The sequence below is a fragment of the Hirundo rustica genome, chromosome 2 (assembly GCF_015227805.2).
Source record: "Hirundo rustica isolate bHirRus1 chromosome 2, bHirRus1.pri.v3, whole genome shotgun sequence".
NCBI lineage: Eukaryota > Metazoa > Chordata > Aves > Passeriformes > Hirundinidae > Hirundo > Hirundo rustica.
This window is the reverse complement of record NC_053451.1, coordinates 25,726,371-25,846,555: the sequence shown is the minus strand read 5'-3', so window position 1 is coordinate 25,846,555 and position 120,185 is coordinate 25,726,371. Positions and strand designations below refer to the sequence as shown.

General features: G+C 44.9%; 5 protein-coding genes across 16 annotated transcripts; 2 read left to right on the top strand and 3 right to left on the bottom strand.

The window, feature by feature from the left end:
* Positions 1-5,611: 5,611 nt before the first annotated feature.
* Positions 5,612-28,297, bottom strand: CHD1L (chromodomain helicase DNA binding protein 1 like). 2 transcript variants are annotated; one of them, XM_040057117.2, is made up of 23 exons: positions 28,251-28,297; positions 26,300-26,412; positions 25,415-25,521; positions 24,034-24,148; positions 23,652-23,683; positions 21,828-21,909; positions 20,442-20,604; positions 19,900-20,055; positions 18,732-18,824; positions 18,201-18,297; positions 16,878-16,951; positions 15,675-15,785; positions 13,983-14,097; positions 13,402-13,555; positions 12,139-12,304; positions 10,674-10,819; positions 10,134-10,297; positions 9,312-9,520; positions 8,165-8,263; positions 7,371-7,441; positions 7,000-7,114; positions 6,654-6,762; positions 5,612-5,950 (listed from the first exon to the last, which is right to left on the bottom strand). In XM_040057117.2, the coding sequence occupies exons 2-23, from the start codon at positions 26,321-26,323 to the stop codon at positions 5,872-5,874; spliced, it is 2,481 nt and encodes an 826-aa protein (XP_039913051.1). In that variant the 5' UTR covers positions 26,324-26,412; positions 28,251-28,297; the 3' UTR covers positions 5,612-5,871. The 2 variants fall into 2 exon arrangements, with proteins under 2 accessions (XP_039913051.1, XP_039913050.1); XM_040057116.1 differs by lacking the exon at positions 28,251-28,297 and adding an exon at positions 27,977-28,100.
* On the top strand, positions 28,194-44,087 carry LOC120749581 (uncharacterized). The gene is made up of 20 exons (XM_040057119.2): positions 28,194-28,346; positions 28,429-28,485; positions 29,993-30,030; positions 31,272-31,412; positions 32,374-32,436; positions 33,592-33,712; positions 34,108-34,200; positions 35,212-35,372; positions 36,422-36,507; positions 36,715-36,798; positions 37,622-37,684; positions 37,824-37,901; positions 37,995-38,083; positions 38,774-38,810; positions 40,026-40,174; positions 40,393-40,455; positions 40,762-40,837; positions 41,205-41,289; positions 41,452-41,539; positions 42,058-44,087. The coding sequence occupies exons 1-20, from the start codon at positions 28,194-28,196 to the stop codon at positions 42,166-42,168; spliced, it is 1,836 nt and encodes a 611-aa protein (XP_039913053.1). The 3' UTR covers positions 42,169-44,087.
* A 142-nt stretch (positions 44,088-44,229) lies between these two features.
* Positions 44,230-63,611, bottom strand: TMEM39A (transmembrane protein 39A). Of its 5 annotated transcripts, none has more exons than XM_040057123.1 (9): positions 63,524-63,611; positions 52,377-52,570; positions 50,637-50,859; positions 49,196-49,279; positions 47,663-47,805; positions 46,858-47,200; positions 45,861-46,048; positions 45,250-45,370; positions 44,230-44,717 (listed from the first exon to the last, which is right to left on the bottom strand). In XM_040057123.1, exons 2-9 carry the CDS (start codon positions 52,487-52,489, stop codon positions 44,484-44,486), a joined length of 1,449 nt encoding a protein of 482 aa, XP_039913057.1. In that variant the 5' UTR covers positions 52,490-52,570; positions 63,524-63,611; the 3' UTR covers positions 44,230-44,483. The 5 variants fall into 5 exon arrangements, with proteins under 5 accessions (XP_039913057.1, XP_039913058.1, XP_039913055.1 ...); XM_040057124.2 differs by having other exon boundaries at positions 63,404-63,541; XM_040057121.2 differs by lacking the exon at positions 63,524-63,611 and adding an exon at positions 62,806-62,897.
* Positions 63,612-73,880: 10,269 nt separating this feature from the next.
* On the top strand, positions 73,881-101,764 carry B4GALT4 (beta-1,4-galactosyltransferase 4). Of its 6 annotated transcripts, XM_040056524.1 has the most exons (9): positions 73,881-73,988; positions 74,580-74,743; positions 75,691-75,759; positions 87,571-88,051; positions 89,610-89,842; positions 93,266-93,453; positions 98,050-98,172; positions 100,595-100,699; positions 101,131-101,764. In XM_040056524.1, exons 4-9 carry the CDS (start codon positions 87,784-87,786, stop codon positions 101,270-101,272), a joined length of 1,059 nt encoding a protein of 352 aa, XP_039912458.1. In that variant the 5' UTR covers positions 73,881-73,988; positions 74,580-74,743; positions 75,691-75,759; positions 87,571-87,783; the 3' UTR covers positions 101,273-101,764. The 6 variants fall into 6 exon arrangements, with proteins under 6 accessions (XP_039912458.1, XP_039912456.1, XP_039912455.1 ...); XM_040056522.1 differs by lacking the exon at positions 75,691-75,759; XM_040056523.1 differs by lacking the exons at positions 73,881-73,988; positions 75,691-75,759 and adding an exon at positions 74,015-74,173.
* Positions 101,765-102,724: 960 nt separating this feature from the next.
* Positions 102,725-117,176, bottom strand: LOC120749551 (beta-1,4-galactosyltransferase 3-like). Of its 2 annotated transcripts, none has more exons than XM_040057059.2 (6): positions 116,625-117,176; positions 109,606-109,841; positions 107,889-108,079; positions 107,055-107,177; positions 104,290-104,394; positions 102,725-103,363 (listed from the first exon to the last, which is right to left on the bottom strand). In XM_040057059.2, exons 1-6 carry the CDS (start codon positions 116,860-116,862, stop codon positions 103,222-103,224), a joined length of 1,035 nt encoding a protein of 344 aa, XP_039912993.1. In that variant the 5' UTR covers positions 116,863-117,176; the 3' UTR covers positions 102,725-103,221. The 2 variants fall into 2 exon arrangements, with proteins under 2 accessions (XP_039912993.1, XP_039912994.1); XM_040057060.2 differs by having other exon boundaries at positions 104,290-104,380; positions 116,625-117,171.
* Positions 117,177-120,185: the final 3,009 nt, after the last annotated feature.

The following is a 120,185-nucleotide window of genomic DNA, read 5'->3' as shown; positions in this document are numbered from 1 at the left end:
TAGTTACATTACCTCCTATTTTGCATGGCATACATGCTTACCCAACCCTGCGACTGACTGGAAGAGTCTGATATCAACTGATAGGCTCCATCTTGTATTATGCATCAACATGTGTCTAAACTTGCCCAAGGCCTGAGTACTCTGCTGCATTCCAGGGAATGTCTCTGCCCTGAAAAGCGTCTGACACCCTGCTGAAAGCCTGCCTCAGTCTCACTGCCTCCTAAGAGCTCTCCGCTGCTCATGAGCTTGTGTCCCTCCCTGCGCAGAGGTGGGCGAAATGTGACAGAAGACAACGCTTGAGCTTACGTAGGACACACCTCTGGGGCAAGGGAGAGACTCTGCAAGGAGCAAAGGCTATGGAAACTCAGGGGAAAACCTTAACAAGTGAAAGAGGCCTTTACCAAAGGTCTTTTAACTAGACTTCTTTGGAAGCAAAAAAGAAACTCTGCTAAATCTAGTTCCTTTCCTACCATGCTGCCCCAGCAGCTGCTCAAGAATATTTAGAGAGTTTCTCAATAGCCATTTCATGGTTTAGAGCAGCAGGAACTGTTGCAGTACCCCACAGAAAGGAGATTGCTAAGAGATCTAAGCTAGGGATGTATACAAACCTCAGTGAGGACCAGCACCCATGCCCTGCCCAGACACCTGTTAGACCCAGCTGTGAAGCCCCTCACACCTAACTAGGTCAAGGTGTTACACAGAAGACTGGCAAAGGAGGAATACACTGAAGATGGGCTCAGGGGCAGATTCTGAGATATTGTTACATGCTTATCTCTCATCATCTGTTTAAACCTCTGAGACATGAGGAAATGTTTTGTATGAGTCAAGCTACAGCTACCCGTGTAGTAGGGTCATAGTTCAGAGATTTGTGAAGTGCTCTGCTCCTGTACACTACAGAATAGGTAAAATTAGAGTTGATAAGGGTTTTCTTTAAGGTACCTGAATGGATCCCATAGATTCACAGAATTGTTTCAGTTGGAATGGACTTCTGGAGGTCCAGTCTCCCCATTCAGAACAGGGTCAACTAAAGCAGGTTGCTCAGGTCTGTGCCAGGCAGGGTTTTGAACATCTCCAAAGACAGAGTCCACAAGCTCCCTAGGCAATCTAGTCCAGTGTTTAACACATGCATAGTAAAAATGGGGTTTTTCTCACATTTAAATGCAATTTCGTGTACCTCAGTTGGCATCTGTCCCCTCTTCTTCTTCCACCAGGTCCCTCTCAGAAGAGTCTGGCTCCACTTTACTCCCTTCCAACGGATTTTTATACATATTGATACACATTTACACACATAACTCCACTCTGAAACATCTTCTCCAAAGTAAAATATCCCCGCTCCTGGTGTGTCAGATGTGCCAATCCTGAATCACGTTAGTGGACTCTACTATGTCCATGCCAAACAAAGTTGGTCTCTGGTCCAGAGTGTGCTTGTAATGCAAGACACTTTCACTGTTCCCTTCTCCTCTGCTTTGATCTTTTCCTGTTCCTGCTGGAACAGCAACCAGATGTTTTAGGAAGGATTTGTGAGTGGTGAAGTATATGGTCTGGCACTGCTTTATGGCTTGATCTTAGAAGCATACACTGATAGGTGAGGAGCTAGGGCACTCATATGAAGCTAGGCCCAAAGTGTTTCATGAAGTGGCACACGAGAAAGGGATATGATTTCAGATTCATCATCCCTTTCCACAGCAGACTGGAGATCATTTTATGAGATTTATGAGATCATCAATACCTTTGATTTGCTCCAAATTTGCCTCTCTTCTATGGAAAAAAGAGCAATCCTTATCATGTGAATGTCAATGCTGCAACCTCAAATTCACTGGAAGCAGCAGAGAAAGGCTAGTAGATGCCCTGAACTTATTTCAGCAAATAAGTTAATAAAATAGTTCTTTTCTGCTTGAGCCACCAAAACCCAAGCCTTTTTAAGATTTTAAAAAAAGCAACTTCTGTCTTTTCTTAACTCTCTGTTGATTTGTTTTTTTCCAACAGCAGTATGATTAGCATTCTCTTTTCATACAGCTCCTTGAGGGGGTTGTTTCTATCCTTAGCTTTGAAGAAACACACACAAGTGCAAGCGGGAGCACTCTCCTCCTGCCTGAAACATGAGGATCCAGACAGTTCCTGTCTTCATCACATTTTCTGAAGGGTCTATGTGTCTCCCCACCAATGCAGTACCATCTGACCAGGGCCAAGATGGGTGGATGGTGTAGTCCAACATGAAATACACACACCTGTAGGAAATCCAAAATGATACAGAGATCTGCGTTCTAGAGAAGATACTCATATGTAATTCTACTAATCTATCTACTGCATTCCTCAGGCTTGGACTTTTCACTGTGAAAAACATGAGTTGCACAGAAAACCAGGGAGAGATGAGGCACTTTCTGAAATGTAGACATTATCCTTTGTTATGGCAAATCCATGAGGGTTTTGAATCATTCTGTCTTACACTTTGATTTGCTGGTCACACTGCTACTCACTGTAATCATCTGAATAAAGGTCTACTCTCTCTCTTCCAGGATCACGTATTGTGAAGTGGTGGCAGTTTTCACACAATTTGACATGTATGTTACACTTTTGAGTCACCTCTCAGCACGAAAGTTTGCTTTTTCCTCTAGGACCTTGGCTTCACTTATTTTTAAATGACTCAATCTCCTTATCCTTTTATTTTTCTACTGATCATTTTTGTGGGTCAGATTCTGCTCGGTTTGGAGATACACACGTACAATATTTTTGTTAAGATACCGAGGTTGAATTTGATGTAGATTTTCTCCATCACCTTGGAAACCAGTCGTCTTCTTCAAAATCCAGGCTCCACCTTCCTCACAACACACAGTGACATATCTAGATAATTTTTGTCTCTGACAAAATTCAGTGATAAAATCACATATCTACATATATCCATAAAACCTGATTGATTTCTGAGCTTGGTAGTGTTTTTACTACTTCCTGAATGGAAGGGAAAGATCATTCTCAAGTTACAGGCCGCTAAAGACAAAATTTGCGTGCATAATGCCCTGAGAATCAGAGGCAATGCTTTGTCAAGAAACACAAGCGTGAGCTGAGCCAACACAAGGATAAATGTCACTCTGAATTACAGCCTGCTTTTATGTAGCATCAGCTGGAGCCTCCAGCACAGGGTGCAAAGTTTTCTCCTGAGACTGGATGTCACTTCATAGGTCCTGTCTGATGAAACTGCTCGTACAGCCAGTCTGAGCTGTGCCTGATCGTGCTCTCAGCTGCCGACCCCAGTCCAGCAGCTTACAGCGAATGTTTAAGTAAACGTGCAATGACAGAAATGCACAAAATGCCACTTTTCAGCTCTTCTGCTGTAAAAAATCTTATCTGGAAAAAGAGAGAGAGAGAGGCCGGAGGGACATGACTACAGAAGAACTCCTTCCTTCCCTTTTGGGGTGGTTGCTATTTAGAACGGGAAAATGCCTAGTACTGCGCAGCTGAAGAAACAGCATGACACATTTATTTTGTATAGCAACTCGTACAAAAGCTGCTGAGCCCTTTATGGAATTAATTATCTGAAAAACATGATTTCTGCCCAAATAAAGAGAAATGGTGGTGGGTAGCAACACTAGAAAAACTTCACTTGGCTGAGATTCTGAAAAACCCAGTTCAGGATTCAGTTGAAATCTCACTTCCATTTCAAAGCAGACAGAGGTAGAGCTCTTCTTTGGGTTCAGCAGATTTAAAAAATACTAAAGAATATTGTTTTTAAAAAAAGGGAAAGCAAAAATCCCACAACAAAGTTCCCACACTACAGAAGCACTTCCTAAGTATATTTAAAGGGAACAAAATAAGGTAGATTTCATCTGTACAGTTGAAAAGGAGGAGAGAGGAGAAGAACCTGATTTATTTACGTGCCCCTGAGTTGGAGGGCTAGAATCTGTTACACAACACGACCTTTCCTCTGTTTTACAGGTACCTCTCAGCTCCTGCAGACCTTAAGGGCTAAGGGACATTGACAGTAAGCCCTCCTCTCCTTTGTAACCCTGGTCAGTCATAGCAGGGTGGAGGGCAGAGGACAGAGGCTGGAACAAAGGAAAGCATGAGGCCTCAAAAGGGAAATAGCTGGCCATAGTGGGCAGACACACTACTTCAGTCTGCTCTGGGGGACCCAGCCACAGGACAAATCCTCTGTTCATGTGCAGCTGGTGGCCAGAGAACCCCTAGGTGTGTGTCAAGCTGAGGAACAAGACTGCGTGCACAAGAATACTTGGGAACTAAAGCTTTTAACGAAGGGCAATAAACATGCAGGAAAAAGAAGAGGTGGAGGAACAGAGCCTTGAGTCTGCAGACTGAAATTATGTGCTCAGTCAAGCTGCCAAAGAAAAAAGTGTAATTGGTGTTTTAATTCTGGGAAAGAGTGAGCGTTTTTCCAGGCTGGAGAAGCACTGTGAGTTGCTGCAGCTGATTAACAGTGCCACCAGCCGGCCTGCTGGAAGAGGGCCAGTTCGAGAGGTTGGGGAAAACAAGGTACATCCACTCACCACCCCTCACCCCTCCAAGTCCACGCTGATCCAAGTCGGACTCTGATCCCGCGGGCACTTGGCCAAATGCAGAGGGGACTGTTCCTGGGAACACCTGCAAGAAGGGTCTTACCCACAGAGATGCTGCCCTCAGCTCCAGCGGGGTCAAAGGAAGTCAGGAATCCCATGGGGTTGTCTGCTACAGCCAGGAGTGAACTACAGAGTATCCAGCTCAGGAGGGCTTCTCCTCGTGTGGAGCACACCAGTCAGCACGATGAGCCACGGCAGGCCTGGAATTATTAAATAACCACTGCCACAGGGGCAGTGTAAATACAGCCACCGAGATGTATGTTGGCAATGAGATATTTAGGGACGTGCTTTCCACTGCTTGTGGGGTGATTTCCTATTGGAAGATGAACTTTAAATTAAGCTTGGCTCCGCACACTCTCCCCGGTCACAACACTTATTAGGAGAGCTATTATTGCCTGGTTGTACAAAACCACCCTAAATATATGTTAAAAAAAAAACCTAAAAAGATGTGGGTTAAAAGTAGTGTCATCAGTGTCAAAACCAGGACAGTTCTCTTACAGCAGAGCAAAGCCAACAACAAAAACTCTGCCCTAAAAAGTGAATCAAAGGGTCGCGGAACCTTTCACACAGTTTTTTAGACAGCAGTAAGGAACCATTTTTGCCCTACAGCTGCAACAAAAAGCTGTGTAATCAAGTAAGAGTTGTGGGAGAAGGAAAGGTATAGTTTATAGTCAGTCTCAAATTTTGTGCAAGGCAGCCTTGCACACCTTTGCCAAGGATACTGGTCAGCATTTTGCTAGACCATAACCACATGATTAGGCAGCTAAATTTTATATTTGAACAAATGCAAGTCAAGTGGATTTCTGGGAAGTCAGAAGAATATAAACAGTTTATCCTGTGTGGTTGTCATACAGCTGACAGGTTCTGCTGAGTTATATGTGGACATGCAGACTGAATGCCAGGTAACCACTAAAAAGCTGATTGAAAAGAGGTATAGTGAGATAAGGTATGAAATTTGAGAGGGAGGGAGGGGGCAGGGAAATACAGCTAAACAATACTCTATTGCAAGCCCTAACAATAACTTAATGTAAGGGATAACAATGGACCATCAGTTCAAAGTTTAATTTTCCATCTCCAAAAGAGAGCTGGGATTGAGCCAAGATCCTTCCTCTTTGGGCTCTGAAGCCGTAGAGTCTCATTCCACTCCAGAGCCACTGACAACATGTAAATGTTGGGGCAGTCACAGCAGAGAGGTACAGGTGTGAATAATGGCTGTGCAACCCCTGTTTCTGATGTGAATGCATGTGGACTGCCTGAGTGATGGTCAATTTTTGTGCATGTTCTTGGTGAAATTACTGCATCTTCACGGCTTGGAGACTGTTGTTGAAGATGTATATGGCTGTGAAGCAGAGGAAGAACCTTTATTCCTAGAGAAGTAGTATCTAATAAAATGTCAAGGAAATGCTGTCAAGTGTCAACAAATACCAGAAAACATGACCGTAACAGACTTATCAAGGAAGAGAGCCAGAACGCTCTGAATACTTTTGTGTTTGTTTCAGGTTTTCGGTTTCACAGAATTGCTGACAGCGTCAATATAGCAAATGCATGTTTTCCAAGAGAAGGGACAAAACAGAGCCTCCTTGTAAATCTGCTTCCTTTCCTAGAAGGTGAAAGCCTTCCTAAGCTTGTCCTAACACACCAACTTTCATCGTGTTCGGCCAAGGAAGCAGGCTATCACCTGTTTGGAACACTGTAATGTTTTTTTATATTCTCACTTTTGCTGCTTTCTGAGTCATTTCGTTAATCTGAAATTCCAGTCATGTCTCCCACAGATGTGGCATTTACAGGTTAAGTCCATGCTGTCAACAGAAGACTAGCACCTGGTTCTAACAAATTCTGACAGGCACACTGAATCACACTCATCTGTCATTATCACCCAGAATGCTACGTCTTCGTTGTGGAATGAGTACCTGGATGCTGTCAGAAACGCTGGATGCTGACAGCAAAAGGAGAGAAAACAGGTTTTTTAGCTGGACTGTGGCATCTGTGCCTTGCCTTACTTCCTTGCTTTGCATTAGCAGGATGTTTACAGGATCATTTCAGGACAAGGTGGTGAACAGCATGAGACACTCTCCAAAAGGATACATCAGAGTGGGCACACCCCGAGCTGCCAGGTGCTTTCGGATGAGCCGCTCGGTGCCGTACCAGTTGAAGCCTTTGGTGGCATACCCGATCCGTGGAAGATGCACTGTTGCTGAGGAGGAGGGAACAGAGAGTGCACACTCTTCAGCAGAAGATACACATAGAGAAAGCCATCTAGAAAAAGACTTCAAGCCACTCAACAAAGAACAGAATAAATACTTCTGAGCAACCTATCTGCTATGGAGATCTCACTTCAAAGAAAAAAACAGTAGAGAGGTAGAAATTGGTCATCATCTTGAGGTGCAACCACATATGTATGGATTCGCTATTCTACTGCACAGACACTTACCATTCCTTTTCTTGGCTGCCAAATAAATCTTCTTCAGGCCTTTTTCCAAAGCTGACAGCTTAATGCCAGACAGGTTGTTGGACCGATCCCGGTGCTGAGCTACAATCAAGGCCAGCTAAGGAGAAAACACAAAAAGTTGAAATAGAATCTCTGTATAGTACTAAGAGACATAGTGACAGTGCTGGAAAACTGCATTACTAACTTTTAGCTTTAGTAAACGAAGGAAAGAACTCATTATCTTTAATACTTAACTGCAACTTAGCCATGTTAAGTAATCAGTGCCATTACTGTGAAAAAGACATAAGGTACATTTCACACAGCTTCAAAAACATATGGATAGAGCAAAACAAGAAAGAGCTCCTCATTCTCACCAAATCTTGTCCTTTTTTCCTGGATTTTTTATCATCAATAGGGAATAGCAGGGTTCCTCCTAACTCCAGGTCTGTCCAGAAAAAAAAGAACAGGACAACAATAAAAAATCAGTCCTGAAGAGCAAACAAGCAGTCAGCAAAGCAGTGATTTCAGTGTCACATTCTGTACTATTCTCTGAGACTGTATCTCATGATGGTTTCAGCAGTCAGATCCTTTGCCCAGGGAAGGAAGACAAACATTTTCCCCTGAGCCACACAGTCACACACATCCCACTTAAAGACAAGAAATGGAAAGAGAGACACTGAAATGAGAAGAAAGCATCTCCCAGGAAATTAGAAATATCAACATGTCCATCTTATAGCAAGATGTTCATTCCTAACCAGCTGTAAGTATCTCAAAACCACTAATATGTGCTCAGGAAAAGATCAGTGCTTGGAGGGAAGCAAAGACTGAGGGGCTTTCATCCTTCTTGAAAGCACTTTCACAGAAGATGCAGTGCTCTGTCTTATTTAGTGAAAAACATTCTGTGAATAATGTACAAGTTTGGAGTTTCTTCCCTTTTCTTTTTATGACTTGCAGGATGGACTGGAATGATTAAACCCCTACACAGAGTTCTCACACTCCAAACAAGCCAAGTTTAGTAACCACTGAAGTAGTGCTTTCAGAGCTAGGGATGCACATATCCAGAGAGAAATACGTGAGTATCAAGGTATCCAGGCTTCACTCCTGCAGTGTCACTGGGGTTTTACCTCTTTCAAATATCTTGGCCTCAGGTCCTATTTTAATCTCTTACCTTTCATCTTTCCTGCCATCTCATACGTTTTCCTTGGCTGATCAGAACGAGCCTCTAGAGCAGTGAATAAACCACCCCTTCCCCAGCGGCCGGAGTCATCTGGAATGAAATAACAAGTCAGATTCCTTTCAGAAGTGAGGTTGAGACCACCCCTGCAGGAAAGGCACCTGCTCTGTACACAGGCAATGAATGATTATCAAACCCAGAAACTGGAACTACATACAAACTTAAGTCAACCTCTATTCAAGGGACTATCCTAAAGGATAAACCTCAGCCCTGGAGAAAAACAAAATGAGCACAGTTCCCTGAAAAACTCCACAGAAAAATTCCTTGCTGTCCACCAAGAATGCTGAAACAAGCACTAACCACAGCACTGAGCATACAGATCTGACAGTATCCTCATATACATATATACAGGTACACAGAGCATGCATGTAGTCTGTCCCTGGATTGGGGCCTTGGGCTTCCCACACCAGGTGTTTGATATTTGCAGTCTTCTACTTGGCATTTGCACTTCAAACATGAGCTTTTGTGCAGAGTGTAACATATGCCAAAGGAGATCATGATGTTCTGCTGTAGTCCTGGAGAGAGAGCACCTCCAACACTGCTTCAGAAGGAACTCTGTAATGTGACTTTATCTCCCTCAGCTTTAATGTCTTAAAAGAGGGCCTTAAATTAGGAGACTAGCCTAGAGTGTCTGTATTGTCAGTACTGAGAGACAACCACCAAGAAACTCTGACCTCAACCTCTGGAAGTGTCTAGCTCTCTCTGCTGACAGCAAAAAGAAGATGAATTTCAGTATCTCAGTTTGATCCCTACAGCTTCCACAGGATAAACAGAAAGCCTTTCTTTCAGAAACTGTCATCTTTTAGCCACAAATATAAAATTTCAAACCCTATAGGCACCTTTGAAGAGGTTTACCCATAAATCCAGAGTGGGCATGCAAAGACCCTCGCACACCTTGCCAGTACTTATGTGGGTTATACATGCTGGAGTAGAGGCTGTATTGCCTCTGCACCACTTGAGATTAAGTCAGACTCAAATCCAAATTATTTCAGAATTAGAAACTATTGAACCATTAGGGACAATTCAGCTCCCTTGTTCACAAGCCCCACCCAGCAATACTCCTGTTGTTCACAAGTCCCACCTAGGCAATGGACAATGATGGCATCCTCCTCTTCTGCTTGGGGGTGGGTTACATCTCCCATGACGTACTTGATACAGTTCTGGTCTCCATCTTTGTAATCTAAATCCACATTCGGCCCCAACTCATCCTCCTCAAACTCTTCCTCAGAGCCACTTTCCTCTGAAGGAAGGCAGGGAGATGTGTAATGATTTGCCTCCCACCAGGCCATCCTGAAACCAAGAGAAGATGCTGCTCAATGAAAATCAAATGTGGGGGCACACAGCTTGGTTTAAATCATTGCAGTGAAACACAGGAGACCTAGACCTACATTCCCTCTGCTCCCTCCCCACTTTAGGCCAGAGCAACGGTTACCAAAGTTTTTATTTATAACATTAGGAACCACATGCCAATGTGATAAGCCAATTGCAGGCACGGAAAAAGTGAGCACATGACAAAGGGCAAGGAGATGCTTGGAGTGGTGAAAAGGAAGGACACCAGGGAAACAAAGAGGAGAAAGTAAAGACATGCCAGAGAGTTACAGATGTCAAACCAATTTACAGGGGCAAACTGTGATATTTCAGAAAGCTTCTCCCAAATGCTCATTGATTGTACAGTCAGACACGGGGCTCTTATTCAAGCCATTCTCTATGAACTGAAGTAGAGATAAAGTCAGGCAAGGTATTCAGGAGGAAAGAAACCTTGCTATGGACTGAAGCCATTTTTCCACCTTCACACCCCCATGTCATGCAGTTTGAGCATATTATTTCCATCAATCAGACACATTCCAGGAGTACAGTGCAACAGACATCAGTTTACAAGTAGCAGATGCAATACAAACCATACTTTTTCTTGTGTTCTGCCTCTGCTTTTGCTGCCTTCTTTTCCTCCATGAGCCTTGCTCTCTTTGCTGCTGCTTCTTGGCGCTTCTTCCTCCGAGCCTCCAGCTCCTCTTCACTCAGCAAGTGCTTCCTCCTGGCCGACTGCTCCCGAAGGCCTGTGAGAAGGGCCTGGAGAAAGAAAGAGATAGCACAGAAAGAAATTGCTCCTCCTAAAGCCATGCCTGATGCCCTCCTTAACCTACATTTCTTTCCCATTTCTTCACTTGTCCACAAGTCTTAATCATCAGATCTCAATTGTCACATAATATGTAGTTTTGTGACTTGAGTTTATGAAGTGCCCTGTATCTGAAATACAGCGTATTTCAGATCTGTTAGCAGAACTGCTGAATTGTCAAGCCCTGATTCCAGAGCCAACTTTGTTACACTGACATCCAATTCTTTTAACATGCCTTCTGCAAGCGCCAGGTAAAGAGAGAAAACTGCCAAGTTTCATTTTCCACAAGCAAATGAAAGAGCATCATGTTCCTTGTCACATCTGCCTTACGTTTGCTTTGTTCCGGAGAGCTCTCCCTTCCTTACTGGCATCTTCAGTCAGTGCTTTCTGAAGATCCAAAAGCTGATCAAATGCTTTTTTGTCTTCTCTGCTGGGTTCTTTTGAATAATCTTTGCCTTCATACACGTACATGTGATCTTTAAAAAATAATTAAAAAGTGTGAAAAGAAACTGAAGCCTACTAACGCCTAAAATGTACAGTGAGATTAAAAAAAAAAAAAAAAAAAATCTGGCTCTTCTGTGACATTGTTCTACCCTCAGCAGAGAAAGATCTTCACTCCCACAATTTTTTGGTATGACCAGAGTCAGTATCATGCAGAAACAAGAGAATCAAGATTTGCTTCCTCTGACAAAAGCTTGTAATTTAAGATAATTTAAGATGTTTAGACTGGCAAGGAAGTTTTCTTCCCATTTCAGTTAATTAATTATTTAAAATTGTGGTTCCATCGCTGTTCTCTTTGGTCATTCCATCTCTGCCAGTGGAAAATTCAGCTCAGCTATGAAGTTACAGGCAGCTCTTGAAAAGGGACAGCAAATTTTTGCTTTTGACTCCCAAATGAAATGAAAACACAGAACTCTGGCAGCCCAGGGTTGCTGCTCACCACGTGAGTTATTTTCCTTATACTTATTACACGGTGTGGTACCACCGCCCCTCTTTTAAGTCACGACCAGAAAATACCACTCTTTGCTGACTCTCAGCAAACAATTACTCATTGCTGGCAACTGCTGCTGGATGGACAATAACTGTCCTGCAGAGCCACATTTCAGCTTCAGTCACGAATCTATATTTAAGTGCTAATGTGTACCCAGACCAAAATTCAGCTGTTCTCTGAGAAAGAAGGAACTGGAAGAGGGAAGTATCCTTAGAATTTATTTTCATATAGTATGGTGCTGTGAAAAACTATCCACAATTGAGTGACAGCTGGTCTGGAAAGCAGAGTTTTGAAGACAGACTAGGTTTGTTTTAGTTCTATCGACACTATGACTGCATTTCTCATCTCACCTTTTGGATTTTCATAGCCAATAATCTTTTATTTGGAGATAAAAAAAATGAAACACCTGCTACACAGCCTTTCCTTAAGTTACTATTACATCTTCAAAACTGTGGATCTATCTGAATGGTTCTCTGTGGGAAAAGCTGTAGCTACAATACAAATATTTCTCAGGAAATTTCCATCTAAGGTACTAAAAAATGAAAAGGAATTCAACTCTCAGCCACCAAAACTGGGCAAGTATTGTTAACTTTATCTTACAAACAGGCAAATAATTACACAAAAAAAAAGAACAAAAATACCAAAAAAGACTCAGCAATAAAGTTTGTGGATAGGCTACAAAGAAAATCCAGGTAACTTACTTACAGTTCTGCTTTTCTTCTTGCCTGAAAAACACCACCCCATACCTGGGAAGCCTTCTCTACCAGCACCCAAGTGACACAGCTATTTAGATTCCTAACTTACTCTCTGTATCCTCCTCTTCATTCTCTTCCTTTTGTGGCATCACAGTGTCCATTATCCACTGCCCTCCTTTTGTCTCTCCAAGGATGTTTTCCAGCTCCACATCCTGTATAGTACTTCCCTCAGAGGAGAGCAGTTTATCCAGGCCAAATTTCAAGATTTCACTCAGCTTTAACAAAGAGAAGGGGAAGTTCAGTATTATTATCCTCTAATTCCACGTCACTCCCAGTGTCTCGAGATTCTCAGGCTTAAATGCAAAGGATGTAGGAGTGGAGGAACCTAAGCTTTAAGGCTGCCTGTCAAAATACTTGTTCTTTAACATGCCCCATTCTCCCAACACCTGACAGGACAAGCCCCAACAACGTATCTCCCTCAATCATATCTCATCCAGACTTGAACAGTCGTTTTTCTTCAGGGCTAAATGACAAAATAGCACTGTACTGACTGCATTCAAGCAGCTTTTTTCATAACCAGAAAGGCCAGGATTGCTTTTGTCCTCAGCCCCTTTAAAACAAAAGCCTAAATACCATAAAAATCCAGGGGGAGAAAAATATCAGCCTGGAATTTCCTATGGGCTCAGTTCCACTTCTCCCACAGAAACTATAATTGCCGAGACACATACAAATGGGGCAGGGAGGGCAGCCAGAGAGGGAAAGGATACACTAAATCCAAACCTCTCCTAGGTTTAGCTGCACACAAGGGATATATTCCCTTAAATGTCACTTTGCTTGATGTCCCGAAGCCAAGTTCTCAACACAAACCTCAGCTTTTGGGTCAGAATTACAAATCATGCCCTGATCCTGAGACACTGTATTTGCCAAGAGGCCAAAAGAAGGTTGACTGAGTTTCAGCCTAACAACCAAAAGCTGACTCGGTTATCACCTGACTTCTTATCAGCTCTGTTTGTGAGAGAAAAGCACCAGAGACAGATCAGTTCAAGAAACAATGAGTCAGCTTCCACTTTTTATAATTTCCACTAATTATAATTAAAAAACAAGTAAGACAAAGAAAGGTTCTGTCTTCCCCTCTTCTCCAAGACAACACACCTTTTTCCCACAACGAATGCACTTCAAAATTGCAAAAAACTGTCTTCAAATATCAGATGTTGTCTGGACCTGGGATGTCATTTTGGTTGCTACACACCAAAGCTGTCATGTCAGTGCACAGCTGTTTGCAGAGGTTCAAACCCGACGTAAACACAGGAACATCCTGGGACATTTCTAAGGTGGTTGCTGGAGTCAAACTGAGGATGTAGCTCCGGTTTACCTGTAACTCTGCTGTTCCCTGAGGCTTGGGTGCTCCCAGAGCAAACTGCCCCCCTCCTACGACAGCATTGGTCAGGCGCAGCTTCGAGGCAGCTCTCCGGTAGATTATTTCTTCAACTGTATCTCGCCCAATCAAACGGATAATTTTTACAGGCCTTGAGAAGTTTCAGAAAATTCTTATTACTTACTTTGTTTCGAGGTGCACTAAGGTATTTACTATCCCCTCACCCACTCCTTTAGTAGGTAAAGAAGGCAAGACCAAAATGAGCAAAAATAATCAGCAGAAATGTGATGCTGATACAATTCTGCTTGACACAGGAGAAATGCTCACTGCAAAAGTGCAGGCAAACCTCCGCCCTCCATCTCCTACTGAAAATTTACAAAGTTCCCACCCTGGATCCATGACAAGGACAAGACTATATGAGGCTGCAGCTGGAAAATGAAGGCACAAAATCCTCTCTGCTCCCCTTTGATCTTTAATCTATCCTCATATTTTCACCTTCCATTGCCCATGGAAGGGGAAAGTAATACTGAGAGGCCAAGAGAGTCAGCAACCAAACCAGGAGTAGTGACATTTCTCACTTGTGCTGCCCAATCCGGTGAGCTCTTGCTATTGCTTGCAAGTCATTTTGTGGGTTAAAATCACTATCAGTAAAAATAACTGTATCTGCTGCCGTCAGATTCATGCCAACTCCACCTACAAACAAAAGAAGAAGGTCTTAAAATGCATCACCAACAGAAAATAAAGGAGAAGCTGGAGAATTTATGCTGTGCAAATTTCTGTCAGATCTGATCAACTGTATCTAATCCAATCCATCTCTCAACCCCAAATCTAAGTCTCTTAAGGATCTAAACAGGTGGGTAAGCCTTCCATTTCCAGCTTCCAGCTTTCTGCAAGAGTCAAAAAAGGAAGCTGTACAATGCAATGTAATCAAAAAACACAGGGTGTGAGTGAACCAATGCAAAAGAGACTGATTGTCAAGACTGATGAACACAGACATAATTCTTCTGCTGGCAGTCAGATTATCCCTGCAAGGACTGGCTTCCCTGAAGCCACAAGGGACTGCCCAAGTCACCACTTGGCTGCAGCACAGAACCAGCTGTAAATACACTACTGAAACAGTGGAAAACACCAAGACAAACTATATGATAACCAGAACCCAGCTGTTCATGTGACTTAAAGGTTTTGATGTTAGAGCTTGGGCGCTCATGAAATAAAAAGATAAGAAAACCCAGTTAATTTTACATTTTAAAATGCCTCTACTGTGACCACATACTATAGATGAAGAGGGGACAGCCTGCTGCCTTACATTTCTCCCAGCTCATGACAAGACACCTTCCCTGTAATCAGAATATCCCTGCAAGTGGAGAGTGATGCACCTGAAAATCTCTGTCCATAATACAACAGCAATGGCAATACTGTTAGCACACCTGCTCCCAGCTGAATACAAGATGCTTTGGGCAGACATAGCAGAGTGCAGTAAAAAACAGCCCTAAGACTGGCCTGCATGGGAGGCAGAGCTCAGGCACTGTGGTGAGGGAGACACATTCTCCTGACACACATCCAGCATTAGCACTTCACTAGCCCTGTGTGCTCCCCTCCGTGCGCTGCGGTGCAGGCTCATCGAGACAAGTCTAACCAACAGCCCTGAAGAAGACTTGGTTCCAGTTTGATGTTTGAGACCAAGGTGTGTAGATTCCTCCTCTGGAGACAAGCAGGAGCCTGGCCCTGTGCTTGTTTGAACAGAGAGACAGGGAGGTTTCAAACTGTGTAGAAGACACAGATCTGCCCAGGGAGTAAGAGGGGAAGCAGCACAGATGGCAGTCCCATGGAGCTCTCTGCAGCCTCAGGACAGCAAAAGGCTCTCGTTTCAGTCTGTCTGCCAGCTATAGACACGGCCATGTTCAGCAAACTTGAGAAGCAATTCCACCAGCTTACTTAAAGGAAGTCTGTTCCAGCCCGAAGTCTGATGTTTGCAGAAATAAAATGGTAGTGAGATTCCTTAAGCTCAAACTGGCACAGAGACAGGCATTATGGAACTTGGAATAAAATAAACTCAAGAGGCTGCAATATGAAAAGGATCTTGGCATCAGCTGCCAAAAGGAAAGCATAGAAACCAGATGTCCTAGATGAGAGACCCAAGCTCAGGATGTGTCCTGTCTCCCTCAAAAATCCCCCACACGAGTAGGCTCTGCAGGATTGAGAATTCCCTGAAACCTTGCCAGAGAGAATAAAATAAAGAGTGCAGAAGCAAAATGGGTTGTTTGTCTCACCTGCTCTGGTGCTCAACAGGAAGATAAAGATGGGCTGTTGACCAAAGTTCTTGATGGCAAGGTGTCTCTCCTCACCCCTAACGGAGCCATCCAGCCGCTCGTAGCTGTAGCCTTTCCAAAGAAACAACGTGAATGTTTCTGAAATTTCGCCTTTGCTCTTACCCTCTTACCTCATTTCTATTGTCTCACTGCTGTCCTGAATCTTTTTGTGCCAAATCCTCCTGACTTGGTTCTCATTTTATTGCCTTCAATTCCTTCATTTTTTCCCAGTTAAACCTCATATTAACTGAGGTAATGACCCTGACTTCCAGATTGACTGCTGGTAAAGAGTAATTTAGCTGAGTCTGAAGCAGAGACTCAGCATTTAATTTACTGCTTGGAAACACAACAGGAAAAATCAGAGCTCAAGTAAAAGAACATTAGCACACAGTCCCTTTTCAGACTATGCTTTGCTGGCTGTTGGCCCCACAAAGCAGGCCAACAACCATCAGATCCTCCTTATCCAAACTCTCACGGCCTTCAGTGTGTGTTTTGCTGCGAGCAGCAGCATGGGATATGGCACTACATTTGGCTTTATCCTACGTTATTAGTCGTCCAAAACCATAAACACCAAACAAAAGCCTCTTTCATGGGAAATCCTAAGTAGGCCTGGAGCCATGTGGATTGAAACAAAAGAAAATGTCCCAAGAATACATTGCTAACCTTGCCAGAAATGGCCTGATCCAACCTGCCCTCACAGACATGTTGGGGCCCCAGTGTCAACAACTGTTTTAATCAAAAATTAATTTTCTGCTATAACTGTGGCTCAGTTTGTGTTTCGTCCTGGACAAAGTGAATCTAGAGCAAGCCCACTGCCTTTATTGCAAGTACTTCAGGACACAGGTACACAACTGAACATGGGTATATAAGGAAACATTGCTACCCTGCCATTTGTTAGCTCCATTTTATCAAGGCACAAAAGATGAAGCTACTTTGAAGAAAAACCCTTAACTGCCAGCTCATTTCAAGAAGCTGTTAATAGAAAAGAGCTGAACTCAAGGCACTCCAACTCACAGAGCTGCTGCAGGAATATGGTCCCTATCTACCAAGAACCAAAAAAAACTTCATCGTATTCCTTTCTCCATCCCAGGCAGATCAACCAAAATCACATCTGGCAGAGATCACTAGGATAAGCCCTCTCCAATCAAAGTGTGCAGAACATACCTCTATAGTCCATGTAATCCTGCAGGATATCGAGCAGTCGAGTCATCTGAGAAAAGAGCAACACACGGTGGCCACTGCAAGAAGCACAAGAAACCTGTGATCCTCAGCACACCGTGACAGCATTTCACAGCCTGCTGGGGGGTCACAACAGCTTAACCACTCATCATTAGTCCCTGTTACACAGCAAGGCCTCCCACAATCACAGCCCAACCGGCTCCCTCACCACATTTTCAGCTCCACATCTAAATGCAATCAGATAAGCTTTATCTGCCACCATCATTTGCCCTGGCCAGGGTGAGGGGTCTAAGGGAAGTAACAGGGCTCTGGCACAGCTCTGCTGCTGGCTGATACAGGCTGGTGAGGAGCCTGTCTAAAAGAAGCCCCAGCTTCAGCCTAGCATGATGAGGTCTTCTTCACCACGTGACTGCTCTCAAATCACACACTACAATGCATCTGAAATACTGGGAAAATGTCGTATCAGCATCTCTGTGACAGCAGGACACTTCCACCTCCAGCAAATGACTCCCAAAGATCAAGCTCTACCTACAAAGGTGTGTTAGAAATCAACTCTCCTCCCTCCCAGCCCTAGGCCTCAGACAGTGCTCTTGTTTAAATCAGACTTTACCCTAGAGCAGAACACAGACATTTTCATGTCCAGAATTTGCACAGGGCTGGAACTGCAGCAAAGGCATTCAGTGGAGAGGCAGCCACTCTCAAGCAGCTACACAGCAGGACAAAGACAACAAAATCACATCAGAACTTCACAAGGGCTGTTGAAGCTCTGTCCTTTAGTTTTTGGACTCTAGGTTCTGAACTCATCAGAGCACAAAACAAGGGGCTCTAAACATCAATCCCAAAACTTCTGAAGTTTCAGCTTATTCTTGGGGGGGGGGGGGGGGGTTGTTTTGGTTTTTTTTTCACATTTGCCATGGATTGTGCCTCCCAGGCTAACAGAGGCAAGCTAGCACAAAGGAACTCAACCGAAGCATTAGAAACCACTCTCAGGAAACTCACAATCTAAGCAGATATGCTGAATACCAAGTCACATGGTTATTGTCCCAGGTTCTCAAATATGGCAAATATGAGAGAGTTAGTAGAGTGCTTTGAGAAATGCTTAAAGGGAAGTTACAAAAATCTTCAAGGCTCCTCTACCAACTCCAATACAGCTTTTTTTTACTTCTTTCAGGTAGTGAGTATTGTGCAATAAATAGGTCAGAGCTTGTGCTGTGATGAACGACTGCTCATTCTGTGGCTAAATAAAATAGTTTGCTTTCCCAGTTTACTTTTTCTCCCTATGTCAACCCCATCCCAAACACGACATACCCAGAGTACAAGAATGAAAGGAGTTTATCCAACAAACACATCTTGCCACTGGCTTCAACAATATGCTCTCCAATCTCAAAGGGTTCTGGCTCAACACCTGGAACAGAAAGGAGTTTCAAAAGCAGAGTTAATACCGCAAATAACAATTCCGTGGTCAACCTCAGTGTGTCTGCACTGTCACTTTTGCTGAGCAGAGCCATGTAATGATTACTTGAGAAGTGAAGTCCTTCTCCATCTCTAAATGACACCCTCAGTAGTTCACAAAGCTTTGTGTGATTTCTTTGTTTAGATGAGAGAAGACATAGAAATAGAAAGCTGAAGTCAGAAACTCAGACTTCACACAGTCTCTTTTTGTCATTATTGATGAACTGTCATGTGTTGGAACTGGTCACAAACTCACAGCTGCTACTGATTCAAGTACAAGAGTGTTTATTACTTGCTTCTTCTAAGCATTACACTAATAATAGAAAAACACTGTGTAAATCAAGAAAGTTATTTTTCCTGTTTCAAAAGAGAACAGTGCTTTCCTACCATTGAAGAGGTATGGGTGGACAACACACTTCCGAAGCTGAATTAAGACATTCTGAAGTGTAACCTTCCTTCCCATTTCATTTTCAAATGCATCTGGAACAAAGAGCAGAGAAAAGAACAGAGCAGGGAAGCCCATTATGGCTCCATTAATGGCTGTGACTGGGAACGTCTTGGTACAAAGCACTGCTCCAAAGCACTGGAGTATTTCTCTCTGTGTTTCACATCTGGATTTGAATTTCCTATTTCAAGACTAATACATCTGTTTTCGTGGGCCAAAAAAAAAAAAAAAAATTCCCTCACACTTTTTGGACAAGCTTTTAGAAATAAAATCCTGATAAGCACCACTTTGCCTTGTCAGACTCACTGAACTTTCTGGACTCCCTGGAAAAGGTCACTGTAATTTTTCTGAGTGAATCATCAAGATAAGTTAAAGAAATTTGGTGCAGTTCATTTGCATTTCTTGGCTTGCACAGCCAAGTTCTCCTGGGCAACCAGGACATTAAGAAGAGCTGCATTATTGTGAGGAACAAAAAAAAATGCATACACATATGCTGACTATGGTAGAAGATGAAGTTTCAGATTTTCGGGTGATGTTCATGCAAAGTGCTAGAAAACCCTAGAAGAAACAAAGGATCTCCAACTCCCCAGTTTTAATTTCCCTTTGACAAATAAGCACTCACAAACCAAATTATGGTAGTGGTTGCATTGTCTACATAATCCTGCAGTTTCCCAAAAAACTCCTATCTGCATCCAGTAGGTTAAAATTTGCTTTATGGCATCTGTGCTGCCATTAGGAAATTTGTAGAGAACCACAGATCCAAAATTTCTTGTACCACCCTTTTGTTTGAATACAAAAACATGCAATAGGAGCAGGCTTATCTTGTGATAAGTATTTTTAAATTACTTTAATTACTTTGAGACTGGCCCAAAGCCTATCCTCAAGCTGAGCCTTCCTAGCTCGCAATGCCTGAGCAATAGATCAAGGCATGTATTTCTTATTTTGCCACAAGTGAAAACCAAAATTAAGCAGCCCAAATTTGGCATATTTATTCTGTACATATTCTGCAGACCAAAGTAACTTCTGCTCCTTTACAACAGAGCATGCATGTACAACAGGAGTTAGTTTTGTTCTTAAAAATAATTTATAGACTTCAAAATGCCCAGTTACCTAGATCTTTTGTCAAAATGGCCCTGTAGTACTTCTTCTGCAGAGCTGACATTCCATGGTACAGAACCACTTCCACCTTTTTTGGCAGCTCTGTAGCCACCTCAGATTTGACTCTCCGAAGCAGAAATGGCTGCAGAAGACTGTGCAATTCTTTGGCTATGCAGAGGCAGGGAGAAATTAAAACAAACAAACAAACAAACAAACAAAATACAGGGGAGAATACTGTGTTAAAGGCAAGGAATTTATACAATACCTTCAGAAGTACACTTTCAAAATAAATGCAAAAAGAATCTCACATCTATTAGTGAAATCATTCAAGCCACATTTTACAAACAGAGAACCCAAAACATAGCTGAATACTTGCAACACTTAGGAGCTACATTAAGATAACTCTTGTCTTAAAAATAATAATTAGTTTTTGTGGCTTGGTTTTAAAGCTTGTTGCCATTAAAAGAAAGCATATAAAGAGGACACAACATGGTTAATTCCTAGTCAAGATAAAAGCTGGTTCTGACTGAAGTACAGTGTTGCTTATTACTGACCTGGCTCACTCTCCTTTTCAATAACTTGGTAATACTCAACAAACTCTTTTACTTGTTCCTGGGGAAAGATGTCAGGCTCAATAAGGCTGAGTAAGGAGTACAGTTCCTGGAGGCTGTTCTGGACTGGGGTGCCTGTAAGTAACAGGCTGAAGCCTATTGAGAACTGAAAAAAACAGCAATAAAACAAAATTATTAGGAAAATGTATCCGTAGTGAAAAGTTAGTTAATACACAAGCCCACCCACACCACTCTTAAGCTTAACGTAAAAGATGAGAGGCAGCATAGAACTGCTTGTAAAATGTGCAGATTTGCCAAAACCATCCAAACATGAGGTATGGTTTGACAGTCAAACAGCTCCAAACTGACAAGGCTGGCACCAGTGCAAGGAATTCAGTGTAGGCAAAATAAGAACAAAGTGCAAAACTGACTCCATTAAAATGCTCAGGTCCATGCAGTCTACAGTCTAATAATGCATACTAGATGTTAGACAAGGAGGGATAATGCAGTTGGAATAGGACAGTGAAAAGAAACTGCATCAGGTTAAGTTTCTGTTTGCTGGGTAACTCTGACAAACACAGCAACATTATCTGGTCCATGTTGCTTAGAGTAATCCCCAAAAAGAGACTTGGGAAATATACAAATCTTTACCTTGGGAAAGATACAAATTTCTCTCATTCGGTAATAGAAAATGGGTTAGGAGGAGAGATGACGTGAATCACGTCTATTTTTTTGTGATTGTAACCAAAGCTCCTGAATTATAGATGTCATGGGCAATACATTCAGAATACTTTCAGGAATTCAAGAAAATCCCCCTTCTTTCCAAGGTGAATTGTAGTACATTGTTGCTGATGCCAGCACACACCAAACACCGATGTTTCACTGCCATGACAAGAAGTGCAGCATTCGTGCTGCTCTGGCAGGGTGCTTTGGAAGCTGGAGCAATTCTAATTTCTGTAAACAAGGGTGGCTCCATTAAGTGGGACAGTGGAAATCAGTAGTTCAAGACTTGAAGTCTCATGAGCTAGGCAAGGGTTGCTTCACCCTGCCAGAGCTGGAGATGGCCTCTTTGTTGCTTAGGACAGCCAGACTTCTGCAGTAGCACAGCCATGGTTCAGCACCATGCCCGGCTGTTTTACTTTTCCAAGTCTTTCAAATTGCTCCAACACGGCAACCCCAAACATGAAACAGAATGACAGGGAAGCATCAAATACTGCCCACTGCCATGCAAAGCCAACAAGGCTTTTATCTCATTGCCACTAAATATGGGAATCTGTTCACCGGCTCTGATGGAAACAAGTGATGGTTCAGAGCTTAATGCTCTGGGAACAAACAGAGCCTTAAAAGAGAAAAGCCTTAAGACACTAGAAGATAGATGAGTTAACTTACCTCAGAAAGTGCCTTGTAAAGCAGGGAATTTTGATTTTTCAGTCTGTGAGCTTCATCTACAACCAAGGCAGCCCAGTTAAAGCTGAAGAAGTGAAAAACAGCATTTTCATTTAGGGGCTGACAATTCATTCTTGTAAGTACAAAAAAGACTGAAGTAAGTGGTGACTCTGCTTGGTTCATCTTGAGGTGGGGTCCTACTCCATGAACAACAAGCAAACACCAGAAATGGGGTGGGATTCATAGGTACTGTTTTTGAAGATCTAATACAGGTTTTTAGCTATAGTCTGGGTGAGTTTTTTTCTGAACTCAAGACTAACAAAATTCACTTGAATTTCTTGCTTCTCTCTCCACCCCTGTTACTGTCAGGAACATGACATAAAAACAAGGCCATTGAACATTCAAGGAGGTCTCTGATTTGGAAAAATAGACATGAAACTAGGCCCTAGTAACTGTGCACAACTCCAGCAACTGTCATGAGGCAGTGACAGAAGAGTGATCCCAAGACTTTTGCAGAACACCCAACAGATCCACTAGGCTTACTTGAAACTACATCCTCTCAACCCTCAGTGTCTGTGTCTTCTTATCTAGGGTTTCAACTTCCACATCAGAGTGATTTCCAGGGGAGGGAAAGCATGAACCTCCATCTTTTCTCACCCACACACTTCTCTTCCCAGTGGAACACAACATCTGACCTACATTCTTCCTGGAAAGCCTTTTTGTTTGCCTCAATTTCCCTCTCTGCTGTATCAGAGAGGTTCTCCATTGCCAGAACAATCAATGTCATTACTCTTATTCTACTTGCCCAGGAGCTGAATTGCAGAAGGACTCAGCACTGTGAAGCACTGCAGAAGCTCATGTGCAGAGCAGAGTCTGATCCCACATCTATTCCATCAGAGCATGGCTCTACTTTGTGCTATTACACTGCTTGTAAGGAGTAGTGGTGGGGAGACATCTGATAACTCTGACCCACCTTTACAAACTGCTCCAAATGCTCCCACACAGGACAAGGTCCAAATGATTAGCAACCACTTCTTTTTTCAGAAGGAAGACTAAAGGGCAAAACCCTAAATTTGAGTGACATGGCTTTGAGGTTATTTTTGAGCTTTAGAAGTAGGAAATTACTCTGGAGCTGACGTGATACTAGGGCTGACTACTTGCTCACTCTGGGTGCTACAGAAATCTCTCTGGATTTCTGCTTTTACAAAGATACTGAGCCATTCATTATGTATAGCTGCACCCAGCATTTGTCATGACACCATTGCAAGCCACTGGCACTACTGCTGAGAAAAAAGGAAAATTCATCCCCAGTTCAAGTGCAGGCCCCTGTGGAATTCTGCGTGACCATGACAGTACTTCCTACAGGCTGAATTTCAGCTGAATAATCAGTCCTTGTAGAAGGCATAATGCTTCATAAGCCCTCCACAGATCTGACTGGAGGCAATAAACTTCAGGACACGGTGTCAGCACATTATCACTGTTATATAATGCCAGGTCAGTTTCAGTGAATTTTGCAACTAATACCTTTATAACCTGAAGCTCTTGAGGATGTCCTCTGCTGGACTGATACTTAATGTACTGCTGTAAGTCACTATGTGTCCTACTGCTTTGAGTTAACTGGCTTGAAAACTGTCCTTGGGGGAAGTTCACATATATTTTAGCTGACATTAAAGGCTGAAAGTTGGAAAAGGCAAAGTTCTAATCACAAGCCAAGAACTTCCCTGTCTCTTGTGAAACAACACAGAACCATGCACATACAAACATCCACTTAAGAAGCTGTTGACAGATATGCAGACTTAAATTTGAAGAAATAAAAACCAGACTCACGACTTTAGAAATGCTGCATCTTTCAGGCAAATCTGCAATGAAAGAAAATGATCTGAGATTTATGATTTAGAGTAAATCCATCAGTTAAGAAACAGAGAATTTTTCTGTCTGCTTGCAAACTATGGTGAAATGGAGCAGAGTGGAAGGAAGGCACTTACTACCTGAGGAACAAAACATGACAGCTACGTGCCACCTTCAGCATGTCATGGTTTAACACCACACACCTTCTCACTCACACTCCACATAGGGAGAGGGGGGAAGAGAATTGGGAGAAAAGTGAGAAAACTTGTGTGCTGACAATTCATGAACTGGGTGGCACAGAGGGATCAAAAAGGCAAGGAAAATTTGAGCCCCCCTTTCCAGTGACAAAGACATCATGTACCTCGTATGTTGTGAGGAGTGCATGGAAGTGAGAGCTCTCTTTCAGATTCTCCTGCAGTTTGGGTCGCTCTTCCTTGCTGCCTACATATGTTATGAAAGAAAGACCTGGAGCAAACCTGTTGTTAAAGAGAAAGGGCAAAACCAGTGAGCCAAGCTAAGTCTTTTCATGTGTTTATGACCTTGGACCCCATTATCAAACACAGCCACTGCACAGATAATGAGAATTCCTATCCAAACACCCTACACTCCTGTGAGATGCATCTGGATCTCAGCTTTTGAACCTCACTCCTTCATAATTATCACCTCAGGCTGGCACTTCAACCACTGGCTCTGGTTTGAACAAGTCCTAAATAAACCTGTATTCTTCTAGGTGTAAGAGTCCAAGGCAGATGATTGAAAACCAGTCTCGTGTCCTAACTGCTATTCTGAACTGAAAAAAGTTCATAAGAAGCAGGTGAATGAATACAGTTGGTCCAGATGAGGCCAAAGAATTGGTCAGAATCATCCTAAAATAAAGACAAAAAATGTCTGCAGCAAAGAGGTCCAAGTCAGGGCCTCAAAAATATATCCTCTCAGTCAAAAAGCAAATAAAACCAGTTCCAATTGTTGGGACCATAAAATTCTTCCTCATTTAATCCTACCACTGCTATTTACCTAATATTTCTTCTGGAAAGCTGCACTGCTGATCTGTGAAGGAATGCACTTTCTCCCAGCTATTCCAACCCAAAGCCTATCCAAGTCAGGCCAGCTCACTTCAGAAAGCAACCTTCTCTGAGAGAGAGCATCAACTGACAGCCACACAGACTTCTGTTCTAACCTTTAACTCCTAGCCCTTCCTCTTAGACGGAATCTGTGGGACCACAAATGTACACATTTCAGGCACAGCAGATACACCATCGGCACAGTCGAGGTGTGATGTATTTTGATCCTCCCAGTGAGGATGGGCTGCATGCACAGGTGTGATGTATTTTGTGTGCACATGTGAGCATGCCCCCCAACTTGGGTCTTACCTTTCATTATGAAGATTCCTGGCTGTCTTCAGCAGATTTTGCCTAAGAGGGGCTGAGCAGGGAGGGTTACAAATCAATAAAAAGCAAGGAGCTAGCGGAGGTATTTGGACAGAAAGTCAGCCAATAATATAGGATGGATGGGTTCATGTATACCACAGCATTGTAAAGACTATGCATTAACTGCATAGTCTGCATTGATTTGTTGGTTTAGTAGCAGCTTCCCTTTTTACTTTTTATCCCCTTGAAAGGATAAAAAGAAAGTGCTGGAGTGACCACATTTGAAAACAATCTTTGCAATCTTGCAACTTGCAAACTTTGCAATTGCAAGTCTGAGCAATGATACAGTAAGCCAGACAACTGTTGAAAACTTACCTCTCCAGTTCTTCCTTCCAGTTGCTCAGAACTGACAGAGGACAAAGTATGAGAAATCTCTCTTTGTTGGGTATTTTTTTTGTCAAATAAAGAAGTAGAGAAATGGTCTAAAAGGCAAGGAAAATTTTTTTAACAACAAGAGAAGGGTTCAACCCTAATCCTACATAAGCTGTCTCCTTGTTGAGTTTTCAAGCTAGTTTCCATAGGTTCATTATCACAAATCAGAGTTAATAAAGACAAAATAGCTTAGATCCTAAGTCATGGCCTCAATATATGAAGCCCCTTTCCAAAGGCCTTTCTTGCACAGTCAGAAACAAGGTCTACCATGTATCACTTTCTAAAACTATTTGTAATTTAAGACCTATGGAATATTGATCCAAAACACAAACAGTCCAACAAATACTCCAACAAAACACAAATATTCCAACAAAACGTAAACCCACTGAAAAGCTTAAAAAATAAAATCCAACAAACTTGAAAAAATTACACCTATAAATTTTAATCCACGTGTTGACAAACACAAAAATCCCCTTGGAGCAGGTACATCAAAATTACATTATCTTCCCTGTGCTGACTGTGTACTGTGCCTTCAACTCTGCACATTATGAATTATGCATTAAGGCATTTGGATAAAATGGCCACCCATCTTTTTACAAAACCCTGAAACCTACTTTGACTTACTCAGGACTAAACTCAGAACTTGTTTTAAGTAGTTAGGGACTGAAAGAGACAATGAGCTCTCACTTGAGTATGGAATTCTGAAGGGATGGGGGGAATCATTAGGGTGCTTTTTTTTTTTTTTTTTTCATTCTGCAGAAACACTAGGCTAAAAACTCAAAAATTTAAGCAAAGATCATTTTCCAGAAGAAGAAGAAGAAGACACACCTGACAAGTTTTCCCAAGGCCCATCTCATCACCCAGGATACAGCCATGCTGGACTTCATAGCATTGCACCAGCCAGTTGACACCTTCTAATTGATAGGGACGAAGTTTAATGCCTGGGAATAAAAGTGATTTGTTACACTTATACCCAATGCACTCTGAACACACTTCGACTAGAAACAGGTCCTGCCCAGAACAGGTCTTCCCAAACATCTGCCTTACAGGAAAAGCACAGCAGCCCTCAGCAGAAGCTGGTTTACCCTCCTGGACAACAAAGACCCCAATGTTATAGCAATTCCATGAAATTAAAGCGTATTCAGAAACTTACACACACAAAAATGCCCTGAGCCACTGCAACAGACTGTACAAGGAACCTGATCTAATAACTAGGCTGGTACTTTGCATTCCTAAAAGACAGCTTGATTTTTAGCTTGAGTGTCACTTTTTAAAATATTTAAGTACTAGAGCCAGGGACACACTTTAGGCTACCAGAAATGTTTGTCAAAATCTATTATTATAAAATAGTAATTTCTCAACAAGATGTTTTCCAGTCTTTCTGTTCTTAAAGCGAAGGCAGACCTCCGCTACAGGCCACTCTAACTACGACCATCATTGCGTATTTTGGGGTACAGTATGTCAAAATGAATAAACAAGTCACATAGGTGTTGGCAACACCTTTCCTTGTACTTGGACTCACGTGCTGTTTATAGTGCCATTGCTGCTCTCTCCTCCCTGGGAAAATGTGTGCTCTGAGCACATGAAGTAACTCACCAGCCCGGAGACTGAGGTGAGGACTTTGAGCAGCTAAGGAAAATGTGTGGGCAGGATGGGTTACTCAGGTTCCCCTTTAACATCACCCTCAGGGCAGTGGAAAGCACTTTAATTCACGCTCAACATCAGCCCATTTCGAGGCCACTAGACAGGCCAGCCCTTGTTCACGTTGTTCCGAAGCACAGAGCTGGCTGAGGCTGAGCTGAGGCACTAGTGGGGTTAAAGCCGAGCTCAGCCCTGGCCCAAACACCCACCTAACCACAAAGCCAAGGACTCGCTCAGAGTGGAGAGCACAGCAGCAATGCCATCTCTGCAGCAGCTGCAGCTCACTTTGACAGGCCTGGGAGGCGCTTTATTTGCACCTTTATTTATTTCCACCCTGCGGGCTCTTAGTACAGACAACTACAGCTGAGAGAACTGGGGTTATCCAGGCTGCAAAAGAGGCGGCTGGGGGGTGACCTAATTGAGGCCTTTCAGTAGCTGAAGGGAACTTAAAGGAAATTTGGGGCAAGACTGTTTACAGGAGCCTGCAGTGACAGGACGAGAGGGGAATATGTTCAAACTGAAGGAGAGTATACTTAGACTAGATATTAGGAAAGAATTCTTTACTGTGAGGATGGCGAGCCACTGGAAGAGGTTGCCCAGGGAAGTTGTGGATGTCCCATCCCTGGAGGTGTTCAAGGCCAAGTCGGATGGGGCTTTGGGCAACCTGGTTTGGAGGGAGGCGCCCCTGCCCATGGCAGGGGGGTTGGAACTGGATAATCTTCAAGCTCCCCTTCCAAGCCAAGCCATGTCATGAGCTGGGCAGCACCAGGCAGCGCGGGGCCCTTCCGCCGCCTGCCGCCATGTCTGACAGCACCCACACCCCTAAGGCTCCCTGCCCACCCTTCCCGCGGGCTTCCCGCTGACCTGTCAGCCCCCACCGCTGCACGTCCGCCTCCTGCACGCCCGGACCCCCGGCCCGGGCGCCGCCGGCGCGGCGGAGCGCCTGGAAGAAGCGGGACATGGCGGAACGTCCGTCACCCGCACGGCCGCGCCGTTCCCGCCGCCCGCGGCCGGCTGCGGGCGGGGCCAGCCCCAGCACCGCCCCGGCAGCGGGAGGGCTCGCTGGGAAGGGGACGCCGCGATGGCGCTGCTGGTGCTGGTGCTCCTGTCGCTGCTGTCCGCGGCCGTCGCCACCTACCTGTGCTGCTGGTGGCGGTACACGGGCAGCGCGGCGATCGTGCTGCACCGCCGGGGCCCGCGCCCGGCCGGGCCGTCGGGCCCGCCCCGGGACACCGTGAGCGCCGGGCCGGGCGGGGGGCGGTGGGCGCGGGGCGGCGGGGCCGGCGCTCGCCTCACTTCTCGCCTTCTCTCCGCAGTGGGCTCCGAGGCTGTGCGGCGCCGGGCTGCGCCTCTTCGTCCATGTGGCCAACACGGTGAGTGCGGGCCGACAGACGGGGCGGTGAAACCCCGGGGTTGCGCGGGGAAAACAGGGCGGGCGGTCCGGAGGGAGCGGGCGGGCGGGGAGGTTGCGGCTCTCTGCGTACTCTCGGGTCCTCCCGGCCCCCAGGTGTGATGCCGCGGGCACTGAGAGCGCCGGCCTCTTGCTGAGGGTCTCCTGTGTGTGTTCGGGTGTGGAGAGCCCAAAGCTGTCATCAGACTCGAAATACAGATGCCAGCAGCTCTCCTTGGACGTCTTGGGTGCCTCGGCCCTCTGAGGGCGTTCCCGCAGGGTGCTGAAGGCAGCTGTGCCGCCGGGGCTCCCCTCGGGCGGGCTCTGGCGTGTGTGGCGGCCTGCGGGCTGATCCCGCTGTGGCAGCGGGACCGCTCGGTGCCGGGGGACAAAAGCCTGCATCCCCTGGGCACTGCCCACCTCGCACCGGCTTCTGCTGGAAGCAGCTGGGTTTGGCTGCCGCTGCTTGGCCTTTCCTTTTGAGCGAGGGAGGCGCAAAGGTTCCTTTTCAGCCGTGTCACCTGTTCCAAGGCTTGGCGTCCGGCTGGGCCTGGAGTGAAACAGCTTGAGGGGCTGTGTTTATTTGTGAGAATACCTTAGCAGAAGCTTTCTGTCAAGATGCAATAACCAGAATACTTTGTTATATTTTTGCTTTGTGGCCGCTTTTGGTGCGTGGTGAATGGCTTCTTTCCCAATATCTCCCTTGGAAGGGGGATGTGAGATTCTCAGTCTCCTACGGGATTGTGCCGTGATAGATTAGATGTAGATTAGGAGCCATGTGTTTTCAAAAAGATGCTGTAATTCTTATGCAATGTGTGAGGTAACATACTGCTCTGTGGGACTAGCAGTGTGAGCCTTGCCTCAGACTTGTACTGTGTTTGTACATCTCACAACATGTTTCCGAAGTCCATTGTTAAGATATTAAGACAGGCCAGAACAAAGCTGCTCTCTTTGGGACTGCTGATGTTGCTAGACTGGGAACCAGGGTAGTGAAAGAGTATTTTCAGCTGTCTGCTACCACGGAGTCTCTAAACTTTTCACACTTTTCTAAGTTGACTCATTTTACTGTGGGAGCTGGTTGAGAGACGGGAAAGGTCCTAATAGTAAATAAAATAATAAGGTCCTACCTTATCCAGTGTTTGCATAATCTGTGGAACATGAAGAAAATAACAGATGGGAGCTACATAGATGCTTCTTAACAGTGTTGCCAGCTGCAGGCTTTCTGTGTTAGTCAGGGAAAGACAAAGACAGAAGACTCAGAAAGAATACTCTTTTTATGATTATATAAATATGAGAGGCAGGAGAAAAGCATTTCAGGCCATTTTTGTGGTGTAAAATACAAGTGTTTGTGTTGTTTCTTTATTGCATAGCATTGCATGATCTCTAGGGTGTTCTGAGCCTGCAGCAATCGTGAAATTCCTTGTCTAGTGAAAGAAGGTGTTCAGGTCAAAGCTGCTGCAAACCAACATTTTTGCTTGTTTTTTTCCTAGGCTTTTGGGCAGATCTTCTTACTGCCATTCTTAATGAGGTAAGCATGGGGAGTTTTCTCCCACTCTGACTTTCTTTTATTTCTTTTTCTAGGTTTAAGGTATTTGCATTGCACACTGCTTGTAGGTTATCTGAAATTATATTTTTTAAAGAGAAAAGCTGCATCATTTGATTGGAGAGTAAGATTATTTCATAGATGTTTGCTGGATTATTTTTAACTACTGTCATTTGAGTGGGTCCCTATGAGAAAAAATTAACCTTTTTTCACAGTCATGCAGGTGCTTAGGAACTGTATTCGACAGCTTTTCTTTTTGCCCTTTGTTTGCCTTTATGTCTCTTTGCCTTTGCTCTTTTGTTAAATCTTTTTTTCAAAGCTGGTGGATGTGCAAATATGCTGTGCTTATCACTGACATGGTCAAAAGAGTAGGAGTAGTGGGGAAGTAAAGCCAGACATAAAGTTTAGAGGTTTGGGTAAGTTCTTTTTTATTATGTTCTCTTTTTTAGGTCAGCCTTTCTTCTTTCTCTCCCGTGTGTTTTTGTTCAGAAACTGATTTCAAATATACATTGCACTAGGAGACACTTGGGTAAGAGGTTCAGGAACCTCTTCATGCTTTTTTCAAATAGTTTGCCCATCATTTGAAGGGTCATCTGTGCAGATCTCAGGACACTGAGAAATGTGTCACTTCTGAATTTGGCTTGGGATTTGGGCTTTTTGAGCAAATCAAACCCAGGCAAGTGTCACTGCTGTTGTACCACAGATCATTCTCGGATATCTGTGGCAGGGTTTTGATTTCTTTGCTTTATGTGGTCCAAGCTATGGATTTATGCTGCAATTCCCGTTGTATTTGATTGCAAACAAACACTGCTGAAGCAGGTCATGGAAAAGTCTGAAGAGGTGCTTTTTTTAACGGGATTAGTGATTGAATGTATGGCTTACACTGCATTCTCCTTTTATTTTCCTCTCCATTCCTCTATTGTTTGGTCTGTGTATGAGAGGTCTAATTAAAGTGAATCAAAAACTACCACCATTTCTTTCCCAGCTCGAGTGTACAGGGGCTGGCCCTATGTCAAGAGGTAGGAGGCTTTGTTAAGCACGCAGAATAGATTTGAGGCTGCTTTTAGGAAATGTGTGAGAGAGATTAGCTTGTAACTGTTGCAACTCCCTGCTGTGAAAACAGACTGCGAAGACAAAACGTTCTTGGGTAAAGTTCCTTCTGAACAGTCTGAAAAATTAGTCATCATCGAGGTTGAAGACTCCAGCAGTGACTCTCTCTCATTCAGAATGAACAACTTCTCGCTTATGCGTTCCCTTGACATTCACGAAGATCCCACGTTTATCCCGGAGGTTGCTGCAGGGGTTACAGAAGACAAGTCGGAGGCTGAAAGCACTTCAGATGTTATCAAGCGGCTGACAGATGCAAGGTCAGTATGTGATGTGGAAGAGAGAAGTGGAAGAACACACGTGCTGGCACCGTTAGGTTAGTGGGAAGCTGTCATTGTCAGCAGTTTAGATTGAATTCTTGTTCCCATGCCCAGCCACTTCACAAAACAAATAGTGCTGTCAGTCATCTTGCCTTTTGTAACTTAAAAATCACCAGTAATTACTGGTGTGAAAGCAATGTAAAAGGCTGAAGCTTAAAGGTGTCTGCCTGCTGGGGAGAGACCAAATTCTGTCCTTACCAGGGCTCTGGTTGCACTATTAGTGTTTGGCTAGTCAATAAATAGATTCCTCTAAGTGACTTTACAGGAGTGCTGTTTCTAGCCTGCAGGGAATCTCAAAGAGAACACCAGGTTTGCTTGGAGGAGAGAAGGAACATAGGTTTTCAAGAAAATGATGCACAAGAAATTAGCTTTGTTAGTGATGAGAAATGGTCTACTGCTTGTGTGCTAGAGCCATTGACTTGGTGTTGAAGTAGTTTGCTTGTGTGCATCCTTGTGTGTGCTGCGTGGTGCCTTTTCCCACTCCTGCACTACACACCCAGATGTGCTGCTGGCTGTCTCTGGATTGAACTTTGACAGAAGTCCTGGGAGCAGGTTCACAAATATATTCTAGCGAGGCTATAATGTTGCAGCAGTGAATAGTAAATGTAAATCTGGAATACATTTTGAACAGTTTAATAGCTGCTGTAGGAATATGAGGAAACTAGAACATACTGGCAAAACTGACCCCTTATTTCTGTGGCATCCATAAGAGTACCTGTTGCTTGGCTTGTGTGCTAGGACTCTGACAGAGTGTGAGCTGATATGCAGGGGCTGGCAATCCACATGGTTTGCTTTGAGTGGTGCCCAAATCTGCACTGGACAGTGATGCTGAAGTCTACAGGTCTGAACAAACCTGGCTTTGGTGGCTTACAGTAGCACCTTTTAATCCTTTCTTTTGCAGGTCTGATTCTGCTAAGAACGGGTTTAGCTTCAAAGGGATCAAAGACTATCTGGAATGCTACCGGTAGGTGAAATTATGGTCTGGAAACAATCTGTCCCGCATGTTCCTCTGCTGTGGGCTGCCACTGTTCCACAGGCTCTCAGGCATTTCTTTGTTAGCATTGTCCTTGAGGTGCCATTGTTTATCATCACTTCCTGCTGTTCTTTCCCTTTAGTAGAAAAACAAAGGAAAGTCAGCTGGGAGAGCTGGCACAACTTTACAAGCCCTGCAAGGATTTTTAAATGCCATTTCTTTGGCTTATTGTCAGTCTTGTCTGAGAGAGATTTCTACATGTTTGCTCAAACACAAGTGAGAAGTAGATGAAGGTTGATCTGGATTGTGCAAGTTGTGGATACTGTGGGTCTCCGATGAATCCCTTGGTTCCCCAGCTCCTTGTGCTTCTCTGAGCATGACACCTGCTCTCACCCAGTAAACATGTCCAGCTTGGAAAGAGCTGAAAAGACCCCCCTGACTCTGAGGTTCTGTGAGCTGTTGGCTGCCTGGTAATCCTAGTTGCCTCTGGGACATGTGCCACATGTGGAGCCCTTGAATAAATATTCTTGCGCTCCTAGAACTTGTTCCTCAAGGGCTACCTCTGCCTGCAGGCTGTGTCATTGGAGCAAAGGGCTGACGCTGCAGTCTGGTGTCACAGGTGCATGAGCCTTTTGTGTCAGCCAGAGATGGTGTGCTCATGGTGTAACATGGCCTTTGCCAGGAGGGAGGGAAGGTTTATTAAGGGTGGGTTATGGCAGTACTGCCTGGAGCTCCTTCTCTGAAATGGGACACCTGCATAAAGGGGTCTGACCTCTTGGTCTTTGCTCATTATACTGGGAGTTTTAGAGCTTCCAAGCTTCCAGGAGCTTGAGGACTCTCAGTGTAGCTGTCAGCTGTTTGTCCCTGTTTATCTGTCTGGTGGTTCAGGAATAATTTGGGTAAATCTCCTAGCTTTTGCCCCTCCTCTAAGGAACGTTCTGTGTAGGCAAATTCTCCCCTTAAGGAAGAGAATCTCCTGTCTTGACAGTGTCAGCAGTGTTCAGATAATCACCACACAGAGATTCTTACCTAATTCTTGCCTAAAGCTGTGACTGCTGCCGTCTTGCTGCATGGGAGATGCACCCTGTGAGTGGTTGTGGTGAGGGGAGGTCTTGTAACAAACTCCCGATTTCTCCTGTCCTGTAGGAGTGGGAAGCTGACGCCGTCCCAGGTAGCCAAGAACATCATTGCCATGTTGGAGGACTGCGACAAATCCACGCCACCACTCAGAGCCATAGTGCAATGGGACCAGGAGCAAATAATGCTGGTAATGTCTGCCTCTGGTAGGAAAGGGGCCTCTGCCACCCCAAGGGCAGTAGCATCCATTAGAAGGGCCAATATGCACAGAAAAATAAGTACATTTTTCCTTCCTCTGTGTTTAGAGGACTTCAAACAAGTTTGCTTTCCTTCCTGCAAAGAGAGGTAGCATTAAAGCAACCTGTTTTCTGCTGGACTGTTTGTAATAGGACTTCTGTGCTTACGTGTCATTCATTAGTGTAGATGGTTCCAAGTTGTAGTTTCCCACCAGCATATGGTGGAAGAAGGAAACTTCAAGACTGGCCAAGAAAGCCATTTTTTATATCCATTCCAATACTTGTGACCTTCAGCTCAGCTAAATATATATAACATATGCTTTATGCTTTTTTCTTTTTCTCTGTGCAGATGGCTGAGGCCTCCACTACTCGTTACAAGAATAAGTGTACCCTGTCTTGTCTGGATGGCATCCCAGTGTGCCTGAAAGAAGAGTTCAAAGTGGTGAGTTTCCTTGTCTAGCTGCCAGTTCCTGCTGCAGGTGGTTAACCTGGACAGCTCACTGTGACAAGGTTTTAAGACCAACCTCAGAGCAGAAGCCTGGGAAAAATGTTTCTAATGAGGGGTTGCATGTGGGTTTGTAGGATTAACAAGTTTTGCAAGGTGAAGACAAATCTTGCATACAGCAGATGTGTTCCATATCTTGTACTGATCTCTTTAATCCACGGGGAGTAGAGGGTGGGTGTGGGAAACGGTCTCTTATGATGAAATGAGAATGTATAAAAGCATCTGTACAGTGGGTGTAACTGTCTGTGTTTCTCAGGCACTGACTCTGCTCCACTGGCAAAGCATCCCTCTCTCCATACCTTAAAAACACACGTGCCAGAAATACACAGGTTACTTTGAAAATCCCTACTGACAAAGATTTTTACCTGTGGCCTAACAACAGCTAGCAGTAAATACTTGTGGCAGTGCCATCAGGCTGTTGTAGGCTCTGCAGAGACTGACCCCAGTGGTGGGAGTCCTGTTTATGTACAGGACTTTTTCTGTTGCTGCCTCAAAGTAAGGAGTACTTGGCATACCCTGAAAATATGTCCATCTGTTGTTTTGGCATTCAACTAATCTTGATGCCAGGCTTGGAAGCACGCAGATCTGAAATGTTACAGCTCTGTCCATAGAAAGATGGAACAGAGAGCTGTGTGCTGTGGGGCCAAGGTGATCTTCAGTCTCTGGGCATAGCAATTGCATTGCTGCAAGGGAGGCAGGCTTTGACCTCCACGTGTTTCTGCTCTTCTGTATCATGATGTGAAAAGGATTTCTCTGCACAGGAGAAAGACCAAATATTGGAGTGTCTCTCCTGACAGAGACCAGCACAGGACAAGTTGAAGAGTGGTGCTCCCTAGCCCTTGCTTACCTCCATGGGTCCTAATGTCTGGGATCTGTTGTGATGTTGAAGTGTGCGTGTGCTCCATTGCCGGGGTTTTAGGATGAACAATTAGATGTCTTCTTGCTAAGGTACCTTACCATCACCGCGTGGGAACAGTGTATCTTGGGACACAGCCAGAAACAGAAGACGCTACTGTGGCCAAGAAGCTGCGAGAGGCTGGGGCTATCATTATTGGGGTCTCAAACATGCATGAGCTAGGGACTGGAACAACTGGATGCAACCCTAATAGGTAAAAATCCCTTTCCTCTCTCTTCTCCCAGTCTAGAAATACCTATGACTGTCCAGAGCTCACAGGGAAGGGTACAAAAATAAGGGGAAGCATGACAGAACCCTGGGGGTATGAAAACCCAGTATTGTAGATTTGAGGGTTAGAATGGAAGCCTGAAGGCTCCTGAAACCAAAGGAAGGAGAAGCTCCAAGTGTTTGCAGAGTAAGGAACTTGGTTTGTCAGGCCTTACAGGCCTGGAGGTGTGAATGTTTATAGGATGAGTGGTAGACAAAAGCTGTGACAGAAAACAAATAAATAGTTATGTAATGCTCAGCCTCAGTGATGGCTGAAGGCCTAGACAGTGAGAAAAAGGTACAGTCATCTCAGGAGAGCATAGTGATTTTACTTCCTAGCTGAAACAGATTCACTGAATTGGCTTTACTGTGGTGAATTCTCCAGCGATAGCCAAGCTGAGAGCCCAGTTCCAGAGCAGTAGTGCTCATGGCCTTGCTAAGCCTTGCATAGAGCCACACTTGGTGCGTGTGCAGCTGGGTGGAACTGGGGCTCCCCCTGGGCTGCAGCAGCGTGCCAGCATTTCCAGCATTTCCTCACCGTCGGAGGGCGGCTGGACACCCCACGGGCTGGCAGGGGCTGTGGCCAGGCTGGAGACGTGGGGAGCTGCTGCTTGGGGATAAAGGGCAGAGCTGACTTGCTTGTCTGTAAGGATTGCTGGCCACCAACTGCTCCACCTTTTGGAATTGCATCATGCAATTCTGTGGCAGGCAGTAATGGCACGGTGCCATTGCCAGCAGAAGAGCTGAAGCGGTGTCTTTTCTCTTGCTTTGGGCCTCTTTTGGATGGGCTGCTTATGCTCACAGGAGATTGGACTCTGAGGACTCTGAGAAGTCTCTTTTGTATCCTATTTTCTAGAGACATTGCACTTTCTGAAATTAAATGGCATCTCCTTACCAGGAGATCAGAATCCCTGAGCTGTGTTTCTGGATCTTTTTCTGCCCTGTAATGCACACAGTCCTCCTAAGAAAAGGTTAAACAATCTTTGTCTGCTTCAGGTACCACAAGATCCCTAGGAATCCCTACAATCCTAACCACTTCACAGGTGGGAGCTCCAGCGGGTCAGCAGCAGCTGTAGCAGCAGGTAGGTGGTCCTAAATGGAGTTGGTGGGAGGAGGGTCCTGAGCCAGAGTACCTCAGGCATTTAGTTTTTATGGAGGTTTTGGGTTTAGTAGGGAACTTCTAGCTAAACAGAGAGCTCTGTGTGCTGTCTTGGATACAGCTGCTGGTAGAATGGACAGGGCAACGTGATGTGTCTCTGATCACAGGCCAATGTGTGGGTTTTTTATAGGTCTCTGCCCCGTGGCTATTGGCACAGATGGAGGAGGCTCTGTGAGGATTCCTGCTTCATTCTGTGGTGTGGTGGGGCTGAAAGGTAGAGCCCTTTAATCATGGAGGGGTGTGTGTTTGTCTTGTTTGCTATTCCAGGTCAAATGCCACAAACAAATTAGACACTTATTAATCCATGTGAGGTAAAATTTGACCAGAGAAACTCTGAAATATAACACCATGAGAGTCATGAGGTTTAGACTGGAAGCATGGAAGTATTCTCTACTCTCTGTTGAACAGATGTTCAAAAAACCTAACTTAGATCAAATACTAAACAAAATACGTGTGCTGCTTTTCCTTTTTACCCTTTCCCTTCTGCCTTTCATCTGAGATGACATACTCAGCCACTACTCTCTTTCCATCCTTCACGTGTGGTCAAATTGACAAATCCTGATTCATCTGAGGAAGATGATGATGACAAAATGCAACTGGTCAGAAAGGTGATATGAGTACTTGCAGAAGACAGCTGGTGTTAGGCATGAAGTCTCACCAGTGAAGTGGGTGAAACCTCCCATGTAGTGCTGTCTCCTGCCCTTGATAATCCTGCTCCTGCCTCTCCATCCTCCATACCACAAATGCTGCTTCTGCATATTTAAATCCAAATATTCCAAATGTCCCTGCACATATTTCCCCTCAACTAAATAATTTCTAAGAGGGAGAACCAATTTCATTATTCACGTGTTTCACTGATGAGACAAATTGGGGTCAGCAGCACAGGATACTGAAGGATGAGAGACTGGGCTCTGAAACAGCAGACATAAAAGTGACTGGTAGGGGTTTGTTGTTTACCCTGGGTGCACCAGAGCCATCTAGGTGGCTCTTCCCAGTGACTGCTGATACCCAGCTAAATCCCAATTCTTGTTCTCCAGGTACATTTGGGCGCATCAGCTGTCACGGCTGCTTGCCACTTTCCTACTCCACAGTCAGCGTAGGTAAGAGGACTTGTGCTCCACTTCAGGGACCTTCCTGTGTGCTGCTCTCACAAGGGAGGCAATCTCTGCCTAGAGAAGACCTGGGGAGGAAGGTACTATTTACCTCTTGTCACTTTTTTATAACTGGTCTCTTTTACAGGCCCTATCTGTACATCAGTGGCAGATGCAGCCATTGTTTACAGTATCCTTGCTGAGCCAGATCTACTCTATCCATATGGTAGGTGAGCCCTCTCCCTCCCTGAGCCCAGATGCTCTCCCTTCCTAGAGGCATCCTAGAATAAAAGGAGGAACTCTTCTTTGTTCCCTGCAGGACTAAAACAGCCCAAAGCAACCCTATCTGATATGTGTGCTCCTGACCTGAAAGGCTTAAAACTGGGAGTGGACTGGACATTTTTTAAGGTGCCTGTTTTATCTCTATCTTTCTGCTGCTTTGCAAAATAAGATTTTAAAGGAGCCCAATGCATTCATTGTTCTCTTGCCTGTCATTATTAGAGCTTCTCACATTTAGTCCTGTAGTTGGAAGATAATACAGCCTGTGTGAAAACATCGACATGGAGATAGTGTTTTCTAAGACAGCCTTTTGAGTAAGAGTCTGTGGGAGGCTTGAGGAAAGGTAATGGCTACTGCTGATTCTGTTGGAAGCAGTGCTTCTGAACTGATTAGCAAAGGCAGTTAGTTTAAAATCAAGTGAGAAAAAGGAGTGTATCCACTTAGTGACAGTGCTGTAGCTGCTGTGCGTTATTTCATTATTCCAGTGTAGAAATTTGGCTTGCAAGCTTGAAAATGATAATGCAGCCTCACAAATATGCTAAGGATTTTTTTCTGGAGGTACAAAAAAGACTCTTACTGGCTCTGGCACAGTGCAGACAAGGATTACTCTCTGCTCTGGAAAAGGTGACCTTTCCTTTTCATTAGGGGTGTGACCGGCAAGCTGTTGTCTTGCAGCATGTGACCTAAATCCTGTAGGACTGTGTTTCACTGCTGTTAGGGACAGGAACAAGGAAAGCACCATGAAGAATGAAGTCCTGGTGAGTGTGCTCACCAAGAGGAGGAGAGCAGTTACTAAGGTTCTTTCCTCTTATTCTTTAGGCGTGTGATGCTGAAGTCCTGTCTGCCTGTGAGAAAGGTAAAGAGGGAAAGTCTGTAAGCCTCTTACTGTGCCTGATGTTATGATGTCACTTGGTGCTCCTCTTACGTGTGCATTAAATAGCTCTTGCCTGAAGTCCTTAAAGGCAGTTGCTAAAAGGGGTCTGGCTGGATAAACAGCAGTAACTTTGTGCTAGGGAAGCCCCCCTGACTACTGAGGGTTAAAAAGCTTAGCAGTTGTAGGCTTGTCAGGTTACAATGGAAGAATGCAGCCCAGTGTGTTCAGCCTCTGTGTGTATAAAGACAGATCTGTGCTTGGTACTACTTACTCTGCAAGCTTTAATGGTAAAAGACTTTTAAGGGAAGGCCTTGTTTCACAACATAATGCTCAGTAGTAATACAGTGCGAGGTCTTTGTGATATATCCAGTCCTCTGGTATTTCCTTGAAATCAGCCAAGTGGTGCCTTTAGGGTGCCTTTGTCAGAGTTTAGACTAAGCGAAAGTGACCCTGGTGGGTACTTGGGGGTGGGGGAGAAAGCTTCCACAATGCCTGGTATGGCAGTTGCATTGGAGCTGAGATAATCCACACAAAGCCTGAATATTGTGGACTTTCTTCACCCTCCTTATTTCCATAGACATGCTTCTACCTTTATAGATTTTTCTTAGGAGAGATGGACCATAGGCAAGCTTGGGTGTTTATGAAGAAGCTAGGGTCACGGAAAGAAGAGGATTCTCTTCAGACTGCAAAACCCGAAGTCTTGGTGTTCACCTTGTCAAAGTGCATCAAGATTTAGTGGCCCTGTATTGTTTACCTGGTCTCTTGAGTATTCCCTGGTTCCTTTACCATATGGTTCAGAAGAGGCTTTGAATGGAAATCTCTGATGCTAAATAATCACTTCATGCTGATAGAACGCTGGTCATGTGAAGTGCTCAGGGGAAACATTGTCAGTCCTTTTACTCTTTGGCTTAATTGTGAGGCTAGAGGAGCAAGGTGAATTTGCCTGAAATACAGCAGGTAGGTTAGGAACCTGTCTGCAAGCCCCTGCACTGTTGGGATACTGAGGTGTAGTTAGGCTGAAAGCATTTCCTTAGGGGAGGCAGCTACAGCTGTGCACGCCACACGGTGCACTGAAGATGCATGCCCTGCAGTGGCGCATGGGGTCTGTCACTCTGCAGGGGTTGGGGATTTGCAGCCTTTCTGTGAAGTCTGGTGAACTCAGGGATGCTGTCTGTGCTCTTCCTGTCCTGTACACAGCGGTGAAGCACCTGCAGAGTTTGGGAGCCAGTGTGGTTGAAGTCTCTCTTCCAGAGATGGAGGAAGCGCGAGTGGCACATGTGATCTGCATTCTCAGTGAGATGAGGGACTTCCTGCAACCTGACTTCAATAAACATTTCCATGAAATGGTAAGTAGCAGCAGCTTGGAACAGTGTCAGTAGTTGTTCTGGCTGATACAGAACAAATGTCATGTCAGTGAGAAACCTGAGGTCCTCCTGCTTCTGTGACAATCATCCCGTTGGATGACTACTGGTACAGAAGAGCAGACCTGGAGGAAAACTCCTGGGCTGTCACAGTTCAGCTTCCTGCAAGCAGAGCCTTGATCAGTTTTGTTTTTTAATTTCAGAATTTGGAAACTCAGGCTAGCCTGGCTTTGGCTTCCCAGTTCACAGCTCTGGATTATATTAAGGTAAAGGAGCATACTGGGGTGAAGGCTGAAGGGAGGCACTTAGTGAAACTGTAAAGGTGGGACAGGGGCTTCTCTTAGCCTCCCCATACCCACGGGAAGATTCACCCATCTGTCCACTGCTGTGAAATCATGCTGGATGGTAGGGCACCACAGAGGACATGCCACCAGTCCTGCACCATGGTTCCAAACTGTGGGAACGGTGTCTTCTTTTGCAAAGGCAGAGATGCTGATGAGCAGTCTGCCAACATCAGACATGAATTTTGTGAGCCAAGAGGGCCCATTGGACAGTATTCTCTCCGCTTGCAGGCAAATCGACAGAGAACTCGGACCATGAGATTTTTGCAAGAGATCTTCAGCACTGTGAACTGTATCCTTACACCAGGTATTGGCACTCTTGGCTGAAGAGCCAGTCCTCAACAGCTGTGTGGTGCCTTTTAAGAACAGTCACTTCATTAACTTTGCCTCCTCAATTTTGAGAGTATGACTTTTGTGTGCTTTGCTGTGCCTTGCACCCTTAGAGGATAATGCAGCCTGATTAGAAAAACTTCTGTGTATTTCTAGACTTACTGGTTGTATCCATGGCACGACATCAGAGAGCCTGTGGGATCTTCATCCCTAGGGGTATTCAAAAGCTATTTGGACATGGTCACGGGCACCCTGCACTAGCTGACCTTTCCTGAGCCAGAAGGGTAGACAAGATGACTCCTGAAGTCCCTTTCAAGTTCAGTCATTTTGTGATTCCTCCACAGCTGTTCCTTGCACTGCCCCAAGAATTCATGAATGTGACCTCTTGACTGGGAGCAGCGATATGTCCTTCACAGTCCGGTCCATGAGGTAAGGAAGGTGCTACTTGCGCTACAGAAACAAAAGTTTAGCAACAGCTGGAAAAGAATCTCAGACTGTAAGGCAGGAGGGATAAATCATAGCTGCCTCTACCAAAAAAGGATGAATTTACTGCTGTCCCCAGGAATACTGATGGCAGCTTTTTCCCCCTAGGTTCATGCAGCTTGGTAACTTCACTGGGATTCCAGGCCTTGTGGTTCCCATTGGATATTCTACTGCTGGGCTTCCAATTAACCTCCAGGTGAGTATTTGCTCTTTATGAATGCTGGGGCACAAAATCCCCAGCTGGCTTTGTCCTGAAGCATCACAACCAAGTCCCTGCTGTTCCACACAGCTCTCCTGAGGAACTAGCAGGTATTGGAAATAAAAGCTTTCATTTGGTGGTGATTTGCCTCACTCCTAAATGGCAGAGGTCTTTTAGGGTATCTTTGAGAAAGATTTCTCTGTGTCTCTGTCTACTTGCAGTACCCAGTATTGGTGACTGCCCTTTCCTCTCTTAGTTCTCATTTCTGTAACTTCTTTAAATCCTTTCCCCTTGAAACAGGTTTCATGTAAAGGAAAGATTTATGTCTTGCAATTCAAAGTCACAAAGCTGACTTTATCCCAAATACAGTGATGCCGTACTTACTGGGGTAAAAGGAGAAAACATCTTTTGAGTATGCTGAGGGGAGGGAAATTGTTTCCTAGGCTTTCAAGAGCATGTATATGCTGTTATTTTTTTCATTCTTTCTACTCCTTCTGCCTCTCATCTTCTCCCAGGTCATGGCAAAATGGTGGGATGAAGCTGTTCTTCTGAGGATCGGCCTAAAACTAGAGCAGTTCCGTGACCAGACCAAAAAACCATCCATTTATTACGACATCCTTGCATGATGGAGCAACCAAGATGGGGAGCAAGTCTGTTTTTTTCCTAGTCTGACTTGACCAAGTATTAGAGTGAACTTGTTTTCAATGATCATCAGAATAAGGCTTAGTAGCAGGCCCATCTGAGGAATGGGGACAAACCCACTGATCTAATCAGGCACTGAGGCTGAGCAGACATCATTTCTGCTCCCGGCTTGGTGGATGGTCCAGTTTATACTAGGGAGACTAACTGTGCTAGTTTGTTGGGCTTTTGCCAAGGGGAAGCTGCAACTATCTTCTACAATTTCTTCCCATGTAGGGGTGCTGTGTATGGGTGGAAGGCAGTTGCATCTGCAGGACTGCACGCAGGCAGTTCATACTACTGTACGTGGCAAAGTACAACATTAACCTTCTCATGGAACTCCCCCTCCTCCTCCAGGACAGAACAAAGGTACAGTTTCTGAAGGAGAAAGGCAACAAACACTGCCTAGCACCCTCGGAACGAGGAGGATCTTAACCCACCTGCACTTCGGCAGTGTTTGTTTTGGCCCTGTACTCAGGCACTGGGAGCAAACCATAAAGGCTGTAGCTAAGGAGGTGTTGCTGTGCCTCTGTCCCTCGTGCTGCCAGCAGTGCAAGGTCAGCGCAACGGCTGCACGTGTCTGAGTGTGCTCACTGCCCCAGAGTCCTGCCTCCCTTCAGCCTGGCATGCAAGGGGCAGAAAAACCACACCATGAGCCCTCCTTGATTCCTCCCCAAAGCCCTGGTGCAGGGTTGTGGCTTTCTTTTGCACATCTCCATTTCCCAAGCTAAGCCTTGGAGAGCCTCTTTTCTCCTGCTGGTTGCTTATATATAAGCTTACTATCATCTTGGTGTTCAAATGGAAGACACCACTGGATAACGCTATGAAATACTGCTCAAGGGGTGCTGAGCCAGCTATTAGAAACAGGTGGAATTTGTAGGAAATGGTACTGGGCTACTGCAAAAATTGAAGCTGGATGCAAGAAAGGTGTTGCACAAAGCCCTATGCAGCAGAGCCTGCTTTAGATAAGAAGCCAGCCTTCTCTTATCTTTAAATTACTTCCTAGAGTAATCAAGGCAGACATGGATTACTACATAAAGCATGACACGGCTGTAAGCCATTGTGTTGTTTTATTGAAAGGCTCCAGACTGTAAATTCCCTGGTACCTTTGTCTTGCCAGCAACATTATGGCTACATGAAAGGAAAGGCTTAGGAGTAACTAAACCTAAGAGTTTGTGTTCATTTTGGGGTGAATGCTCAGATGTATCCCCTGTTGCCTACCTTATCAGGCATCCTGGATTTGTGATCAGGCTGCTGGAGCAGCTGTCCTACAGAGAGCAGAGATCACTGTATTGTATATGTAGCTTGGAAGGAAAAAAGAAACAGAAAGTAGTTGCAGCTTCTCCCAAACTCAGTAGTTTTGTTGTGGTTTTTTTTCCCCCCATACCCACATATTCCTTAACCATAGCTTGCACTTTACTAATGGCTGAAGTTGTCAGCATCTGAAAGCAAGAACATTACATTGCTGTCCCTTGCTTAATTACCTGAGTTAAAACATCAGCTCCTACCATCAGCCATCACCAGCATGCACAGTTAATTGTACGGTTGATAGTGTTTTTTCTCTTGAATTCCTCTGTGGGATACTGCCACAACTGTTTTTTCATTGGAGTCTAGTATAGGGAGGGAGGAGGTTGCTAGTAGGAGAGAGGCTAAAGTAAAGAGTTATTTTTTAGAAAGACCTGCAACAGTGGGAAGAAGAACTGAGGTTTTACTGACTGATAGTAACTCAGCCTCTCTTTTCACACACTGCTTCCTCCCTTTGCCTAAACATATCTAATCAATGCCCAGTTCCAATGCAACACTTTCCTAGTACTGAGGTCACTAAAATAAACTGATCCTGGTGAAGGGCCCCTGTGTTTCCTTTTTTTCCCCTGGCTGTTAGTTTATCTGAATTCTACAGCAGACCCGTTCCTAATTACCAGCAGTTCTGTGAGCAAAGCAGACACAGTGACCACACACACAATCCTGTTGCTTCACATAGATATATGTATGGGTTTAGATATGCGGTATATACACATGGATTTTTTTAATATATATATATATATAAAATAACACCTTGTTTATAAAGCGACATTTAATTGCCACTGGTTCCCTTCCCGCCCCACAAAAACAATAGTATACAAAATATAAAATATTTTAAATATTTATAAACGTCGCAAGAAAAAAATAGAACTGTACGAAAATACTTCTTTTTTTTTTTTTGTCTGGGGTTCCCTCCCTGCCCTGTGGGAAGGGGAAGAGAAGGGGTCCACATCTGGCCAGCCTAGTGTGCCTTGAGTCCATAGTTGTTTAGTGGGTAGGAGTATGCCCTGCCTAATACTATCCGGTCCCGGAGGAGCTTAAATAAGACATAATAATTGCAGAAAAGGATGAGGGCCATGGAGAGGGTGTGGTTCCACTTCTCTGAGCGCAGCAGGGAGTACAGCTGGTAGCAGACCACACTGCCTTCGATGAGAATCAGCAGGTTGAGCAGCCGTAAGGGACGGTGGAAGAGGAACTGCAGGGAAAGAGTTACAAAGGAGAGACTTCTGTCATTTGTTGCTGGGTTGAAGGGAGGAGGAATATGGACATAATGCTGTCAGGGACCACTGTGGGGCAGAAGCAGTGCTTGTGCTCCAGCCACCACTAGCTGCTATTGGGGAAAACAGTAAGAAACAAGACACGTAGAAGCGGCATTTTGCTTGAGAAGGGGAAGCGGGTGAAATAAACCTAGTGGCCTGCTGCCACACTTGGCCATTTCCCTGAAAGGTGTTAACTAGAACCCCCTCAGGAATGCCACTGCTCAGTGGGAGAGCTGTGTCACCTCAGTGAGAAAGCACTGGCAAGGCAGCTGTAGTTGCCCTCTTCCCCAGAGGTCGCTGTAAGACAGAATGGGAAAGCGCCACTGCTGCCAGCATGTGTTTTGCTCAGCAGCACCAGCCTGTCATGTAACACTAAACTCTGTCCTGCACGCTCTCTGCTGCAGCTGGGTTTGAGCCTTTCCTCCCTCCCACAGCCATAAGGCACCAAGCAAGAGAAGAGATACTTGCATAAAAGCGGGCATGGGACACGTCTGAAGGCACTGCTACGTTGTAAGGCCCAACTGCTTTATACAGGCACCGGCTCCGTCGCACCAGAACTCCCTGTGGCCATATTGTGTTTTCTGACCAGCTGTGGGGAAACAATGGCAGTGTTACCATCTGTGCTCCCAAGCCCCTGAACGAGGGTTCAAGGGAATAGACTGCATCTTGAAAAATACCAAAGCCTCTGTCACAATGACGTGTCCTAGCTCCCACTGGAAAAGCAGATAGGGGTGATCACGAGCCCATTCAATGGATTCTGAGTACTAAGAACAAATGGCTCCCAGTGCAAGAACCTTGTCCGCTACAGTGGAGGGGGCCACCCCCTGCCTCTGCTCAAGATACTTTCCAGTGGCCAAGAAGAACCTCAGCATTTCTTTCTGGGAAAGAAACAGGACTGGAGGAGCTCAGACAAGCTTTCTAGAGCAGCTATTTCTGTTTCCAGTGAATGAGGCCAGTAGAGTTGGATGGGCAGTGGAGACACGTCCCCAGTAGCTAAACACTGCTTGGTATTTGCTCATCCACTAGAACATCTCAGCGCCTTGCCAGGCATGCCAAGGCCAGCCCATCCCCACACTCACATGTGCTGTGGAGCATTGCTGTAGGAGCCATGTTCCAGTTTCTGCCACTTGCCGAGGTGGGCGGCAGACCTGTGGAGCAGGTCGCAGTACTTGGGAGGCAGCAGCTGCGTGGTGAGCATGACAAAGGCGTTGATCCACACCATGATGAGGTGCTCGCAGGACCAGCGCATGTCATAGTACTGCGTGCTCTGCAAAGAGACCAGACAACAACTTGGCACCACCGTCACGCAACACAAGGAGCAATGACAAGTGACGTACTGCGTGTGCATCCAGCAGACCCACACCACACGTTACAGGCATGCGCTTTTGGACCGGTGATTTCGGAGGGTTACAGCTTAGGAGACACTCAAGGCTCCCTTCTCCTTGAGCTGAAGGAGAAAGGGCAGGGGATGATGCTGCAGCTGGTGCACCTCCTCCTCCAGCAGCAGGTAACAAGGCAGTTTGCTTGCCACAGAACTGCCCCAGGAGCACCAATTGCACCAAGACTGCTAAATGGATTGTGGAGCCCTGCCCGTTTCTCGGCACCAACTGGAGCTTGTTCAAGTTAGAGAAATGACAGATGAAGAAATACAACCCCCACACTGACAAGAAGTTCTTGGATTTAGTTTGCCAAGCATCCTAGTTGGCTCTAACAGGCTAACCACCAAAGCCTCTGATCCAAGCACTCAAAAGTCACGACGTTGGATCTGAGACAGGTAACAACAGGTTCTCTTTTCTAGGAAGAACACAGCTATCCATCTGCCTAGGACGGAGGGTGGGAGAAGGGGAGTTAGTAAGTGGGGTGATGGGACTAGAGGTGCATCACATTTATGGCAATACCTATCTGCCAACCAGGAGCAGTACTAGTGCACTCCGGATGCAGCCATGCTCCGCTATCCGGGCTGCCAAAGGGGAGACAGAGAAAAGGGGAATTAACCAGGAATCTGGCCTGGCAGCAGTTCACACAACATTCAGGAGACGGCAGGCAGGGGCACAGAGAGAGCCAGACAACGGCTACCTTCACAAAGCACAGTGGCAGGAATGCCACGTAGTAGGCACTGAAGAGAGAGTTGAAGAGGACTTCCTTGATCCTGCGGTTGAAGTCTGCTTTTAGGCACTCCACCTCATTGCGGATGAGATCTGGGGAAAGGGGGCAGCTGTGGGTGGGGATAGACGTAGGATTATTGAACTGTTCTCTCAGGGATTCCCACAGAAGCGAGAAGAAGTCTTTGACCAGGCTGCTGACAGCTGAAGCCCCATCGTCCGCCACCTGGTCCTGTACCAAGTAACCACAGTCTGCAGGTAGAGGCTGTGCTCTGCTGTCCTGGTGGAAGCAGCACAGAGGGACGTAGACACCAAACCTGCCGTGAAAGAAAGAAAACAATGGCTGAAATAGCAACCATCCTAACAGGGAGCACAGGGCACCTCCTCAACAGATACCGGCCCTGATGAGAGTGACAGCACATAGGAACCCTCACCCCAGAAGCTAACAGCCAACTGTTCTCCCCACTAAAAGGCCAGAGGCTGCAGCTTCAACAACCTGTGTAGAGAAGCTTTTTAAAATCCCATTTGTAGAACCAGCAATCCCAAAGGCTCAGTTTTCAAGTGGCAGTAAAGGCCCCTCACACAAACAGCAGCTGAGGCAATTCACTTCATCAGCTCGGTGCCACCTCCTTGCACCATCCCCCGGCCACTCCTGCTCCTTTTTAATCCTAAATCGAGGAGACATTACAGCCAACAGCTCTGCTTCCCACGGTGGCTCATGGCACCCCCAAGCAGCTGTGCCCCGCCCTGCCCAGAAGGTTCAAAGTGGTGTCACTCACGGGTAGCCCAGGAAGAGAAGGTTGAGAACAGAATGGCTGCGGAAGAGGTTGACCAGAGTCCAGCAGAGCACCCATCCGCAGAGGGTGAGCAGCACCAGGCGCACCATGTAGCGGATCAGCGACGTTGCACCCACCTGAGAGGCCTGCAAATGGAGAGGGAACACTCAGCACTCCTACAGCAACCAGTGCTAGAAGACGGGCACAAGGGATGACTGGGGGGGAGGAGTAGGGAGAGGGGTACCAGGAGGTACTAGGAGAGGGATACTCTTCCTCTCAGAAGCAAGAAACCGATTCTCCTACAAATGTAAATGCCTTTGATTTTATTGACTGAGAGGATCCAAAAGATTCAAATAATCACAAGTTCTGGAGCATGACTAAATAAATGAAGAAACATTCAGAGCTGCAAAGTAGAAAAATATTTTTGCTCAAGTCCCTTATTACTCTGATGATAGTCCAGGATGGCCTGAAACCCATTTCCTCTCTTTTCTTTAGAATGATCAGGTGTCAACACTGTGAAAGGTCGCAGTTTGCAGCTGAGGGAAGAGAAGATGTGCACCTTGTCAGTCCCAAACCCAGATTTCCATAATTTAGCTCCACTGGATGTGCAGGCTGCAGTGTAATAAGGAGGCACCACAGTAAGAAAGCCTGATCCAATCTCCAGATCAAATTTTCAGAGAACTGAACTATGAAAAGATTCTTAAGGGTTAGAGCCAATATATGAGATACACAAGAACCTGCATGGAAGATTTCAGTGCAGAAATTTCAGTCTATGGGAAGTTTTACAGAGGATGTGAACATAAATGAAAATGGAAGGAAAGATGAAAAGAGACCTTCAGAGTTCCCACCTTCTCCATTAATCTATTCAACAGGACATAACTGTTCCTTTATTTAATTTATTTATTTTTAAACACTGTTTAGTTGCTTGGCCTAGAGTTGTATTAACTATTTCACTGGACAAAACTTCTGTTTTCCTGAAAATAACCTTTTACAGAGACCTAATCTGGCCTGGCTCTGCTGCCACAAACACAGAAAAGGTCTCAAAATCTGTAGTGACATGACCAGAGTCTGAGTTACTGAGTAACCAGGATGGGAAAAGCAGTTCTAGCAGTATTCCTATTTCACTTCAGTGTAGTCAGACATCCTCCTCCTGACCTTTCCCCCTCTGATCTCCTGTTGATTCTTCTTGTCTTGGCCAACCTCCCTATTTGCCTTTTTGCTACCTGACTTGCAATTCTCAGCCACTTCTCTAGCACGAGATAGTGGGGTATAGTATAGTACCTGCAGAAATAAATAAGCAAGTGGGACCAGTTAATCTCCTCCTAGGTGCAGAGCCAACAGAGCTACCCAATACTACAGGACATGGTGTCAAGGAGAAAACTCCAAAGCAGAAGGGCATCCTCAAAATCTTAGTCCTTCACATCCAGACTCTTCTGAGGGAAGAAACCCTCCAACCTACAGAATTTTCTTAGGCCATGGATGGTCATGTCCTGCAGCAAGTTCTACAGGCAGGAGAGGGAACAGTGGGAATGTTACCTCAGAGATAATGGCCCACACCAGCCTCCGTGCCAGCATCACTGTGATGAACGCCGCCAGGTGGTAGTCAATGAGGTGAAAATTCTGAAGGAGGAAAGAAAAAAGGTCTTCACCAGGCAAAGGGACTCTGAAACCACCCAGATGGGTTGGGACTAGGAAGCTGGCTGCTGGAGAGTACATTAGGACCGTTAGGACCTCACCTAAGCATTCCCCAAATCTCTCTTATTAGGGATGAGGGAAAAGCAATAAACATTAGTAACACAGGAGTCTCTCCAGAAGCAAGGTCTCCTCCACAGGGAGATTCCTTCCCACGGAGAGGTTTCCCCAGAAAACAAAACACACCCACCCTTCAGGCAGGTATTTTTTGAGACATCTAGAAAAGGGACACCTAGAACCAGAATCCTGCCATGGAGAACAGGTTGCAGGTTCTCCACAGAAAAGCCCCTGAGCAACCAGACAAAGGGCAGCCAAACCAGAATCCAGAGTGAGCACACCAACTCATTTTCCCTTGGTCTCAGAAATGGTCTGTAGCAACCAGTGCTTCCTGATGAAACCAAGCTGACCTGAGAAACCTATCTTCATTAGCCATGAAGAAGTTCTCTAGCTACATCAAGTTAGATAGAGTTCTTACAGCTTTTCAGTGAAACCATCCAATATATTCTGGCCAGAAAAGCTAGTAGACTCTGAACACTGCTGTTTGGTACTTCAAGGACATTTTGGGTAAAAAAGAATGCTTGAGTTGTGATGGGAATAAACAAATGACCGTTAAATCCTGCCGGGCAGGGTGCCCCAAACAGGATGCTTTTATTTCTAAGCCAGCTGTGCCCAGCACGGCGGGGCCGAGCAGGAGGCTGGTGCCTGGAACACCAGCACCACCTGTCGGTACTGTAACTGAGGGACCACCTCGTGATTCCAAGCAGCCTTGAGGACACAGTTCCAGCTACACAGGCTGGCTTTGCTCACGGGCAGCTTACTGGGACAGCAAGAACACTGAAACCGAGGAGGGTGAGAGCTTTACATAAACTGAGGATCTGACCCCCTCCCCAGCTGTGCTGCTGACCTGCTGTGGGATCCTAACAAAAATCGGCACATCTTCCTTCTCTCAGGCTCTGTTGTTTCAACTGGCAAGGGGAACTCACAGCAGGAGACAGCTCCTGGAGTCTCAACTCTGTGTCAAACCCTAGGGGCTAGCTAGACCATGCAAAGATGTGCTAGAAATTTCCTCTGAAGGAGTCCTGCTGACTCCTCTCTCTCATCTGCCATGTATATTCTCCCCTGTAAAATGGGGGATGACATGGCCCTGACTGATGGGGGTGTATGTGAACTCTCATTCACTCCCTTATAATGTCAAATGCTTGGTGATTCCTGGACTGAAGAAGCACATGAAAAGAAGCTGTGTAATGAAAAAAGCCCAAGTGATGGCACTTGCTGGGTAACTCACCAGTGAGGTGCAGGAAGCAGGGTGATTGTATGGGTACCACCAGACAGTCTTGTAGATGTTGATGTACTGAATGAAGAGGGCTACCAGAAGGTAGATGAAGAACAGGAATTCAAAGAGAAGGCTCCCATCCAGCGGCAGTTCAGGGATCCGGCAGTGACGCACAGGCTCTGGAGTAATCAGCGCTGTGATCGGAGGTGCCGAGAGGCTGATGGCACTACCATTCCTGAAACAGATGGACATCACTTACTTGGTAAACACTCTACATCATCTCTGACATTTTCCAGGAGAGTGCTTGAGGTTGTGAATTTGACACTGGGCATTACTAGGGGAGAGGTGACAGCAGTCTCGCATTCATATTTTTGACGTGAGGCTGCTGGTGAGCTCCATCATCTTAGCTCAGACAAAACCCTTATCCCAAATTTTCTTTGGACAACAGCTTGATCTGTCAGAAGTGCTGTGACATGCCCAGCAGTATTTCGGTAAACTTGCAGACTGAGGAGCAGAGATACAGAGCAAAAATCATTAAGGACACTGTGCTACATCCAACACTTTATATTGGCTTTTTCCACCCATCACCAGGACATTACATTAGCACCCAGCCTCCTTCTCCAGCACAGCAAAGTGCCCGTTGTCTTTCTGTTCATAGTTCCTCTTTTTAAAAGAAGAGTAACTAAAAATGGAATGGAGTAGTTCAGCCACTTCCTAGAGGCTAACCTCTCAAGTGTTCTCACGCTTCCTTCTTTTCTAGCTTTCAGGCTAGGACAACTAAAGGCTCTGGCATACTGAATTGGTGGAGGAACTATGCTGTGTCTGACTGAAACCAGATAAGCAACGCTCTGTCAGGACCCTGAGGCCCAGTCTCAACAGTCACTTGCTTCTCAAGAACCTCAAACTGTGCTGTCCCTCTGCCCCAGACAGAGAAGTCTGGAAAGGCCAAAGCTAAATGGCTTGGATTGCTCTACTCCGTAAGAATGAACCTATACCAGGGCCCCAGCACGCAGCAAATAGCTTCTCTAGTCTGCCAACTTTTCTATGGAAAGAAGTAATGCTGGGCCCTTTCGGTTTTTATACCAAATGTGGTAATCTCAATGTCACAGTGTGTGTGTTCCTGTTTCAGCTCCCAGCTTCCCCAGAAAATGCAGCTCGTCTTTACCAACTATGAGAATTAGTTTCATCTGCAACCAGCAGGTCTAAAACAGAATATGGGCATCCTCCTGCCCTGCCTTTCTATTATGCAGGAGGAGGGGTCACAGCTGTGCTCTGATGTGTCACACAAATTCCCCAGGGCAGTGAAGGCGAGTGAGACAAGGACTCATCATTTGCTAGGACTCACTGCTCTGGGAACTGCTGCAGGAAAGACAAATGGAGCATTGTGTGATTTCCACCCCTGGCTGTTGTGACCACAGTGAGTGGTGAAGGGGGGTTGAGACCACTTCCACAATCCCCTCCATGGGGCTGGTTTTAATGCATGAACTCAAAAGAGAGGCTGCAGAGGGAAGCATGTACCACAGCAGAGCTGAGAAGAGAAGCTGGAAGAGGTTTGTCATGTAGGACTTGTTCCCTCTTGGATAAGCCATCTCATAATGCCACAATGGAGGGCTCAAGGCTCCCCTCTCCCAGCCCTTCATTTTCACCACAAAGCCATGCTCCCGCACAGGGTTCAGGGTGGATCAAGGCTCCTTGCTTTCAGTGCTGTCCCAGCCACAGATGGGATCTTAACAACCCAGCCTTTGTCCTCACCTGTTTCTCAAACCAGTACCGTTTCCGCAGCTCCCGCCAACCAGAGTCTGCAGAGAAGGCAAAGCTGAACGGCTTAGCTGCTGCCGGCTGGGTCCCCTCCTTCCACCGGGCATGACCAGGAACCAGTCCTCTTCCAGTGCCTCCAGCAGGCTGTGCCCTGACACCCACACAACGATCCCAAAGCCTTCCCAAATCTGCAAAGGAGGCAGAAACAGCACTTAAGCTTTAAGCTGCTGGTCGCGCTCACCCAGTTCACACTCCAGCCAAGCAAATTCACGCAGAAGGCAGTCACTCTCATACACTCAGAGCCCTATGGGACTGCCATCACCATTCTAAAACACTGTGCCACTTCAGTGGCAGCAGGTCAGTATCTGCTTGCACACCCAGAATGAACACCCCTGACAGTGTGTCTCTAAAAAGGGGATGTTTACATTAGCCATCAACGACTGACAGCACTTATTGCTGGCTGGAAAGCACCACTGAGCATCTCCAGAGCTGGAGACGATACAAACGTGTGTTTTATTTCAAAAGCAAGCCTGGGAAGAGCCCTCTCCATGTTGTGGTTGAGCTACTAGAGCTTCACAGCTCTTTTTAGGTACCCAGCACGTTACTTGCCAGGCTCTGATGCTGGTAGGGAACCTGGACACCCTCTGGCAGAGCTCTGAACAGACAGATTGGTGTCCTTGAAGGAAAATGCACAGTTCAGCTCCCTTCTGTGCTGAGAATGCCCAAGTGACACCAAGGTGATACATCCATTTTAAAGTGGGTTTAGTTAGCAGAGAAGTGCCGCAAAACACACATGTATGCATCTACTTCAAGTGCACATATGGCAAATCACATAACCCAGCCCTGAAAAGAAAAATAATTCACAAGTAAACTTGTATGTATTTATTTATCTATTTATTTTTAATGACACGCTTAAATCTATCGATTCCTTAAAATGAACTAGTATGAGAGAGGCTGGGCAACGCAGAATATCAGAAACAATGGTGTCGTTTCTGGCACAGACTTTATCACTTCCCATACAATTTTTCTTCTGTTTCACTGGCCTCCCACATGACACTGCAAGGATTTTGGCAGTCAGGAAAGTTTCCAATGGAAACACATAGCAGACATAAGGGAGCGAAGGATTGAACTGGAATGCACGTGTGCTGTACAGGAACAAGACACTGAGTTAGCATCTCACTACAAGGACTTTGGTGTGCCTGGAGTCCAAATCAGCTGCCCTTTTGGAAAAATACCAGAACCAGAACCGACCCAGGGGCCAAAAAAGCACACCCACCTTCTGGGAAACTCTAGATGTAGCTTTGAAATGTACGGATGGAACCTATGGTCTATTTATAATTCAGTCATCACCGCCTTTAAAATCCTGAGAAATCACAGCTGGTAGAAATGCCAGAAGTTTTCTCAGTGACTCACAGGACTGTCACCATGAACACAGTGTGCAGGAATACTTCTCTAAAAAACTCCCTCAAAGAACTGCCCTTTGTATTAAAATTTCCCATCCTTCATTTCTACTCCGATAAACAATCGTCACGACTGAAACCAGGATACCGATTCTCAAACTTTCAACAAAAACCAAGATGTTTCGAAGGATGAATGCTTTCTGCATGCACACACGAAAGTCACTTGGAAAAACTAAAACAAACCAAACACCGCCCCCCCCAAAGAAAAAAAAAATAAAAAAAGGAGATGTGAAAATGCATGAAAGGTAAAGGTGAGCAAACACTGGAGAATTTTGCTTTTGAGGTAAATAGTGTGTTTTGGCAGACTTTAAAACTCTCATATCTCCAATAACAACATAACAGAGATTGAAGCCTTCCTTACCTTTCTAGTCAAGCAAGACTTCAAAGCTTTCAGACAATTTTCTCTAGGGTGTTCTAGCGTTTTATTTGTGAATATTAATATCTCAGGAATTAAATATAAGCAAGAAAATTCTCCTGCATGTGTAAGATGAGCAGGGGCAACAACAAACAATGCAGAATTCACTTTGGGCATTCAGACACTTTTGACAGGCAGCTAAAGTGAAGGAAAAAATGCGGGACACCCCCCCTCCAAAAAAAAAAAAACCCAAAAGACCCCCAAAACAAAACAACAGCAACAACAACAAAACCCCAACAAATTTGAAAGCCATTTTAAGCCAAATTTATCTACCAAAGGGCCTGTGGTAGCTGAAACAACTGGTCCGATTCAACCTACAGGATATTTATTATAATGGATGCAATATGTTGGTGGTCTAATTAGTGCTATTAACAGTGGAAGGTATTTTATACCACATTCGATAATTCATGTAAATAATTCAACAGGTCTCATTAGTATCACCCCATTAGTATGCCTCACACGCTCGCCAATACAGACACTTGGACACCAAGTAATGGCAATTCCAGCCCCTGGCTTTGCAAACCAGTAAAATGCAGGTTTCTACCAGTAAAAACAACTGCCCATGGAAAGAAGCCATCCTTAACGTCAGTGCACATATTTTAAATGCACTTGAATAAGCCCTTTCACAGTGATTCATGAACATATAGACTGGGTAGCTCCTCAAGCCAAGCTTTAAATAACTTTACTTTACTGGAGTTAGATCAAATTAGGTAGGCATTTGTTAGAGCAAAATCTACCTAAACCTGCCTCATTCCTTTTTTTGTTTGCTTTTATTTTGTAAAACTAGCCACACAAAACCAAAGCTCCACAGATAAAGCTAAACAAAGCAGCGAGATTACAGATCAGATTGACTAAGTCTGCTCTTTTTGGCCTTGAACCAATCAACAGCCCTCCTTTCTGAGGAGAAAGACATGGGAAAAAGCCTTTTTATAGCTTTCAATTAATAAACAAAGGCACGATTCTACTTTGCAGATGTGAACAAGAAAAAAAGGTGTCCATAAACCCCTTATTCCAACAGATAATATTCCAAGTCAAATTAAGTATTAATGAAGAGTCCACCCTGCTCCCTTCTCTGTTTGCATTCCCCACTCCATCAGTGATCTTATTTTATAGAGTCATGCAGAGAAAGTGAATAATGAAAGATAAAAGCTTTTCCTGACAAGACTCTTCAGTCCATTAATGTGATTCCACACTGTTCTTTCCAGCTCACCTACAATTTCCCTCAAAAAATCGTAGTCGCTTCATCCTCAAATCCTCAGAATCAATACTACCCAGCTTCCAAGATCTCCTCTCTGAGGCAGGTGTGGGCATCATAAAAGCACACAGGCAGGATCTGGAGAGCAGCTACAGGACAGCAGACAGTGATCCTGCCCATGCACATGGAATAGATGTGGATACTGACAGCTCTTGGGTCCTAGGGCAGACCATGCTTCAGGACAGAGACAAAGCCTTCATTTGTGACACAGTTACAAGAAAATCCAGAAACAGAAGGCACCAGATGCTCTGATTTCCAGTTCCCGCTTTTAGGACTACAGAAAGCACTTGGTGGGGGTTTTTTTGTTTGTTTTTGTCTTTTTTTCCTGTGCCACAATACCCCTTCTTGCCCATCAGCTTCCCAGCTATTCTGATGAGGCACGATCAAGACAGGCAAGAACCCCAGCTTTGTGCTAGACTTTACTGATAACAAGCTAGGCAGACGAATTATTCACCAATTCAGAGGTGAAGCACCGTGCAGCCCTGTCCTGCTCCCCAAGGACCACCACGCAGAATGATGTTCCTGCATCAGCAGCTGCCCAAACAGCTCTTTCAAGAGGCAAATCAGGAGAAAGTCAGTGACTCATCAGAATGGAAAGTGTGCCTGGTTCCCCATCTCTTTGCTGGAAACGCTACAAAGCTCGGTCAGTTAATTTGATGGCGTTAACATTTTTTAATTAGAGAAAACTCTGAGCCTCTCCAGTCCTCTTGCTGCACTGAGACATGAGAACTCTCAGAGACTGGAAAACATTTAAGTGGCTCTCCTTGGCTCCATGAGTCTGACAACCAGCTACCTGCAAGAGCAGAAAGGGAAACATGACCATCCTCACTTGCTGCAGGGAGGCTCAAGAAGACCACAGGTGTCTCAGTGCAACTCACCATCTCAATTAAAGCAACCTTCTTCCTGCTGAGGAAGCATGTGACAGCTGGGGGTGAAGCAACACATGGTCTCTGTGGTGAGGGACTCTCTCTCTGCCTCCTCCACAGCAACACAGACACTCCCAGCAAGACTTTTCCATTGAGGGTGTCCGTGCTTTATGGAAACACACCTGCCACGTGTGCAGTGCTCCCTCGCAGGGAGGCGCCGCCAGCCACCCCCAGGACACGGCTGCAGAGCACTGACACAAAGCACGATTCGTTTCTGAAACTGAAAACGCTCCCCTGGTTGCTAAAGTCCTCAATCCAACTCACTGCAACCGGTCAGCCTAACCTTAAACTTGCAGTCGTCCAGCAATCCTAGCATCTTTGCAAATTATCACACAAGTCTCCCTTTGAACTTTGGGAGTCCTAGTTACAGTGGGTAATTTTCACTTCCCCTTAGTGCGGACCACTTATTTATTTATTTATTTAAATTTAACCAGAAAAACAACCAAAACAAAAACAAGACCCCATTGTGACAGCTGGAAAAACAGACGCAAAAAAGCTAGCGATCGACTCACCCAACATAACAAAAGAAGAAGAAAAATCACCAGAGAGCCGAGGAACAGCGATGGCTGCACCCGAGCCTCGGTCACAAGGCCACCTTGTCAGCACCCACACATCTGCCACACCGGAAGCCAGAAAGACGCAAAACTTCTGTGAAAGCCCCAACTGGTCTGGGAATAAAATAAGCATTTGGTTGTTGCGAGGGAGGAAACAACCGACAGGTTATCAGATGGAAAGCTAAATATTTGGCTTGCACAGAGCTGGCCCGGTGCTAAGTCAACACAACCTTTCAACTCTGGCTGGATCCAAAGGCACACACCCGCCACCTGGCCCAGAGCTGGGAGGCAAAACCGGTTAGGAGGGAGGTCTCCAAGTCAGCACATTTTCCAAGTCCTTATGCCATACAGAGAGATGGATTAAGAGGGGGTTTTGGCACAGAGAGAGACAGAAACCCCCCCGAAGTGCAGCCCAAATACCATCAAACAGGAGAGCTGGTGGTGCACCAGCAAGACTGATTTTTGCCCAGTGTCTAAGAAGCAAGAACCTGCTCTGTAAAAACAAAACCAACCCATCAAGACCCTGGTCAGTGCAGGCTTTTCTGATACAGCACAACTCTGGCTGGAGAGGCTCCATCTATCAGTCCTCTAGACAGATGGCAAAACCAAAGGGTCAAAGTAGCAAGATTAAGGCAAGAATTAGCAAACTGCATATAATACTGTATGACTCATTTCAAGTGTTTTCAGCGAGGAAGACTAGAGCTAAGCAGAAAGTGGGAAAAATAAAAGATTTAGCTAAAGGCAAGGGGAAGGCAGCACCTGCTATTTGTAGCTGCCACAGTACTTCAAATACCACATACAAAAATGGGAATAGAAAAGAACAGTTTTTCAGGGAAAGCCTCTCAAAGTTAAAGTGCATCAAGCTCAGTCAGCTCATTTTGCAGACGTGCTTAACGACAGGACATAGATTTAAGTTCTTAGAACTCTAGATAAACAAAATTATCCAAGATACTGAAAAAGCCCTTTTTAAAAAGAGACAGAGACATCCTATACATTCCCTAAAAATCCCTTCGAAGATCTTACTTTAGGGGGTGCAAGGATGAAATTTCCAGAGGTGTGCAAGCAATAGTGTCCTCTTCAGAATACAGGTGAGTTCAAATTTTTGTGAATCAGAAGGAAGTTGAGGCACACACTAAGCGCTCTAAACAAACCTCTGACGAGTACAAGAACAAAGCCACAATTCCTGGTGTAATAAAATAGTATTACCTTATATTACCATGTAATTACCTTGTGCAACTAACTGCTGCAACAGGTCAAAGAAAACAGCTTAGGAAGACTTTAATGAATGATTGTAATAATTTTATGAATGAAGACAAGAGAATTTATATTCCAAAAGGAAGTGGAAAAAAAATCAAAACAAATCCACAATGCAAGACGCTCAGGGCTCAGCAGCTCCGAGTGGCCAATAACACTTCTCTCCAAGCCAACAAGTATTACACAGCTAGCAAGACATTAACATTTTCTTTGGCTTCTTCTGATGTACACAGCAACACTCACAACCAAACACTGAATCTGGGAATACAGAAAGCATTGGCTTGTTCTTGTGCGAGAACAAGACAGAATTGCAAAGCTGAGCTTTTCCAGCAGCAGAGGGAAACGCAGGCCTGACCAGATGGGTCGCAGTCTGTTTTGGTCCTAGAGTTCCCATGCTCCTGAACTGTGTGGGGCAAGGGACAGCAAGCCCAGCCTGATCCAGAGTGAGAGGCCCAAACTAAAGGGCTGGAGGGGATTACTGAGCCAGACAGGATGTAACAACACACGAGTTTTAAACGCCAGCTCCACATTACTGATAGAAACTGAAGTTGTTGAGAAGGGGATGTTGGTTGGGAAGTGAATCACAAGGGCAGTGTTTCAGCAGACACAACACAGGCAAAGCTATCAAAGCTGGCCGTTAATACAATTTATCAAGACGCACTCACTCCTAAGTACATCTTGCACCAGAGCTCGACAGTAAACATTATGCACAGGCACAGCTCTGCTAAAACACAGCTACAGACCACTCTCCATTATCCCATGCCATCTGCAGTAACTGGGAAAGGCAGGGAATTTCACGCATGACCTCTGAAATACCTTTTTCCCCCCCAAGATATCGAGGCAAATGCACAACGAAACAGATCACTACTGAGAGGGAAAAAGAAGAGGAAAAAAAAAAAAAAATAGAAGATGCTAATGCTTTTAGAGCCCATCTTAAAATTTTCCATCAAGCAAGCCACCAAAAAATGCATTCTCCTCACAACCTTGAACACAAACCCACAATCTAATAGCCTGAGCACAGGCCAGGACATCTTTTGCTTTTTAATCTCTCTCCTCTTCAACCGACTTCCAGGGAACTTGTTTTACCAATACAGACCTCAGTTTCCTTATCCAAAACAGGATAAACTGTTCAGCAAGTACTTCTCCTCCCAAGGGTCTCTGTATGTAGTAGTGGATATTTTTTAAAGTATTATTTTAGCGCTTTAGACAAGCTTTTTTTAAAACAAACAGAAGCAGCTTTCCTGCTGGTTTTGTTCCGCTGCCAATCCCTATGTTTAATTTAATGGAGATCAGCCATGATGACAAATCATGGGGAGTCACTAGGATTTTTCTGTTTTGTCCTCGAATAGCTAAAAATAAGGCAAGCATCTGCCATCTGTAGCAATGAGCTTGAAGGCGTGAAGAAGAGCACAAGTTAAAAACCACTTCCTTGAGCCTTACACCAAAGTCATCACACTGGGATTCACAGCAGAAATCATCAGTGACACAACGCTTTGCACATCCCTGACACTGCAGAAAAGCAAACAATACTGCAGGGAATTTTAAACAAATTTTAATTTGTATAAATCGTTAATTTGCATTAAAATATAAACCACACATGAGAATGCATCGATTTTCCTCTATTTGCCTCCTAAACAACAGGTTCAGGCAATATAAATACTCCCCACAAAACAGTAAGTCTTCGATTCAACCTCCATGACTTTGGTAGGGAGGACTGAGAACTTCGTGTGACTGTTTACAGAGCAACTAATCCAGCAGACTGAGAAAATGCAAGAGGACACATTAATCCCTTGTATAATTAATTATACTGAGACTAATCCAGCTGTCTGAATCTGCATCCATGCTCCCTCATATGTATTTCTGGGCCACAGAGGTCGACTGGTAATTTTACTTCAAACCATCAATTCCAAATCCCCCCAGTACACATGGGTGCCACTGCACCCTGTCTCCCAGGACTGCTCTCCTGACCCAGTTGCACAATACCCACTTCTCACCAGAAGTCTCGTTTTCACTTGCAATACCCTAAAAAAAGTCAAGAAAAGGTTGGAAACAACTCACAAATAACAACAGCCCCCAAAGAATGGCATGAAATCTCCCAGGACAGTTTGTGAAAGCTGAGGAGCCATTTTCCCAAGTCACACAGCTACTACAGATTTACCTCTGATTTTAAAAATCCACCTGCTAACAGCTATGCCACTTACCTAACTGTAGTAGGGTTAGAAATAAATAGACTAAAGCTCCAATTTTAACTGCCAGAAGAAAACTTTTTCCAGGATTTCATTATTCTGAACATAGGGAAAGCACTGAGACTGAGGAGCAGGAGAGTCTCAGAACCACTACTACCTTGCTGCTTTCCACCACATCCATCTTTAGGAACTGTAACTCTACTGAGGAATAGTGAGTGGCCCAACTGGTTTCTGAACTGAATGCTCATGGAAACTGGAAGCCACCTTAACAAACATTTCTAGTATATTTGCTCTTGGCTGTATTCTCAAACATCCAGATTTGGTGCCTACAGAAAGAAAGAAAGTGTTAAGTTTTGTGACAACCAGTTTTGAGTCCATCTGCATTACATATCCTTTCAGAGAAGATTTGTGTTCAGTGCTACTCAGTTTCAAAACCAGCAGAAAGGTGTGGGGCTCTTCCCCTTCAAACCCTACAGACATAAATTAATTTTTTTTAATCTAAAATTTCAGAACAAAGAGGAACATCTGAAGAATGTATAGATAAAGTGATTAGGCCTGTCTGCTTTGGAGTACTACATAACAGTACACGTATATTGGCAATGTCAGATCAGCACAAATGTTGCTAATATAGGCAGGCCAGTAAGATGAGAATCACTTTATTTCCTTAACTACCACAGAATTTACTGTAATAAATGCCAGTAGTGTCTCTGAAAGAATTTAGCAGGGTGTTAATCTGTATAATGCAAAAAGTTTTAATAATAATTTATCATCTTACAAGCAGAATAGAAACATACTCTGCAAAGCAGGAAGCAAAATGTTTTATCCCTAATCTACAATCAGAAAGACTAAATATAAAAGTAAGAAATAAAAGGCCTGCATTTTTGAAATGATTAATGATTTTGAATACTCTGGTTGAGGCAGTATAGACCCCTCTATTAGAAGGAACATGGCCACCCAGAGCTTCTCAAAGTCAGGTCTCAAATGCCTGCAGGTCTGCAAAGAGACAGCCAGGAATGGGCTGTACAGGAGGCATGCAGGTGTTCTGTGGTCTTGAGATCAGGAGTACACGCTGAGCACAGGTCACTGTGTCAGTGATAGCATCTGAGCTTCTCTGTTGTTCCAAATAAATCAAGCCTGGAAAACATTACCAACCGATGTGCTGGTTTGTACAGCAAAACCTGAGAAAAAGAAGCTCAAGAACAGAAAGAAGCAGCTGCATCTACACCTGAAGAACTTCCAGTCAGATACAGGACAACAAGGAGCAGATGAAGCTTCAGCTCAACCCGTACAAGGGTCAGCATTGCCTGGCTACACACCAGTGAGCCCAGATTTTACCAGCAGAGTGTCATTCAAGCACCTTGGTGGAAGGAGCCTGCACTCCAAGAGGTGCAGATGGAAGGAGGAAGGAGTGTCAGAAATAGCCCAACAGCAAAAGTGTCAGCAGCTGAGCCACGGAGCAGACTGTGGGTTAAAAAGGGCTGATGTCCTCTGCCTTCAGCATCCCGTGAAACTGAGCTGAGCATTTCCAGTCCCATCCCTCTCCCAGAAAATCTCTTCTGGTTACAGTGAATTAACAGACAGAAGGGATGGTTACAGAAGGGATGCCCTGTCTCCAAAAATTTCATAACTCACCCCTTTGTAACACAGACAACTCATTTCTTCACTTAAAGTTGTAACAGACGACAGGGACACGAGGGGCCCCTTACTCACAATGGAAAGCATGCATGAGAGCAACCGGAGATTGCAAACAAAGCTGCCTCTGTTTCTGCTGTACGTTCACACGTTAAAATGATGCTGGAGTAGTGAAGGAGCTGCCTCACGTAACAGGGAAAATCATGTACACAACCGCTACCCTATATAAGGGAGGATGATTGATATGCTGTTTTCTCTGCGGTAAAAAAAAAAAAAGAACAGCAAACGTGCACCCACATCCATTCTGGAAACGCTACCTTATGGCGGGTTGGATTTGCCGGGACTTACAGAACCTTGCCTCAGCTCTTCTTCTTCCACAGGACAGTGCCCCTGCAGGACTGGTTACGTAGGGACAGCGCTTTAAAAACCCACAGCACACATTCCCGTGACCCCAGCCCAACTTTCTCGCGTTTAATCCTCAACCCTCCTACCATAGAGCACCCGGCTCCCAGCAGCGTGCGCGGACCTCCCGCTTTAACCCAAACACAGCGGGAAATCTCTCGGAGGAGAAGCCCGGCTCCAAACGCCGTAACTCACCAGCGGGACGGAACAAACGCGGCAGAAGCCTCCCCAGGCGCTCCCTCCCACACAGCCACACACCAAGTTTCGGAGGGGGCTCCGGCGGAGGCAGCCCGCCGCCCGCCCGGCGCTGCCCGCGGGAGCGGCGGGGCCGGTACTCACACATCCAAGCGCGGGCGGCGGCGCGGCTCGGACATCAGCCGGCAGCGGCGTCCACTCCGGCGGCGGCGGCCCGGCGGCGAGCCCCGGCCCCCGCAACCCCCGGGGGGAACGAGGCTGTGGCGGTGGGAGCCCCGCGGAGCGTCCCTCCTTCCCGCCGGGCAGACCCACCTCGCCGCTGCCCCGCGGCGGGGCAGGAGCGCGGGAAGGGAAAGGAGGGGAAGAGGAGACAGGCGGGCGGGTCCGGCCTCGGCGCCCCGGCGCGGCCCTGCACAGCGCCGGCTGCCCGGGAGACGTGGCAGTGAGGGCTGATGCTCTCATCACACGGCGACAGCGGCGGCGGCCCCCGGCGGCCGCGGCCGGCCCAGGGAGGGCAGGAGCCGCGGGGCGGGGCGGCGGCAGCGCCGCGCCGCCATCTTGGTGGTGGCAGCCGGAGCCGCGGCGCCGCCGCCGGCCCGGCCTCGCTGCCGGGAGTGCTCGGGCGGGTGCCCCGTCTCCCTGCTTGCTCCGGAATCACGGGTTAAAATAGACACAGGAAGCTCCACACCGAATCACACAATCGATCAGTTTGGAAAAGACCTCTAAGATCGCGGAGACCGACCTATTGCCACCTCGTCAACCGGACCATGGCACTGAGTGCCACGTCCACGTGTTCCTTAAATACCTCCAGGGACCGTGAGTCCACCACCTCCCTGGACAGCCCATTCCAAGGTGTAATCACCCTTTTAGTCGAAGAAACTCCTCCTAAAGTCAAACCCAAACCTCTGGCGCAGCTTAAGACTGTGTCCTCTTCTCCTGTTGCTTGTTGCCTGGGAAAAGAGATTGAGAGAGTGATACAAGATCCCCACCCCCCCGAGCTTTCTCCGGGCTAAACCCCAGCTCCCTCAGCTGCTCCTCAGCAGACTTGTGCTCCAGACCCTTCACTAGCTCTGTTCCTCTTTTCTGGACATGCTCCAGCATCTCAAAGCCTTTTTTGTAGTGAGGGGCCCAGAACTACACACAAGACTTTAGGTGTAGCCATGTTTTGCATCATGAGATGCCATTTAAAACAAAATCATAAAAACGTAATTAACTGCTTCATTACAGCCAGCACATCTATTTATCCCATGGCTAAACATCATCAGCTGAAAAGCCTTTCTGCCATTGCCACCCTCAGACGAGGTGGAGAAGGCCCGTGTTCCCATTTGAAACCAGCACAGCATCCACCCCTTATTCTACACTGTTTACATCATGCCAGTTGCCACACTCTCAAATATCCCATCATCCTTCCTGTCCTCTGGTGTATACACACAGACATCATTCCTGAAGTCTGTCTCTATAAAATGTCCGTTGAGTTCATTTTGTCCGTGACCTTGAGTTTCATTTGCCTTTGCAGTCTTTCAGGGCGGAGAAGACGGTGTGTGCTGTTGGACTGTTGAATGGTGAAACCAGTTCTGATTACATCACCATTACACTTATCCATATTTATCAAAGTTTATTCTCTATTAATGTGGTAATCAAAAGGGAGTTGGGTTGAAATCCCCAAGTCCAGAGTTGGTGGAGACAGCTGCTGCAAAGTGCCCAATGCACTGATGAGCATATCACCACCACATTAGTGATAACAGATAGTCTTATATAGCAATTACATCAAACAGTTTAATGAATTGTAATTCCCACCCATAATCAAATCCTCTTGAGGCACACACCAGACTTCCCCATCCCTCCGCATTACTCCTCAAGTGCACCCAAGTCCTTGAACAAAAGCAATCCCATAGATTACTTTTGCTTTTGCCAGAGGCAGGAGTAACCCAGACTTTTTTCCTCAGCCTATTTTTTATGTGTACTACTAGAAATTTACCCCATTCTCCAGTATGTAAAAGTTTTGATTGAGCAGTGCCAGCCTGACCGGCAGATTCCCTAGCGCTAACCAGGTGGCTTTTGCTAAATGTTTGAAGATTCCACCACCCATTGCTCTCAGTGCAGTCTTTAATAGCTCATTGTACTGTTGAATTTTTCCTGGAGTCTGGTGTGCAATAGGTGTTACTTCCACTCAATACTATGGTTTTGGCCCAGTTGTCTACAAGGTTTTTTGGAAAAGAATCCCATTGTATGATTCAGTTGTTTCTGGCCTGCCAGGTCCCCACACGGCTTGCTTTTCAAGGCTCAGGATAGTTTTCTGGGTGGTGGTATGAGGCCCAGAATACGTTTCCTGCCCCCCAGTAAGCCCATGGTGAATTTGTGGGTGTGATACATTCACTCTGCCAGGCCTCCTTGTATTTATATTGCAGCCACTGTCCTTCATACTAGAGAGTCTTTAATCACTTGACTTGCTTAATTGCGGTGTGCTTCCCATTCATGGATAACCTGTGTGACATTGTTCATCATCAAATCGACCCCTCAGTCATGATCCTGTCTATAGTTGCATCGCTTTCTGGATGGCCTGAGGTGTCATGGGCCCACTGAGCTATAAATAATTCACCTTTATGTTGCCAATCCAGATCCACCTGAGCCACCTATTTGGTTTTGATGTTCTGCAGTGACCCACCTCCGGCACTGAGCATTTATGTGGTGCTCCTTCCCAGCCAGGTTCTCCACCCAGGCAGCAATATCCTGCCACAATGCAGCAGCCCAGGTGGGTTTTCCTCTGCACTGCCAGTTACTCTGCTTCCATCACTGCAACCACCTCCACAGGGCATATGTCATCATCCCTGAGTCACTACAGAGGTAAAGTATTGGCCATTTTTCCCATTCAACAATATCTAAAGCCAGCTAGATGGCTTTCACCTCTGCAAACTGACGGGACTCACCTTCTCCTTCAGCAGTTTCTGCAACTCTTCATAGGGGACCCCATACAGCTGCCTTCCACCTCCAAGGCTTTCCTAAAACACATCAGGACCCATCAATAAACAGGGCATATTGCTTCTCACTTTTTGGTAATTTGTCACACAGTGCAGCCTCTTTGGCACATGTCACCTCCTCCTCTGACCACATTCTGAAGTCTTTACCTTCTAGCCAGTTCATGATCACTTTCAAGATCCCTGGATGCCTGGGTTTTCCTGTTTGAGCTTGTTGTGTGATCAGTGGTGTCCCACTTATTCCATGTTGCATCAGTTTTCTGACATGCAGAGGAGACCCTCCCTTTGAACATCCAGTCCGGCAGAGCTAAGCGGGGTGCCAGGAGCAGCTCTGCTTCAGTACCAATCATCACTTCCAAAGCAGCTCAAACCTCTTCATAAGGTGCAATTATCTCTTTTTTCAGCTGGAATGTGGCAAGCAAGCAAGATCCTCTGAATCCCTGGCTCCAAAAGCCATGAGGTTGACCTCAAGTCTCCCACGGTGCTTTCTGCCAGAGGTTCCACACTGGGTCAATCTCCCTGGCTGCAGCCCAGAGCACATTTCTAACATCTTGCCCTGCCCAGACTGGCCCAAAGGCTATTGCACAAACTATCTCCTGTTTAATTTGTTCAAAGATTTGTTGCTGCTCCGGGTCCCATTTGGTACCACTCTTCTGCTGGGTCACTTGATAGAGAGGACTGTAATTTGGAGTGTGCATTCTCCAAAAACCCATAACATCTAAGAAATCTTGTGTTTCTTTCTTTCTAGATGCTGGACATGTGGCTGTTGTTTTGCTGATAACACCTATTGGCATCTAATGATGTCCATCTTGCCTGGGTAACATAAAATCTTCCTTGAAGGGATACTTTTCCTTCATGCTTGACAGGAGTCACCTCCAAAGGCTGAGGGCTTTGTATCCCCTTTCCAATAAGCTTATCAATGCCCCTTTCCCTAGAGAATGACCCCAAATGCTTGGCTTCCCTACCTTCTAATTCCAGGCTGCTAGTCCCAGCATTTTAGCAGCCAGGTGATAATGTGTTCACCTGGACCAGAGATGAAATCTTTTCCCATAATCCATAGCTCATTCAGTGATAGGGATCGAGTGGTGGTTACATTTTGTTCTGCTTCTTCCTTCTTCTCTTGTGATGGCCCCACTTTGTCCCCCTTTACTAAATGAGCGGACTTTCATGTCCGTTTCTTCTTGTCTCTGGGGTGACTGACACTGGCATGGGTTGGGTCTCTGGTTCAGCCCAGTCCATATCACTGGGGTTGGAGCAGCTGCAGTGCCTAATGCTTTGCCATCAGATCCAGAGCATCTTGTCCCCTTGAGGTACTGAGGAGTGTTGAACAGGGATCAGTAGGCATGGGCCAGGTCCCAGCACATCTCAGTGACTTGTGCCTGTCTGGAATTGACAGGGTAACAGCAAACTTTCCCCAAATATTTTTTTTGCACTTTTCGAGGAGGAACTTCCAAAACACTGGTGCTCACTGTGCCACATGCTATCCCACACATCCTGCTTACTTGTAACTATCCAAACTTGGGAAATGCTCTTGGTCTTGTTCTTAAATAGTTGTTTAAACATAAACAAGACCTAGAACACATTCAACATTCCTGGAAATAGGACCGTGCTGGTTTCAACATCCCAAGGACATGCACAATTTTCAAAATCCTCAAACACTGCTGTAATTAGCCTGGCAGGAAAGGGGAAAGTGTGGAAGGATGTCTTCTCCATGGGTGGTGTCTCAGAGGAGGAAAGACAAAAGGTGTGATTATTGGTAGTTCCCAACAGATGGCTCCCGAAGAACAGAGGTGAGCAATGCTGAGTACACACACCAGATTAGTCTTGCAACCAGTAATTCTATCGTATCACAAGCCAGCATTACCAAGTACAATAAAACGATAACCTTAGCCCAGACCTCAAAGGCGATAAAGCCAAGACAGGGAACACAGGCTGCAAGTAAAGTGCTGCATGATACAGCCCTGAGAACAAGTGCAATGACTCTGAGAGCAAATAAATCAATGTTGTGACCAGTGATTGTTAAACCAATGCAGAGAATGCTTATAAATTTGTTTTAACATGCTCTGGTCAGATCTGGCCTTATCTCAAACTTCAGTGCTTCATGTTGGGTGCCAAAAAGGATATTGACATAGCTTAACACCAGCTGGCAACTAAATACCAGCCAGACTCACTGCCCCACCCACCCCGCAGAGGGATGGGGAGGAGAAATGGAAAAACGGAAAATCTGTGGGTTGAGATAGGAACAATTTAATAATTGACATAAAGTAAAATATAATATTAATGCAACTAGTAATAATTGTAATGAAAACAGAGATAACGGAAAGAGAGAGAGAAAGAGAAGAACTAAGAAAAATCAACAAGCCAGCAGCCATGCACAATATAATTGCTCACCACCCACTGCCTGATGCCCAGCCTTTCCCCTTCTGGCCAGCTTCTTACAGTTTACATGCTGAGCATGACATTTTGTGGTACGGCATACCCCTTTGGCTAGCCTGGGACAGCTATCCTGGCCATGCTCCCTCCCACTTTCTTGTGCACCTGCTCCCTGGCAGAGCATGAGAAGCTGAAAAATTCTTCACTTAAGGCAAGCAGTACTTAGAAACAATGACAACATAATTGTATAATCAACATTATTCTCATACTAAATTGAAAACGCAGCACCCTATCAGCTACTAAGAAGAAAATTAACTCTACCCCAGCCAAAAGCAGGACAGCTTTTGTGTTTTACTTTTAAAACAAACGTCTGGAAGGGGCTCTGGTAAAGTCTTATTGGCTTATCAGTGTGATTGGGCTTGTTTCTGGCAGAGAATTCTCCATCTTCATTCCCTGCCAGCAGATCAGGGTCTGTGCCTCAAGCATTTACTTACTTTCCTTCTGCCTCAGCAGCATCCTCACATAATTTCCATTTCTGCAAACAAGATCACAACTGCTGCTCCGTGAGCAGACTGATGGTGTCTGCCCCCCTGCCCTCACACCTCACCTTTGCTGATCTTTCCCCTTTAGTCCCAGAAATGTCCAGTGACAACCCAGCTGTACCAGCAGGCTGCTGCTGTAGTTCTGTGTCTGAACTTCTGTAATACACACCTTGTACTAGGAAATTGGCCAAAGCATTCTGTTGCTCCAGATTGGCTGCAAAAAACAAACAAACAAGCAAACAAACAAAACCAACAAAAAACTACCCACAGAAAACCCCACAAGAACAAAACAAAAACCCAAAACCAAACCAAACCAAACTCAAACAGAACAGTGAAATGTTTAAGGAGATAAATTGTCCTTATCCTCAGTCCAGGTGTCTCTGAGGCCTGAGATACTTGCTCCAAGAGAAACCTGCTCTTTGTGTGAAATATGCCCAGGAGATCTTAGCTGATGGAACTGTTCAACAAACTACAGTAAGGTAGGAGACAGATCTATGCTAATTCAACAGGGGAGAAATTCCTTCTCAGTCACAAATCTGAACAGTTCAAGTCTGGATGCATGCAGATGAACCTTACAGCTGCTTTGTATTTTGACTCAAAGAAGTAATTTTGTGCTATTTATAAAAGTTAGGTTGATGACTTGAGTGCAACTTTGGATGCTTAAAAGGTTTATACACCCTCCTCCCTAGCATATTATGTACTAATTTTTATGCCTACAGAATTCAATAAAATGGCATGGAGACTTAGGTGTCTCATCTTTTCCTTTCTCACTTTCACATGGAAATGTTAATGTAGCCAGAGCAATCATGGAATGACAATTTATACCCATCTACCCTTGATAATGATATTTCAGAAACAGCTTGCATTTGTCCGCCAGGGTCCTTGTGTGCAATCCATGGCATGATGTGTTTTTATCACTGAATTTATCAGAGAGCTGAATGAATGTTTGGGTCCTTGCTTTCCTCATATTTGCAAGGAAACTGTAATCCAGATTGAGCCAAGGAATCTAGTACTGAGGAAAAAGGATCAGGTCAGGCAGAATGGTAGAGATGAGACCCTCCTTGCTAGGTTTTGTGAAATCCCCCTTAGTTATCAGTCTTCTGACTTATCCTTGCTTGGGACTTTATCCTAAATCATTGGATTATGTATGTGAGAAGACCATCAAAGTACAGAGGCCCAGGCTCCAAAAGATCTTTCTTTGATTAAATGTGTAACTGCTGCAGGGTCTTAGAGAAAACACTCCTACTGAGTCGTGTAACACCAGTTAGTCCCCGGCAAATACTAACAGTATAAAACTTTTTACTCTCTAAACATATATGATTTTCCTATCTGTTCCTTCCAATTCTCATTTCCTTTTTGTTGTTTAGGTTAATGCCCTTTCCACCTTCTTCTCTCTTCTGCTACGCTTCACGTCTCATTTCTGCTGTCCCTGGGAAAACAATAGAGCCCTCTTGCCACTCACTCTCCCTCCTGTTTCAAATCCTTTTCCTGTCTTCCTGGCTCCTCAATTCTTCATTTTATCAAGCATCCCCTTTATCCTTTCACTCCAGGGCTATTGTTCCACAAACTCTGGGACATAAACAGGTGTGATCCTGAGCAGGAGCACTCCTTTAAATTTACCCTGGGATACAGCTGTTGCTTATCTCAGAGCCTTACCTTGATAGAGCAAAGACATACTTTGAGTTTTGTGTACACATATTTGGAAGAGGTTGGGTACCACTAGCAGCGTAATTGTAGTGACATGAAATTCAGCATGAACTATTTGCTGTAATGTCCAGCAATTGCTGGGATGATTTTTGGAGGTCTCCCTGTACCATATCCGCATGCAAAAAAGGGTCACCTTTGTTATTCACTTTTCAAGGCCACATGGCACCAGCTTTCATCTGAACAGTTTATCAGGTAAAAATTCCTGTGTTTAAACCGTGAGACCGAGGACCAGAGATGAAAAGAAAAGCTGCTTTCAAATGCTGCAGGGAAGAGTGCCCAATGTGGACTTTGTATCTGTGTCCAAGAAAACAGGGCTTCTAAGTTTCTTCTAAAAGTATGTGTTATAAACAAATTTATTTCAAGTCATTGATGTCTGTGTGAGTAGGACACTGACCTTCAGGGCTTCAAAATCTATTGCAGCTCAACAAATAGCAGCATTAACACAATCAGACCCAAATGACCCATGATCCGATTCTGTTTGCTCAGAAATTCTGCCATTTCTATGGCACAGTATTGAGATAAACTTGTAGCATTAACAACCTGCTGAGAAGGATTCGATTTCTTAGGGAAACCTTTTATGTTGTGCTAGGCAAGTTGATGAGGTATCAGGTTTGCTGTTAATATCATTGCTGATTCCGGACTGGAAAAAGGATTCTTTTCATCACCTCAATGTAATAATGTTGCTCAGCATGGCATGTACTGTGTGTCCTTCTCCAAACTGGAGATGTAGCGTTCCACTGAAATACCTACTGCTAAATTTACAGATAATTATTTGTTGGATGGTATTATTTCCACGACGAATGGTCTTTTATCCTTTCCAAAAATTTAAAAAATATAATTTTACACCTTGAAAACCTCGAGTCACTGGGACATTTGAGGAAAACCTATCTTGTACTATGTTTGCATGTGATGTGGTGCTCAACCGTGGTTGATATTCTGGGTAAATTAAGTTCAATCCTTGTCATATTCTACAAGTGAGATTAAAATCAGCAGCTAAAGAGTACACCTAAGACAACCTGAATACTTGAGGTAGGGGAAAATGTAAGCTTTGCTTAATAAAAAAATAAAGATAAATCACTGAAGGAGACCCCAGACTCAGGGCCTTTCTCAAGACTGTTCCCATGAGATCCACAAGGTTTTATTTTTCAGAACAAGCATAACATTTAGTCCAGGGAAAAGAAACCTGGTTAAACAAAGTTAAACAATATTACATTTGCAAGATGAGAATGTTTGTGGAGGAAAGCACACAGAGAGACTTTTATAGAAATGCAGAATTTCATGGGCCATAAACAGAGTTAATTGCTATTCTCAGAATGTTTCCCACATTCCCTGCAATCACCGCCATAGCCCAAGTTTCCCATACATCCTTTAGACCCCTGCAGCACAATATTCCTGATGACTGTAAGCCCACACAATGCTTTCAGATCCTCTGCATAAGTCAGGTAATTTCTAGCAACTTCACATATACCTTTGGCTATTTCATCTCTCCCATCCCTATCCTGAGACCACCACCACAGTAATCTCAGGTCCCATTGTTTGCTTCCTTCTCCTTGTTGGTCTGTAGGACGAGTGATTTGCAGTGTGCACTGGGATTTAAGATACACACTGGTTAAATCTGTGGTATGAGGGTGGACTGACAAGCTGATAATGCCAATGCAGTCTCAGTGGATCAAATAATGACTAACACCGTGGGTCACTCTCTCAGCAGAGTGTCTTCTGTACCTACAGTTCTGACTTACAGCACTAACAGGAACATACTATATTTGAGACCGATGCACTCTGGCAAATTTTTTTGCTATCAGGAAGTAGCATCTGGATCTGACAATTACATAACAGGATTAAACTTGACTAAAACTATCAATGGGTGTGACTGATGCCAGTAGAAAAGGGGTCACTCATGCAGCAACTGCTCATATCTCTTTCATTTCAGATTATCAGCATTCTTTACTATTTACAAACAGAAGGAATGTAACACTATCCTTCATTCTCCCTCAGATCTAATTTTTGACAATTTTATTGTTTTGCCTTTATTTGCTTTCCTACACTTTCAAAGAGAAACTTTCTCCTCTCTGGTTCTTTCAACAGAAGTAATTTCTCTCCACAAGTGAAAATGGAATTTGCCCTTTTCTTGAAGGACTTTTGTAGCGCTCTGCAGCAGATTCCCCGTGGGTGCAGCTGTATGAGGTCTGGGTGGTGTATTCCAGGCACGTATATACAGGCATGTATATACGTATATACAGGCACGTATGCAGGCTCGCTCTAGAGCAGAGTAGCACCGTGGGCATCCCCACTACTCCCATTTTGATTTCCCTGCTATGGTCAGTGAAACTGCTTTGTTATTTGATCACACAATTTAAAAGACTTGGCCCTTTTGGCAGGTAGGGGCGGTTAGGTTGGAAAGGTTTGCATGATTAAACAATCGATGCTAAGTTTACAGCAATATGAACTTTGGTTAATCCATACGGTGATTTAATGTTTACTGGTAATAACACCTTTGATTGTGAGGCTTCTTTTTTGGTTTTTTTTTTTTTCCAAATATTAACTTGCTCGTAACAGACAAACACCTTCAGCCACCTGCATGAAGCTTGAAGGGGTTTTTTGCACTCCTAAAGTTCGACGCCAAAAGCCCTGTTGTGATTTCACTTAAGGAAGGGGAACACCATTCTCGTTCCTGAGCAACTGGGTTTTGAAAGCAGGCATTTTAATTTCTTATCACTAAGAACTCCTGCGGAGCCCCACCTAATTTTCACTGTAAAGACGTGCTAAATATCACAGAGCCGCAGAATCACAGACCGGTTCGGGTCGGAAAAGACCTTAAAGATTCCCCGGCTCCACCCCCTGCCACAGGCAAGGACATCTTCCATAGATACGTTTTGAGAGGAAGTGAGACTCAGCTTCTGAGGCGCACCGGCCATGCAAATCCTGTGATGCCCAAACTCTCGGGAGCTCCCCCGCAGCTCCAAAAAAAAAAAAAACCAAAAACCCCAAACCCAGGCGGTTCGGCATTCCCGTAAATGGCAAGAGCTGGCAGAGTTCTGCCACCGCCGCCAGCACCCCGGGCGCGCCGAGCCGCTGGCACGGTGCGAGCCGCGCTGCCAGAGCCGTGCGTGCTCCGTTCGCCCGGGCAGCCCAATGCCAACAAGCGGCGGAGGCGCGCTGGCCCGCCATTCCCGGGACGCCCCAACAAGCGGCGGAGGCGCGCTGGCCCGCCATTCCCGGGACGCCCCAACAAGCGGCGGAGGCGCGCTGGCCCGCCATTCCCGGGACGCCCCAACAAGCGGCGGAGGCGCGCTGGCCCGCCATTCCCGGGACGCCCCAACAAGCGGCGGAGGCGCGCCGGCCCGCTATTCCCGGGACGCCCCAACAAGCGGCGGAGGCGCGCTGGCCCGCGATTCCCGGGACGCCCCAACAAGCGGCGGAGGCGCGCTGGCCCGCGATTCCCGGGACGCCCCAACAAGCGGCGGAGGCGCGCTGGCCCGCTATTCCCGGGACGCCCGGCGGCGGCCGCGGCCGCGGCGGGAGGGGCGCTGAGGGGAGCGCGGGGAGGGGCGGCCCGCGCGGAGCCAGGGCGCCTGCGCGAACGAGCGGGCGGCGGGCAGGGGGCACGGCGGGAGCGGGGCCGCGTCGCTGTGGCGCCGGGAGCGCCTCCCTGTCCCTGCGGCACCGGGAACCGCGCCGGGAGCGTGGCCGTGCCCCTGCGGCCCTGGGAGCAGTGGGAGGCGCGGGCCCCGTAAGTACGAGCTCCGTCTGCAGAGCGGGGCAGCGCGGTGAGGAGCTGCCCGTCCTGAGGACGAGCGGTGGAGCTGCGGGGGCGGGTGTGGAAAGGAGCGCCGGGCCCGCCGGCGTCGGGGTTTGGGATCCTTAGCGAAAGGGCGGAGCGGGTTTAGTTGTAGCTCCTCGGACTCGGAGCATCTGGTACGTGGCCGAGACTGGGTCGTCTTGTGCAGCTCAGGACTCGCAGGGAGTGAGTCCCTGTGCGTGCGGGGGAGCCCTCACGGACATCACAGGCAGGACTTGAGGCCGTGGTCGTGCCGGGACATAGTGTTCATCCTAGTATAGCTTTACTGAAATAATTGGCAATAGTTACATATTTACGTAAATTAAAAATAGCGTGCTCGATGGAAGTACTTATCGTACTCGGGCTCGGGGATTGTAAGTCAGGAGGAAGTCTGCAATGCCCCGGGTTTTGCATTTTAAGTACGGCTTTGGGTGGTTTTGTGTTAAAGTAAATACAGTGCCGGGTGTTATTTTCTCCATTTCACACGTGGAAACCGGAGCACAGGCAAGTGATGCTCTTCGCTAAACGTTTTCTCACCGACAGGACATAAGTTACTTCATTTGCTGCTCCAGATGTTGGTTTGGAAGAGCCAGAATAGTGCTCGGTGGGCTTGAAAGGAGACTTGCACAGGTTCACGGAGACTGTCGTTTGACAAAAATACTCCAGGTGATGATAGAAACAACCACCTGAAAGGAGGTTGTAGCCAGGTAAGGGTCGGTCTTTTCTCCCAGGAAACCAGTGGCAGGACAAGAGGACGCAGTCTTAAGCTGTGCCAGGGGAAGTTCAGGCTAGACGTTTTGAAAAAATCCTTCACAGAAAGAATGGGCATTGGAATGGGCCGCCGGGGTGGTGATGGAGTCGCTGTCCCTGGAGGTGTTTAAAATCAGACTGGATGTGGCACTCAGGGCCATGGTTGATAAGGTGGTGTTAGGTCATAGGTTGGACTTGATGATGTGAAAGGTCTTTTCCAACCTAGCTAATTCTGTGATTCTGTGAAATGTGTTTGCAGGTGTTGAGGGGAAGCAAAAGTGGGGCTACTAGCACAAGTATTCAAGAAGGATTTATTTCTGAATCATAATACAAATGCTGTTAAAGTAGAGCTCCGACAAGATTTGAAACCTTGCAGGCTTTAAGATTTTCACAACATTTTGGTAGTAATAGTCAAAAAGGAGAATATGTGTGTTCAGTTTCTTACTAATGCTTGCTTGTCTCAAAGAGTAAACAATGAATATCTCTTGTGGATTTAACTTTTTTTTTCTACCCCTTCATTTAACAGCTGTGGAAGTTCCCAAGGGACAGCTGAGGCAGTTTACAAGACAGTTTTCAACAGGGAGGTTTAGAGAAAAGGAAGGTGAAAGTTTGATGTCTTTGAGATAACTACTATTAAAAGAACCCGAAGAAATAAACTTTGGGATCGATTCACAGTCTTCAACTTAAATATTTACACTTTTTATCAGTAAAGTTGGTAGCTATGTGAGATGCTCTTTCTCTAAATATTTTTTTTCTTTGCCAACTCAGTGATGATTGAGTAGGTCTGTTGTTAATTACAAACACTGATTAAATTTAGAGTCCTTAAAAGCACATCTTCGGGGGTTTGTATTATTCTCTCTCACTGTTCAACTTGGATAATGTTTCATGTACCTTTCTTTAACAGTGTGAAGTATCACCTTTCATCCAAGATAATGTTACTGTGCTGAGTTTTCTTGATAAGCACTTCCTTTAGGTATGATTGATCTTGTTTTTGATTCATGTGGGTATTTCCTTGTCATTTTTGTAAAAGCTGTGTTTTATTTTCACAAATATGTTTCAGTTACAAGTAAGACATTTGCTGCTTCAGCTTTGGAAAGCTCGGGTTTTTGTTTTTCTCTTTGGTTTGAGTTTGCACGTCTTTCTCTTTTAAATAATATGTAAGAGAAAAATAGAAATTGAGGAGTGCTTGATTGCTGGCTTTCTATTATATGGTCTTAAGCCTAAGTAACCTGTATGAGTTTGGTGAACTTGGCTTTTGTTAGCTTGAAGGAGGTGTGCCTGGAGATTCTGGTCGAATGATGCAAGAATTTGGTTAAAACCCTTTTTTTTTCAAAAAAAAAAATTATTATAATATATATATATTTTTTTTTTTTTTTTTTTTTTGCAAATACTTTGTTCAAAAGTCACCCAGCAGGTCTGCAGCTGGGATAGCTGTTTTTTGTTTTGTTCTGTTTTGTTTTGCTTCAGAGAGTGGAAGTTTTGCCCAGCATATAAATGGGACCTTAAAAATATTGTAAAATGATGGGAGAGAGCTTCCTTCAAATTTTTTTTTTCTTTGTGGTTTTCAACATATTAAGGGTGTTTCATAAGTATTTTGTCTTTTGTTTGAAGGACTTTGGCATGCCTAAAGGTAACATGCCTTACAGCTACAGTTGGGTCATCTTGGTGTCCTGAGAGCAACAGCTGGGTAAATATTTATTTGTCAGGCAGTGGACTGTGGGATAAAGTTATCATGCATTATAATTCAGATAAACCTTTTAAACAGATACAATGGTGATTGTAAGTGTGTGCTGTTACAAGTAATAGCAATGTATTTGGATCTGATGTTGGTGGGGCATCATCAGCACTAATCTTGTGCTTCCCCTCAGTCTTCAGTCCTGCAGTTGACTTCTGAGATCTTGCATCTAATTTTATTCATCAGTGAGATGGGAAGAGGTAAGACCTGCACAGTAATGAGAAGTGAAGGGTTGGAAAGGAGCCACTTCCCCTGCTCTGCTTCTGAGTTCAACTCAGAATCAGTGTCTTCCCTCTCGACCTTCTCTCCTCTTCCTGGAAAGCGAGAGAGCCTGTGTGCTGCTTGGGTGAGGAGGGTTGCAGAGACAGAGCTCTTTAGTCCTGAGAGGGCAGGAGAGGAGGAACCCAATCACATCTCCTTTAGTTCTCCAGACTCCCAAGCAGGATCTGGACAGGTAGAGGAAGGAAATTAGTAACTGAGTGTAAGAGTGATAAGCTGTCTGCCTGAAGTTTTACTGAGCTGCTTGTCCAAAAGGTTTAATAATACCCTGACTCTCAGGAGTATATTTTTCAAATTACTTCTGCAAGCATTTGATTAAAATTTTTTGTTGCAATGTTGTTGAGCTCCAAAATGTTGTTCTAGGCCGTATCATATCCAGAGTTTGAGTTAGAGCTCTTAAATTGCATGTTTGAGACTTTTCTACTGCATAAAAATCCATCTGCAGATTGGTTGAAAACTACATAGGTGTGAATTGTGTTTTAACATGGAAAAAGTCCTGTACATATAATAGCTTAACAAAGTCCTGCCATCTGCACAGCTTTTTGGTGGATGTCTTTGCATTAGAATTTGTAATCCTTACTGGGATAAGACTGAAATAATAATAAAAAAGTAAATCTATTCATGCCTAAGGAAGCTTTAGCTGGAATGTTTTTGGTGCAGTTCTCATACTGAAGCACCTTCATAAGAAACAAATAATGGGAATCCATTCTCAGTTATGCTTTCATAATTCGTGTTCAACTCTATTAATTTTCTTTTTTTTTTTTACAACTTTGTTCATAGATAATTGTAAACTGAAAATTATAAATGTATTAAGTAGCCACAGGTCTGTGCTACTTCTGTATTGCTTTAGCTATCTGTGGTTGACGCTTTCATTTAAAAAAAATGCGTTGTGAAGCCGAAATAAGAATATGCACTACTGTAATATAGTGGTTTTCTGAGATGTTATTTTGTTGTTCAGGAGAGAGTTGAGTGAGGAATTTGACCAGGAATGTGTTGAAGTATTTCTTTAAAGTGTCAAGGCCTCTGACATCTGTCATCTATACTGACTGATGCCATTTCAGCAAGGCAGCAGCTGCCAGAAAAAGATAGGGTATTGCTGAGCTGAGTTGTGACCTGAGCATTCCATTACACATGAGGTTCCTGTGTTCACAGAAATCTGTTTCATCCTGTGTTTTTTCAGGATCTTCCACTCATCTTGGGATGGTGTTTTTAAAAAGCGCCGTATTCCTTAAAAAATATTTCCGTGGTAAGCATTAGGGAGCGATGGTTGGGCTGTGCCAGAGCCGTTTGCTGCATCCCGCACTCGGGCGCTCTGGCCGGGCTCGGGCTGACACTGCCGTGTCTTACAGTGAGGTCAGCGGCTCAGCTGCGGTTGTGGAACAAGAGGGGCCATTCATAAATGTGTTTCTTGGCCTAGAGAGGCTAGATTGCATTTCCTAGCCTAGCATCAGAGTTCACTGCGCCTCAGGAAAGCGAGAACTGTACTGCAGGATTGGAGCAGCACCCGCTCGTTTGCTGTGGCTGGGGAGAACTCTCACCTGAATGTACAGTCAGTCTCATGCTGTAGCAGGAGGAGATGCCTTGAAAGAAGCTGCAGCCTGTGGCATCCTGCCTGGATCAGCAGTAGTGTGCCCAGCAGGATTAAGGTTGTGCTTGTCCCCCTGTATTTGGCACTGTTGAGGCCACATCTTGAATCCTGTGTCCATTTCTGGGCCCCTCACAGCAAGAAGGACATTGAAACAAGTCCAAACAAGGGCAGCAGAGCTGGTGAAGGGTCTGGAGCAAAAATCTTGTGAGGAGCAGCTGAGGGAGCTGAGGTTGTTTAGCCTGGAGAGAAGGAGACTCAGGAGAGACCTTACCTCTCTTTACAACTACTTGAAAGAGTCAGTCTCTTCTCCCAAGTAACAAGAAACAGGACAGGAGGAAATAGCCTCAAGTTGCATGAAGGGAGTTTTAGATTGGACATTGGGAAGCATTTCTTTATGGAAAGGATTGTCAAGCCCCAGAGCAGGCTGCCCTTTGAAGTGGTTGAGTCACTGTTCCTGGAAGCATTCCCAAGACCTGTAGATGTGGTTCTTAGGGGCATGGTTTAGTGGTGGGCTTGGCAATGCTGGGTTAACAGTTGGACTCGATGAAAGAACCTCTATGAAAGATCCTAGAGGTTTTTCCCAACCTAGATGATTCTGTAGTTCTGTGACCTGAATTCCTTCTCCCCCTGCACTGTTGTGGATAAGGTGGAGATGAATGAGTGAAGTTGAGCCTGGGAATAAGGAAGTGGAGGGAAAGTGTACTTTTTGTCTCTCACCATTCTGCTCAATTTTTAACTGACGACAAATTAATTTTTCCCAAGTTGAGTCTGCCTTGTGAGTTGGTAGGTGACCTCTGAGTCTTTACACTCCTCTTTTGTTCTGGAGTGGTGAACTGAGAGTATAGTAGCCAGAAAATCAGGAAGACATGTTCAAAGGAAAATGGAACATACCAGTGCTCAGGGCCTGCTGGATTTGTCTAATGCATTCCCTGTGGAGACAGTTGTTCAGCTTATTGATCATAAACCAGAGCAAGCTGGAACATGGGAATAGCACTCCTTGTTCAGGGTAACGTTGAGTGGAAGAACAATGGTGTCCCTGTTAGGGATGTGCAAGATAATGAGACGCTCCTATTTTTTTCTCTGTCCTACATGTCCGAGTTAAAGATCTGTGTAAAGTCCTTTTTTCAGTGCTTTTCTGCTGTGATGTTCACTTCTTATGAAATTAATTTACTGTATTTATCTGCCAAGCCTTTCCTCATTTACATAATTTCAATTGCTTCTTCTGTGATGCCCACACTCCTGGAGACAGTAAGTTATATAAGCTAAAATATCCAGGCTGTTGCCCTGGTTTCTGCAGGGATAGGGTTAATTTTCTTCCTAATAGCCGATCCAGTGGTGTGGTTTTTATTTAGTATGAGAATAAGGTTGATGACACACCTGTGTTTTGGTTGTTACTGAGTAGTGTTTGCCCCAAGTCATGGACTTCTCTGTTTCCCATGTTCTGCCCGTGAAAGTGCTGGAGTGGCACAAGGGTTTGTGAGGGGCCACAGCCAGAACAGCTGACCCAAAATGGCCAAAGGAATTTTCCATACCACAGGGCATCATTCATGCTCAGTGTATCAGCTGAGGGCTAGGCTGGCCAGAGGCAGCTGCTCAGCGTCTGGCTGGGCATTGGTGAGCAACTGCATCGTGTCCATTGTATATTCTAGCTACCATCATTGTCACAGTTATTCTAACTATTATTTTCTTCCTTATCTGCCCCATTAAACTGTTTTGATCTCAGCCTGTGAGTTTTCTCACTTTTACTTTTCTGATTCTCTCCCCCATCCCACTGTTGGTGGCAGGTTGAGGGAGCGGCTGTGTGGTGTTGAGTTGCCGGCTGGGGTTAAACCATGGCAGTCATTTCCTGGTGTGTTCCATATTCTTTTATATATATATAGTTTGTAATTCAGGGAGTTGAAGCTGCCTTTGTTATTTTATATTGAGTATCGAGCAGATACCAAGTAATAAAGAGTGTGGAGCCAGCACATATGTGTATCTCTTTGTATTCTTGACATAGCTGGAATATTTTAGGTGGCAGTGGCTGTTACTGTAATCCGGCCCCACAAGTGCACCTTGGTCTGTTTCTTTTTAACTCATGTGTTTCCTCTTTAAAATTGCCTGCTTCCAGGCAGTTTGTAGAATGTTGCCAGTTGCTGCCTGGAAATATCTGTTATCATTCTCCCAAAATAACCATTCCAAGTCAACTGAAAGCTGAACTACTGTTTTTCTGCTGATTGTCATATCAGGTTTTCTGACATTTTTCAGTGGGAAGCATAAGACAACGGATTACAGAAGGTTGCTAGAAATTCTGCTTGCTTCCTAATCCAGCTAGCTCCATAGTTTCATGAGAGCTTGTGCTGGTGCAGAGAAATTATAGTTTGGGGACTGCACCAGAGAGAAAGAAGAGACAGTTGACACCCAGACTGGTCTGGCTTTGCTGAGACATGCGGTAGTGCTAAAGGTTCTTTCTGCACTACTGAGTGTCTGAAACGAGGAAGCTTTTCCCAGAAATTCTTGTATAGTCCTGAAAATAGATAAGACCTTTGTGGCACAGAGGAGGTGCCACTGACTGGGGAAGCCTTGAAATACCTACCTACCACAGAGAGTTCAAACGGGTTTGAGTTACAAGAGGTTTAACTCTTGTCACGAGGCTGTACCTTTACTTTCTCTCCCATCCTTGACTGCAATCCAAAGCCTCGTGTCTACTCATGTCGTTGCAATGCTGCATCTCTGGTAGTCTGAGGGAGCCTCAGATAGGTGAGATGACAAAGTGACAGCTCTGGTTCCATCCAGCTGATGCTGTGGGGTTGCTGGAGGAGTTTTACAGGTCAGAGTGGTAGAAGAAGCACCAGTGAGGGACAACCTAGTAATAGGAAGTTGCTTTTCATGAAAAGGGTCAGTGAGCCAGACTGTTTGCATAAAGAAGGTTCTTTGGTCCTTTGCATAAAGAAGGTGCTTTGGTGGTGGGGCTCTCATCAATGCGAATGTCTAGGTGATAAGAGAGAGGAGTGTAGTGAGAGCACTGGGACTTCTCCACAGATATGGACAAGAGTGTGGGCAGCTTGATGTGTGTAAGAAGAATGACATCTCTAATGTTTAAAATCTCCAAATGGAGAAGATGCCAAAAGGTCACTGATAGATTGTGGTTTGCTTTTGGGAGCAAAGGCTTGAGCCTTTGTTTCTGGTGGAAGGGTTTGTTGTGGGAATTATTTCTGAGCAGTATTGCTTCTGTCCCAGTATGCCTGAGTGCCTGCCTGCTGGTTCTGCTGTGCTAGGAGGAAAGGAGGGAGGCTGGCTGCCATCCCGGGCTGGTTCAAGACCTGAGGGAGGGGCGTGTGGGACAGCACCACGAAGCCTCTTTGGCCTGAGGAAAAGTGGGATGTGTTGGTTCATTTTTTTTTTTTCCCTCTCTTTCTCGTTATTAATTTTTTCCCTATCCTGTGATATTGAGCTGATTCATTCCTGCAGCCTGTGCGAGGTAACAGAGGTCTCTTTATGGTGTGGGGTTTCCTGGATGAAAAGTGTCTACTGCTTGTGAAGTGCTCTCCATAGTTCTCAGAGGGAGTGTTCGACAGGAAGGAGGGATGTGGCAGCAGCAGTGAGTGGTTTCATGTGCTTTCTTCATTTGGTTTGAAATTCTGAGAACTGGAAAGGGAGTTTGTTTGAGGATTGGATTTATTTCTTTTGTTGTTTCTTTTTCTTTTGAAACAGCACCATTTCTCAGTGAGGTTGGTGGGTTTTAAATAGGAAGGGGTAATAGGATTACGAAAGTGTTGCGTAAAAGAAGTGTTAAAAGCTATCGGTTAACGCCCTACTGAGGGACGAATCTGTTGAAAAGAGGGAAGTGCCTGTGAAAGGAGCAGGTATAGGCTCTTGTAGAACTTGAAGACTTGAATTGTCTGCATAGAAAAGCTGATGCTGTACAGTGATCTTCCTACCTTGCCAGTTGTCAGAAATTTTAATTCCTTCTTGGTGGATTTCATGATGAAGATCTGCTGCACTTCCTGATGTACCCGGAGCTAAACCATTGTTGCTTTTGATTTTGTCCTAGATAAAATAATAAATGTCTGTTTAGTATAGAGCTGATTAAATGCAGTCCCAGGGAACTCTTCCATGCTTCATTTCCTGCTTGAATTTATTACAGTTTTTATAATCATGTTGAAGTGAATGCTTGTTGCTGCTGAACCTGTTCTGCTGCCTTTGGAATTTGTGTGTGAGCTTGAGGATCTTGCAGGGGCTTCTAGAAAATCCTGCATGGGAAATCTGTCCTTACTCAACCATGTGAAACAGGTAGTCAGAAAGTTGGTATGTGTAGATTAAAATTTAATTTTCCTTTCATCAGATGGAAATATCTTTCTGGAGCTGTCCTGCAGATGTTCCCTACAGGGTGAATTTTTTTAAATGTGAACATATGAAAAGTAAAATTCAGGCACCGTGTTCTCCCTGATTATTTATACTGTTAAGCGTAACTTTTTTTGATAAGTAATCACATGAATCTAGGCTTTAGCATAATTATCATAATGACAGTTTTTATCTAAAAATGTATCAGGGAAAAATCACTGTTTGGAACATTATGAGTTTTGATCAACTCCAGTTACTTACCAGATTTTGTTCATAAGGCTACTTTCCTTCACCAATACCTAGACCAGGGCTACCAGTTCTCAGTCTTCTGGCTGATACTGACTTGTTTAGGAATTCTGCTGCGGTGGGAAAGAGCAGCCTTTAGTCCGGTATTCCTGGGCATTTCTGAGCTCCGTAGCGCTACTGGCTTCGAGCAAGAGGCAGATGCACGGGTTGACCCTGCAGCCCTTAGGTGGGGAATCAGCTTGTACATGTGTTGCTTGCTCATTCTGTGCTTGCACAGTGTGTCAGACTCCAGTGCACATGTGTCTCTGCTGGGAAAACCCTGGATGAGTATGGACGGGGTTCTGATCTTCCTTGTTTACTTCAGAAGAGGTCTTGTCCATGCTGGAACCTTGTTTACTATTTTGGGCTACCTGGATGGAAAAGGTCAAGTTAGGGCTTCATGTTTGTGACATCAGGTTCAAGAATGAGACCTGAACGGCCCTGTTCCTGCAGGAGTCCTACAGCTCTGTGTCCTGGGTGGGTTCCTGCAGATAAATCTCTTACGAGCCAGGAACTTTACAACAAGGAAGCAGGGTTTGACATGTGATTCAAAACACAGAGCAGGCTGTAGACCTTGAGTTGTCAGACAAGCTGCAGGGCACAGGGACAGTTGTTGGGACAGATATGATATTGGGGAAGGCAGGACATGCACTATTTTTGTGCCTCAACATGATCAGGGGGCCATTTAGAATTGTGTTACAGCATCTGTCTAGATACGAGTATATCTACATGTAGATGGAGACCTTCCACCTTTTCCATCGATTTTAGAATTCTGACTGATGCCATGTTTGCATAACTGTGGCTTTGTTCTGCATAATTTTTTTTTTTTTTTTTTTTTTTTTTTTTTTTTTTTTTTTTTTTTTTTTTTTTTTTTTTATTATGCACTTTGAAATGGGTACTGTGGTGGTTTTGACCTTGTGGTCTGAAGGGCGTACCCTTCTAGCCAGCTGTAACTTTCTAAACTGGGTTTGGTTATGCTTCACTGAGAATTTTTTTCACAAGAGAGTTGCACTTTGTTTCACATGTGAAACTATGAAAGTTTCTTTGGTCTATTTTATGAAGGTCACATACAACTAGAGTCAGGTTTCGGAGCGATGAGAAGAGTTTAGTTGCACCACGAGTATTTTCCCACCCATGTTTGAGGGTTGGTCACCCTGAGTTACGAAACACGGGAGAAAAAAGAACCGTCTTTCCAGCTTCTGAGATACTATTGTTTATAGCAAGATTTGTTTAGTATTGAATTATTGTTTGCACATGGTATAATGTATGACTAGGTGGCCTTTTTTGCCACTACCCCCAACCAATATATCAGCCATAATCCAGGGATATCAAAGATGAAAAGATGTGCTTCATTAACTGCACAGGGAACAAAAGGAAGATAGGAAATTGATCAGTGGGACAGGGGCCTTGGTTGGTCAGGATGTGGAAAGGATTCAGCTACTGAATGTCTCTTCTGCCTCAATTGTTACTGTCAAGACTGTTAAGGCTGGAGTAGATTTTGCATGACTATTCTAGTCAGTACTTGATTAAGACTATTCCCTTAATAATAATTTATGTCATGTATTATAACTCTGGTGTTTATACTACTTCTTCAAGTATGGCTCTTTAGCAGCAGGCCCTGAGTCTAGCTTTTTTTTTTCCTTTAACAAGGTCCAAGCTCTGGTCTTCTTGACTTTAGGTTAGCTGCCTGACTTAGCAACCAAGGTACTTTAGGCTTGCTGGTGAAAGATGACTTTTTTAACTGAAGAGTCCTTAGTGTGAAATGGTAACACAACACCCTCCAGAGGGCCAAGGGCCAGGGTTTTGTTGTTGTTGTTGTTTTTCTGACAGGCAGGTTCTTATTGAGGCTTGACTTCTTGCTTGTCCTTTTATTCTCAGTTATTGTGCTCTTTAAGTTCCCAAGTTCTCAGTCTTTGGCAAGAGTCATAAGTGACAGCTCTCCACTGTCATCTTCATTCACAAGTGTACAGTCCTTCCACAGTTCTTCCTCCTCTGTGGGTAAAATCAGGTTTGCCTTTCTGTGCACATGCCGTTCTCATGTTTCAGGGGGAAAAAAGCCAGGCAAACAACCTTTTAACCTCTGAAGTAATAACGTAAGGTAAATTGTTGGGTAAATTGATTCATCTGTGTTTTTCCATTTAAAATACCAAAATACCTTTGTGTATCTGCATTTTGAAATACTTGCTGTATTCTCTGTAGATAACACCAAAAATTCAAACTGCAGGTTTCTGAAAGATGAATTATTGCCCTTGTGCATGAGTGTTGTGATGAGCTGAAGGTGACTAATCGTTGTGATCCTGTGTGCATATTTATGCTGCCCTGTTGAAGGGCTCAGGTGTGTTTTAAGCAGGAGCAGCATTCTGTTGCTGCCATGGAAGCCAGTGGAGATGTGAGTTTAGTTATTATGGGAAATTATTCACACTGACAGTAGTATACTGTGAATATTTGTCAGAGAAGAGTAGCGTGAACTTTTAGTAGCAACTGCCTATAGAATCTTGCAAAGCTGGCAGAGGAGATTGATATGTGTGAGGTTTGGAGTAGGAGTGGAGGAGAGTAGAAATAAGGTTCATGCAGTAAGTTCATAGCTTATGTCCATAATTTTAACATCCTAGAACCTTAGAAATTTTATATCTGCATGCTCTTCCTGAGATTTTAACAAAAACAACAGAATATCTCAGAAGCTGCTTCTTCTGGCTAATACCGCTGACTGTCTCCTGGTCAGTCTTTTATGTCCTTTCCCATGGATAGTTAATTTTTGACTTTGTTTATATGGACAAAAGACTTTCTTATGGGGGACAGCTCATTTGTACTAATCTGAGTACCAGTGATGAGCAACTGTTTTAACTCTTTTGGATTGTAGTCCATTTCTTGGAAAGTGGGAAGCTGTGAATATAATAGACACCTTTTGATAGTTTGCTGCATGTTAAGTTCAGTATCTTAACTTTTATGTTGTCCTTTTCGGCCCAGGTTAGTCTGGGATGCACTTGGATGGGTGATGGAGAAGGAAATTCCCTCCTTCTGGCTGCACTTCGTGCCGTGAGGCCTTTGGGTTGTTTTGGAGAAAATGACACCCTTTGGGGAACGTGCTTCACCTGATGAATGCTGCGTAGTAGCTGAGAGGCCATAAAAGGCAGCAATTTAGATTATTCTGTAGAAACTTGTAGGTAGAGTTTAGATAAGCTAATTCTAAGGTATTTGGTTTAATAATTACAGGCTAATATTACCCATAAAGTCCACACTGCTCTCAGTTGATTCATAGAGCTTATCACTGATTTCCTGTGGGCAATTACTGCAGGATGTAAACTGATGGGGGAGGGTGAACATTTTCTCTTTTATTGGAGTCCCTTTACTTCCTTAGGGCATTGCTGTGTGTTGCATGGGAATGGGGAGAGCAGGTTGGCTCTTCCATGAAGTGCCTGCCAGGAGGGACAGCAGCTGGTAATTCCCAGCTAATTCCCTAAAAGCTTCGGAGTTCATCTTGTTGGTCCTGGGTCAGGCTCCCTCACACATTCCCACAGATCAGCAGAATTCTCCAGAAGACACCAGGCCTAAACTACTGGAAATGTGGAGTTACTGTACTCCTGGTGGCTGTGATATCTCTCCAGGGTCTCATGTACTTTAGAGGCTGGTATAAAATAACCTCTTCCATGTTTTTGTGTTTCTTCTCTTTGATCCAGCTCCTTTCATGTGCATTGTCTTTAATCACTGCCTTTGCTTCACTTAGCCTCAGTCCTTGTTGTTCTCAGAGGTGGCAGTTTTCTTGTGTGTTTTCTAGATCAGAGCTCTCTTTTATGAAAAGTTCATTCTTTCTATGAGATGATAATAACATCTAAAAGAAGTAGAGTGGTAACTACAGATGGCAGTGAAAGGCTGTATGAAAATGGGGCCCTTGAAAGAGGGCAGGAAGTGGAATAAAGGATTGGCTCCTCACAGACCTAACACCTTTGAAAAACGGAACCTTCCTCTTAAAAAGCAGGAAGATTTTCCTCTTTCAGCTGCATCTGAGAGGGGGAATACTGGACAAAGACCCAAAAGCTGGTACTGACAAGCAGTAGATAAAGAGTAATGATTTCTGATACCAGTTAGATGTTGTGGGTTTCACACTGCATTGTGCAGAGCAATGTAGCATCAATAATATGGTCTTTCAGAAGAAAACAGTTTATTTCTGCAGAGATTCATGTGGTTTTCATTTTGGATGGGCTTTACTCATAGCCAGCAGAATCTCTTGCTTTGCAGCTGTTGTTAATTTTGGTAGGAACAGAAGTAGTAAAACCTGTGTATTGCCAGGAACTGTACACAGACATAACATGGGGTAGTGGTTGCACTTTTTCATCTGAAAAGAAAGATAGAGAGAGAATGATGAAACAGGAAAGTGATTTGCATAAAACAATGCAGCTGGTTTGTGGCAGAAGAACTAAGACCAATGCTCAGTATCCTTGTTTCTGACCAGATGCTCATACTTGCTGTTCCTTTTGTGTATTGTCACAACCTGCTTTCATGAAATCTATGAAGGTGTACCTGTGGAGGTGGTAGAAACTAATTCTCTCCTTCCTTCTTTCTTTTTTGTGGCCCAGGTTAAAGTCATATTTTGTCACAATTGAAGAGCAGACAATACTATGGCTCCATGAGTCTCAAAACGGCAGGAAGTGCAGCAGCACTCCCTACCTCCAGCTTTACTTCCTTGCTGTGACGTTCTTACTGGGAACTGTGGTTTCATCCCCACTGGATATGCAGTGACCTGCCTTGGCATCAGAGCAGAGGAAGCTGTCTGTGGACCAGGGAAAGCCATGGCGTTGGGCTTGAATGTTTTTAACCTCTTCTACAAGTTCAAAGTGTTGGTGCTTGTCACTTTATTTGTGATGGTGCTATGGACCACATTCAGTTACTTAGTGGACACCAGACAAGAAATTCCTAAAGCTAAGAGCATGGTGGAGTTTTTCAGGAAGGTGACTAGCCTGGAGCACAGTCAGAAGGAAGAGAAGATTGAATCCACTGAAGACGTTCCCACAGTGGAGTCATTTCAGAGTCCCTGCCCAGCTCTGTCTCCGTACCTGCGTAAGTGATGGTGTTTTCCTCTCCTTTCTGACAAGTTAATCTGCTCTAATGCTGCTGACTTGGCTTTCTTCCTAGCCATATTCCAGCTGGATACGTCTCCTGTGAAACCAGTACAAGCAGTTGCAGGAAGCACTCCTGGGTGAGGGAGTGTCTTGTGGCACCCAGTGCCTGTGCTGGGTCTGGCTGGGAGAGCAGCTGCTGCTGCGCTCTGCATTTGTTGATAGAACAGCTTTGGTAACACACCAGTAACCTGGCTGCTCTGAACAGTGTTTGCACCCTGATGAGGCTTTGTCTCTGTCCAGGCCCCCTAAAATCCGGTGGGGTGGGCAGGAGGCTGGGAGTGGACCCAGCTTGGATTGCTGACCCCAGCTGACTGCAGTGGTATTCCACACTCTGTGACTGTGCCATTCTTCATGCTCAGCAGTAAAAGCTCGGGGAAAGGAGGAAGGAGGGATGTTCATGGTGGCAGCATTTGTCTTCCCAACAACTGCTGCATGTGCTGAATCCCTGCTTCCTTAGACGTGGCTGGACACCTGCCTGCCAATGGGGATTAATGAAGGAATTACTCTTTTTCTCTTGCTCACTTGTGCATCTTTTGCTTTTTTTAAAAATTAAATTATTTTTGTCTTAACCACAAGTGTTTTCACCTTTCCTCAGTTTTTTGCCTTTTCATTCTTAAATATGCTTTGTTATCTCTGTATTGACAGTTGAAGGACTTCACAACTGTTGGAATTAGCACTAATTATGATGAAGGTTCAAATGGGTGACTGTTTTCTTGGTTTGGGCATTTTTATTATTCTACTTTTTCCTTGGCTTAGTACTGCTAGCAGCACCAGTCACCTGCTTTGCAGTATCATGTCATTATGTTCTTTCTCTTCCTTATTGTGAACCTGATTAGGGATTTGTTTGGGAAGCTGGGTTCTTCCTTCTTCCCTGACGTAGTCCAAGAAGCTTCCATCTCCCTGCACACCCTCACCCTGACCCCAGTACACTTTTGATTAAGCAATGCAATGGCTGTAGCCATCACAGTTGCCAGAATTGTATTTTCCCATGAGCTTGCCGAGTCTAGGGGAGCTGGGATGGTAGCTCAGTGCAAGAGAAGGGATGAAGATTTCATTTGGCTACAGAAAGCCTTGGTATGTTTTATCTTCCTAATTTATAGCCTTGAGCCTGTCGTGCTTTCTTTCTGCTTCAGGTACTGATGATTTCTTACAGCCACAGTCCTACGTCTCTTTCCACTTCCTTCTCTGCTTTGCCCTGGCAGCCATTTCTGGCCAATCCTTCTGCAGTAGCTTAGAACTTCTCTTGGGTTTTTAAAAAATATTTTTAGTTTATTGCCACTACTTCATAGTCAGTTTAAACAACTACATGCTTGACAACCTCTTCTTCCACTGCCTGCGTAAAATCCTTGTAGTACTACTTTTCTCTTGGAAGTGCAGGGAAGCCAGCTGGGGCTTGAACCAGGATTTCATACACTGGTTACATAGTACCTCATTAAGTGACTGGACCAGCCACAACCTGCAAGGACTCAGAAGAGGTTCTTGTGCTTCTCTTACAGGAGGTGCCAGCAAACTCTCCTTCAAACCCTCTGTTACACTGGAAGAAGTGCAAAAGGAGAACCCTCAGGTAGCCAAGGGCCGGTACCACCCTGCGGAGTGCTCGGCCCTGCAGCACGTGGCCATCCTTATCCCGCACCGCAACCGAGAGAAGCATCTCCTCTACCTCCTGCAGCACCTGCACCCCTTCCTGCAAAGGCAGCAGCTGGACTATGGCATCTACGTCATTCACCAGGTGAGGTGGCTGTGCAGAGCTCTTTGGGTGAGGGCTGTGCCCTGCAGCCTGAGGAGAGGCTTCTGCTGCCTCTGCTGTCTGACATCAGTCCTCCAAGCCTGCTTCCAAAACTTGTGCTGGCTGAGGTGTGCAGCAGTGCCTGCAGCCACTGCTGGTGGCACTCCTGGATCTCAGGGCTGGGGGTATTGGCAGTGTCTTTGACTGGTGTCCATTTCTCAGTCTAAGTAACTTGGTGTTTCTGGGTTAGCATGCAAGGTAAGCATCTTTTGCACTGCTAATGCAACTCACTTCTCTTGCAGTATCCACACATGTAACTAGGCTGTTCTGTCTTCACTTTTGGATAGAAAGCCCCAGGTTGTCTCCAGCCCTGCTCTCCCGTCATGCTCTGGTGCTTAGTCAGTCGTGTATATCGTGTGGTTTTACTTTTGCTTTCTCAAACTTAACACGACAGCTGCTGCTTGTGGCTGCTTTAGGTGCCCAGCAGATGTGGTGGGAAGTAGTTGTCATGGAAGAGCACGTGCTTCCTGAAAGATTTATTCATTTCTTTATTTGTCTTCTTTCTAGCAATGCTGTTTCAGTGGCTAAAACTTAAGCAGACCTGTGCCACACTGTGTTTCGTCAAGGTGCTTATGTTCTAATTGCATGTGCTAAAAGTGTTACATATTTACCTTTTGTAATATGTTGTCTTTTTCTTGATCTGCTGTTATGTTTGCTTTCTTTTACTCTTGTCTACTTGTATGTTCTGCCTTGGCTCCAAAAAGTCATTTGAGGCAGTAGAAGAAAAAGTGGTAAATTATTACAGTTTCACTTCCCTCCTGATTAAAGAGCCTAGAGTAAATTAATCAGTATGAGGCAGTGCTTTCTAGGTGAAAGCTTCCACTCTTACACTTCTGCTCAGCTGAGTGTCTCAGCAGAACAGCAATAAAAGTCATGGCATGATATTTTTATTTGGAATGAACTGTTCTTTGATTGTTTAGAGTCATCATGTGGCCTCTAGAGTGGAAAAGCGAGGGCTTTTTTTTCTGCATTAATATGTACTATAATCATACATTTACCGGCTCATTCTAGCGGGAAGCAGTGGTTAGGAATAAATTATTGGGTGAATGAGCATATCTTTATAATTTATTGAAATATGTGGAGAACTGCTGCCGTCATGTTAGCAAAAAGCAATACAGAGGGATGGAAGTTTTGTCTGATGAGCGCACCAGTGTCAAGTCTGAACTTGTTCTATCAGAGAATTGTGCTTGGAAGGTTGGAAGCTTTCACATAGCTTTTCCATGTAGATAGGCATGCCCAAAGACTGGAAAGTGGGTCTAACAAAACTCTTCTGGGGCAAATCCATTTTCACTCTCAATTTGTGATGTCATTAGTTGTTCTAAGTCTCTTTTGAGGAAAGAAAAAAGAGGATTTAACTGTTAAATTACACGGTCTGCTTTGGAGGTGGATTAAATGGGCCTTTTATATTTTTTTCCTGTGAGCCACTGAAGGGCTTACTCCAGATGTCTTCTTTATGGGCTGCTTTTAACATCTCTAAAGTCATGCTTCTCTAAATGTGTGCATACATGAATGCTGTGCTCAAAACAGTGTGAGTTTGTAATCTCTAAAGGATGAATGATTTCTTTCTCAACATAAGTTTGTCTTGTGGTCAGTGTTATCCTTCCATAGAAACAAAGGGAGACAATTCTGTCCTCGATAAAGGATGAGTAAATTTTGCTATTTGTTCAGTGTTTGGTCTGACATGGAGAACTGCCCTTCCTGGAAAGCAGTGTCAGCTGCTGTGGTGGCTTGCACTGATGAGGAAAACAGAACTTCAGCAGATGGAAGAGGCTGTCTTGAACTAAGCTGGGTTTGATACTCAATACAAGTGATGTTCTCCAAGTGTGCCTTACCAGACATCTGATTTGTTCTGTTCACTCAATTGCTTATGTTTTCATCCTCAGGAGGAGACTGTCTCATGGGTATTTTTATATACAGGACATTTTAAGAAAAACAAAACACACCCAAAAAAAGAAAAAAAAAAAATTTCAGAACTTTGACATCCTGATTTTGGGTGAACTGTATCTAAAATTTTTTACTGGAAATTTTCTCTCCAGAGCATAAATGCAATTGATTATCCATCTTGTAATTTCTCAGAATGGGCACTGTATTGTATTTTTCAGACTGCAGGTATAGAGTCTTAAATCCCATAAATCTTCTTAATTCCAGAGCAGATGGTTGTTTTAGTGAACATTGCCTTCTTTAGAGCCAAGCATTACTTTTTAGAGCACTAAAACATGCTTCATATACAACAGCGTTTCCCTACAGCTTGCCTTCTCTCAGCCTCTCAGGGGGCCAACTTCTTTCTCCTTTTCCATGGACCCTCTTTCTGTCCAGGCACCTTCTAGAAAATTTGCTAGAATTCCAAGCAGTTTCTCTTGAAAACATTTTCTTATTATTATTCTTTCAAGTACACAGGTTCCTTGCTTTGGAAAATTACTTTCCTGTCTATTTCTGGGAGGGCAGAGGTTGGCCTAGTGGGAACTTGAGGCAAATCCTCACTTTGTCCTCAAGAGCAGAAAGCCTTCTGCAGACTGGTACGGTGTGCAGCCAGGTAAAAAATGAAAATAGCAAGATAAGCACACATCTTGCTCCAAAGTGGATGTTGACACGATAAGCTTACAAAACTGCCAGGTGTGTGTGGATATACTTGTACCTCAGAGGTGGAAAATTCGATTTTTGAAAAGTGAATACTAACTAACTCATAGCAAAAGCAAATGATGAAGACTAGTAAAAAGGCGAAGCTTTGTGCTGGGAGAGCCTCTGAAACAGCAGAATCAGGTTATAGGTAGGAGGTAAAAATGAAGAAACCTGCTTTTCACTCCCACTCTCTGTCACCTGTGTGTGAGCTGAGGAAATACGGGGAACTCTTTCAGCAAGCTGAGAGGACCGGCATAAATCGTTCATGGCAAGGGCTCTGACATCTAGAGACTAATTAGCATGGGATTAACATGGGGGTTTGGTTTTGCTTTTTTAAAAAAGAACTTCCATGAACCTTACTGACATAGTGGTATGGAACACCAGTTTCCAGACTGTACTAATACCTCTTCTGTTGTGGAGCCTGATGGTAGCTCCAGGAGTGGTGGCAGAAGGGCAATCAAGCCATGGAGCACTCACACTCGTGGTGCCCAGCTAAGCCTGGCTAACCTGGGCCTGGCTGGGTGTTTGTGGTGAATAGAGGCTGCGGAATCACCTTGCACCGTTGGCCACTGTGATGCTGTGCCCAGTGTTCCAGGGCACTCTGGGCAGTTACTGCTGTGGAGGTGCTGGAAAAGCCACACGGGTGTGGTTGCAAACCATGGAATCGGAGCAAATGCCCGGGAGCAGCTCTGGTTCGAAAGCTGTGGCACCTTCTTCAGAGTTGTTTCTTTCCATTCTTTTCCACAGGCTGGCAACACCAAATTTAATCGAGCCAAACTGCTGAATGTAGGATACCTAGAGGCCCTAAAAGAAGCAAACTGGGACTGTTTCATTTTCCATGATGTGGATCTGGTGCCAGAAAATGACTTTAACATTTACATGTGTGACACACAACCAAAGCACCTTGTAGTTGGCAGGAACAATACTGGATACAGGTAGGAAACCAGGAATATGGAAAGAACACCAACAGGGAAATGCCATGTTACTGATAATGTCCTCTCCTGATGGAGCTGTGTGCTGGTATCTACCCTTCCTCCTGACCCCAGGTCTCCGGTGGTAACGCTTCACCTCTCTGGAGTACAGAACTGGACAGACTCCTCTGCAGTCAGCCCTGTGGTCACCTGCACAAATGATCATTGCCATTGTTCTGGTTTCTGGAGTTGAATTAAGGGGTGTTTCAAGCAATGTGCCAGAGCTTGTGCAGAGACCTTCTGGCAAAGCTGGATACACATTTGCAGTTTCCAGATCCTGTGATTTGAGGGTGTGATCTTACTATAACAGAACTTGCCACTTCTGCTGTTGAAGAATGTCTGATACTGAGGGCTCAAGTGTGGGATAGGGCTGTCCTTTAATTATTTCACTGAACAGTGTGTAACACAGGATCATTCTGATTTTTAAATGAGTCCCCTAAGTGCTTCTGTGATATAAATAATTTAAAGTAAAAAGTCAGGTTCAGTCCACCTCAGAGAGAAAAGGCTCCTGAGTTTGGTGAATTTAATGACTAAAAGTGTTTTCATTGAACTTGTTTCTTTCAAGATTCAGTTCATGTCACATCACTCTAAATATTGATTAGAAGTGGGCTTTTCAAATGCTGATCTCAAAGTACTTTCAAGTAAAGCTCTTCTTTGCTTCTGCATTTCCTTTGTTAAATATATGAGAAAGAGGTGGGATGTGCCAATAATGACACAGAATAATACTCACTTTCCAGTATTTTAGTGAAATCTGGAACAAGTACATATGTACTAGGCATGTGACAGGCTTTTGAAGCACTTGCAGAGCCTTGCAGAGTGTTCCACTGGAATGCTTGAATCTGATAATTCAACTTGAATTGATAATTAATACTTTTTCTGTGTCACTCCCTGTGTTTACACATCCATGAAGTAGGGTTAATAATGCTCTGCTTCCAAGGCATGTCTAAAGGAATTCAGATTCTGAGCGCAAGAATGATGCTTGAACTGAGCTGATACCACAGGTTGAAATCCCAGTTGGGTGACCTCAGTGTTTTGCTGCAGCTGAGGTGAGCATACTGAGACATGTTGCTCAGATGAGGTAGAGAAAACTGAACCCATGCATGTTCTGTATTAACACAAAATGACCTGAGCAGAAATGTGGGTTGGTTTATGTTTAGTGGGGTTTTTTTGTTTGGTTTTGGGCTGCTCTTGGGGGAGGAGGTCTTTTTTTGTTGTCTGTTTTTTTGGTTTGGGTGTTTTATTAGTTACCTGGGGTGGGGTGAATTATTTTTCTTCCAGGGGTCTATTGTGATGCAGTTTGCAGTAACCTCAGCAGCCATGTGCCTTTGGGGATCCAGTGCCTTATCTTTAGCTACATAAACTATAGCTCAGTTTTGGATTCTTTTAGACAGAAAACTTACGTATTAAAGCTTTGAAGATAATGTTGGGAAAGCTCTTTTATTTTAATTAAGGTTTTTCCTTGAGACCAGCACAACGTCTTTTCCTTCTGACCATTACTGTTGTATGTGTTCATCAGTCCAGTTTTAAAAACTCCAAAGGAGCTGATGTTCTCTTATCCTCAGGGAAGGGGTGCTTACAGGAGTTGTTACAGAGATGAATTTTTGCAGGTGATGTCAGTGGGAGCAAGTTATGCCTGGGCCCTGCCAGTTCTGTGCTGCCTGAGGAAGGTTGAGTGGGCAGATTACAAGATCACAGAATGGATGGGGTTGGAAGGGACCTCTGGGAATCATCCAGTCCAACCCCTCTGCCAGGGCAGGGTCATCTGGAGCAGGTGACACAGGAACTCATCCAGGTGGGCTTGGAATGTCTCCAGAGAGGGAGAGCCCACAGCCTCCCTAGGCAGCCTGTTCCAGTGCTCTGCCACCCTCCATGGAAAGAAGTTCTTCACCATGTTGAGGTGGAACATTTTGTGTTTTAGTTTATGGCATTGCTCTTTATCCTGTCAGTGGAAACCATTCAAGGGTCTGGCACCATCCTCTTGGCACCCACCTTGCAGATATTTATTTGCATTGATAAAATCCCCTCTCAGTTTTCTCTTCTCCAGACTAAGCAGGCCCAGCTCCCACAGCCTCTTCTCATAAGGGAGATGTTCCAGATTCCTCATCATCTTTGTGGCTTCTGCTGGACCCTCTCCAGCAGTTCCTTGTCTTTCTTGAACTGTGGAGACCAGAACTGAACACAGCACTCCAGATGTGGCCTCTCTAGGGCTGAGCAGGGGAGGAGAATCCAGCAGTGGGGTGTGTATATGGTGTGTGCATGGGGAGTCAATTCCCAGACTGTCAGGCTGCTGGAATGGGATGTGGTTCTGTTGGTGACTGTCCTGAAGCATGGCTGGGGTGGGCTCTGCCCTGCTGTTCCTGGTTATGGGACCTCCTCGCTGTCCATTCCATTTGTTTACTGCATTCCTCTGGAGTAGCCATAGCAGAAGTCTCAAGGTTGTAATGTGTAACTAAAACTTGCTGGAACTTCCTCTACCTTGTGGCTTGTCTCCTCCAGGGGAGGAGATAAAGGAGAGAGAAAAATCTGTTCACAAGTCAGGCCTGACCAACCTGGTAGCCTTCTCTGATTTGACTAGCTTGGGTGAGGGTGTAGGAGTGGATAATGCTTATCTCAGGAAGGCTTTCAACACTGCCTCCCATAATGGCCCCACTGGCCAAGTGATGAAGGACGGACTGGTACATGGATGGTGAGATGGGCTGAAACTGCCAGGACTGCTGGGCTAAAAGGGTTCTGATCACTAGAGCAAAGTCCAGCTGGAGGCCACTTGCTAGTGTTTGATACTGGGGCTGGTACTAGTTAGTCTTCATCAGTAACCTGGAAGATGTGGCAGATTGCACCCTCAGCAGGTTTTCAGAGGACAGAAATCTCACAGGGTTGGCTTATGTAGCAGGGCCTGTGGCATGCTGGAGAATGTGGCCAGCAGGAATCTGAACAGAGAAGTGGAACAAGGGGAAGTGCAGTGCCCTGCACCTGGAGAGAAGTAACTCTGTGCACCAGTAGTTGCGGAGGCCAACTGTCTGGAAAGCAGCTTTACTGGAAAGGATCTTGGGCCAGCAGTGTGCCTTTGTGACAAAGGCCAGTGGTATCCTGGTGGGGGGGAATTATCAGCAGGTTGAGGGAGGTGATTGTTCCCTTCTGCTCAGCACCATGGAGATGATACCTGGAGCACTGTGTCCAGTTCTGGGACATACTGGAGCAAGTCCAGAGGAGAGCCTGAGAAGATGGTTAAAGGATTGCAGCATCTGACATGTGAGGGAGGCTGAGAGTGCTGGGACTGTTTAGCAGGGAGAAGGCAGATGGGGATCTTGGAAATGTGTATACATACCTGATGGACAGGAGTAGAGACTGTGGAGCCAGACACTTCTCAGTGAAAGGTAAGAGATAATGGGCACAAACTGAAACACAGGAAATTCCACTTAAATGAAAAAGTGAGGATGTGTCTTTTTACTGTGAGGATACCCAAATACTGGAACAGGCTTCCCAGAGAGATTGTGGAGTCTCCATCCTTGGAGATGCTCAGAACCTGACTGAACGTGTTCCTCAGCAAGTTACTGTACCAGACCCTGCTCTGAGCAGAGGGCTTGGATTAGGTGATCTCCAGGGATCCCTTTGACATTCACAATTCCTCTGTGATGCTGTGAGCAAAAATCAGCCAGGAAAAGTAGTCCTGAGGGAGGTTGTGTTGAGGGTCTTGTGCTGGTTCATTTTCTTCTTTGGTGTTTTTAAAATTATATCCATGGTAAACCAGAAATAATAATAATAATAAGCATTGTCTGGCATGTCAAATGCCATAATGAGTGCTTTCTAGCCCTGGCAATTTGTTCATCTGTTTAGAGTCACATGTACAAATGCAATCTGCAGCCATGTGCCCATCACCTCTGAATGGGTAGTAGGAACTGTGTTGTAACGTTACCTTAAGGGCCAAGACAGAGGAGACAGAGGCATCATAAAAAGCAATTAGCAGAATGGCCTAAGAAGATTAATAAACATCTTATGTAAGCATCTTTTTAAAGTAGGTGCATTTTTCAGGACGAGGAAGGTAAAAGTTAGAAATTAATCTCCTTTAGAGCTGAGCTCCATTACTGAGTTACTAAGTAACTTGCTCTGTACCTTACCTTGGAATTGTTTCTGCAATATCCAGTAGCACATCCCCTGGCTGTGAGCTGATTTCTTTTCAAGTTTTTCAGATTCAGCTCTAAGACAGTCAGTGGCTCACTGTTGTTATTGCAGAGCTTCCACTACATTAGTGCATAGCTTTGTTGCTTTTCTGTACCTCAGAGTCCCTGAAATAAAGTACCTGTTTGGCTGACAAGAGGAATTGTGTACAGAGAGAGAAGCTTCTGAATAAGACTCTGTTCTCTCAGTTGGAGAGGTAGTTTTTTCTGGCCTAAAGCAAATCACCATCTTTTTGTGAAAAGAAGAAGAGAACGGGACCAGCTTTTAAGGATTTGTGTGCCCGTAACTCTGTGCAAGTTTAGATCTGGAGTATCAGGGTGATGTTTTCATTGTTGATAGAGTTTTTGACTTTTAATTTTTCATTCTCTCTTCCTGTACATCTAGGTTACGGTACCGGGGATATTTTGGAGGTGTAACTGCTCTTACAAGAGATCAGTTTTCCAAGGTGAATGGATTCTCTAACAACTACTGGGGTTGGGGTGGAGAAGATGATGACCTTCGAATCAGGTAAACAATGAGGAAATAGTTTTAAGAAAAAAAAATTAAAAATTGGCCCAACTTCACACTTAGCCTCCAAGAGCACAATATCCCAGGGGCCCTCATTCAAAACAGCATTGAACAGTATTGCAGTGGAGATGTGAAGTGTAAGATGCAGTTCTGTGAGCAGTTTCCTCTTTGCAAGGGTTAGGTGTGTCCAATGCCTAATCCTCTTCCTCACAGCACTCTTGGCTGGGTGTGGTTTAAATTGGTTGGTTTGGTTGGGTTTGGTTTTGTCTCAGACACACAGCATTTGTATTCTCGCTTGGAAATTGGTTATTATTGAAGTCTGGAGTGTGGTTTGCCAGAGACACACAAACCTATTGAGTTCCAGTGCTTTGCCAGAATGTGGGAGTGTTTTGGTGGAACTGGGTGTTTCGTATTCGTTGACTACTGGATTTGCTCCAAGTAGGGCTTAGTTTGTATTTGTGTGGTGTTGATTTATAGTGAAGATAGCAAATAACTTGAATTATAGAAAGGCTACATATATATGCATATGCCCTTTGCTCTTCTGAAAACTCATTTTGCAGATGTTGCTGTCAAAGTAGGAGAAACCTGTTGGCTGGAGAGGTTTAGGGGGACAAAGAAGTCAGTCAAATTTTTACGTTAATCTTTTGCCCTTTGCCTAGGAATAAACCTTTAATCCTACATTGCTATTAGTAAATGGAGAAAAAGCCACAAGCAAACAGCAGATAAGAACCCACAACTCCACAAGCTCTGCTGGCAGAGCCTATCAGTTTGTAACTTGGTTTATACTCTGTCATTTTTAAGTTGTTAACCTTTTCAGTTGCTTAAATATGCAAACAAACATTTTGGGGACATAAAATTTGTATCCCTGGTGATGTTATATAAATATACAGGGGATTAAGTGTGTTAAAAGTTAGGAACTTCCAAATGAAAGCGTTTCTCAGTGTCAGCAGATTGGTCAGCTCTATCTCAAGAAATCCGAAAGGTCTGCTGGAGGCATGGATTTCTCTCCCTTAACCACAACTATTTTTTTTCTTCTTACTCCTGCCTAGACACACCAACTTCCCTGTAACCTCCTGGGAGCTGACTTTTATAGTTTAGGGGGTGGCTTGGTGCTATTTTATTCCCTGGCTTCCCATGGGTGATAGCTATTTCAGATGTTCCTGTGGGCAGCAGAGAAGCAGCAGGACAGCAGGATTTACTTGAGAGATGTTTGCAAGGGGTTGGAAACAGTGATGTTTTTGTGTGGCACTTTGTAACTTTGCAGCTCTTGATGTCTTGGTGGGGAAACTAAGTCATGACCCAGTGCATGCTCTGCTACTGGACTTGGCTTGTGCTTGTCCTTTGGGTCTTGGGCTGGGCCGGTGACCGAGTTTGCCGGGGGAGGTTACGGCAGGCTTGCTGTCTGGTGGGTGGCTGTGCAGAGACCCTTGGAGCCTTCCCTAGGGAAGTCAGCAGATGGCAGCATCCCTTCGGTGCCCTCAGAATTCAGGGCCGGGGACTCTCACGTTCTACTGTTCCGTCTCTGGAACAAACCTGTGTTCTCTTTTGGGCTCCCTCCTAAGGTGTGTATCACAGGGAGATTCTTCAGATCATTTGTTGTAGGTGTTTGATAATTTACTGCCACAGAGTCATGGAAATCTGTAAGGGGCTGAGTTTTTTCAAATCATGGTTTCCTATTTTTCTTTCAGCTCATGAGTGACCAGCAAAGGGTCCTTAAGATTCCTTAACTCCTTAATTAAGAGTCCTTAAGATTCCTTAATTCCCTTGTCATAATTTCTTTCTTTCTGCTGTCAGGGCAAAGTTGTTCTCCACAGATATGCGTTAGGTCAAAAGCTCCAACTAAGTGCCTGATGTCAGACATTCAAATATGTGCACAGGGCTCAGTGCTTCTGGCATTGTTCTCAGAGAAATTTTCTTCATGTGAAAAAATAAAAGTTTTGCAGCTGTCTGCCAGCTAATAAAGAAAACAAGCTTTTTTTTTAAAAAAAAAAAAAATTATAAGTGGAGAACTATTGAGTATAGGGGTTCTATTGCAGGAGTTGAGATGAACTTGTTGCAGAACAAGTGGAGACTTGCTACAGGGCAGTACAGAGTAGTCCAGTCAATACTGATATAAATGTACTCTGTTGTATAATGTGTGCTTAAAGCTCTACATCTCTACTGTAGTAGCTACCTGCTTCTGTTCAAAAGAACAGTGTGTCTGTCACTGCCCCCAGACCTGTTCTCTGGGAATGCAACTCTGAGCTTCATTTCTCTGGCAAAATGGGTTGTGGAAGAGATGCAGATGAGCTTTCACAGCTTTCTATATTTGCTTCCACAGCATCTACAGGAGATGAAGTCTCCAATTGTTGGGGTTTTTTTTTCATTAACAGGGGTTTATAGGTGTTGTCTTCCTCACAACACTTCCTATTGCTTCTTGCAGGGTTGAGATGCAGAAGATGAAAGTGGTGAGGCCACCTGCTGATGTGGCCCGATACACGATGATCTTCCACAACCGTGACCACGGTAACGAGGAGAATCGGGAGAGGTGGGTCAAGAACAGGTTTCTACCTTGCATTGTTTTGGTCTGTGCTGAACCAGGCACCTGAGGGACAAGTTCTCTGCACTTGGCCAAAAAGGCTTTTGGTGGTACCCAGAGGCTATGGGGGACACCCCTGTGACAACAGCTGCCAGCTGCTTTCTCTGCATGAGGTCTTTCTAGGACTGACTGGGTGGTGTTCCCTAGAAACTTCCAAAATTACGCTTACATAGGTATGATTTATACATGATTTCAGAGACTGAACCAAAGGATTTTTCTCCCCATAGGTGATTGTGCTGAAAACAGGAAAAACAGGACTTTGCATACCCAGTAGATAGAAAATGGCAGTAGCTTTGCTTCCAGATTTACACCATTGGGAAAGAGCTCAAAACTCCTCTCCTGTGTACATCAGTGAAGGTTTTTCTCCTCTTTGTCCTCAGGATGAAGCTTCTCCGTCAGGTCTCTAGAACATGGAAGATGGATGGGCTGAATTCCTGTTCCTATAAACTGCTCTCCATGGAACACAACCCACTGTACATCAACATCACGGTGGACTTCAGTGTGCAGCCCAAGGTCTCATAGGGGCCAGCAGCTCCCAGGTGGTAGGAAATGGCAACAGATCTCCTTTGTGGCTGCTGTTAGAGCAGATGACTTCCAGCACCTGCTTGCAGCTCAGTAGCACAGGAGAAAGCAAAGTGTTCCTTCACAGCATCTCATTGAGTGGTTGAGAGTTTCCTTTTGTGAGGACTGGAGTTATGGACTGACCCAAGTGACAGGTCCTCGTGTTCTTCTATGCACTTTTTGCTGGGACCTTGGAAAAAGTGTCCTTGTTTGGGCTGGTCCAGTGGAAGGACTTGAACCAAGTCCCTGAAAAAAAAAAATTGGTTTTGCAACTATTTCTGAAGTTAGTTGTGGTCTTGTTAAAAGCACAATAATTCTTCAAGAACTACAAATTTGATAAGAAAAGTTCATTTTTTCTAGTCTAAGGAAAAACTGCTTATTTGTGAGGGAAGGGCAGTAATGGTAACGGGCGAGGAGATGTTACAGATTTCTCAATAAATGCAGTCGACTGAAGTCCAGTGTGTCTCGTCCTTCACACCAGTGTCCCCTGCTGAGGGACTGCTGACTTGTCCCTGGCAGTGATCAGTCTCATTCTGCAGCAGGATGCCTGTTACTCCCCAGGGAGCGGGAAGGAAAGGCAGTAGCCAGCAGTGTTGGAGCGGGAGAAATTCCTCTCCACATATTTTAATGCTTTGGGCCACGCTGTTAGCAGTGTGTGTATTTGTGTACAGACCCAGCCCATTATCATTTGGGAGTCTTGCTTAAGAAACAGGTGAAAAGCTGTGGATAGCCAGCTGTTCCACTGTGCTGCTGCATTTGTGCAGAAGTCTTGATGAGAGCACTCGACTTACTGCCTTGCATGTAACTGTCTTTACATGTTCATGTGAAGCCAGGCTTGGGAGAGTTTCTTTTAGGACATTATTCCAATTGTGGAGAAGACTGAAAGGAAATGTTTTTAAGTGTGGTGGCATAGATGCAGCTTCTCAGTGATGAAGGAATTTTAGTATCTTCAAGTAACAAGCCAAAATACCCTGTGTCACACTCTTGAAATAACTGGACCTGGCAGGCAGTCCTACACCCTGAGCTGGCAGAGAAAGAAAGTTTAGGGCAAGAGTCTGGGCAGACTGTGTCAGTCTCACAGTCAGGTAAGTACAAATGCATTCCTGCCAGGGTCACAGCTCCACTGCTGACATGTTTGACTTAGAGATAAAACTAGTATTTAATTTCTCAGAAGTATTTTGTATTGAGGACAGCTCAGCCTTGAATGATACTTAATGTATGAGCAACAGCTGTAGATTAATTTTGCTGCCCTGGGCAGGGGCTCAGACTGGGGCAGGGGGTCAGACTGGGTGACAACCTCAGCTCCCCTTCAGTCTGCGCTACTTCCAGCTAAAATAAAATCGTTTAGACAGTGGTAGTTTGGTTCAGGGAAAAAAAAAAATCAATCAGTAATTTAAACTCTGGCTTGTCTGGTTTCAGGGCAACTTTCTCTTTTATTACACTCTTATTCAGTATTCTATAAAACTCTTAAGCCAAACACATAACTCCATTTATTTTACTCAGATTCACAGAAGATACTCATAGAACTGTAACTGGCTTTGACACCTTCTCAAAATACAATGCATCGAAGGCCAGTCCGACAGAATGGCTTGCATCCCAATTAACACTTAAGTACAAAGCAGGACAGAGCAATCCAGCTACTGGCCAAAGCTTCCAGAAAGCTTGGATCAGCTTACTGTCCCAGAGACATGGCTCAGGAGTCGGTTTTACAGTGACTTGGACAATTTTTACAGTAAGCCACAGACTGTTTAGTAGCTGTCATACTCTGTTCCTGGAGCCTCTTCTGAGTCTGAAACAGTTTGAAGAAAGGCAAAAGGGTTAATCTCAGGTGGGGCAGACTCCACAGGAAAACAGGAGGTATGGGCTGAATGCCCATGTGGCACCCAACCTCTGCTTTTGTTTTCAGTCTCTTAAGAAAATGGGGGAACATATCCAATGTCCACAGTGATCTTGGTATAAAGAGGATGCTTAGTCCTGGAAAGGAGCCTGAACTGTAAGGTATTCATTCCATCAGCTTTCCACGTTTTTCTGGTGTTGTGTTGGGAAGGAGGCCTGAGGAAGGAAGAATACCTGCAGTTAGAAGAAAGAAGGTAACATTTGCAGCTCAAGCTGCAGAAGAAAGAGTCTTCCCAGCAGGCAGAAAAGTCCTGAGACAATTCTTCCCACGATACAGACTAAACAGATTAGAGTGAGTTCACACTGACTGTTCCCATCAAGGAGGACAATTTGGACTGGACCCTGATCAGAGAGGGAGACCAGCAAGGTGGCAGCTACAGTCTCCAGAAGCCAAGATGCTGTCAGCAGCTTAGAGAGAGCTGGGAGTGAAACGCAGAAGTTTGCAGCCACGGTGTACATAGGCTGCTGTAGGTAGGTTTTTGACAGGGTTGTTATGGAAACCTGAGTTTTAAGATGATAAAGAGAAATCTGCACTGTCGGTATGAGAAGCCTCCACCACACTTGACCCAACACCCTCCTCCAGCTCTTCTATATAAAACAATCTTTGACAAAGTCTCTCATAGCACCTTTCTCATGCCTTCAAACTGGAATATTGCTTTCCACTGCTTTAATGGCACGTTGTAACTCCACGCAGACTGAACAGCAAGCTTTTAATATTGGGAACTTGTAACACAATGCCTCTTCAAACTGAAATTTACCCATTTATAAGACAGGCAGTATTTTTTTCTTTAAGTTTTACTTCCTGTATAATTTCATGTTTAAATCTGATGTGTTAGCTTCCTAGCTGGCATGAGTCCTTCACGATAGGAAGAAAAGGCAGGAAACTAGGAGAAACCCTTCAAATGTGAAGACAGGAGCTGAATGATTCAGTTGAAAGTGACTGGGGGCTGCTTTTAAATAGCCTTCCTCAAGCAGAAAAACGCAGCAGTGACATGGAGGCACACGTAACCTGTGCTGGGGAAGGTGAAAGCAGCAGCCAACCTGCCATAAGGCCCAGAGCAGCCCCCAGCCCCACCAGGTACCTCCTCCACGGCTCCTGGATCTCTGTCTCTTCGTTGTAGTCCATCACTCGGTAGCGTCCAAGGTGAGGCGGTGTCCGGACTATTTTCATTCCTGCTAAGTAAATCCTTTAAAACACCACAGAGAAGTGTTTGCTTAGGCACAGAGATGCCACTTCCTGGCTTACTGTCAGAGATGATTCTCAGTGCTAATGCAATAAAAACAAAGGGCAGAAGCAGCACAGGGCCACATGATCTTGTCTAGCGGGCTCTAGGCCAGGCTTGGGCTAGAAAGCTCCCAGCTCCAGTGGACTTTGACAGGGCACAAGGGGATTAGAGCAAGCAGGGAATGAACAACAATCTACAGAGCAGTTCCCCTGCATCTGACAAATGAGCATTATTCCACTTCCTCCTAAGAGCAGAGCGTACGCCGCCTAGAGGTCCAAGACCTAAACTTTAAGGAAAAAAAAGAAAAACAAAAAAACCCACCAAAACCTCAAACTTGGAGTTTCTAAAAGGGAGCCGGTCCTGAGTTTCAAAACCAGATTAAGCCTCTCTGTTCTTTGAGAAGTGCTATTCATTCAGATGGCCTAATTAGACTGGTTCATAAAATATTAGGGATAAATACAGGCACCAGACAAACATATATAAACTCAGCTGCAGGACAGTTAGATAAGAAAAGAGGAAGTGAAGGCTCAGAATTCCACAACAGAGCTTCTAAACCCAGCATTCTGGGTGACTTTCAAGCAACCCACAGCCTATAGCATCTGTGTTACTTTGCCAATAAAAAGTGCCTTTGATAGTGCTAGGGCTACCAAACCTCTGTTATCACAGGACAGCCCTTAGGCAGAAAAAATTCCTGTGAGTGTAAGAATGAATGTTTGCTCAGTTGAGGTTATCTAACTGGCACGTTTGCAGCATTTCACTGCGTTCTGTCGGGATCTGATACAGCAGGAATGTTATAAAGCTGAAAGGCTACAGAACTGAAAATATTTGTTAGGCTAGAGCTATCAGATGATCGTAACACTTCACTGACTGTGTATTATTTCAGAGGGGGTTTTAGACAGTTTCTTGTTTTCTGAACATAAGCTTATGGCACACTCAATCATAAACAGACAAAAAAGCAAGAACACTAAACTAGCTTTGCTGTTACTTTTTTTGCATTGCAAATAAGACTAAAATGGAACCATTAATAAATTAATTTACTGTTACGAAGAGCCCAACAGACCTTCTTGTAGTTAAAAATGTTAACACAGTGGCTCCAATCAGAATAGTGTTTTCTTCTAAAGGTAGATCCTGGTATTTGCTGCAAACTTGTATTATAGAGTACTGCAGTCTGCCAACTATAAGTAGCAGCTGGCAGTTTTTTTACTAACTCTGCTTTTAATAAGCGGTATCCCAGAAAAAAAAAAATCATCTTTGCACAAAATTTTTTAAAATTGTACATTGAAATGTCAAAAGAAGAGATTCATTAATTTTTTTTGCTACTTGGTTAGAAGTGCTTGAGCACCTCCTAAAATCCAGATCTCAGCTGGTCATTGAAGAACAGCCAGTTCATTCCTAGGAGACTTCAGAATGTGAATAAATCATTAACAGGCATTGTCCATGGCCTCCATGTATCTCTGGGCCAAAACACTGCTAATCATTAGTGTAAGTTTTGTCTGAAAACATAGGCTTCTAATTCCCTTCCAGAAAGGGCTATTTTGGGAGCTGTATAATTCACTTGCCTTCCAGGATTCTCTTCAAAGAAATGCACTCCTATGCATAACTGGCATGACTCTAGCCCAGATACCAAAAACCAAATTAGATGCCTAAGCTATACTAAGAACAGCTGAATAGACCCAGCATTCTAGTACTTGATGTAAAGATCTATTTTCCTGGCATTCTATTCTTTTCATAAATGCTGACTCTCTAAACAACCATACAACCTTGTAGGCTGGCTTTCTCTGAAAAGCAAAAGGAGGAATTCTATGTTAGAAAATCTGGCTTTCAGTTCCCAGATGAATACTGCTTTGAAAAAAAAACCGTGCAACATTATGCAAGACAAAAATAACAAAGGCTTCCATGGTCAGTTTTATAAACTCCCCATGAGCCTGCCCCAGTGCTGGATCATAAAGGTGCATAGTGCAATTCCAAAGCCGAACAGAGAAGCTGCAGCCATGATTCTGTACTTGAAGAATTCGCATCAGGCAGAGCACCTGGAACTAAACTCATCTATAGAATGCTGCTGCCATGGCAACCAAAGTACAAGAAAAACCATCAACTCTTCCTGTCACTGACTCACACGGGTACACAGGCTCCTCCATCACCCAGCACTGCAGACAAAAGATAGAATTCCTTGTGTTCCTTAATGCCAACTATCAGTGATTAGGTAACACGTGGAGCAACCTAAGGCACTTAACCTAAATTCCCAGCTGTCTGAGAATTAGTTAAGTACTTTCTTATTCGTCAGGCTTGCATATTCCTTTCCTCTCTTGGGCCTGTCAACATCAGTGGAGGCACTTGTCAACCACAAGTGGTGACAGCCCCTTCCACTGGAGGCACAAGGATGTGGAATAGCATTCTGCTCCCCAGAAATGAGAAAGCTTTGTTTTCCCAGCATACAGCGATTGGATTTGAAGGTTCGGAGCATCTTCTGACATTAAGCATTCCAAATACCAACAGCATTTGGGATTATAATGATACTGCAAGCACATTAAGGAACGCTGTCTTTGGTTCCTTTCCTAGCGTGCTGCTGTGCTTCACTTGCCAGCTTAGATCCATTTCAAGCCTGTCCTGTGCACTGGTACCTTGTAGCAATGTCGTCATTTTCACTGCCGTCGCCCCAGTAGGTGTTGGGAAACCCATTCATCTTCATGTAATGTTCTGGAGTCAGAGCAGACACGCCCCCAAAAAAGGACTTGTATGGCAGACTAGAAGAGAAAACAAACAGGCAACAAACACTACCCTCCAAAAAAACCCAACCAGCAAAAACCAAAGTTCACTACTGAAGGCTAATGCCTGTCCTCCACAGCTAACAGTGCGATGCAAGTCACACATATATTAATCGCATACTTGCAGGCACTGTCATGACAACGCCAAAACCCAAAACAGTAAACCCAGTGTAATTTGCAGCATGTTCCATTCCCCTCACTGTTGCCCACCACCTTCCCCAAAACCTGACCAAAGTAAAGCTGGTTTCAAAATTCATGTCTTGGATCAGTTTCAAGTACCTGTATCCTACCACATCATACTCCACTGGATCCGATATTCCCCCCCTACACTTTTTTCCTTGAAGGAAAGTCAAACAGAAACCTGTCAGTCACTTGCCAAGCTAAGCTAACTGTGGAACAGGGAACCATAAGCAAGGAAACATTCAAGATTGCATGCCTGGGTCAAAAATATCCTTTTCTAGGAAATCATTTGCCAAGCTGAGTTAACTGTGGAACAGGGAACTATAGGCAAGGAAACATTCAAGACTGCAAGCTTGGGTCAAAAATATCCTTTTCTAGGAAGTCACTGCTGCCAAACTAACACACAGAAAACCCCATAAAGGTCCTGTCTTTCACTGTTCCCACCCATACTTTCTAACAGAAAGTGAACCAACTGGAATATATCCACAGAAAGCAAATGGAGGCACTTACGTGTACTGAAACTTATCCATGGCGCTGGCCATGTGCTTGGGATAATATTCATCACAAATGTACAGGTTATAGTCATTCTCAGGCACCAGGTCAATATCATGCAGGACAAGGCAGTCCCACTCTTCATCCTTCATGGCTTCCCGGACACCAACATTAAGCAGCTTTGCTCGGTTAAAGGAACCAGTCCCTACCTGGAAAAGAAAACCTACATTTCTTCACCAAAACAACAAAGACGGTAACCCAGTTAAAATTCGTTTTAGTCAAAAAACCTTATTCAGTTGAATGAATCAATACTGGCTGGAAATTCCACGCTCCCAGCTTTGAAAATGCCACCCATCCTCTTCACAACATTCTCAACCATTGTCAGCTTTGCTGTGTCAGAGGCTATGAAGAAGGCTGACTTTCAAGAGACCCATAAGCCAATCCCCAGGTGCCCATTTGCACAGCAACACTTTTGCCCTGACTACTGTTCACTAAACCTACAAATGAAAAGATCTTGGTCAAACAAAAAAGCTTTTCTGCCCTCACAATAAACTATTGGTTTTAACTGATGAATCCAAGACTTGCTCCCTTGCCACTGATCTTTTGCAACACCAGTCCACGTCAGGTACAAAAGGCTGTCTGACCTGCAGGGCCCAGCCACACGTTTGTATTTGATACAGACTAAAAATATCCAGCTTCACTTCAGCATTTAGTCTCCAGGTTTTGCTCAGTAATCACGCTGATAAGCTAGAGACAAACTACATGCAAATCTCAAAAAGAGAAAAATACAAGTTTGCAGTGTTCTGGGTTACAGAAGGAAAGTGCTACTACTGTAGGGTGTAACTAAACTCTGTATTCTGCTTTCCTCTACATCATTTTTCGACAAACTCTTAATCGTGGGTCGTTTGCAGCAGCCACTCCTCAGGCTACAGCTGGGTGTTAAATGAGATAAGGCAAAAAGAGGCAGCCCTGTGAGGCAGGATGGTGTTTCCTTTTCTTCAGGCCAGTGACTCAGCTGTGGTAACTCCCTCCTGTGAAGCAGCAGTGCCACTCATCCCGAAGGGTCTCTGCTAAGGGGCCGTCATCAACTCAATGGCACCAGCAGAACAGCCAGCAGCAACAACCACTAAGGACTCCAGAATATTCTGTCCCTCACAGGATGACATCACTCCACTGTGAAACTCCCTGCCCTGGGGGAGGTACCACCCAAACCTGACTGCGTATAATCTCGATTTGGGGACCTGGGACACCACCAGACCTTCTACAGGACCACGTTTTTTGACACTGCAACCACCACTTCATCAGACTGTGACCACCATCCTGACAAACAGGGGGACAGGCTACACTCTGACTTTGTCACTTCAAGCCAGTGTTTCTGTATTCATGCATTTATTGTAATCTTTCTATTGAGTTATACTTCTCTCAAGATGATTGTGTGGGAGTTCATTTCTCCTGCTGGTTTACTTTCAAAGCAGCACAACCACTTAGTGACAAATTTATACCCCCAGGGGGGAAAAAACCACAACAGAAGCAATTAATGGCAGAATGATGATCTTGACGAGTGGTATGGTGTTTCAATCATTAGCAGTCACGGAGATGGGACAGCGTATCTGACCTCCTCTCAGCCCATGCATAAACCGTATTTCCACACCAGAAGAGTGACATTTCTTGCTCAGAACCCAACCCGAAGTGGTGTGGCTGAGCTGCCCAGCAGGCACATGTGACTTAGATTTACCTGCTGAATCAGGTAGATAGTGTAACTGAGCTGCTGGCGCTGCAGGAAAGGATGGATGTAGTAGAGGAGGTGGCGAAGGGACTTCTCCTGGTTCCTGTAGGCCACGAGGATGGCGGATTTGTAGCGGGCAAAGCAGTGAGGCGGCCTGTAGTGGCCCCCAGACTGAACAAAAGGATTTCTTCTCATGATCATCCTTTCACTAGGGAGCACCCTGAAGCTGATGGCTAATGGACCAACTGTAAGGAGAGACAGAAAAAAAAGAACAAGTAAGATCAGTGATGTTTCCGCACCTTTTCTCAGACCTACCAGATCAGCTACCCGTGTTTGCTCCTTCAGACAGCAGCCCCGCCAGAGGAGAGTTAACAACGCCCGTGCAGATGTGGCTCTGTGATAAATTTCACTGCAGCCTGCTGGCCACCTCTCCCTGCTGCACACCCCGTGGTGCCCGGCTCAGCAGCAGGGGGACGCACGGCCTGCCGGGCTCCCTGAGTGCTGGCACGGCTGCTTCTGCCCGGGACTGGCTGCCTGCTACAGCCTTGTGCTGCTTAGATGAGACCCTCGTATAAAAGTATTGGCTGAAAGAAATGGCGTTGAGTTTATTCAAGATGAACAGACACAGCTGCTTTTGCTACCCATTTGGAAAATTTCTCTGTGCCTCTTTTCAGAAGAGATTCAAGGACAAAGATGTGCAAGTGGGTATTCAGCAGGTCAGGGGAGAAACAGTTTAAAGCCCGGATGAATACAAATGCTTTAGGAAATGTCAGCTCTACATTTAAAAGCATTTCAAGTTCAATTTGATGTTATCATCACATGCCACAATGGCTGAATTTGCTGTATTATTTCATTTTATACACTGTGATAAGCAGGCAGTACTTCAAAACGTTGGGAGAAGCAGATGACAGAACTGAAGAAGAAATAAGATGTTATATTTTCAGGAACAGGCACAGGATAGCAAAAGAAATTGTATATGACTGCTCCTCTACTCAGCACTTCATTTTTTTATACAAAATACACTGGGTATGTTCAAGAGTTTTTGCCTCATTAAAAAAAATCTGCATTTTTACATTATTTTTTCCATTCTTAGATGGAAAAATACTGACAAATCGTAAGTGAAAAAGAATCCATATAAAGTGTCAATACCCATTTTAACACAAATCTCATTGTTACACTGTGACTAAACAAATTCTACAATTAGCTAAATGCCTGTTTTCCTGGGTAGTGAAAAAAGCTCCCAGAAGTACCAGAAGACTTGTGTTTACACACAAATCACTCTGTCTTAATGGCTTCCTACGACTGTGAACTTTTAAGGAAATAAAACACAGATGCTGAACAAGATTAACATCCAATGCTTAAATGAACTAGGGAAAAACTTTCACCCAAATCAGAATTAGAAGCTGGCAATTTCAAACGACAGCTCTATGCAAAAATTCTTTGCAGGCTATGCTACTACAGGCAAAACGGATTTTTTGCACCAGAAGTCTGTAAGGCAAGTTTGTTGTTGGTGGAGGGTTTTGTTTTGTTTTTTTAAATAGCTATAAACATAATTTTCTTTTCTTTCCAAGCTTCTAATTAACACTATGGCTGTCCTAAATCAGGTTTTCAGTATCTTGTAAGTCAGACTCCCTCTTAAACCCCTAAAAATAAATTATTCTCTCAGAAACCTCTTTATAATGAAGCCTGAGAGAGAGCCAATATTTAGGCCTGGTGTTTAGAAGCTTTCATTTGAGCAGGAGAAGGTACAGGTGTGTTTTAAGACTAAATGAGCAAGTGAGCCCAGAATATGTTTCTTCCAGTCCATCCTACATTCAAGTCTCTGCTACAATTCTAACAAAAACAACAATAAAAAAATGAGCCTGCTCACACCCACATCCTGTTTAACTGACACAGAAGGAGGCAACATCCCTCCACTGGTTTTGGAGGTTTGGGTTTTTTGGGGTTTGGTTGGTTGCAGGTCTTTTAGAGCAGTAACAAGGCTTAAGGACTAGATTTGCCATAAAATTCAAAGCGTCCATTCAGAACTGGGGAACATTTTGCTACTGTGAGGAAGCTGGTACACACCACATTTGTGATGGGCAAACCTATATTTGATAAGTGTCTCCTTCCCTTCCTCAAGGAACCCACAAATGGCATTTCCTGAAGGTCAGTCTGAAGAGCCACTGGTTCCACTTCTCACGCTGTCAAAAACGTCTGGCCTGAATCCCACAGCATGGCTTTTGCTCGTTGCTTTCTGTTTGTTGGTTTTTAAAAAGAAAGCCTGACTTTCGCTTGTCAGCAAGATTTTTGCAATAGCTGGCTCTTAAATATCACTTTTTAATCCCTCCCCAACTATTTAAAATCCAGGAGAATTTGATTTCCGTGGCATTACCTGCAGCAAGAGAGCAGAGTACGTTGCCATATATTTGTACCTGAAACAGAAGGGTGGCTCTTCAAAGAACCATTCTGTGGGCTGTGAGCCTAGGTCACATTTACAGTGAAAATTTCATCATGCTATTTCCTACTTCTGTGCAGGCAGTTTCCCTTTCCACCTTTAAGACCCCCACGTTTCAGTCCAACAATGTTATCAACTTGTAGTTTATGTTCCTGTTTAGATTTATGGACTCACTGATTTTTTGACCTAAAGCACCATTAACCACTGCTTTGATGACAACTGGAGCTTGCTAAAAGAGGTTTTTATTCAGGGATTTCAATTACAGATCATTGCCCCACGGAAAATATAAGAAAGGGAATGAATCCCCTTTATTCTCCCACAAAGGAAGGGTTTTGTTTTCTATAAAACCATTGGGAATCTGTATTGCAGAGTAGGATTCTGCAGCAATAATCCTTAAATTCCAGAGAAAAAATAAGATGATGTGAATAGCTTCACTTCTGTTCTCCCCTTCCACACCCAAGCACACCATTCAGGAGCATAACGTTTGCATTTTCCAGGTTTTTCAAGATACCATGTTCTCCCATGCTACCTGGCTCCATACCTCGAACAAATCACCTCAGAACCTCAATCTAGACTATGCCAAGGGAAGAAAAAAATAATAAAAAATAAAAATCAGTGTGACTTATATCCCCAAAACCTCTGGCTGCCCTACACTTCTTGGCTACAAGCTACATTCTGGTTCTCATGTCTCCCTGCCGTCCAGCTAACAAAAGGCTAATGCAATCTAATCCAATTAAATCCCAAACGTGAACAGAGCAGTTGCAGGCTGGACCAAAGAGGGATAAATAAAACTGCCAAAGCACAGCCTTGGAAAAGGAGGAAAAAAACCCATCTTACACACACTAGGAAGCACAGGATCCCTGTTGAGGCAGGCTACGGAATCAACATCCCAAAGTGTCCAAGCAATTTTTCCAAGGCCTGGCTCCTAAGCTGTTTCTGTGCCTGCACCATCACACAGAGGGTGTTTAAGGAATATGAAACTTCAGTGCATAGACTTAGGTCTCACAATTCCCTGTGTGTGTTGTCAGCTGGTGCCAGTGACAGCACACTCCCTGCTTGCTTCACTTTCTACTCTACATATTTGCCTGTCAGGGGATCTGTTGACTTGGATCCTATCTATCCCACCTCATGAAAGTGACTCCAGGACTTCTGAACTCCTTGCTATGCATTTAGAGTTTGGAGCTCTAATTACCAAGTCCAATCAGAATAATCAGTACTCACACAAGATGAACAAACAGGAACAGCAGCATGGGTGAATGCTGCACTCAGATACTGCAGCACCGCACATTAACAGAGTCCTATTTGTGTAACTCTACCAGTGCTTGGGGAAAAAAATAAATAATCACACCAACAGCTTTCATTTAAGCATCAGTTCCTAATGCTGGGATACAAGGCTGTCTCAATGGCACCTGAAGATAAATCTCAGCATTTAGCACTGCCACCTTTTCATTTCTCTTTCAAACCAAGAGAAGAAACTCTGGCAGCATTAAAAAACATAGCAGGAGCTACTGAATACAACAGATGGGCCTGCTCATGAAAAGGTTATGACAGATGGGAGTGACAGGCAGTAACTACTATAAGAAGGGCTTGGAAAAAAAAATCCTTCAATAGCATGAGCAAATTATAAACAGCAGAGTTACAGACAGAACTTTGAATTATTAAAGTCCTCGAGGGCCAAACCAACTCGTTCAGCACATACCCTGCATGAAGGAAGGTACCTCTTTAAACCAAACCAGAAATAATAAAATAAAGCCAAGTCTTCTAGCACTAAATTCTTCCTCGTGAGAGGAAAAGATGAACTGAAACAAGACATCTTGCATGCCATGTAAGAAAGTAATATTTTGAATTTAAACGCTACTTAGTTATGATTAATGAAGGATAACCCTGGCATATAAGCACTTAACTTTTTCTAAAAACAGAGGAGAAAAAAACAGGCAACAGGTTATTTGTGTAGAAACTTTAACCTTTGAGGGAACTTGAGTAATTTATTCACAATGTTAGTGAAGACACTCAATACCTGCAATGCTTTTCAAGTTGTTATTCACAAAACATTCAGTGGACACCTCTAGGTGTTTAAAAAGTACCAGTAGTCAGCAGGAGTCTAGTTCCTCTAAGGTAGAGATGATCAGCAATTATACTTCAATTCTTACTTCACAGCCTTAGAAGAACCAAGTTGCTGCAGATTCAGGAGACAGGAAATAGACAGATGAGCTGCAAGCTAATTTACATTCAAACAGTTATCAAAATGATCTACTACATATATAAATGGAAGAAAGTGCTGCACTTCATAAAAGCCCTGATGCAGAAACCATTTAAGCCATTTGGCAACCTTCCAGGCACTTTAACACGCTTTAGAGTGGGCACAGTGACTTATTACCAGCTCTGAACTGGAGGCTTAGTCCTCAAGAATTGATCTGAAATCTCATTTAATACAGTTTATGAAATTAATATTAAAAGGCATTGCTCTCTCCAATATAATGCTTCCAAGAAACATCAGTCTCATGAGAGATGATGGCAACAATGATTCAAGACAGTTATAAAGTATTTATATCTCAATTCGTATGTGCCCGTCACATACAAAACAAAGGACAACTCCCTCACAAAATAGCACACTTCTCAGTTAAGAAAAAGCAAAACACCCAGAAGAGGCTGGCATGCAGTGATAGAAGTAATAATTTACATCCTATACTGACAGGGAAATATCACAGAGTAAAAGTTAAGTTGTAGCAGAGATCTCGTTTTTCATAAGCTGAATTTGTATCAGTGCTCCAAATTACTTGTGTTTCACCTCAACAATGGTTCCTATGCTCAGCTCCGTATTTTCATACAGCAAAGCTTCCACAAATACCTTTGCCTCATGGTTGGCTTTATTTTTACACCCTGCCAGCTTACTGTTTGTTTCTGTCTGTGACTAACGTGATGTTTCCATTTTAGCTCCAAAGTACCGCCTGCAGGACGATCCCCTGTTCTCAGCACTCTCAGTGATGGGCAGGAGAAGAGTTCTTAAAGAGATTTCCCAGCCCAAAGAGCACAGTTTAGTGTAATTTTACTCTGCATCTGCCTCCTCCACATACGTCACTACTTTTACTTATCTGATGGACTGCAGGCAATCTGCAGAATTGTTTGGTTCCTTCTTTTTGACACTAACGCTGTTTGACTCTTTAGGACAGAGGATTTTCATCAGTAGTGGAGACAAATCAAGTGCAGCCACGTTTCTGCTGTGCTTTTTCAAATAAAACAATTCAGCCTGAAACAAGGCATTGTAGCTTCCCAGAACTGAATGGGCTGCGGTGCACTGAGGCCATGACACCTGGCACCTGTGCAAGAAGGCTCTGTGCTGTCAGGATTTCAGGATTTGGTAGACATTTCGGAGGGAAATGCTGAAACAGACACCCAAAGCTATCCTACAATTCCATCATACATACTGCGTGCATTTAATTTAATTGCAAGCGACAGGAGAAGGAAGAAAACATCTCAAAAGAACAGCCACCATTACAAAGACTGCAGTCTGAGCAGGCTCATCCAAAGGGTCCCAGCAGAGCTCTCCAGCCCAAGTAAGCAACTTGACACAAGAGCACTGGCTTCCCACAGAACTCCCACGTGAACCAAGGTCAATCATTTGCTCCTAATGGGCTCCACGTGCAGTTATCAGCTTTCCCAGAGCAGCAGGGCCACTACTGACAGCGGTCCAAGGCTAGGTGTTTACAACATTTAGGCATGCAGAAACCTGGGCAGTATGGAAAAATCTGATCAGAGTAACTTACTACACAGTACTCTAAGAAGGTGATGGCCCCAAACCAGCTGTAAGTGCCTGCTGATGGAGCTTAATCCCTTCATGGCTGGCTGAGTCAAAGGCATTCACTACTGCCTGAGCAGCACCACCTGCAAGACACCTGCTTTATAGGTTTGACTTTGTAATGACTTAAAACTTCTCAGCTGTTTTAGTAGTGCAACAGCTGGATGAATGCTGCTTCTATGATCAGCTCTGGTTTGGTCCTGCTGTGAATACAAATTAATCTGTGACCAGACTTTAAAGTCTAACAGAGAAGTTTCTGAGCCTAAAGGATATGTAACAATCATAGACTAAAAGATCACCATGAAGAGCAAGGTGTCAAATTACATCCTCATACATCCTCCTCAAGCTGATTTCAAGTCAACTTAATCAATTTATATTGAACTGTATACAGGCTTGATATAAGGCTAAGACAAAGAACCCAGCAGTTATGTTCAAAGTCAAAGGTCAATATTATGCAGTTTCTCAATCGCTGGGGTAATTTTACACAGGACTGCAAAGGGGGGAAAAAAAAGCATTACTAACTTGATATTATCACCATGCACTCTTTTCACTCTTGCTCTACAGTCTTGACATCTATGTAACCAAACTCTTAATACTGGAAATGTGTAGGTCTGTAGAATACTTTTCCTCACATAAGCAATAAAAACAACACGAGAAAATGCTGTCAGTCTAAGTAAATAAGCACACCTGCTTCAAAGCTTGAAGAAGATACACTTAGGACACGTTCGGGGTTATGACATACCAAAGAGGTTCTTCCAAACCCCCTTTCCGTGGTGTTCGAGGGTTCATACCTACCCAGCACTGGGGACTGCGCTGAGCAGTACGGCATCGTGTCCTCGCTGCGCGCCCGGGTGAACAAGCTGAGGTTTGTGTACACATCGTGAGGCTTCGAGTAGTCCACCACCTGAGGAGACTCTAAAAACCCGCGAAACACATTCGAAGGTCCACCTCGGTAGAGGATCAGGATGAATACTGCTTGGAAGACAAACACAAACAGCAGGAAGCAATGATTTTCCACACGGGAGAGGAACATAGTTTTTAGCCCATGCTCCAGGATCAGGGCGGTGAGGAGCTGAAATGCCTTTCCACGGGCTGCCGTTCCACGTTCTGGGCTACATCGCTGTGCAGACCTTCTCCTTCTTCTCCTCCTCCTCCCCCTCCTTCTCCTCCAACTTTCTGAGGCGGCAGCGTGCTCCTCTAGCTGGGCTTCATCAGGACGCCGAGAGCCAGACCTCCCCTTGCCGGTGCGAGCTGTGCCAGGCGGGCGGGAGGAGGGAACGAGCCGTCTGAGGCCAACCCGCTCCGAGCCCCGGGGCAGCGGCACGGGCTCGCTGTGGCACAGGCGCAGCACCCGCCCTCCCCCGCCCGCCTTCCGGCGAGACTACAGCTCCCAGAATGCAGAGCGGGGCAGGGCGGCCCCCGGCGGGGCCGTGCTGCCGCGCGGCATGCTGGGAGATGTAGTCCTCGCTCCCCGTCCCTCAGCGGCCGCCGCTGTGGGCGAAGAGGGAGGAGGATGGGGTGGCTGCTGGGCTGCACCCCGTGTCGTCTCCTCGGTCTACACTCGACTGCTGTCTCCATTTTAGACTGGTATTAAACTGGTCAGGGAGAGATGAATGGAAATTTACACATTGCAATGGCCTGCCCAGGGAGGTGGTGGAATCTCTGTCCCTGGAGGTGTTTAAGGAACGACTGGACGTGGCACTCAGTGCCATGGGCTACTTGCCATGGTGGTGTTCGGTCATAGGTCGCACTCGATAATCTCAGAGGTCTTTTCCAAACGGATTGATTACGTGATTCTATGGAATGGATACACCTCAGCCAGTGCCTAAAGGGACCACAGCAGCCTGGCCACTGTGAGAGGCCTTTGGCCACGGCCATGCTGCCCCCCAAAATTTCAGCTTTTATGCCCCACTCTGTCTGATTTTGTAAAGAGATGTGGCTTGGATTGTGCTGTCAGCTGCCTGCTCTCATGTGCCTGCTTTTGCTTAAATGAGGGAGAGGAAAAGACATTTTACAGATATTAAATTTCTACACGCCTTCAAAGAAGAGATGGTGCCGGCTGTGTTTGCACTGGGGAGAGAATTAAAAGGAAATCTGTACCCGTGAGGGGGAGCGGGCTGCCTGAGCTCAGCATCCTGCTCCAAGGCACAGCCACTGGCCAGGCAGCCAGCCCACATGTGCTGGCCCACACCAGGCACAGCACTGAGCACTGACTGCCCAGACTGCGAGTCTCTTTCCCTGGAGATATTCATAAACTGTCTGGACACAGTCCTGAGGGGAATGTGCTCCAGGGGACCCTGCTTGAGTGGGAGGGTCGGACCAGATGATCGCCAGTGGTCCCTTCCAGTCTCACCTGTCCTGTGATTCCTGAAGCATGTGCTGCTGTTTGCCTCCCAAATGGGATGGCATGGAAAGAAGAGGCAGGGAGAGAGTGATATCACTTTTATAAGGAGTCGGGAGTACTCTTGCTTCAGAGTTGGACTGAGATGTATGGGACACATCTATGGGAAGCTTGATCTCAGTCATTCTCCTGTGCAGAACAACCCATTATTCAATTAAAGTGGATTGCTTAAGGCCTGGATGCAAATTGTCATCATTTCACATTTAATTTTAACTTAATTGGGTTTTTAAATAAAAAATGTGGAGAACATTTCTTTTCCCCAGGCAAAGTCTTGCTTTACTGAGATCCACAAAATGCTGCTGCCACAAAGGTTGCTTTTTTCTTTGAACACCACAATGAGCCTCTACTGTTTACATTCTCCTTGTGCCATTCCCTCTACAATCAAGGCAAACCCACCCTGCTTGCCTGCCCCTCCATAAAACAAAGCAACACTCACTGTTCTGCTGATAGCTCCAGCAAGTACAATGCCAAGGACAGGAAAGAATTAATCTCTGCATCAGTTGTGAAACAAAGAAAAGAATCAAGATTTTTATGGTATGACCTGGGGCTGCAGATGGCAAGTGTTTCAGGGCCAGTACTGCTTTATGCTTCTCTTGCAATCCTTGGGTTGCAGTAGGAAATCTCCATGTAGGAAGAATTTGGACAAAGCACATCTGCCTATCTCTGTCTTGGAGAAGGGAGCAGCTGGACCCATCAGAGCTGCCCCACACCAGTGGCTCTGCTGTCTTCCTTGCAGTCAGGGCTTAGTTGTAAAACTTGCCACCCTGTGCCAGTTCTTGGGCAGAAGAAGCAGGTCAGATGGAAACAGCCTACCTCAATCTGTATTTTCACCTGTGTGTATATTTGCTCTCCAGACTGGGAAGCTAAATACAGCTAGGCAGATCAGCTGCCTGCAGAGGAGCCAGCCAGCACGTGTTTCTGTGCAGGCTGGGAGAGCTGGATCTCCAGGAGTGTCTCCCTCAGGAACCTTCCAAACCAACTGCAGTTCTTCTCCTTCCCTTTCAACCATCAGCACTGAAATGAGCGGATCATAAACACAACCATTTCCTCACCAGAAAGCAAGCAAGCCAGGACCGGAGAGCAAAGTACAGGTCAGAATTTTGTGGTGCCAGCAGGTCTGAGCCTTTTCAAGGTCACAGTGCTCCTGTTTTAAACAGAGCTGTGGAAAATAGGGTGTGTTTTGAATTAAAAATGAATTGGATTGCTTAAATGCAAAAGAAATAATGTAACTGTCTCCACTGAAGCGTGGAGGGAGGTGGCAGGCATTTTAGCAACCTTTGCGCAGAGATTTATTGAGGGCAGTGATGGAGGAAAACAATGTGAGACTGGATCTGTAAGAACCAGGCACCAGGCTGGCTCCACAGTCAAAGGTCTGCCTTTCTCATTTTCACACAGCTCCCTGGGAAATTAAATTGAATGCATACAAAAAAAAAAAAAAAAAACAAACCAAAAAACAAAAAAAAACCCCCACCAAACAAACAAAAAAACCCCAACAAATGCAAACCAAACCAAACCCCATCTTCAACAGAGCTTGAAATTAAGTTTGTGCGAGAGCCTCTGAATTGTCCCAAGGGAGGGGGCTTTCCCTCCCTCCAAGTGTAATTTCACCTCCAATCGGGCCTGAACGTGATGAGAGACTGAGAGAAGTGCCTTGCTCTGTTTAGTAAGATTCATTCTTGCTTGCTCTTTTTCTCTCACTTTCTCCTCCATGCCCTGTCTCCTGGGGGCTGCACTAGATCCCTACTGAAAGTGCAGCAAAGTGACTTTGGGAAGCTTTGCCTTGGAAATGCAAGGCCTGAGGAGGGGAGGAACAGCTGGTGTAACAGAGTGGTTGATACCAGGCTGGGTGCTCGTACAGTGCTGGTCGATGTGCGTTATCCAGTGCCCCTCTCAGTCCCCAGGGTTTCCATCAAGGCAAGAGGAAAGTAGCATTAGTCCTTCTACAGGTGGATGCT

Excerpts from the sequence above, each read along its gene's own strand:
- B4GALT4 (XM_040056521.2), top strand. The coding sequence starts at position 87,784 with ATGGCGTTGGGCTTGAATGTTTTTAACCTCTTCTACAAGTTCAAAGTG. Across the intron at positions 88,052-89,609 it reads AGCTCTGTCTCCGTACCTGC|GAGGTGCCAGCAAACTCTCC; the intron begins GTAAGTGATGGT and ends CTTCTCTTACAG. Across the intron at positions 98,173-100,594 it reads GATGATGACCTTCGAATCAG|GGTTGAGATGCAGAAGATGA; the intron begins GTAAACAATGAG and ends TGCTTCTTGCAG.
- LOC120749551 (XM_040057059.2), bottom strand. The coding sequence starts at position 116,862 with ATGTTCCTCTCCCGTGTGGAAAATCATTGCTTCCTGCTGTTTGTGTTT. Across the intron at positions 109,842-116,624 it reads AGCGCAGTCCCCAGTGCTGG|TTGGTCCATTAGCCATCAGC; the intron begins GTAGGTATGAAC and ends CTCTCCTTACAG. Across the intron at positions 103,364-104,289 it reads ATCCAGGAGCCGTGGAGGAG|GCCTCCTTCCCAACACAACA; the intron begins GTACCTGGTGGG and ends TTCCTTCCTCAG.
- LOC120749581 (XM_040057119.2), top strand. The coding sequence starts at position 28,194 with ATGGCGCTGCTGGTGCTGGTGCTCCTGTCGCTGCTGTCCGCGGCCGTC. Across the intron at positions 28,486-29,992 it reads TCGTCCATGTGGCCAACACG|GCTTTTGGGCAGATCTTCTT; the intron begins GTGAGTGCGGGC and ends TTTTTTTCCTAG. Across the intron at positions 40,175-40,392 it reads ATAAACATTTCCATGAAATG|AATTTGGAAACTCAGGCTAG; the intron begins GTAAGTAGCAGC and ends TTTTAATTTCAG.
- CHD1L (XM_040057116.1), bottom strand. The coding sequence starts at position 28,073 with ATGTCCCGCTTCTTCCAGGCGCTCCGCCGCGCCGGCGGCGCCCGGGCC. Across the intron at positions 18,298-18,731 it reads CCACCCATACCTCTTCAATG|GTGTTGAGCCAGAACCCTTT; the intron begins GTAGGAAAGCAC and ends TTTCTGTTCCAG. Across the intron at positions 8,264-9,311 it reads CATCATTGTCCATTGCCTAG|ATGACTCCGGCCGCTGGGGA; the intron begins GTGGGACTTGTG and ends ATTTCATTCCAG.
- TMEM39A (XM_040057120.1), bottom strand. The coding sequence starts at position 60,613 with ATGGATGTGGTGGAAAGCAGCAAG. Across the intron at positions 45,371-45,860 it reads AGCAATGCTCCACAGCACAT|CTGGTCAGAAAACACAATAT; the intron begins GTGAGTGTGGGG and ends GTTTCCCCACAG. Across the intron at positions 44,718-45,249 it reads TGTCCCATGCCCGCTTTTAT|TTCCTCTTCCACCGTCCCTT; the intron begins GCAAGTATCTCT and ends CTTTCCCTGCAG.